Source organism: Mobula hypostoma, chromosome 11, assembly GCF_963921235.1.
Source record: "Mobula hypostoma chromosome 11, sMobHyp1.1, whole genome shotgun sequence".
Lineage (NCBI taxonomy): Eukaryota > Metazoa > Chordata > Chondrichthyes > Myliobatiformes > Myliobatidae > Mobula > Mobula hypostoma.
Genome location: NC_086107.1, coordinates 113,904,415 through 114,014,336, shown reverse-complemented (window position 1 = coordinate 114,014,336; position 109,922 = coordinate 113,904,415). Strand labels below are relative to the sequence as shown.

At 47.3% G+C, this 109,922-nt stretch overlaps 3 protein-coding genes across 5 annotated transcripts in view; 1 reads left to right on the top strand and 2 right to left on the bottom strand.

Annotated features, from left to right (window-relative positions):
- Positions 1 to 7,867: 7,867 nt before the first annotated feature.
- Positions 7,868 to 73,577, bottom strand: LOC134354412 (perforin-1-like). 3 transcript variants are annotated; one of them, XM_063063411.1, is made up of 4 exons: positions 73,522 to 73,577; positions 72,990 to 73,236; positions 28,568 to 28,681; positions 7,868 to 10,585 (listed from the first exon to the last, which is right to left on the bottom strand). In XM_063063411.1, exons 3-4 carry the CDS (start codon positions 28,661 to 28,663, stop codon positions 8,825 to 8,827), a joined length of 1,857 nt encoding a protein of 618 aa, XP_062919481.1. In that variant the 5' UTR covers positions 28,664 to 28,681; positions 72,990 to 73,236; positions 73,522 to 73,577; the 3' UTR covers positions 7,868 to 8,824. The 3 variants fall into 3 exon arrangements, with proteins under 3 accessions (XP_062919481.1, XP_062919482.1, XP_062919483.1); XM_063063412.1 differs by having other exon boundaries at positions 73,026 to 73,236; XM_063063413.1 differs by lacking the exon at positions 28,568 to 28,681 and having other exon boundaries at positions 73,026 to 73,236.
- LOC134354413 (perforin-1-like) lies at positions 38,324 to 45,316 on the bottom strand. Its single transcript, XM_063063414.1, has 2 exons — positions 45,216 to 45,316; positions 38,324 to 40,387 (listed from the first exon to the last, which is right to left on the bottom strand). Exon 2 carries the CDS (start codon positions 40,340 to 40,342, stop codon positions 38,978 to 38,980), a length of 1,365 nt encoding a protein of 454 aa, XP_062919484.1. The 5' UTR covers positions 40,343 to 40,387; positions 45,216 to 45,316; the 3' UTR covers positions 38,324 to 38,977.
- A 28,226-nt stretch (positions 73,578 to 101,803) lies between the features above and the next one.
- Positions 101,804 to 109,922, top strand: part of LOC134354411 (perforin-1-like) — an 11,374-nt gene continuing 3,255 nt past the window's right edge. The window contains exon 1 of the mRNA XM_063063410.1: positions 101,804 to 101,890. The gene's annotated coding sequence lies outside the window, so the exon portion shown is untranslated. The remainder of the gene's footprint in view (positions 101,891 to 109,922) is intronic.

Sequence of the window (109,922 nt, the reverse complement as noted above, 5' to 3'; positions counted from 1 at the left end):
ATGAGCGTGCAACTGGAGCGAGAGAGAGGGAGAGAGTGAAAAGGAGGAATGAAAAGGTGAAGAGCAGGAATGATGGGTGGAAAGTGACCGTCTCCCATCAGGGAGGGATTCTCTTTACCATCACAGATCTCTTTTAAAGAGTAAATCTCTCCCACTCACAGACCCCTGGTAAAGACGGTGTCTCTCCCCGACGGTCTCTGTGGTGTCTGTTGTGGTGCTGATCTCTGTCCCTGCAGATTCCTGCTTCTCCACTCTCCCGTGTTCCTCCCATCAAACTGCACTGGGGACAATACCCTTCCTCCCCCTCACCCTCTCCCCCCTCCCTGTCCCACATTCCTGTCCTCACCACCCCGGAACGCCACATCCCAGATCACCACGGTAACCATTCACACCCAAAAGCTAAATGATGCTCAGTGATGTTTATTGCAAAAATACAAGTGGTACAAAGAAGGCAAGAGGCAATCAAACAATCTCTTCTGTCTCCAAAGCATCGCTTGCACAGGGAGGCGTACGATGTTCCTGTGATGATGCTTGTGCTCCCACACAATCCACCCGTCCTGGGACACAGGTCAGCCGGAGACTCTCAGGGAGCTGGAAAAGGGATGTAATGAAGGTAATGACGCAATTATAATATGCAAGGAGATTGGGAAATCAGACTGGCGTCAGATGGCAAGAGAGGGAGTTTATTGAATGCCTACGAATGGATTTTTAGAGCAGCTTGTGCTTGGGCCTACTTGGGGAAAGGCTGTCTTAGATTGGGTGTTGTGTAATAACCCAGATCTTATTAGGGACCTTCATGTAAAGGAACCCTTAGGAGGCAGTGATCATAATATGATTGCGAGGGAGAAGCATACCTCACATGTATCAATATCACAATGGAATAAAGGGAATTACAGAGGCATGAGAGAGGAGCTTGCCCAGGTGGGTTGGAGGGGGACACTGGTGGGGATGATGGCAGAGCAGAGTTGGATGAAGTTTCTGAGAATAGTTCACAAGGTGCAGGATAGATATGTCCCACAGAAGAAGTTTCTCAAATTGCAGGGCTAGGCAACTGTGGCTGAAAAGGGAAGGTGAGGACGGCATCAAAGCCAAGGAAAGGGCAAATAAGGTAGCACAAGTGAGTGGGAAGTTGGATGACTGGGAATCTGTTAAAATCCAATAAAAGGCAACTAAAAATGTTGAAAGAAGGGAAAACATGAAATATGAGGGCTATTATTATTGTTAAGTCTATTATTAAGGACGAGGTTTTGGGGGACTTGGAGGTAATGACAAAATCAGTCAAAGTCAGCATGGTTTCTGTGAAGGGAAATCTTTCCTGACAAATCTCTTAGAGTTCTTCGAGGAAGTAGCAAGCAGGGTGGACAAAAGAGAGATAGTGGATGTCATTGACTTGGATTTTCAGAAGGCCTTTTGACTAGGTGCCACACATGGGGCTGCTTAACAAGATATCATCCTGTGGCGTTACAGGAAAGATACTGGCATGCATTGAGGAATGGCTGACAGGCAGGAAGCAGTGAGTGGGAATAAAAGGGGCCTTTTCTGTTTGGCTGCCAGTGACTAGTGGTGTTCCTCAGGGATCAGTATTGGGACTGTTACATTTCACATTATTTGTCAATGGTTTAGGTAATGGAATTGATGGCTTTGTGGTCAAGTTTGTAGATGATATGAAGATAGGTGGAGGGGTAGGTAGTGCTGAGGAGCAATGTAATTGCAGCAGGTTCTAGTCAATTTGGAAGAATGGGCAAAAACGTGACAGATGGAATACAATGTTGGGAAATGTTGCAATAATGAATTTTGGTAAAAGGAACAACAGTGCAAACTATTATATAAAAGGGGAGAAGGTTCAAACATCAGACGTACAGAGTGACTTAGGAATCCTCGTGCAAGACCCCCAGAAGGTTAATTTACAGTTTGAGTCTGTGGTAAAGAAGGCAAATGCAATGTTGCCATTTATTTCAAGGGGAATAGAATATAAAAGCGAAGAGATAATGCTGGTTGCACTTCGAGTATTGTCAACAGTTTTGGACCCCATATCTCAGAAAGAATGTAATATCATTTCCACGGATGCTGCCCGACCTGCTGAGTTCCTCCAGCGTGTTGTGAGTGTTGCTTTGACCCCAGCATCTGCAGAGTATTTTGTGCTCAGAAAGAATGTGTTGTCATTGGAGACGGTCGAGAGGAGGTTCACGAGGACGATTCCGGGAATTAAGGGATTAACATATGAGGAGTGTTTGGCAGCTTCGGGCCTGTACTCACTGGAATTTAGAAGAATGTGGGGGGATCTCATTGAAACCTACCAAATGTTGAAAGGACTAGATAGGGTGGATGTGGAGAGGATGTTTCCTATGGTGGGGGGTATCCAGAACTAGGGGGCACGCAGCCTCAAAATTGAGGGGTGACCTTTTAGAACTGAGGCAAGGAGGAACTTTCTTAGCCAGAGAGTAGTGAACTTGTGGAATACTCTGCCACAGACTGCAGTGGAGGCCAAGTCTATGGGTGAAATTGATGGTTTCCTGGTCGGTCAGGGTATCAAAGGATAGGGCGAGAAGGCAGGTGTTATGGGATGGAGTGGGATCCGGGATCAGCCATGATGGAATGGTGGAGTGGACTCGATGGGTGGAATGGACTCGATGGGTGGAATGGCCTAATTCTGCTCCTGTGTCTTATGGTCTTGGGATAGGTTCAAAAGGGATGTGAGGGGTAAGTTTTTACTCAGAGAGGTGGATGCCTGGAATGTGCTGCCTGGTGTGGTGGTAGAGGCAAATACATTAGAGGCTTTTAAGAGACGTTTCGAGAGGCACATGGATGTGGGGAACACTGGTGGATATGGATGGTGTAGGTAGGAGGGATTCATTTTGTGGTTTGTTTTAAATTACCTTTTAGCTGGTTCAGCACAAATGCGGGCCGAATGGCCTGTTCCTGTGCTGTAGTGTTCTATGTTCCATGCTCTATGTTTAATCAGAGAGACAGAAAGAGCTGGAGAGAGATGCAGCCAGAAAGAGTGAGACAATGAGAGAGGGAAAGAGAGAGACATAAAGAGGGAGATGAAGAGACAGAAAGAAAGAAAGAAAGAAAGAAAGACAGAGAGAGAGACTGAACGGGAGAGAGAAACAGAAAGGGAGAGTCAGAGAGAGGGACAGAAAGAAAGAGGAAGGGACAGAAAGAGACCTCACCCGTAACTAATGATGCTTTAAAAACCTCTTCCAAGTCCCTCGTAATTTCTGCACTTGCCTCCCGCGCAGTCCGAGGGAACACCTGGCCAGGCCCTGGGGATTTATCCACCCTCATTTGCCTCAAGACAACAAGCTCCTCCTCCTCTGTATTCTGTATGTGGTCCATGACCCCACTAGTGTTTTGGCTCAGTTCTATAAACTCTGTGTCCACCTACTTGAGTAAATACAGAAGCAAAAATCCATTTAAAATCTCTCCTCTGTCTTTATTTTGTCCTTCCATGTTGTGGTTCCATCTGTTTCTCTGTCTGGTCATTGGGCAGCCGGAGGGCTCCCCTCACTGGCGAGGGTTAACTGAACTGGAGGCAACTCAGTCCCTCTCTGAAAAGCACCTGCCATTCAAGCAGGTCACCACTGAGTGGCAGTGTTGCCTGCAAAATAAAACTGCCTCTCATTGTGGCAAAACCCCACAGGGTGCGAGTGACAAAACAGCTGGAAGAACTCAATGGGTCAGGCAGCATCTGTGGAAGGAATTGGACAGTAGATGTATTAGGCAGAGAGCCTTCATCGGGATGGAAAGATGAGGAGAAGTTAGCTGTATAAAACAGTGGAGGGAAGGGATGGACATGAGTTTGTTGACCAATCATCAACTGGTCTAGGTTTGACAATTCACTACACAACTCTCAATGAATTGAAGCTCACACTTTATCGTCTCTGCATAAACATCAACGAGCCCATCTTGTTACCAGGTTCATATTTGGCCCAAGTGCGGAGTGAGAGACACTGAAGTAGGTCGATAGTTCACAGACTTTAATGTGAACAGTGTTAAAGAGAAAATAAAACAATAAATGCTAGGCCAAACAAGGCCGTTAACTAAAACTCTCAAATGGAAAACGAAGCATCTAAACATTAAATGAATACCGCTAATCTTCAGAGTCAGTTGAATCGACAGTCCGATTTCTCAAGGAAGGTCGAATGCAAACAGGCAGCGAAGCGTTGCTGTGCTCTGTCCAAGTTTTGACAAGCACCACAATGACAAGTATGAAGTTAAATACTATCACGATTAAATAATAATTAGCTGACACGTGCATATTCATAAGCACAATTGCCGTATCTACGGTGCTGCCGAATCTGTGGTTGTGACACATCTATGCTGATCCCATTTGGTCCATGACCTTCCATGCCTTGGTGATTCAAGTGTTTGTCCAGGTCCTGTCTCGTGTACTGGGCGGAAACCAACTGAAACTAGGAAGAGTTGATTTGAATCAGTTAGAACAACATTTGTGTCAGGGTGGATGGGAAACTGGTTGACGGTTGAGAGAGAGAGAAAAAAGGAGACACTCGAGAATGTAGGTCAAAAACTAAATAACGGAGGAGCTGTGAGAAGGAGGGAGAGACGCGATAAGACCGGTTCTACACAGGTGTTATACAGTCCAAACGTGGGAACATCTCAATGGATGGGCAAGTGAGTGTAGTTATCCCCCTTTGTTCAAGAGCCTGATGGTTGAGGGGAAAAGAGCATGGCCTGGGTGGTGAGAATCTATGATGATGGATGCTGCTTTTCTACGGCACTATCCTTTGAGATAGTGACACCCAGGAATTTAAACTTACTGACCCTCTCCACACCTAAACCTCTGATGATTTCTGGCTCACGGACCACTGGTTTCCCTCTCCTGAAGTCTACAGTCAGTTCCTCGGTCTTATTGACATTGCGTGAGAGGTTGTTTTAACACCTGAAGGCACACACTCAGCGATTCACGAACAACTTCTTCCCCTCTACCATCAGACTTCTGAATGGACATTGAACCCATGAAAACTACTTCACTGTTTTAAAAATTATTTCTGTTTTTGCACTAATTTCAAATTAACTATTTAATATACATAGAAATATAAATAAACTAGAATAATAAAACCAAAATAAAAATAAAACCAAAGACGAAGACAAAAACAAAGGTCTGGCTCTGCGTAAGAACTGGAATTTGATTGTAAAGAAGGTGAGAGTGCAGAAACCTGATTGGATGAGGACTAACCAATCGGGAGGGACAGACGAGGGGGTATAAATACCATCTGACTAGACATGCCCAGGCATCATCCCTGATGAAGATGGCAGAGTTTGTCATTGAAATGTTGGTTACAGTTGATACCTGTACCCAGCTGGAAGCCCAACAAGAGTTTATTCATAATATATGCCGGAAAAGCATAGGTCCTTTTTTTTGCATACTTATGGTAATTGATTGACTTATTTATTTTTTTCTCTATTTTATCCTATATTGCATTGTACTGCTGTTGCTAAGTTAACAAATTTCGCTACATGTGCCGGTGATATTAAACCTGATTTTGATTGTGAGAGGCGAATGTATTGGTAGATTTAGTGACACAAAAGGGAGGTGGGGAGACCATGGGTATCCATGAGGCAGACAATCAGCCATGATTGTATGAATTGCTGGAGCAGAACTGAAAGGACTGACAGTCTGCTTCCCTGTCTATTTCTGCATATTTGTACGTTCTCAATGTAAATGATAAACCTTTGGTTCTCACTTGAAGCACTTACAATAACACAGTTTAATTTGGTTCTTGCATCAGGTAAGTTTGATCAATGTCGCCGGCCAGTTTCAACGTCACCCTTCTGGCAATAATTTGACATCCTGACTGATGTGTCCCTTTATGTATAGAGTCTTCCCCAGTGCCCAGACTCGCAAGTAAAATGCAAGTGAAAGGGACACAGAGAAAGACAAATAAAATTATTATCCCCTCAGTATTAATCAAGAAGCTTTAAAACTAGGGCCTGTGTACCTTGTAACGTAGAAGATCAAGAGTAATTTTGATAGAGGCATACAAAATTATGAGGGGTATAGATAGGGTAAATGCAAGTAGGCTTTTTCCACTGAGGTTGGGTGGGACTATAACCAGAGGTAATAGATTAAGGGTGTAAGGTGACATGTTCAAGAGCAACATGAGGGGAAACTTCTTCACTCAGAGGGTCATGAGAGTGTGGAATGAGCTGCCAGCTGAAATGGTGGATGTGAGCTCGATTTCAATGTTTAAGAGAGGTTTGGATACGTACATGCAGGGCTGGAGTGCGTCCAGCACCTCTTTAAGAAAAAAGCCGAAATATCCAGCGAGTGGATTTAACAAGATGTTTTCGCTCACAGAACAGCCACTCCCTGGATTTTGTTTTTGTTTTTAGCACCATTCTTTGCAAACACCAGAGTCTATTGTGCATAAAACTCACAGGACATCATCAGTTTCTGAGATACTCTAATCAGCCTGGCGGCACCAAATTAATTAGCTTCTTTATTTCGGCTTTTTTCTTAAAGAAGTGCCGGACGCACTCCAGCTAGCACTGCACTCCTGGGTACATGGATAGTAGGGGTGCGGAGGGCGATGGTCCCGGTGCAGGTCGATGGATGAAGGCAGTTTAAATGGTTTCAGCACTGACAAGATGGGCCAAAGGGACTGTTTCTGAGCTATACTTTTCTGAGATTCTATGCCTCTAATTTATTCTGTAATCAGGACTTAGTCTGTTACTCAATTAGTTCTTTCGGTAGCCACCATTCTGTTATCAAAATGTAGTTTTACTGGAATGTAAAAGCCATACCAAATTCATGCTCAGCAGATGAGCTTTGACTGGTCTCCTGGTGCACACCATATTTTTATTAAATCGCCCGTTATCTCAAACATTGTGGGCACGTGGTAAAGGCATCAACTAGCCATCTGAAGGTCGTGAGTTCGAGCCCCAGCCGAGGCAACATGTTGTGTCCTTGAGCAAGGCACTTAACCACACAGTGCTCTGCGACGACACTGGTGCCAAGCTGTATGGGTCCTAATGCCCTTCCCTTGGACAACATCAGTGTCATGGAGAGGGGAGACTTGCAGCATGGGCAACTGCTGGTCTTCCATATAACCATACCTAGGCCTGCGCCCTGGAGAGTGAAGACTTTCCAGGCACAGATCCATGGTCTCGCAAGACGAACGGATGCCTTTAATTATCTTTTAGTTTGGTTGTACAGGTGGTGACAGGAATGTCAGGCCTGTATAGGAATTGGTTATGACCCAGTTGGCTGATGTGATCTGTTTGTGACTGGGGAGTGGGGAGAGTGGGGGGCAGGCAACCAGGGAAGGGGGAAAGTGATGGACAGGTAACCAGGGACGGGGGAGTGTGAGGGGGCAGGCGACAGTTGGGGTGAGGGGGTGAGTGATGAGGAGAGAGTGAGGGACAGATGACAGGGGTTGAGTGGGGGTGGGGAGAATGAGGGTTGGGCGATGGGGGAGGGAGAAAATGAACGTGCGACTGGAGCGAGAGAGAGGGAGAGAGTGAAAAGGAGGAATGAAAAGGTGAAGAGCAGGAATGGTGTGTGTAAAGTGACCGTCTCCCATCAGGGAGGGATTCTCTTTACCATCACAGATCGCTTTTAAAGAGTAAATCTCTCCCACTCACAGACCCCTGGTAAAGACGGTGTCTCTCCCCAACGGTCTCTGTGGTGTGTGTTGTGGTGCCGATCTCTGTCCCTGCAGATTCCTGCTTCTCCAATCTCCCGTGTTCCTCCCATCAAACCGCACTGGGGACAATACCCTTCCTCCCCCTCACCCTCTCCCCCCTCCCTGTCCCACGTTCCTGTCCTCACCACCCCGGAACGCCACATCCCAGATCACCACAGTAACCATTCACACTCAAAGGCTAAATGATGCTCAGTGATGTTTATTGCAAAAACACAAGTGGTACAAAGAGGGCAAGAGGCAATCAAACAATCTTGTCTGTCTCCAAAACATCGCTTTGCAAAGCTGCTCGTGCACAGGGAGGCGCACGATGTTCCTGTGATGATGCTCGTGCTCCGACACAATCCACCCATCCTGGGACACAGGTCAGCCGGAGACTCTCCAGTTGGTCCCTGTCAGCAACCGGATTGTGGGAAATGGAGCCTATGAGTCACCTCCCGCACGGGCCAAGTGGATCTGTAAATGACGTTACGCTCAAGCCATTAAGCTGCCTGCAGTTTGGCAAGCTGGTTGGGGCACCTTCCCTCCAACACAGGTCTTTGTTCGGGCGAGGGGGGTTTCCACTGGGGTGATACAGTAGCGATATGACAAATACAGAGTGGTTGGTTCCTCAATGGCCTTCCCACCCTGTACCCTTCCCCAGCCCCCAAACACCAGTGACTGAAAGCTTGGTGCAGTCAGGCAAGCTGGGACTCCCATTCCCACTAGGAATTCCTAGTGCCCAGAGAATCCGAGGAATTGGGAAAGTGTCAGTGTTATGTGGGGTCTCTCACTGAGAGGCTGAGCCTGGGACTGGTGGGAGTGTGGGATATTGTGACCTGGACTATTAAGGGTGATAGTGCAAAGGTCGGGAGATTGGACTGAAGACAAGGTGACCTTGGCAACAGAGGATCATGGGAATGGATGTGAGGAAGGAGTCCTGGAGAGAATTGTTCCTTGGGCCAGAGTGGGCAAGAGGGGAAAGGTCAGGGCAATGGGACTGATGAGACACAGAGGATGATGGGTACAGGGTCATGGAGAATAGGGGGAAAAATATCTGGGCAATGGGAATGATGAACAGGGGGAGAGGGAAAGAGGGGAGGGGTGGTATGATAGCAGGACTGGGGGGATGGAAAGCAGCATTGGGCCTAGGAGTGAGGTTGGTGAGAGGTGAAGGGTTAGGGGTAGATAACTTTGAGGAGGGCATTCCCTGAAGGAAGGGCGGTGGGGGAGTCAGACGAGTGGGAGGAGTGGTTGGTCCACAGGAGCCCGGTGAACCCACGGGCTCCTGGACTCGGGGCATACTGGCGGCAATGGCGACCCTGCAAGTGGAGGCCACAGGTGAACGACAATTGGTAGGTGACCCTGCCATACTTAAGGTGGCAGGTAAGATCAGTGACACCAGAGATCAAAGGCACCTTGCAGCTCCCCAGATGGTCATTCCTCAGGACATCTTCATCATAGACATCCAGGGTGAGTTTCACGGTGCTCTGGGCAACCACCTTCCCCAGGTCAAGTTTGGTGTTCCAGATAGGGTTGTTGTTGTTGTTCACCACCCTGGTCTGACCTTTGGCCTTACCATAGGAGACCACCACAAAACCATCAGTGCCGGTTGTGTAGTCACCCCAGAGACCGAAGCCTCTCTTGACAGTGACAACCAGGTGCCCCATGCCCTTCTGCTTGGCGCAGCAGTGACGGTCTACCCAGAAGCTCTCCTGACATTGGCAGGAACAGGGATCGGAGCTGCTTCTGCTCCCAGGGGCGGGACAGGTGGTTTTGGAGCAGTCCCGTTTCATGGCGTTGGCCAAAATGTACTCGCTGAGGTAGAGCCTCAGCTGGTTCCGGCGGCGGTCAGTGCTAGGTAGCAGGAGATGGAGAGGGGCCAGCTGGTATTTTATGATACCTGGTGAGACCTTCAGGCTCTTCAGCCATCGGGTGAAGCTGGCAGGGTCAGAAGAAAAGAGGATGTCTGTGTCACCACTGGAATGACCTCCCACGGCTTCTGTCAGCCTTTCGTTGAAGGCCTGGTGGAAGCTTCTGGCCTGGTTCAGGGACCAAGCCTTCTTCTTACAGAATCCTGTGCCAGCTCTGCCCTTGCCCATCGCCACCACCTGATAACTGGCCTCTATCCCCAGGCAGTCCTTCACCTGCTCGGGGGTGATGCCCTCCACAGCAGCTTGGCAGGTGCGAATGGCTGTCACATCCCGGAAGGAGCCGCCCATATCGACCGAGTGAATGAAATGAGTTCCAAAAGTCTGCACTAGTTGGCGGTAGTGGTGCCGGGCTCCCTCATAGGAAGTGCTAGTGATCTGGTTCAGACGGGCAGAGAACTGGGGTGCCAGGGGGGGTTGGTCCTTCAGGCGGTAGCGGTAAAGACGGCAACGGAACTCATGTTTAGCGAAGCTGTAGCGATCTGATTTGGCCTTCCGCATGGCAAAAGACATGACCTTGGATTTGGAACCGATTGACTGCGAGTGCTGGGTGGGTAGATTTAGGCCAGTGCTCCAGCTGTTGTCCACACTGGAGCCGATTGACTTTATGAGCTCAGAGAGCGAGTGGAAGAGCTGACTGGAAACAGCCCGGGGACAATTACGCAGAGCCCGCCAGTCTACTGCGGCCAGGGGGAGCCGCTGCCGCCTACCCCCCATCAGTGAGTTCCTGCAGAGAGTGCAGGCCCCATCCCGACGACTCCAACTCTCCACGTTCACCACGTATGCCCCCTTGCGTGACAGTGTCACCACATCGAAACCCTCTCCAGCCAGACTGGACCCTGGTACCGGGGTCGCACTTTGGCATTCGCTGGCACTGCCCGTCTGGCAGATGGCTCCCACCCCCCCCAGGAACAGCAGCGCCCAGAGTAAAATCCCCACTCTCTCTCCCATCCTGGGATCCATCACAGCATGGACAGGGCTCTCCTCGGCCAGTGAAGGGTGGTCGGTCTGTAATGAGAATAGGAAATGATGTTACACATGGTTTGCGCCCTACGTCCACACCCAACCCTTCGCAGAGCATCCTTCTGTTGGACATGAATGCATTAGACATGACGACAGCTAACTTGAATGTGTCAAAGAAGTTGCAAGTAGACAAAGCAATTGTCTTTGTCTTTGCTGTGTGGCATTTGGATAAGTATGTGGTGGGTAGGAAAGGCTGAGAGGGATATGGACCAAATGCAGGAGAATGGGACTGCGGACAACTTTGGCCAAATGACCTGTTTCTGTGCTGATTCATTCAGTGACTTTATTAACAAAAGCAGCAGACCAGATCCTGACCCAGGTGAACTCCATCGCCCATTGCCCTCCAGTCTGAACTTCGACCTTCTGCCACTGCTCTCTGTTTCCCATTACTAAACCACTTTCCCCTGCACGCTGCCACAGACTCTTTCATTCCATGAACTGCAAATAAGTCTGTTTTCAAGTGATGTTAACGAATACTTCATAAATACTTGATGTCTCATACGAATAAGGTTTGTGTTTTTTCCTTTCTAGTGTGCATTGGGTGTTGGTCTTTTATTTTTTTCTTTACTTGGGTTCTTTTGTGTTTCTTGCTTCATGGCTACCTGTGAGCAAATAAATCTCTGGTTGTGTAATTTATACTTTCTTTGATAATAATTGAACTTGGATCTTTGAATTTTCTTGTCAGTGTTTACTGTGGGGATGCTCATGGGAGGCAGTGAGTTCAGGGAAGAGAACAATGATGAAAGGTTATTGATACTACAAAGGGAGGGGGAGATGTTGGGGGTCTTCAGACATATAAAGGTGAACCAATCCCCAGGACTGGACCAAGTGCATCCTAAGACCTCTGGGAATCAATTGAAAAAATTACTAGCACTCTGCAAAGACTTTTTATATTTTGCCTCGTCCCAGTTGAGGAAAGGACAGACTGAAAGGGGCTAATGTTGTGATTTTATTTTAGCAGGTCCGCCTGGCATCAGGGGCTGGAAATTTACTGGAAGAGTTTGAGAGACAGGAGTCCACCTGCATTTGCAAAGGGAAGGACTGATTTGGGAAAGTCGGCATGGCTTTGTACAGGGGGAATTTTGTCTCATCAGTTAGTCTGAGTGTTTAAAAGAGATGCCCAAGAGACCCGATGAGGGCAGGGTGGTGTAGCGTCAATGTGGATTTTAGTTTGACTTTTGACAAGGTCCTGCACAGTTGTATGGTTGGGAAGGTGGGATCACGTGGGAAACAGGGTGAGCGAGCTACTTGGATCTAAAATCAGAGGTGGAAGAAGTCAGAGGCCTGTGGTCAGTGGTGTGCTCCAGGGGTCAGTGTTGTTTGTTATTTGTACAATCAACTTGGATGAGAATAGAGGTGCATGATCAATAAATTAGTAGGTGACACGAAAATTAGTGGTGTGGTGGGCAGTAAAGGAGGTTAGTGTAAGATTATAACAGGATCCAGATGGATCAAAGACTGGATGGTTTGACCGGAGAGAGAGAGTGTTAAAGACTGGGAAAGAGATGGACGGAAGGATTGAGCATAAATGACGGGGAGAGATACAATTACAGAGAGGGAGGGAGAGAGAGAGGAGGGGGAGAAAGAGAAGGTGAGGGAAAGACAGAGGGCGGGTGAGAGAGGGGCAGGGAGACAAATGAAAAATAGAGAGAGCGAGAGAAAGTAATAGATCCAGTCCTGTCCATCACAGGCAAATCGCTCCCCACCACTGTGTACATTTACATGGAGCGCTGCTGCATCCATCATCAAAGACCCCCTCCATCTGGACCATACTCTCTCTTCACCTCTGTCATCAGGCAGGAGATACAGAAACCTCAGGTCCCACACCACCAGGTTCAGGAACAGTTATACTCCTCAATTATCAGGCTCTCTCACTCACAGGTTCACTCACCTCTACGCTGAACAGTTTGACTTCGTTTTGCACATCGGTTGTTTAATTTAATTTAAACTTAATTACATTTTAATATATAATTTATTTGTAACTTTTAAGTATATATTTCTCATTGTAGTTTACAGTATATTTTATGTCTTGCACTGTACTGCTGCCGCAAACAACAAGTTTCATGACACACTTCGGTGTATGAGATGATGAGAGGCATTGATCGTGTGGGCAGTCAGTGGCTTTTTCCCAGGGCTGAAATGGCTAGCATGAGAGGACACAGTTTTAAGGTGCTTGGAATCAGGTACAGAGGAGATGTCAAGGGTAAGTTTTTTACACAGAGTGGTGAGTGTGTGGAATGGGCTGCCGGCAACGGTGGTGGAGGTGGATACAATAGGGTCTTTTAAGATACTCTTGGACAGGTACTTGGAGCTGAGAGAGATACAGGGCTATGGGTAACCCTTGGTAATTTCAAAAGTAAGTACATGTTCAGCACAGCATTGTGGGCTGAAGGGCCTGTATTGTGCTGTAGGTTTTCTATGTCTCTCTGTTTCTCAAATAAATCTCAAGAGAGTAAATGGTATATGCACTTTTATAATAAATTTATAAAATTTAAGACCATAAGATATAGGAGCAGAATTAGGCCATTTGGCCCATCGAGTCTGCTCCGCCATTTCATCATGGCTGATCCATTTCCCTCTCAGCCCAAATCTCCTGCCTTCTCCCCCTATCCCTTCATGCCCTGACTAATCAAGAATCTATCAAACTCTGCCTTAAATATACCCAATGACATGGCCTGCATAGCCACCTGTGGCAACAAATTCCACAGAGTCACCACTCTCTGGCTAAAGAAATCCCTCTTTATCTCCGTTCTTAATGGATGTCACCTCTATTCTGAGGCTGTGTCCTCTGGTCTCAGCCTCTCCCACATCCACTCTATCAAGGCCTTTCAACATTTGATAGGCTTCAATGTGATCATCCCTCATTCTTCTGAATTCCAGTGCGTAGAGACCTAGAGACATTAAACACTCCTCATATGACAAGCCTTTCAATCCTGGAATCATTTTTGTGAACCTCCTTTGAACCCTCTCCAATGTCAGCACATCCTTCCTTAGATAATGGGCCCAAAACTGCTGACACATACCCCGTGAGGCCTCACCAGTGATTTATTCAGTTTGAAATTTGAACAGAAGCTGAAAAAGGTGCATAAAGGGAGAGAAAAGTGAGAATTATGCAGAGGGAGAGAGAGGAAAGAGATATAGGTCGTGAGAGAGAAGGAGTAATGGAGGGAGGGGGACGGGGAGAGGGAGAGAGAATAAATATTGGATATGAGAGAGGGAGAGATGGGTGAGTCAGTGAGGCAGTGGAGTATTTTAAACATTGCTCATCACAGGGTTTACAGCATTGACTGTGGGTCTAATGAGAAAAGGCGAGGAGGGTATTGGAAGGAGATTATTCCAGAGAGGGGAGAGAGAGGTTGAGTGATGGAGAGAAGTGGAGAGAGAGGTTGAGAGATGGAGAGAAGGGGAGAGAGGTTGAGTGATGAAGAGAAGGGGAGAGTGCAGTTAGAGAAGGAGAGAAGGGGAGGAGGACTGGACCACACTGGGAGGGGTAGTATTGCCGAATGGACACCCTCCTACCCCTGAGACAGAGAAGTGGGCCTACCTGTCTCTGTTCTTCCAGGAACTTTCAGCTTCTCCCAGGTCTGCTCCAGCTGGGACCTGTCTCTGTGCCTTCCGCTCTCCCTTTGTGGCTGAGGTCTGTCTCAGCCCTGACTCCAGAGTCTGAGCTACTGAGAGAGTCACAGACCTTTTATTAAGGTTCAGAACATGTCGCCAGGAGGGGAGGGGCTGTCTTGAGGAACTCACACTCGTGGGCTGCCTCAATCATGGAAGTGAGAAGTAACAATGGGAGGCTTAAAGACGAGACCTGTCCCTGTGGTGACTCTTCCCTCCCTCCTACTGTGGGTTTGGAAAGGAGCGAATGGTGGGAACATGGGGAAGATGAAGTATTGGATCTAAGAGTTGTTGGTTTCAAGCAGCATTTTATAAAATGGATGGAATGTTAAAATGAATGATAGAGAGAGGGAGGGGAGTGGGAGAAAGAGGTGAGGGAGAGGGAGAGAGAGAGGGAAGGGGAGAAAGGGGGAAGAAAGGACAGGGAGAAGGAGAGGGAGAAAGGGAGGAAGGGAGATGAGGAGAGCCAGAGGGAAGGAGAGAGACAGAGGCAGAGAGAAAGAGCGAGAGAGGGAGGGGGAGAGGCAGGGAGACAAGAAAGGGAGGCAGAGCGAGAGAGAGAGAGAGAATTGAGGACGAGATGCAGGAGTGTCTGGGGATGTTGAGGAAAGGGGAGAGGGGACAAGATCACGGGACAGCACAAGAGATGGATGGGAGGGTGTTGGTAAGTTGAGGAGTGGAGTGTGGTAGATGGAGAAGGAGGGGAGAGAAGGGATAAGGGAAGGAATGCTTAACACATCCAGGCCCGATACTGGTATCTCTCTGGATTGTGAGAGGGGGACGAGGTGTCTCCATCCAGCCCTGTCAACCGTCAGTCTGGAGATTGCTTAAGATTTGAATGCTATGTCTCTACCTGATAACAAGGGAAGTCAAAGCCACCATAAAAGCCAAAGAGAGGGCACATAATAGAGCAAAAATTAATGGGAAGTTAGAGGATTGGGAAGCTTTTAAAACCAACAGAAGGCAACTAAAAAGGCCATTAAGAAGGTAAAGATGGAATATGAAAGTAAGCTAGCCAATAATATTTAAAAAATACCAAAAGCTTCTTTAGATACATAAAGTGTAAAAGAGAGGTAAGAGTAAATATTGGACAGCTGGAAAACGATGCTGGAGAGGTAGTAATGACGGACATTGAAAGAGCGGACGAATTGAATAAGAATTTTGCATCAGTCTTCACTGTGGAAGACACTAGCAGTATGATGGAAGTTCCAGGTGTCAGGGTCTTGAATGTGTGAATTTACCATAACTAGGGAGAAGATTCTTGGGAAACTGAAAGAACTGAAGGTAGATAAGTCACCTGGACCAGATGATATACACCCCAGGGTTCTGAAAGAGGTGACTGAAGAGGTCTTGGAGGCATTAGTAATGATGTTTCAATATTTACTAGATTCTTGGAATGGTTCCGGAAGATTGGAAAGTTGCCAGTCCACTCTTCGAGAAGGGAGAGAAGCAGAAGAAAGGGAACTATAGGCCAGTTAGTCAGACCTCAGTGGCTGGGAAAAAGTTGAAGTCGATTATTAATTAAGGGGTCTGAGGGTCTCAGGAAATAGGCCGTAGTCAGCATGGTTTCCTCGAGGGAAAATCTAGCCTGACAGATTTGTGTACTTGGATTTTCAGGAGGCCTTTGACAATGTGCCGCACATGAGGCCACTTAACAAGCTCCGAGCCCATGGGATTAGAGGAAAGATTCTGGCTGACTGGCAGGAGGCAAAGACTGGGAATAAAGGGAGCCTTTTCCGGAGATTCACAAATATGATTCCAGAATTGAATGGCTTGTGATATGAAGAGAGCTTGATGGCTTTGGGCCTGTATTCACTAGAATTCAGAAGAATGAGGGGTGACCTCATTGAAACTTATAGAATGGTGAAAGAGCTTGATAGAGTGGATGTGGAGAGGACATTTCCTATGGTGGGAGAGTCTAAGACCAGAGGACACAGACTCAGAATAGAGGGATGTCCTTTTAGAATGGAGATGAAGAATTTCTTTAGCCAGAGCGTGGTGAATCTGTGGAATTCTTTGCCAAGGCAGCTGTGGAGGCCAAGTCTTTATGTATATTTAATACAGATATAAATAGGTTCTTGATTCTTGGTCAGAGCATAAAGGGATACACGGAGAAGGCAAGAGAGATTGGGGCTGAGAGGAAAATTGGATCAGACATGATGAAATGATGACAGAGACTTGATGGGGCAAATGGCCTAATTCCACTCCTATATCTTATGGTTTAATGATCTAAGAAACCTCACTGACTCTCCTCTCCATCGTGTCTCAAATCCAGAAACAGCTTGTGTACGTGAGACACAAAAACCTGGGTTCAGAGAATTATCACCATCAAAAACCAGCCTTGACACTCTCCCAATGAGAATCTCACACCTTGACTCACACCGTCCTGGTGGACCGTGAGCACTAAACCAGCTGAGCTTGGGCAGGAAACAGTGCAGACATCCTGTTGAAAAGGCAAGAGTAGGCCAAGGCCTACCAGGGTAGGCTTGATCTTCTCCAACCGGGTCAGGACCTGCTTGATCTGCCCTGTTACCCTGGGACCCCAAGTCAATGTCAGTCACTCAGAGGGGCACACAGTAAGTTCATCAACATCTGGACAAACCACAGACAGATTCCACACTGGGGGTGAGATTGCTGGTGAGAGTCTAAACACAGTTCGATGAATCATGAGCCCCGGCCTTTGCAAAGAGAGTTGAGGAGGAGAACATAAACAGACTGTTCCGGCCACCCACACGTCAGTGCACAGCAAGATCAAAACACCAACTGCAAGGAAGTGAGGCATGAGACACCAGTCAGTGGACCGAATATCCCTGGATGGCAGTGATATCGAGGGCCGGACAGTAGGTTTGGAGAAAGTCACAAATACAGGTCAGTTGACTGTGACTTTTGAGGTGGTTGCGATGGTGATTGTTGGCAGTGGACGTTGTCAAAATAGATTTCAGTACGGCATTTGCCAAAGTCCCTCATGATATTCAGAAGATTAAGATGTAGGTATTCTCTGGATTTATTGAGTATTCCAGTAAGAAGATGAATCTTAAGGTTGTCTATGGTGACACATATGTACTCTGATAATAAATTTACTTTAAACTTTGAGGTCTCCACTGTGACTTGGTCATTTGGATTCAGGATTAGCTTGCCCCTAGAAGGCAAAGGATGGCAATCTTTATATCTGCTCAGCTAGGACAGTACAGATGCCAAGTAGGATAGTGGAATGCTCCTCTTGTGGGAGGTGAGAAGGCAGGGAGACCTCCAGTGTCGCTGACGACTACAACTGTGAGAAGATCATCCAGCTGCAACTTCCAACAATTCGTGTTAAGGAGTTGGATCTGGAATCGCATGAACTCCGGATCATCCGGGAGGCTGAAGGGGAGATGGATAGGTAGCTACACCCAGGGTGCGGGAGTCAGGAAAGTGGGTGACAGACAGGAAGAGGAAAGGGGTTAAGGGGCCAATGCAGGGTACCCCTGTGGGCATCTCCCTCAAAAACAGGTAATACACTTTGGATACTGTCGGGGGTAAGGGGTTGGTGACATATCAGAGGAAAGTCACAGTGGTCAGTTCTCTGGCACTGAGTCTGTCTCTGTGACTCAGAGGGGAATGGGGGAAGAATAGGAACGCTGTGGTGAAAGGGGATTTGCTAGTTGGGGGAATGGACAGGAGGTTCCATGGGCAAGAATGAGATTCCTGGATGGTTTGTTGCCTCCCAGGTGCCTGGGTTTGGGATACTCGGATCCAGTCCTCAGCATTCTTAAGTGGGAGTGTGAACAGCCAGAAGTTGTGGTTCATGTAGGTACCAATGACATGAGTAGGACGAGTGGTGAGGTTCTGAATACACACTCAGGGAGTTAAATTAAAGGGCAGGACCTCCAGGGTTGTGATCTTAGGATTGCTACACATAACACGTGCTACTGAGGCCAGAACTAGGAAAATTATACAGTTTAATACATGGCTAAGGATTTAGTGTAGGAGAGAGGGCATAAGATTTTTGGACCATTGGGCAGTCTTCCAAGGATGGTGGGACCTGTACATACCGAAAGTTTGCACCTGAACTGGAGGGAGACTAATATCCTAGTGGGAAGATTTGTTAATGCTGCATAGTAGAGTCTGAACGAGAGTTGCAGGGGAATGGGAACCAGAACAGTTAGTAGAGAGGTTGTGGAGGCAGATCAATTTATCAATTTTGGAAAAGCACGGGATGACGAGTACGCTCCAGTCTACATTAACAGAGACATAGTGGAGAGAGTGTCCAGTTTCAGGTTTCTGGGAATACATATCTCAGAAGATCTTACATGGTCCACTAACACCACAACAGTAGTTAAGAAATCACAGCAATGCTTGTTTTTCCTCAGGACGCTGAAGAAAGCTGATCTACCTGAACAGATGCTGGTGACCTTTTACCACTGCACCATAGAGAGCATCTTAACATACTGCATCTCTGTGTGGTATCTCAGTTGTACAGCAGCTGATAGGAAAGCACTTCAGTGGGTCGTCTCTAGCACACAGAAGATCATCAGGACACAGCTCCCAGCCCTGGAGGACACCTACAGCTCTCGCTGCCTAAGGAAAGCTACAAGCATCTGTAAGGACAATACACACCCATGCAATCATCTGTTTGAACTTCTTACGTCTGGCAGACTTTATAAGATTTTCTATGCCCGCACTTCCAGACTGAGAAATAGCTTTTTCCCCAGGGCTATAATTACTCTGAACCAATCGATCAAGCATCATCCATAAATTTGTTATATTGCCACTTTAGTACTGGTTTTATGGCTGTCATGCATCTGAGTTGTGCTTTTGTACTGCTGGACTTCGCTTGTACTGGCTGGTTACTTGATTTTATTTATTGTTTATTTATTTTATTTGTTGTTTTATAGCATTGAGTATGAGAGTTACAAATTCATTTTCGCTGTATTGGTGCATGACAACTGTACTATGCAATAACAATAAAGATATTTCAATTTCAGATGTTGGGAAGACCTTAGACAAAGTTAGGAATCAAAAGGTTGCAACTAATATTCTGAGCTGCCTATTTTCCAATGCAAAAAGTATCGTAGGAAAGGCAGATGATAGCGCTGAAGATGAGGTAGCTGGTTTACAAACACAGGCAATCTGCAGTGAGAAGAGGCAAAATTGCAGTCAACAGGATGAGTTGCAGTATAAAAGGCAGACAAAATCAAACAAAGTGAATACAAGACTGAAGGTGTTATATTTGAATTGCACAGTATACGGAATAAGCTGGATGAACTTGCAGCACAACTGCAGATTGGTGGTTATGATGTTGTAGGCTCGCTGAATCAAGGCTGAAAGAAGATTACAGCTGGGAGCTTAATCTTCAAGGACACACATTGTGTCGAAAGAACAGGCAGGAAGGCAGAGAGGGTGACATTGCTCTGTTGGTGAAAAATGAAATCAAATCATTAGAAAGAGGTGACATAGGGTCGGAAGGTATTCATTCATTGTGGATAGAGCTAAGGGACTGTAAGGATAAAGAGACCTTCATGGGAATTGTATACAGGCCCCCAAACAGTAGTATGGATGTGGCCTACAGATTACAATGTGAGGTTGAAAATGCATGCCAAAAGGGCAATGTTACAATAGTCATGGGGGATTTCAATATGCAGGTAGATTGGGAAAATCAGGTTGGTGCTGGATTCCAGGAGGGGAAGATGTTGGAGTTGATCATTAAGGATGAGGTCTGAGGGTACTTGGAGGCACATGACAAAATAGGCAGCAGTCAGCATGGTTTCCTCAAGGGGAAATCTTGTATGGCAAATCTCTTGGAATTCTTTGAAAAAAATAACATGTAAAATAGACAAAGGAGAATCAGTTGTTGTCACGAACTTGGATTAAAAGGAGGCAAAGAGTGGGAATAAAGGAAGCCTTTTCGGTTGGCTACCAGTGACTAGTAGTGTTCAACTGAGTTGGGACCAGTTCTTTTTCGGTTATATGTCAATGATTTGAATAATGGAATTGATGGCTTTGTTGGGGATATGAGGGTTAAATTTTCCTGCAGAGGGTGGTGGAACGAGCTGCGAAGGAAGTGGTCGAGGTGGTACAATTATAACAAATAAGGATATTTGGACAGGAACAAGGATCCAAAAGCTTTAGAGGGACATGGGCCAATTGAGGGGAAATGGGATTAAGTTGTGTAGTTACCTTGGTTAGCAATGACATGTTGGGCTAAATGGCCCGTTTTAGTACTGTATAACATATTCCACATATCTATGATGTTGATGGGAAAAGGTTCTCCAAGCCCAGTTGTCCATTCAAGCGGACAACAACCACGTTGTAGGGTTTGGAGGATGCATGCCTCAATGATCGAGAGGGCTATGTTGGCTGGGGTCAGGGCTGGATGCTTTGGCTCCTGGTAGGGTCGCCCATGCCAAACAGGTCAAAGGGTAGAGGCCAGACTGAGAGTGGATTACAGGTCCTCCTGGCTCGGGGGTTCAGCTCAGGGCTAACAACCCTGATGGGCAAAATAAAATTGCTACTGAAACAGCAATGAAGAATCCTTCTACAACTGAGTGTGATGGTATTCCTGTGTCTCCACCCAGGAATTGCATAACTGACAGTAGTGTTAAGTGAGAGGCAGCTACTGACATGATGAAGGAAGCCCTGAACACCGCCAGAGATGGAGGACCTTCATTGTTGCCCTAAACGCCAGAGGCATAATGGTAGGTAAGTCAGTAAGCCCAGTTGTCCTTGGGACCCAAGCCAAGGTCAGTCACCCAGTGTGACAAGCAACAAGTTCGCTGACACTGGGACAAACTCAGAACTATATCTACAGCAGGGGGATATGATTGCTGGTGAGAATGCATCTCCGATGGGAAGCCTTGGTGTTAAGACCCAAACCCTGAAAATGAAGTGAGGTTGAGTAAACAGATGGGACAGCCACAGAGCTGTCAGTACACCACATAGTTAAACCCCAATAGAAAGGGTGAGGAAAACAAAAGCAGCTATGGTACAACAACTCGAGAGAGACAATGATCAGTGGTCAGTGTACGGATCTCCCCCTGAGAGAGAGGGACTGAGAGACATGATCAGTGTACAGATCTCCCTGAGAGAGAGGGACTGAGACACCGGTCAGTGTACAGATCTCCCCTTGGGAGAGAGGGACTGAGAGACATGGTCAGTGTACAGATCTCCCTGAGAGAGAGGGACTGAGAGAACCAGTCAGTGTGCCTATCTGTCCCTGAGAGAGTGGGTTTGAGAGATAACAGTGAACGTTTGGTACTCTGTGCTACCAGTCACCGCTGGGATTTCTCGGTCACTTTTCATTTTCAAAGGGCTTCAGCTTTAAATTTAGTGTCTCATAGGGTGGGATTTCATCTTTAAAACAGGTTAACAGTTTCTGGATGGGGAGAGATGGATTCTGTAGGAATTCCAGATAGAGCAATATCTTCTTTCATTGGGATTCTTAATGTGGGAGGCGTCTCTTTCAATGGGGTCTCTGTTAATGAGAGTTCCCGTCTTTAATCAGGATATCCTCTGATGTGAAGCCCTGCCTTAAGAGGGTTTGTTACTGAGGTTAAACCTCTGTATAAGGGGTTTGATGTGGAGATTGCTTTCATGAAGAGTTTTCATGACCTTTCAACCAGGACACTGATGTGTGATACTTTGAGTGTTGTGATACAAGAACCCAGTCTGTACAGAGTCCAGGCAAGTGTGATATCTCATCACAATCTCCATCGCTCACTCTCTGTGGTGTAACACTGTTCTTGGTGTCAGGTGTTAAACTCTTCTATAGAATGTTCTTTTAATTGAACAGTGAAATATAATTTTCATAAGGATGTTTAAGGACCCGAAATGTACACAGTCACTCAGATTGAGAGCTCCAGAGAGACCTGGGTGTACACACTCAAACACTGGCAGAGAAATGTGTGTAGATGTTCAAACACACACACACACACATACACATACACACACACACACACACACAGGCACAGACACACACACACATACACACACAGGCACACACATGTCCGCACATTCAACACACATACATACAGAACACACACGACATACACACATGGACCACACACATGCACACACTTACACAAATACACATAACACAAACACACACGTACACACAGACACACAGATACACACACACAACACATACATACAAACACACACAGACACACACAGATCACACACATGCACACACACAAATACACACAAAACATACACACACATACAGACACAGACACAGACAAACATGCATACACATCCAGACCACACATGCACCCTTACTCAAATATATATAACACACACACACACACACACACACACAGTGAAGGTGATGTGAAGCAGCTCATCACAAAGTACAACTCTGGGCTGTGATGACTGATGCTACCATGTCCCCATCAACACTCTGTACATTATACTTACTCTGCAATCTAGACTGAATTTCGTAAGTCCATTGCCCCCATCGAAGTAACAGAAGTAATATTCCCAGTTAAAGGCCCTTCAGTACCTGGTCTGAAACATTATCTCTGTTCCACTCTCCCAATTGAGAGAGTTTCTTTAGAACACAGAAGGAACAGGCGCTTCGATCCATCAGCTTTGCCCGCTCACCCTAAACCTATGCCCTCTAGTACCTGACATTTCCATCAAGGGGAAGAAAGACTCTCCTCCAAGACGACCATGACCCTGTGGAAGCGTTTGGTAGCTTGCGTGCCCTAATGACCCAGAGAGCTACGCTGGCTGGAGTCAGGGCTTTATGCTTTGGCTCTTGGTGGGGTCACCCATAGCAAACAGGTCAAAGGGTAGAGGCCAGACTAAGAGTGGTCCACTGACAACCCTGGCTGATCAAACAGGACTGTTACAGAAACAGCAGTGAAGAGCCTTTCTACATCTGAGTGCGACGGTATTCCTGAGTCTCCACCCAGGACTTGCATAACTGACAGTAGTTTTAACTGAGAGGAAGCTACTGACACGATGAAGGAAGCCCTGAACACCACCAGACATGGAGACCCTTCACTGCTGCCCTAAACACCAGAGGCATAACGGGAGGTAAGTCAGTAAGCCCAGTTGTCCTTGGGACCCAAGCCAAGGTCAGTCACCCAGTGTGACAAGCAACGAGTTTGCTGACTCTGGGACAAACCCAGAACTATCTCCACACCAGGGAGATATGATTGCTGTTGAGAATGCATTTCCGATGCGAAGCTTTGGTGTTAAGACCCAAACCGTGAAGAGCGATGTGAGGATGATTAAACAGATGGGACGGCCACAGAGCTGTCAGTTCACCACGTAGTTAAACCCCAACAGAAAGGGTGAGGAAAACAAAAGCAGCTATGGTACAACAACTTGAGAGAGACAATGATCAGTGTTTAGTGTACTGATCTGTTCCTGAGGGAGAGTGAGAGACATCGGTCAGTTTATGGATCTCCCCCTGAGAGAGAGGGACTGAGAGACACTGGTGAATGTTTGGTAGTCTAACTGCTATGAGTCGCCGTTGGGATTTCTCTGTCACTTTTCATTTTCAAATGGCTTCAGCATAAAATTTGGTGTCTCATGTGGAGGCATTTCATCTTTAAAACAGGCTCACAGTTTGTGGGAGGTGTCTCTAAATGGGGTCTCTGTTAATGGGAGTTGTCATCTTTAATTGGGATGTCCTCTGATGTGAAGCCCCGCCTAAAAAGGGTTTGTTACTGAGGTTAACCTTCTGTACAAGGGGTTTGATGGGGAAATTGCTTCCATAAAGCATTTTCTGTTTTTTCAGCCAGGACACTGCTGTGTGATAATTTGAGTCTTGTGATATGAGAACCCAGTCTGTACAGAGTCCAGGCAAGTGTGATATCTGATCACAATCTCCATCGCTCACTCTCTGTGGTGTAACACTGTTCTTGGTATCAGGTGTTAAACTCTTCTCTAGAATGTTCTTTTAATTGAACATTGAAGTATAATTTTCATGAGGATGCATAAGGACCCAAAATGTTCACAGTCACTCAGATTGAGAGCTCCAGAGAGACCTGGGTGTACACACTCAAACACTGGCAGAGAAATGTGTGTAGATGTTCAAACACACAGACACACACACACACACACACACACACACACTCACACACACACACACTCACACTGTGAAGGTGATGTGAAGCAGCTCATCACAAAGTACAACTCTGGGCTGTGACGACTGCTGCTACCACGTCCCCATCAACACTCTGTACGTTATATTTACTCTACAATCTAGACTGAATTTCTCAAGTCTAGTGCCCCCATCGAAGTAACAGAAGTAATATTCCCAGTTAAAGGCCCTTCAGTACCTGGTCTGAAACATTATCTCTGTTCCACTCTACCGATTGAGAGAGTTTCTTTAGAACACAGAAGGAACAGGTGCTTCGATCCATCAGCTTTGCCCGCTCACCCTAAACCTATGCCCTCTAGTACCTGACATTTCTATCAAGGGGAAGAAAGACTCTCCTCCAAGACGACCACGACCCTGTGGAAGGGTTTGGTAGCTTGCGTGCCCTAATGACCCAGAGAGCTACGCTGGCTGGAGTCAGGGCTTTATGCTTTGGCTCTTGGTGGGGTCACCCATAGCAAACAGGTCAAAGGGTAGAGGCCAGACTAAGAGTGGTCCACTGACAACCCTGCTGATCAAACAGAACTGTTACAGAAACAGCAGTGAAGAGCCTTTCTACATCTGAGTGCGACGGTATTCCTGAGTCTCCACCCTGAGACTTACATGAGTGACAGTAGTGAAAACCGAGAGGAAGCCACCGGCATGATGAAGGAAGCCCTGAACACCACCAGAGATGGGGAACCTTCATTGCGGCCCTAAATGCCAGAGGCATAATGGGAGGTAAGTCAGTAAGCCCAGTTGTCCTTGGGACCCAAGCCAAGGTCAGTCACCCAGTGTGACAAGCAATGAGTTTGCTGACACTGGGACAAACCTAGAACTACCTCTACACCAGGGAGATATGATTGCTGGTGATAATGCATCTCTGATGGGAAGCCTTGGTGTTAAGACCCAAACCGTGAAAAGCGACGTGAGGATGAGTAGATAGACGGGATGGCCACAGAGCTGTCAGTTCACCACATAGTTAAACCCCAGAAGGAGGGGTGAGGAAAACAACAGCAGCTATAGCAAAACAACTTGAGAGAGATAGATAGCCAATGGTCAGTGTATAGATCTCCCCCTGAGAGAGAGGGACTGAGAGACACCTGGCAGTGTACAGATCTGTCCCTGAGAGAGAGGGACTGAGAGAAACCGGTCAGTGTACAGATCTGTCCCTTAGAGAGAGAGACTGAGAGACACTGGTCAGTGTACAGATCTGTCCCTGAGGGGGAAAATGAGAGACACCAGTGAATGTTTGGTAGTCTAAGTGCTACCAGTCACCGCCGGGATTTCTCTGTCACTTTTCATTTTCAAAGGGCTTCAGCTTTAAATTTGGTGTCTCATGTGGAGGTATTTCATCTTTAAAACGGGCTAACAGTTTCTGGATGGGGAGAGATCGATTCTGTAGGAGTTCTGGATAGAGCAATGTCTTCTTTCATTGGGATTCTTAATGTGGGAGACGTCTCTTTAAATGGGGTCTCTGTTAATGAGAGTTCCTGTCTTTAATTGGGATATCTTCTGATGTGAAGCCCCGCTTAAAAAGGGTTTGTTACTGAGGTTAAACCTCTGTACAAGGGGTTTGATGTGGAAATTGCTTTCATGAAGAGTTTTCTGATCTTTCAGCCAGGACACTGATGTGTGATACTTTGGGTCTTGTGATACGAGAACCCAGTCTGTACACAGTCCAGGCAAGTGTGATATCTCATCACAATCTTCATCGCTCGCTCTCTGTAGTGTAACACTGTTCTTGGTATCAGGTGTTAAACTCTTCTATAGAATGTTCTTTTAATTAAACATTGAAATATAATTTTCATAAGGATGTTTAAGGACCCGAAATGTACACAGTCACTGAGATTGAGAGCTCCAGAGAGACCTGGGTGTACACACTCAAACACTGGCAGAGAAATGTGTGTAGATGTTCAAACACACAGACAGACCGACAGACACACACACACACACACACACACACACACACACACACGCACACACATAAACACACATACACAGGCACACACATGTATGCACACACAACACACAACAATACGGAACACACACAACGTACACACATGGACCACACACATGCACACACTTACACAGATACACACAATACATACACACATATGCAGAGACACACACGCACACACTGACACAGACACAGATATACACACACAAACACACATAGACACACACTCAGACCACACACATGCACACACACAAAACATACACACACATACAGACAAAGACACAGACAAACATGCATACACACATTTACTCAAATTCACACAACACACACACGCACATATACTCACAGACACACTCACACATACACAAACTCACACATACACAAACTTACACAGACAGACAGACAGACAGACAGACACACACACACACACACACACTTTAACTACTGCACAGAGTCTTGTCATCTTCAGAAGTTTTCGGATGACTCTGCCATAGTTGGATGCATCAGCAAGGGAGATGAGGCTGAGTACAGGGCTACGGTAGGAAACTTTGTCATATGGTGTGAGCAGAATTATCTGCAGCTTAATGTGAAAAAGACTAAGGAGCTGGTGGTAGACCTGAGGAGAGCTAAGGTACCGGTGACCCCTGTTTCCATCCAGGGGGTCAGTGTGGACATGGTGGAGGATTACAAATACCTGGGGATACGAATTGACAATAAACTGGACTGGTCAAAGAACACTGAGGCTGTCTACAAGAAGGGTCAGAGCCGTCTCTATTTCCTGAGGAGACTGAGGTCCTTTAACATCTGCCGGACGATGCTGAGGATGTTCTACGAGTCTGTGGTAGCCAGTGCTATCATGTTTGCTGTTGTGTGCTGGGGCAACAGGCTGAGGGTAGCAGACACCAACAGAATCAACAAACTCATTCGGAAGGCCAGTGATGTTGTGGGGATGAAACTGGACTCTCTCACGGTGGTGTCTGAAAAGAGGATGCTGTCTAAGTTGCATGCCATCTTGGTCAATGTCTCCGATCCACTACATAATGTACTGGGTGGGCACAGGAGTACATTCAGCCAGAGACTCATTCCACCGAGATGCAGCACAGAGCGTCATAGGAAGTCATTCCTGCCTGTGGCCATCAAACTTTACAACTCCTCCCTTGGAGGGTCAGACACCCTGAGCCAATAGGCTGGTCCTGGACTTATTTCATAATTTACTGGCATAATTTACATAGTACTATTTAACTACTTATGGTTCTATTACTATTTGTTATTTCTGGTGCAACTGTAACGAAAACCAATTTCCCCCTGGGATCAATAAAGTATGACTATGACTATGACTGTGAAGGTGATGTGAAGCAGCTCATCACAAAGTACAACTCTGGGCTGTGACGACTGCTGCTACCACGTCCCCATCAACACTCTGTACATTATATTTACTCTGCAATCTAGACTGAATTTCACAAGTTCAGTGCCCCCATCGAAGGTACAGAAGTAATATTACCAGTTAAAGGCCCTTCAGTACCTGGTCTGAAACATTATCTCTGTTCCACTCTCCCAATTGAGAGAGTTTCTTTAGAACACAGAAGGAACAGGCGCTTCGATCCATCAGCTTTGCCCGCTTACCCTAAACCTATGCCCTCTAGTACCTGACATTTCCATCAAGGGGAAGAAAGACTCTCCTCCAAGACGACCACGACCCTGTGGAAGGGTTTGGTAGCTTGTGTGCTCTAATGACCCAGAGAGCTACGCTGGCTGGAGTCAGGGCTTTATGCTTTGGCTCTTGGTGGGGTCACCCATAGCAAACAGGTCAAAGGGTAGAGGCCAGACTAAGAGTGGTCCACTGACAACCCTGCTGATCAAACAGAACTGTTACAGAAACAGCAGTGAAGAGCCTTTCTACATCTGACTGTGACGGTATTCCTGAGTCTCCACCCCGAGACTTACATGAGTGACAGTAGTGAAAACCGAGAGGAAGCCACTGGCATGATGAAGGAAGCCCTGAACACCACCAGAGATGGGGAACCTTCATTGCTGCCTGAAACACCAGTGGTGTAATGGGCAGTCAGTAAGTAAGAAAGACTCTGACCATGTATCCCACCTACTCTTCCGATGATTTTATATATTTCTATCAGGTCACCTGTCAGCCTCTGACACTCGGTAGAAAACAACCCAAGTTTGTCTTCCTCACCAATCCAGGCTGCATTCTGGGGAACCTCTTCAGCACCCTTTAAGAAAAGGCTCCCTTTATTCTAACTCTTTGCCTCCTGCCAGGCAGCCAATGTTCTATCCATGCTAATATCTTTCCTGTAATACCATGGGCTCTTACCTTGTTAAGCAGCCTCATGTGTGGAACCTTGGGCACAGGCCTCCGTGGTATCGAGGAGCGGTGTCCATCATTAAGGACCCCCATCACCCAACACATTTCCTCTTCTCATTGTTACTGTCAGGAAGGAGATACAGAAGCCTGAAGCAGACACTCAGAGTTTCAGGGACAACTTCTTCCCCTCTGCTGTCTGATTCCTAAATGGGCATTGAACCCATGAACAGTTCCTCACTCTTTAAAATACATATTATTTCTGTTTTTGCACTATTTTAAATTTAACTGTTTAATATACTTCTATATACTTACTGTCATTGATGTACTTATTTTTCTCTGAATTGTCATATATTGCATTGTACTGCTGCTGCTAAGTTAACAAATTTCGTGACATATACCAGTGATAATAAACCTGATTCTCCTTTGTCTATCCTGCCTGTTATTTCCTGAAGGAATTCTAATGGAATTGTCAGACAAGATTTCCCCTTAAGGAAACCATGCTGTCTTTGGCCTATTTTATCATGTGCTTCCAAGTACGTCGAAACCTACCCTTAATAATAGACTCAAATATCTTACCAACCACTGAAGTCAGGCTAACAGGACTATAATTTCCTTTTTTCTGCCTCTCTCCCTTCTTAAAGAGTGGAGTGACATTTTCAATTTTCCTGTCCTCCAGAACCATTCCAGATTCTAGTGGTTTTTGAAAGATCATTACTAATGCCTCCACAATCTTTTCACTAAATTCTTTCGGAACCCTGGGATGAAGTCCATCTGCTCCAGGTGACTTATCTGCCTTCAGAACTTTCAGCTCCCAAGCACTCTCTTCTGTCCCTTGACACTTGCATTTTTGGCATTCTGCAAGTGTTTTCCACAGTGAAGACTGATGAAAAATATTTATTAAGTTCGTCGGCCATTTCTTTGTCTCTCATTACCACTTCTCCAGCATTATTTTCCAGTGGTCCAATATCTGCTCTTTTACTCTCTATGTGTATGAAAAACCTTTGTATCCTCTTTGATGTTATTGTCTAGCTTGCTTTGATATTCAATCTTTTTGCTCCATATATATATATTTTTTTAGTTGCCTTCTGTTGGTTTTAAACACTTCTCACTATTTTTTTGTTATACTATATGTCCTCTTTTTGGCTTTTATATTGACTTTGACTTCCCTTGTCAGCCATGGCTGCATTATATTCTGTTTAGAGTACTTCTTTGTCTTTGTAATTGATCTGCTCCTTCCAAATTGCCCCCAGAAACTCCAGACATTGTTGTTCTGGTGTCATCCCTGCTAATGTCCCCTTCCAGACAAATGTGGCCAACTCCTCCCTCATGGTGCTGTTACAAGCCTTTTCTATTTCCTTTTGTATTTTATATCCCACAACCTGGCTATTATTCAAGGGCTGTATGTATAAATCCCATCAGGGTCTTTTCCCCGTTGCAGTTTCTTAACTCTACCCACAACAATTCTACATCTTACGATCTTATGTCACCCCTTTCTAAGACTTTGATTTCATTTTTTACCAACAGAGCAACCTCCCCCCCCATTGCCCACTGGGTGCCAGAGGACTCTGACTTTCCCAATGTGTCTCACCTCCAGAAACAGCCTGTGAGTCTGGGGAAACGGGCTGGGGTTGAGAAATTAGCACCCTGAATGGACAGCCCAGACCCCACCACACACTCCCTCACTGAGGACTTGACGCCTGAGCAGGTGGGCTCAGCTGGGCCTGGAAACAAGACAGACACCTGGCTGAAGGTGACCTGGGCCTAAGCTCTCATGTTGGACACTAGGCCCAAAGCTGGCTGATGACCAAACTGGGGATCAAGCCGGAGATCAGTACTGGAGCTTTCAGTCCTGTGTCCCGAGGCCAGCAGAGACAGCAACGGCCAATCCAAGTTTTGGGGTCTGAGTGAATAAAGTGAAAACTGAGAGCTGGGTAGAGCAGCCCAACAGCACTTGGGCTGAGCTGGAGACAGTCAGCTTCAGGGTAGAACAACGGCTGTGAGCCCAGACAGGAGACTGCCAAGAGGTGATTATGTTGGAGATTGTCAGGCTGAGAGTAGAACAAGAGCTCTGAGCAGTCTCAAGGGGAGATCGTTCTGCCAACTGGTGTACTTGGGTGCAGAGAATGAGCAGTAAAGAAGGCCGAAGCCTGTGACCTGGGCCCAGAACCAGCTTGTAGTCAACATTTGACTTAAAAACAAAATTCAAAATAAAACAAGTTATTTGCACAGCCTCAAACTAATCTCTACCAGCATCAGTGTCAGTGCTGAGGGGCGCGATAATTCAGAGGCAGTGGTTAGCAGATTTGAAGTCTCAAAAACTACAGCATGACACCAGAAAATTTATAAATAAACAAAAACGATCAAGAGGGGAGAGGAGATAGTGTGGGGCGAAACAGCCCAGGCCACAACAATAACCAGGACACAGAAAGATCAAAATAGCCCACTGCAGAGTAACATAGACAGCAGTGAGGGCACAGGTCTCCCCATGAAGCAGAGAGGGACTGAGAGACATCGGTCAGTGTACAGATCTCCCCCTGAGAGACACTGGTCAGTGCACAGATTTCCCCCTGAGAGCCCTGAGAGAGAGGGACTAAGAGACACTGGTCAGTGTACAGATCTGCATTACATTTATTCTGCAATCTGGACTACATTTCTCATGTCCAGCTGCTCCTTCGGGACACAGAAGTAATATTTCCTGGCTTGAAACATTACCTCTGTTTCACTCTCCAGAGACACTGCCCAATCGAGAGGCCAAGTCATTGGGGAAATTTAAGGCAGACATTGATAGATTCTTGATTAGTCAAGGAGTAATGGATATGGGGAGAAGGTGGGGATTGCGGCTGAGAGGGAAAATGGATTAGCCATGATGAAATGGCAGAGCAGACTTGATGGGCTGAATGGACTAATTCTGCTCCCCTTATTGTCTTATGGTCTTATACAGCCAACATTTCTGCTGATTGCCTTGATTGATGAAAAGTATAACTTATCCCTTCTTTGTCATGCTGTCCACTATTCTGCCTCTCTTACACGCCCACACACACGTTGTTGCTGTATTTTCCATTTTTATTTCAGATGTCCAGCATTGCAGAACTTTTTTTATTTTCAACGTTTCAATGGTTCAATTTATTAACAGTGAATGTATATAGCCCGAAATTCTTACTCTTCACAGACATCCACGAAACAGAAAAGAAAGTCCAAAGTATGAATGATAGAAAACTTTAGGACCACAAAGCCCCCACCCCCCTCCCAGGAACAAGCAGCAGCAATGCATCAAACATCAACCCCCCCCACCCTGAAAGCAATAGCAAAGCCCCTCGAGACCATGATCTAGAGTCCAGCAAAAGTACCATCCATCCCAATACTGATCTCAGACTAGTGAGAGAGAGAGGGGTATCGCTCCTGCCACAGCGTGAAGAGAGACCAACAGCTCGCTGTTTCGACGTTACAAGCTGCTGCATCACTTGTTCGCATTCCCCGACTTGAGGATCGACCACTGAGAGAGATCACTTGAGTGCAGGGGCTTTCTTTCAACAGCAGTGTGTACCGCCTGCTGTCTCGGTGTTTATCTCTCCCGCAATGCTTCAGTGTTTTTTCAGAACACAGAACAGTGCAGCCCAGTACAGGCCCTTTGGCCCACGATGTTGTGCAGACGTCTTAACCAGCTCTAAGATCAATCTAACTCCTCCCTCCCACATCATCCTCCACCTCTCTTTCATCCAAGAATCTCTTCAGTATCAACTGGTGGCAGTGTGAAGATTCGCTTCTACCAAACGAAGTGTAAGGCGTTCTTTCCCTCCGCTAGCCTTGGGCAAGGTGTAGCATCTGCATTACCCTCTCCGATCAGGGTCACAAGAACCCATGGTCGTACGAGCAGCCGGTGCGTATCACAAGTCCTGGTTATGCGACTACTGATGCCAGGCAGACAACCTCTGAAGAGTATTGATAATGGCTGGGGTCACCTGTCCTGTAAAGACACTGCCCAGAAGAAGGCAATGGCAAACCACTCCTGCAGTAAAATTTACGAAGAGCAATTATGATCATGGGAAGACCATGACTCACGTCATGTGACATGGCACATTACAAACGAACAAATGAATCTGCCTCTACAACCACAACCACAGTGGGTCCTAGGCACTTACCATTCTTTGTGTCAAAAAGTTATCTCTGACAACCCCCTATACTGTCCTTCAATCACATTAAAAGTCAGTCTTATACTTGCTGTTACCACTGTGGGTAAAAGGTGCCGGGTATCCCATCTAACAATGCTTCTTGTTATCTTCAAAGTTCAAAGTAAATTTTATTACCAGAGTGCATACATGTCACCACATACAACCCAGAGATTCATTTTCCTGCGGGCATACTCAGCAAATCGATAGAACGGGTAACTATTATGCTGAATGGCCTAAATCTGCTCCTGTGTCTTATGGTCTTGGGATAGGTTCAAAAGGGGTGTGAGGGGTAAGTTTTTACTCAGAGAGAGGTGGATGCCTGGAATGTGCTGCCTGGTATGGTGGTAGAGGCAAATACATTAGAGGCTTTTAAGAGACGTTTAGAGAGGCACATGGATGTGAGGAACACTGGTGGATATGGATGGTGTAGATAGGAGGGATTCATTTTGGGGTTTGTTTTAAATTACCTTTTAGCTGGTTCAGCACAAATGCGGGCCGAATGGCCTGTTCCTGTGCTGTAGTATTCTATGTTCCATGCTCTATGTTTAATCAGAGACAGAAAGAGATGGAGAGAGATCCAGCCAGAAAGAGTGAGACAATGAGAGAGGGAAAGAGAGAGACATAAAGAGGGAGATGAAGAGACAGAAAGAAAGAGATATACATAAAGAGAGAGGGCCAAAAAGGGAGAGCGAGAAAGACATAAAGAGTGAAGTGGAGAAAGACAGAGAGAAAGAATTAGAGAAAGCGAGAGCGAGAGAGACTGAGAGAGAGAGGGAGAAAAGGTAAAGGGAGAGACAAAGAGAAAGAGAGAGACTGATAGCTAGGAAGAGAGAAACAGAAAAGAGAGAGAGAAATGTTAGATGAAGAGACAGAGACAGAGCCAATAAAAGAGTGAGAGACGCAAAGAGAGAGAGATAAAGAGAGGCAGCGGGAGAACAGAAATAGAGAAGCAAAGGGAAAGAGAGAGGGCGGAGAGACAGACAGAATGGGAGAGAGTGACAGAAACATAGAGAGGCTGAAAGAAAGAAAGAGAGAGAAAAACAAGGAAAATGGGAGGCAGCCAGAAAGTGTGTGTGAGAGAGAGAGGGAGAAAGAGAGAATGAGAGAATCAGAGAGAGCAAACCAGAAAGAAAGAGAGAGTGACAGAAAGGGAGAGTTAGAGAGAGGGTCAGAAAGAGAGAGGAAGAGACAGGAAAGAGACAGACAAAAAGAATGAGCGAGGGAAAAACAGTAAGAAAGAGAGAGAGATAGAAAGGAAGTCAGAAAGAGGTGAAGGAATAAAGAAATTTTTTCTAAACAGGGGATGTATTTGTAAATGTCAGGTGCAAAGAGACTTGGGGAGTTCTCACGCAGAATTCCCTAAGGGTGAACTTGCAGGCTGAGTTTGTGGTAAGAAAGGCAAATGTGATGTTAGCATTCATTTTGAGAGAGCTAGAATATAAAAGCAAAGATGTAATGCTAGGACTTTATAAGACATTGGTCAGACCAGACTTGGAGTATTGTGAGCAGTTCTGGGCCCCTTATGAAACACCAAATTTCTTGGTGTTCACCTGGCGGAGAATCTCACCTGGTCCCTCAACACCAGCTCCATAGCAAAGAAAGCCCAGCAGCATCTCTACTTCCGCGAAGGCTGAGAAAAGTCCATCTCCCACCCCCCATCGTCACCACATTCTACAGGGGTTGTATTGAGAGCATCCTGAGCAGCTGCATCACTGCCTGGTTTAGAAATTGCACCATCTCGGATCGCAAGACCCTGCAGTAGATAGAGAGGTCAGCTGAGAAGATCATCAGGTTCTTTCTTCCCGCTATTACAGACATTTACACAACACGCTGCATCCGTAAAGCAGACAGCATTATGAAGGATCCCACGCACTCCTCATACGAACTCTTCTCCCTCCTGCCATCTGGCAAAAGGCACCAAAGTATTCGGGCTCTCATGACCAGACTATGTAACAGTTTCTGCCCCCAAGCCATCAGACTCCTCAATACCCAGAGCCTGGACTGACACCAACCTACTGCCCTTTACTGTGCCTATTGTCTTGTTTATTATTTATTGTAATGCCTGCACTGTTTTGTGCACTTTATACAGTCCTAGTCTGTAGTCTAGTGTAGTTTTGTGTTGTTTTATGTAGTCTAGTGTAGTTTTTGTATTGTTCATGTAGCACCATGGTCCTGAAAAACACTGTCTCGTTTTTACTGTGTATTGTACCAGCAGTTATGGTCGAAATGACAATAAAAAGTGACTTGACTTGACTTATCTGAGAAAAGGCATTGGAGAGGGTCCAAAGGAGGTTCTTGAGAATGTTTCTGGAAATGGAAGGGTTAATGTATGAGGAACATTTGTTGCCTCTGGGTCTGTACTTGTTGGAGTTTAAATAATGAGAGGCGATCTCATTGAAACCTGTTGAAAGGCTTAGACAGAGTAGACGTAGAGAAGATGTTTTCTCTAGTGGGAGAGTCTAGGATCAGAGGGCACAGCAGCAGAATTGATGAACATCCCTTTACAACAGTGATAAGGAGGAATTGTTTTTAGCCAGAAGGTGGTGAATTTGTGGAATTCATTGCCACAGACGGCAGTGGAGGCCAAGTCTGGGTATTTTCAAGGCAGAGGTTGATAGGTTTTTGATTAGTAAGGGGGAGAAGGCAAGAGAACAAGGTTGAGAGGGATAATAAATTGGCCGTGGAGCAGACTTCATGGGCTGAAAGGCCTAATTTTGCTCCTATGTCTGACGGTCTAACCTTGGCCAACTCCTCTCTCATGCCTCTGTAATTCCCTTTACTCCACTGTAATACCGACACATCTGATTTTAGCTTCAGTCACCGGGCTTTGACTTTTCGACTTTTGAGCTTTAAGCTTAACAAGCCCCAGACTAACCGATGATGGGACCCTGAGCTCCAGGCTGGAAAACTGGGCTTGCCAATGGCCAGCCCATTGAATCTGCACTGCCCAATTACACCCAATTAACCTACTAACAGGTAAGTCTTTGGACTGTGGGAGGAAACTGGAGCACCTGGAGCAGTCATGGGCAAACTCCTTACAGACGTCAGCGGGAGTTCATCCGGGGTCTCTGGTGGAGCAAACCGCTGAGCTGACCACACTGCACTGGTATTAGAATACCTTCCAATAACTTACTCACTACTGATGTACCACCTAATTCTCACGACCTTTCTTAACCAATGGAACACCATCAGCTATCCTCCAAGCCTCTGGTATCTCACCCACAACTAATGATGCTTTAAAAACCTCTTCCAAGTCCCCTGTAATTTCTGCACTTGCCTCCCGTGCAGTCCGAGGGAACATCTGGCCAGGCCCTGGGGATTTATCCACCCTCATTTGCCTCAAGACAACAAGCTCCTCCTCCTCTGTATTCTGTATGTGGTCCATGACCCCACTAGTGTTTTGGCTCAGTTCTATAAACTCTGCGTCCACCTCTTGAGCAAATACAGATGCAAAAATCCATTTAAAATCTCTCCTCTGTCTTTATTTTGTCCTTCCATGTTGTGGTTCCATCTGTTTCTCTGTCTGGTCATTGGGCAGCCGGAGGGCTCCCCTCACTGGCGAGGGTTAACTCAACTGGAGGCAACTCAGTCCCTCTCTGAAAAGGACCTGCCATTCAAGCAGGTCACCACTGAGTGGCAGTGTTGCCTGCAAAATAAAACTGCCTCTCATTGTGGCAAAACCCCACAGGGTGTGAGTGACAAAACAGCTGGAAGAACTCAATGGGTCAGGCAGCATCTGTGGAAGGAATTGGACAGTAGACGTTTTCGGCAGAGAGCCTTCATCGGGATGGAAAGATGAGGAGAAGGTAGCTGTATAAAACAGTGGAGGAAAGGGATGGAGCATGAGTTTGTTGACCAATCATCAACTGGTCTAGGTTTGACAATTCACTACACAACTCTCAAAGAATTGAAGCTCACAGTTTATCGTCTCTGCACAAACATCAATGGAACTATGTTGATCACAGGTGAACAACTTAAAACATGAATTCTGCTGTTCCCTCTGCACCAAAACTTACTCAGCCCACTTCTCCAAATTTATAACACCGAAATAGGGGATCATATGTTAAGGGTGAAAGGTGAAAAGTTTAAGGAAAATGTGAAGGGAAACTTCTTCACTCAGAGGGTGGTGAGCGTGTGGAATGAGCTGTCAACACAAGTGGTGCATGTGAGCTTGATTTCAATGTTTAAGAGAAGTTTGGATAGGTACATGGATGGTAGGGGTATAGCGGCTATGGTCCCGGTGCAGGTCAATGGGTGAAGACAGTTTAAGTGATTTTGGCATGGACAAGATGGGCTGAAGGGCCTGTTTCTGTGCTGTACTTTTCTGAGACTCTATGCCTCTAATTCGTTCTGTAATCAGGACTTAGACACTTAGTCTTTCTGTAGTCACCATTCTGTTCTCAAAATGTAGTTTTACTGGAATATAAAAGTCAAACTAAATTCATGCTCAGTGGATGAGCTTTGACTGGTCTCCTGGTGCACACCAGTTTTTTAATAAATCACCCATTATCTCAAACACCAAGTCTGTGTGGCCTTTCGGTTTGGTTGTACAGGTGGTGACAGGAATGACAGGCCTGTATAGGAATTGTGACTTGTGTATTGTCATGATTTGTTTGTGACCAGGGAGAGGAGGGGGAAGGGGTGGGATGGGGAGGGCGGGGGGAGGGAGAGAGAGAGAGAGAGAAAGAGAGAGAGAGAGAGAGAGAGAGAGGGAGAGAGAGGGAGAGAGTGAAAAGGAGGAATGAAAAGGTGAAGAGCAGGAATGATGGGTGGAAAGTGACCGTCTCCCATCAGGGAGGGATTCTCTTTACCATCACAGATCTCTTTTAAAGAGTAAATCTCTCCCACTCACAGACCCCTGGTAAAGACGGTGTCTCTCCCCGACGGTCTCTGTGGTGTCTGTTGTGGTGCTGATCTCTGTCCCTGCAGATTCCTGCTTCTCCAATCTCCCGTGTTCCTCCCATCAAACCACACTGGGGACAATACCCTTCCTCCCCCTCACCCTCTCCCCCCTCCCTGTCCCACGTTCCTGTCCTCACCACCCCGGAACGCCACATCCCAGATCACCACGGTAACCATTCACACCCAAAAGCTAAATGATGCTCAGTGATGTTTATTGCAAAAACACAAGTGGTACAAAGAAGGCAAGAGGCAATCAAACAATCTCTTCTGTCTCCAAAACAGCTCTTTGCAAAGCTTCTCGTGCACAGGGAGGTGTACGATGTTCCTGTGATGATGCTCGTGCTCCGACACAATCCACCCGTCCTGGGGCACAGGTCAGCCGGAGACTCTCCAGTTGGTCCCTGTCAGCAACCGGATTGTGGGAAATGGAGCCTGTGAGTCACCTCCCGCACGGGCCAAGTGGATCTGTAAATGACGTTACGCTCAAGCCGTTAAGCTGCCTGCAGTTTGGCAAGCTGGTTGGGGCACCTTCCCTCCAACACAGGTCTTTGTTGGGGTGAGGGGGGTTTCCGCTGGGGTGGGAAGAGGGTGATGTAACACTCTACAGAATGGTTATTTCCTCGATGTCATTCCTACCATGTCCCCTCCCCTACTCCTCCCCTACCCCTCCCCTACTCCTCCCCTACTGCTCCTCTAACAAAATGCTTGGTGCAATTAAGCGAGCCTGGATTGATGGGCAGTTCTCTCTCTGACTCCCACTGGGAATTCCTAGTGTCCATGTGATCCAAGGCATTGGGAAGGGTCTGAGGGCAGTGAGGGGTCTCTCTCAGAAGATGAGCCCAGGACATGGCAGGGGGGGGGTGCATGGGCTGGCAATGGTAGCAAAGATCAGGAGAACAGGCGTGAGGGGGTGGTCTCAGGGAAAGGGCTTCCCTGGGCTAGAGTGGGTGGGAGGGTAAAGACTCGGAGAACGAACATGAGGGAGCTGTCTGGAAGAAAGAGGTTCCTCTGGCCAGAGTGGGTGAAAGGGTAAAGTTCAGGGCAGTGGGTCTAATGAGTCAGAGGATCATGCTCACAGGGTCAAGGGGATCAGAATCTTGATTGGTCAGGGCATGAGAGCAGGAGATTGGGGCTGAGAGGAAAATTGGATCAGCCATGATCAAATGACGGAGAAGACTTGATAGGCTGAAAGGCCTAAATTTGCCCCTATATCTTATGGTCTTTTGGTCTTAAAATGTTTGGACAATGGGACTGATGATTAGAGGGAGAGGGAAACTATGGCACCAGGACCAGGGAGAATAGAAAGGCCAAGTTGGGCCTGGGAGTGAGGTTGGTGAGAGGACAAAGCTCAGGGGTAGATAACTTTGAGGAGGGTGTTCCCCGAAGGAGAGGAGGTGGTAGTGCCGTGTGAGGGGAAGGACTGATTGGTCCATTGAAACTCATGGCCCTTCATAATGGTTTCCGTCGGAGGTCCCATGCCCTCCTGCCTGGGGCAGCAGACGCGGTCCACCCAATTGTTCTCCTGACAGAGGCAGGAGCAGGAGTCAGAGCGGTTCTTGCGCTTGCCAGCAGGGCAACGAGCTTTGGAGCAGTCCCGCTTCACGGCGTTGGCCATAATGTACTCACTGAGGTAGCGCCTCAGATGTTCCCGGCGAATGTCGGTTCTGGGCAGCAGGAGATGGAGGGGGGCCAGCCGGTAGTGTATGATGCCTGGTGAGGCCGTCAGACTGTTCAGCCAGCTGGTGAAGGCACGAGGATCGGAGGAGAAGAGGAGGTCTGTGTGCCCAGTGGCATGGCCTCCGGAGACTTCTGTCAGCCTCTCGCTGAAGGCCTGGTGGAAGCTTTGGGCGTGGCTACGGGCCGAGGCCTCCTTCTTACAGTTACCTGTTTGAGTTGATGCACCGGCAAATCCGAGTACGCTAACACTGGCCTCCACACTGAGGCAGTTCCCCACCTCTCTAGCAGTGAAGCCCTGAGAAAAGGCCTTACAGGTGCGGATGGCCGTCACGTCCTCATAGGAGCCACCCAGCTCCACTAACCGGATGTAATGCGTCCCGAAAGTCTCCACTAGCTGGCGATACTGGGGCTTGGCTCCCTGATAGGAGCTGCTGGTGATTTGCTTGAGCTGCTCGGAGAACTCAGATGCCAGAGGCGGGGGGTTCCTCAGACGGTAACGGTAAAGGCGGCAATGGAACTTCTGACTGGAAAAGCTGTAGTGGGCTGATTGGGCTTTCTTACTGGCAAAAGACATGGCAGTGGACTTGGAACCAGCCACTGTGAAACTAGCTGACATGAAGAAGGCGGATATCTTCAGACCAACACTCCAGCTTTTATCCACCTTGGAGCTGAACGAATTGCTGAACTCAGAGGCTGAGTGGAAGAGCTGGCTGGACACGGCCCGGCGGCATTTACGTTGGGCTCGCCAATCCTTCACGGCCAGGGGGAGGCGCTGCCGTCTACCCCTCATCAGTGAGTTCCTGCAGAGGATGCAGGCCCCATCTGGTCGACTCCAGCTCTCCACGTCCACCACGTACGCCCCCTTGGGGGCCAGCGTCACCACATCAAAACCCTCCCCGGCCAGACTGGTCCCTGGTACCGGGGACGCACGGTGGCATTCGCTGGCACTGCCCGTCTGGCAGATAGCCCCCACACCCCCCAGGAACAGGAGAGCCCAGAGCAACACTCCCACTCTCCATCCCATCCCAGCATCCATTGCAATGTTGACAGGTCTTCCCTCAATCAATGGAGGGCGGTCAATCTGTAATGAGAATGGGAGATGTGGGTCACCAATGGATGGCATCACACATTCACCCCTCCCCACCATCCATGCCATCAGAAAGGGAGCCTGCCATGACCTACCCCTCCACAGAGGGTCCCTCTGTTGGACCTGAAGGAATTAAAATAAGGAAAGTATTTTAACTAGAATGAGTCAGGAACATTGTCTTTGCCCTTGGAAGGAATGGTGGCCACCATTTTGTGAATGTCCCACAACCGACATTTTGTGATCTGGTTTTGCTCAGGGATGGTTGGTCAAATCAGGTAAAAGAAGACACAATGAAGCCCCATGTGAGACCTTTCTACTGATGGTCAACCTGTGTAGGATCCCCTTGTAGACTCCCCCAGCTCCTCCACTCTCTCCCTGTTGACTGGAGTGACTGAGGTACATCTCTCCCGGACCTTCTCCAAAGCCCTCAAGCCTCCCTCCTTGTCTGGTGGTCCAAGATTTCAGACCACTTTTCCACCATGTTGGGTGAACTCTTGACCTGTACCCCCAGATCACTCTGTCCTTCCTTCTCTTGTCCTTCTATTCTTTTGATTTCCTCATCTCATTCTTCCCACCATTCTTCACATTCCTCAGCACTAAAGAGTTTTAGTTGCCCTATTATAGGAAAGACGTCATTAAACTGATAAGAATACAGAGAAGAGCCTTGGGACTCGCACCACCAGGTTCAAGAACAGTTGCTACCCCTCAGCCCTCAGGCTCTTGAACAAAAGGGAATAACTTCATTCAACTTCACTTGTCACAACTTTGAAACGTTCCCACAACCAATGATATTGCTATCAAGGACTCTTGGTCCAAAGGTTTCATTTAATATCTGAGAATGTACAACCTGAAATTCTTACTCTTCGCAGGCATCCATGAAACAGAAGAAAAACCCCAAAGAATGAACAACAGGAAAACATTAGAACCCCAAAGCTCCTGTACCCCCCCCATGCACAAGCAGCTGCAACAGGATCAACCCTCCAGCTTCCCACCTCCTCCCACTTGTTCCAGCAGAGAGAACCAGCACCCCCCCACCACCCACCACGCAAGCCCCCAAAGAGACTGAGATCGAGAGCTCATCAAAAACTACAGTCCATCCCAACAGTTCGACGTCCCACAGGCTCGCTCTCTCTCGCTGCTCCTCTCAAAGGTTCATTTATTATCAAAGCATGTACATATACAACTCTCAAATTTGTTTTCTCCAGATAGTCACGAAACAAAGAAAGAACATGTAGAAGGAAAAAGAGCCTCAGGACTCGCACCACCAGCTTTAAGAACAGTTACTACCTCTCTACCATCAGGCTCTTGAACAAAAGGGAGTAACTACCCTCACTATCCCATCCATTGAGATGTTCCCACAACCAATGATCTCACTTTAAGAACTCTTTATCTCTTTACCTCATGTTCTCATTATTTATTGCTATTTATTTATATCTGCATTTGCACAGTTTGTTGTCTTCTGCACTCTAGTTGATCTTTCATTGATCTGTTATGGTTACTATTCTATAGACTTGCTGAGTATGTCTACAAGACAATGAGCCTCAGGATTGTCTATGGTGACATAGATGTATTTTGATAATAAAATTTGGTTTGAACTTTGAACTTTGAGAAGATGAATGAGGATGTTACCAGGACTAGAGGGCCTGAGTTATAGGAAGTAGTTCAGCTGACGAGGACTTTAAACCAGAGGGTTGTATGTACATGGCCGCCAGAGAACGTGGTTGAGACAGGTACAATAAAAGCATTTAAAAGACATTTGGATAAGTATATGGATGTGGGTAGGAAAGGCTGAGAAAGATATAGACTAAATGTAGGAGACCATGGACAACTTTGGCCAAAGGACCTGTTTCTGTACTGATTAACAATGACTTTATTAACAAAAGCAGCAGACCAGATCCTGACCCAGGTGAACTCCACCGCCCATCGCCCACCAGTCCGCACTTCGACCTTCTGCCACCGCTCTCTGTTTCCCATTACTAAACCACTTTCCCCCGCACACTGCCACAGAATCTTTCATTCCATGAACTGCAAATAAGTCTGTTTTCAAGTGATCTTAACGAATACTTCATTAATACTTGAGGTCTTATGTGAATTCTCTTGTCAGTGTTTACTGTGGGGATGCTCATGGGAGGCAGTGAGTTCAGGGAAGAGAACAGCGCTGAAAGGTTATTGATACTACAAAGGGAGGGGGAGATGTTGGGGGTCTTGAGACATATAAAGGTGAACCAATCCCCAGGACTGGACCAAGTGCATCCTAAGACACTGTGGGAAGCAATTGAAGAAATTACCGGCACTCTGCAGAGACTTTTTGTATTTTGCTTCGTCCCAGTTGAGGAAAGGACAGACTGAAAGGGGCTAATGTTGTGATTTTGTTTGAGAAGATCTGCAGGGATAGGTTGTTGAGCCTAACATCAGGGGTTGAGAGACAGGAGTCTACCTGCATTTGGAAAGGGAAGGACTGATTTGGGAAAGTCGGCATGGCTTTGTACAGGGGAAATTGTGTCTCATCAGTTAGTCTGAGTGTTTAAACGAGATGCCCAAGAGACCTGATGAGGGCAGAGTAGTGGACGTGTCTACGTGGACTTTTGGCCAAGTTCTGCACAGTCCAGGTCAAGTCAAATTTATTGTCAGTTGACTATATACATATATATAACATATGTAACCATATGATGTATATAGAAATGAGACAATGTTTCCCTGAACCGAACTTAACACACATAACACAATAACTTATGAAGGTAAGGATAAAATCTACACATGAATCACTCATAAATAATAAACTGAAGTGCATTAATACTAAATATTGCAAGGTGTGAAACAGATTAACCAGTGACAGTTTGAATACAATGCAACAGTTGTATCCTGTTCAGAATTCAGCAGTTCAGAACCTAATGGCCTGAGGGAAGAAACTGTTTCCCATCCTGGCCATTCTTGTCTTTATGCATCAGAGTCTCCTGCCTGATGGTAGAAAGTCAAAGAGGATGCTGGGTGGATTGGTGGGATCACTGATAGTACTCAGGGCCCTGTGTACGCAGCGCTCCTGATAAGTGTCCCTGATGGATGGTAGGGAGACCCCCTGATCCTCTTGGCTGTTCTCTCAGACCTTTGTAGGAACTTCCAGTCCGATGCTCGGCTGCTCCCATACCAGATGGAGAGGCAGATTGTCAGGACTCTCTCAATGGTGCTCCTGTAAAATTCAGTTAAGGTGGTGGGGGGGGGGGCGGTCGCGGAGAGCCTTTCTTGGCTCAGTTTTCTTAGGAAGTGGAAGCACTGCTGGGCCTTCTTGTTCAGGGAAGTGATATTAAGGAACCAGGTGAGGTCATCTGTGATGTGAACTCCCAGGAACTTTGTGCATTTAACTCTCTCCACGGAGGAACCATGTATTTGTAGAGGGCGATGGTTCATTGTATGGTTGAGCAGGTGGGATCACACGGGAAACAGGGTGAGCGAGCTACTTGGATCTAAAATCCGAGGTGGAGGAAGTCAGAGGCCTGTGGTCAGTGGTGTGCTCCAGGGGTCAGCGGTCAGTGTTGTTTGTCATTTGTACAATCAGCTTGGATGAGAATGGAGGTGAATAATTAATAAATTAGTGGGTGACACAAAAATTGGTGGTGTGGTGGGAAGTAAAGAAGGTTAGGGTAAGGTTATAACAGGATCCGGGTGGAGCAAAGACACAATGGCTCTGCTGGTCTGTCTTTATTTCAGACGGGCTGACAAAGGAATGGCAGATGAAATTTAAGACAGAGAAGTTGGAGGTGAATTTGTGAAGTTAAACCATGGCAGGACAGAACAAGTGGTCGAGGCAGCTACAGTTACAATGTTTAGGAGACGTTTAGACCGTGATGGATAGATAGAGTTTATAGGGATATGGGAGCTAACACAGGCAGACAGGATCAGCTCAACAAGGGAGATTGGTCGGTTTGGATGAATTGTGTGGAAGGCCTTGTTTCAGTGTGGGACACCTCCGTGAAAGTACAATTGTCTAATGGCAATTCCCTCACTGACCCCATCACACAGAGGAAATGGTAAAGGCTGAAGGACGGATTGGGATACAAATAAAGAGGAAGGAAGAGGGAGAGAGAGGAGGAGTGGGTGGGAGGGTGAGGGTGGGAGAGATAGAATGAGTGGGAGGAGGAGAGGGAAGGAGAGGTTGGGAAATGGAGAGAAAGGCATACAGAAATGAAGAGAGAGGGAGAAAATAAGATGGGGTGATATTGTCAATGAGAGATAGTAGTTGAGAAGGGGGAGAGGGAAAGAGAGAAAGATGAAAAATGTAACAAGAATGTGCACTGGAGATGCAGGGAGACAGTATGAGATCGAGAAAGAAACGAATGGAAGAGTTGTGTCTGGGAGACAGAAAGCAAGTCAGAGGGCATGAGCAATGGAGAGAGAGAATAACAGAGAGAGAGAGGGGAGAGAATGTATAAACATCAGAGAGAGAGATGGACGAGGGGAGAATAAGAGAGAAAGATGCAGAGGGAGAGAGGAGGGAGATATTGGTAATGGGAGAGAGGGAGGGATACTTTGGTAGTGAGGGAAAGGGAGGCAGAGTAAAGTGGAGGCAGAGAATCAGAGAGAGAGGGAGGGTTGGGTGGGAGTCAGTGAGGCAGTGGAAATTTCTCGAACCTCACTCACCCTATGCCAGAATTTACAGCATGGACTCTGGATAGAGTTGAGGAGGATGTTGGAGGGAAATTATCAGAGAGGGGAGAGAGAGGTTGAGAGAAGGAGACGAGGGGAGGAGGAGGACTGGACCACACTGGGAGGGGTAGCATTGCCGAATGGACACCCTCCTACCCCTCAGACAGAGAAGTGGGCCTACCTGTCTCTGTTCTTCCAGGAACTTTGAGCTGCTCGACAGGTCTGCTCGAGCTGGGACTTGTCTCTGTGCCTCCCGCTGTCCCTTTGTGGCTGAGGTCTGTCTCAGCCCTGACTCCAGAGTCTGAGCTACTGAGAGAGTCACAGACCTTTTATTAAGGTTCAGAACATGTCGCCAGGAGAGGAGGGGCTGTCTTGAGGAATTCACACTCGTGGGCTACCTCAATCATGGAAACGAGAAGTAACAATGGGAGGCTTAAAGACGAGACCTGTCCCTGTGGTGACTCTCCCCTCCCTCCTACTGTGGGGTAGAGAAGGGTTTGGAGAGGAGGGAAACAAAGTATGGGGAGGTGAGATGAGGAAGTTTGTCAGATCAAAGAGTTGTTGGTTACAAGCAGCCATTTTATCAAATGGATGTAATACAGGGAGGAAGAGATGGAAAGATACATAGGGATAGCAAGAGACAGAGGGAGGGATAGTGATGGATAAACAAAGAAATGAAGTAGATTGAAAGAGCTAGAGAAAGAGAAGAAGAGACAAGAAAGAGAAAGAGGGAGAGAGAATGAAACAGTCAGAGAGGGAGGAGCGGGGAGAGAGACAGAGAGGGAGAGAGAGAGAGAGAAGGGGAGGGAGGAGTGTCTGGATGTTGAGTAGGAGGGAGGGGGTGAAGATCGGAGGGTGGCACAAGAAATGGATGGGGTTGGTGGTAAATTGAGGTGGAGGGTGGTGGATGGAGAGGGAGGGGAGGAGGGGAGGGTTGATGGACAGATTGCCTACACATCTAGGCCCAATACAGAGACCGGTATTCCACTGGGCCATGAGAGGGGGACGGTGCCTTAGATCCTCACCAGTCACCCATCACTCCATGAACTGCACAAATCTTGAATGCTACGTCTCTACCTGGTGACAAACCTCTTTGACCCTCCCCTCCATCGTGTCTCAAATCCAGAAATAGCTTGTGTACATGAGACACAAAAACCTGGGGTCAGAGAATTATCACATCAAAAACCAGCCTTGACACTCTCCCACTGAGAATCTCACACCCTGATTCACACCATCCTGGTGGACCGTGAGCACTAAACCAGCTGAGCTTGGCCAGGAAACAGTGCAGACATCCTGTTGAAAAGGCAAGAGTAGGCCGAGGCCTACCAGGGTAGGCCTGATCTTTTCCAACCGGGTCGGGACCTGCTTGATCTGCCCTGTTACCCTGGGGCCCCAAGTCAATGTCAGTCACTCAGAGGGGCACACAGTAAGTTCATCAACATCTGGACAAACCACGGACAGATTCCACACTGGGGGTGAGATTGCTGGTGAGAGTCTGAACACAGCTCAATGAATCATGAGCCCCAGCCTTTGCAAAGAGAGTTGAGGAGGAGAACATAAACAGACTGTGCCGGCCACCCACACGTCAGTGCACAGCAAGATCAAAACACCAACTGCAAGGAACTGAGGCATGAGACACCAGTCAGTGGACCGAATATCCCTGGATGTCAGTGATATCGAGGGCCGGACAGTAGGTTTGGAAAACTGAGAAACGGGAGATGCTCTAATGGAGCATGAAAAGCATCAAAGAGAAACTGACACGAATTCGCTCTGTTCACTAAGAGAGTTTGTTGAAACAGTATGTGAATGGTGCACCTGGAGTTAGGACCAGACTTGACCTTGCACTGGGAACTGAGCCTGGCCAGGTGACTGGAGTTTCAGTGCGAGAGGATTTTGGGACCAGTGATCACAGCTCTTAAGTTTTCAAAAAGTCACGAGAAAAGGTCAATTGACTGAGATTCTTGAGGTGATTGCTGAAGCTAGGGCAGTGGATGTTGTCAAAATTGACTTCAGGATTTGTCAAGGCCCCTTTAGACAGGCAGATCCATGAAATGAAGATGCAAAGACTCCACAATAAACTTGGTCGTTTAGATTCAGGATTAGCTTGCCCCTAGAAGGTAAAAGATACAATTGGAAAGTGTTTATTCTGGCTGTTGGTCTGTGATCGATGTCTTTCCACAGGGATCACTGCAGTTGTTTGAAACATATAAAAACAATTTTGAATACAAGGGAGATGGGTTGGTGAGTTTACACGTGTGAGGTGTTGCACTATGATGAGTTAAACCTAAGGAGGGCTCACACAGTAAATGGTAAGGCCCTGCTTCGTTCTTGTGAATCTTTCCTTCCAGTAGTGTGGAGACTGGAACTGCACTCAATTCTCCAAGTGTGACGTAATCAATGTTTTGTATAATTGGAACACCTTCTTAAATAGAGTCACAGTGTTTGTCCCTCGCCTGCCCTCCGGTCCTTGCCATTGACACACAGATACTGGCCAAGGTCCCAGCAATCTCAGCTCTTGCCTCCTTCAATACCTGGGGTAAAAAAACATAGAAACATAGAAAATAGGTGCAGGAGTAGGCCATTCGGCCCTTCGAGCCTGCACCGCCATTTATTATGATCATGGCTGATCATCCAACTCAGAACCCTGCACCAGCCTTCCCTCCATAACCCCTGATCCCCGTAGCCACGAGGGCCATATCTAACTCCCTCTTAAATATAGCTAATGAACCAGCCTCAACTGTTTCCTGTGGCAGAGAATTCCACAGATTCACCACTCTCTGTGTGAAGAAGTTTTTCCTAATCTCAGTCCTAAAAGGCTTCCCCTTTATCCTCAAACTGTGACCCCTCGTTCTGGACTTCTCCAACATCGGGAACAATCTTCCTGCATCTAGCCTGTCCAATCCCTTTAGGATTTTATACGTTTCAATCAGATCCCCCCTCAATCTTCTAAATTCCAACGAGTACAAGCCTAGTTCATCCAGTCTTTCTTCATATGAAAGTCCTGCCATCCCAGGAATCAATCTGGTGAACCTTCTCCGTACTCCCTCTATGGCAAGGATGTCTTTCCTCAGATTAAGGGACCAAAACTGCACACAATACTCCAGGTGTGGTCTCACCAACGCCTTGTACAACTGCAGTAGTACCTCCCTGCTCCTGTACTTGAATCCTCTCGCTATAAATGCCAGCATACCATTCGCCTTTTTCACCGCCTGCTGTACCTGCATGCCCACTTTCAATGACTGGTGTATAATGACACCCAGGTCTCGTTGCACCTCCCCTTTTCCTAATCGGCCACCATTCAGATAATAAACAACAGGAATTCTGCAGATGCTGGAAATTCAAGCAACATACATCAAAGTTGCTGGTGAACGCAGCAGGCCAAGCAGCATCTATAGGAAGAGGTGCAGTCGACGTTTCAGGCTGAGACCCTTCGTCAGGACTAACTGAAGGAAGAGTGAGTAAGGGATTTGAAAGCTGGAGGGGGAGGGGGAGATGCAAAATGATAGGAGAAGACAGGAAGGGGAGGGATAGAGCCGAGAGCTGGACAGGTGATAGGCAAAAGGGGATACGAGAGGATCATGGGACAGGAGGTCCGGGAAGAAAGACGGGGGGGGGTGACCCAGAGGATGGGCAAGAGGTATATTCAGAGGGACAGAGGGAGAAAAAGGAGAGTAAGTGAAAGAATGTGTGCATAAAAATGAGTAACAGATGGGGTACGAGGGGGAGGTGGGGCCTTAGCGGAAGTTAGAGAAGTCAATGTTCATGCCATCAGCTTGGAGGCTACCCAGACGGAATATAAGGTGTTGTTCCTCCAACCTGAGTGTGGCTTCATCTTTACAGTAGAGGAGGCCGTGGATAGACATGTCAGAATGGGAATGGGATGTGGAATTAAAATGTGTGGCCACTGGGAGATCCTGCTTTCTCTGGCGGACAGAGCGTAGATGTTCAGCAAAGCGGTCTCCCAGTGTGCGTCGGGTCTCACCAATATATAAAAGGCCACATCGGGAGCACCGGACGCAGTATATCACCCCAGTCGACTCACAGGTGAAGTGATGCCTCACCTGGAAGGACTGTTTGGGGCCCTGAATGGTGGTAAGGGAGGAAGTGTAAGGGCATGTGTAGCACTTGTTCCGCTTACACGGATAAGTGCCAGGAGGGAGATCAGTGGGGAGGGATGGGGGGGACGAATGGACAAGGGAGTTGTGTAGGGAGCGATCCCTACGGAATGCAGAGAGAGGGGGGGAGGGAAAGATGTGCTTAGTGGTGGGATCCCGTTGGAGGTGGCGGAAGTTACGGAGAATAATATGTTGGACCCGGAGGCTGGTGGGGTGGTAGGTGAGGACCAGGGGAACCCTATTCCTAGTGGGGTGGTGGGAGGATGGAGTGAGAGCAGATGTATGTGAAATGGGGGAGATGCGTTTAAGAGCAGAGTTGATAGTGGAGGAAGGGAAGCCCCTTTCTTTAAAAAATGAAGACATCTCCCTCGTCCTAGAATGAAAAGCCTCATCCTGAGAGCAGATGCGGCGGAGACGGAGGAATTGCGAGAAGGGGATGGCGTTTTTGCAAGAGACAGGGTGAGAAGAGGAATAGTCCAGATAGCTGTGAGAGTCAGTAGGCTTATAGTAAACATCAGTGGATAAGCTGTCTCCAGAGACAGAGACAGAAAGATCTGGAAAGGGGAGGGAGGTGTCGGAAATGGACCAGGTAAACTTGAGGGCAGGGTGAAAGTTGGAGGCAAAGTTAATGAAGTCAACGAGTTCTGCATGCGTGCAGGAAGCAGCGCCAATGCAGTCGTCGATGTAGCGAAGGAAAAGTGGGGGACAGATACAAGAATAGGCACGGAACATAGATTGTTCCACAAACCCAACAAAAAGGCAGGCATAGCTAGGACCCATACAGGTGCCCATAGCTACACCTTTAGTTTGGAGGAAATGGGAGGAGCAAAAGGAGAAATTATTAAGAGTAAGGACTAATTCTGCTAGACGGAGCAGAGTGGTGGTAGAGGGGAACTGATTAGGTCTGGAATCCAAAAAGAAGCGTAGAGCTTTGAGACCTTCCTGATGGGGGATGGAAGTATATAAGGACTGGACATCCATGGTGAAAATAAAGCGGTGGGGGCCAGGGAACTTAAAATCATCGAAAAGTTTAAGAGCGTGAGAAGTGTCACGAACATAGGTCGGAAGGGATTGAACAAGGGGTGATAAAACAGTGTCGAGGTATGCAGAAACGAGTTCGGTGGGGCAGGAGCAAGCTGAGACAATAGGTCGGCCAGGACAGGCAGGTTTGTGGATCTTGGGAAGGAGGTAGAAACAGGAAGTGCGGGGTGTGGGAACTATAAGGTTGGTAGCAGTGGATGGGAGATCCCCTGAGCGGATAAAGTCGGTGATAGTGTGGGAGACAATGGCCTGGTGCTCCTTAGTGGGGTCACGATCGAGGGGTAAATAAGAGGAGGTATCCGCGAGTTGTCGCTGTGCCTCGGCAAGGTAGAGGTCAGTACGCCAGACTACAACAGCACCCCCCTTATCAGCGGGTTTAATAATAAGGTTAGGATTAGTGCGGAGGGAGTGGAGAGCAGAGCGTTCCGAAGGAGTGAGGTTGGAATGGGGACAAGGTGCGGTGAAGTCGAGACGGTTGATGTCTCGTCGGCAGTTGGCAATAAAGAGATCCAGAGCAGGCAGAAGACCAGAGCGGGGTGTCCATGAAGAAGAGGAGGGTTGAAGACAGGAGAAGGGGTCATCGGTGGGGGTGGAAGAGTCCTTGCCGAAGAAGTAGGCTCGGAGACGGAGACGGCGGAAGAAAAGTTCCGCATCATGGCGAACACGGAACTCACTGAGGTGTGGGCGAAGGGGGACAAACGTGAGGCCCTTACTGAGAACAGAGCGTTCTGCCTCCGACAGTTGAAGGTCGGAGGGGATGGTAAAGACCCGGCACGGATGAGAGCTGGGATCAGAGGGGGGAGGGGGGAGGCTGGGGGTGTCAATGGAGAGGGGAGGGTTGGGGTGAGAGGAAGATGGAGCCTCTGAGGGCCCAGGAGCTGACGGTGGGATCTGAGGAAGACGGGGCTGCGGAGTGGTGGTGGGGGAAGGGGAGACGGGAGTCACAACAGCAGCACATAAAGACCCGGCCTGGAGTTCAAGGCTGGAATCTTGAGAGCTGGGATCAGAGGGGGGAGGGGGGAGGCTGGGGGTGTCAGTGGAGAGGGGAGGGTTGGGGTGAGAGGAAGATGGAGCCTCTGTTTTCCTATTTTTGCCACCAAAGTGGATAACTTCACATTTATCCACATTAAATTGCATCCACCATGAATTTGCCCACTCACCCAACCTATCCAAGTCACCCTGCATCGTCTTAGCATCTTCCTCACAGCTAACACTGCCGCCCAGCTTCGTGTCATCCGCAAACTTGGAGATGCTGCATTTAATTCCCTCATCCAAGTCATTAATATATATTGTAAACAACTGGGGTCCTAGCACTGAGCCTTGCGGTACCCCACTAGTCACTGCCTGCCATTCTGAAAAGGTCCCGTTTATTCCCACTCTTTGCTTCCTGTCTGCTAACCAATTCTCTATCCACATCAATACCTTACCCCCAATATCATGTGCTTTAAGTTTGCACACTAATCTCCTGTGTGGGACCTTGTCAAAAGCCTTTTGAAAATCCAAATACACCACATCCACTGGTTCTCCCCTATCCACTCTACTAGTTACATCCTCAAAAAATTCCATGAGATTCGTCAGACATGATTTTCCTTTCACAAATCCATGCTGACTTTGTCCGATGATTTCACCGCTTTCCAAATGTGCTGTTATCACATCTTTGATAACTGACTCCAGCAGTTTCCCCACCACCGACATTAGGCTAACCGGTCTATAATTCCCCGGTTTCTCTCTCCCTCCTTTTTTAAAAAGTGGGGTTACATCAGCCACCCTCCAATCCTCAGGAACTAGTCCAGAATTTAACAAGTTTTGAAAAATTATCACTAATGCATCCACTATTTCTTGGGCTATTTCCTTAAGCACTCTGGGATGCAGACCATCTGGCCCTGGGGATTTATCTGCCTTTAATCCCTTCAATTTACCTAACACCACTTCCCTACTAACATGTATTTCGCTCAGTTCCTCCATCTCACTGGACCCTCTGTCTCCTACTATTTCTGGAAGATTATTTATGTCCTCCTTAGTGAAGACAGAACCAAAGTAATTATTCAATTGGTCTGCCATGTCCTTGCTCCCCATAATCAATTCACCTGTTTCTGTCTGTAGGGGACCTACATTTGTCTTTACCAGTCTTTTCCTTTTTACATATCTATAAAAGCTTTTACAGTCAGTTTTTATGTTCCCTGCCAGTTTTCTCGCATAATCTTTTTTCCCCTTCCTAATTAAGCCCTTTGTCCTCCTCTGCTGAACTCTGAATTTCTCCCAGTCCTCAGGTGAGCCACTTTTTCTGGCTAATTTGTATGCTTCTCCTTTGGAATTGATACTATCCCTAATTTCTCTTGTCAGCCACGGGTGCACTACCTTCCTTGATTTATTCTTTTGCCAAACTGGGATGAACAATTGTTGTAGTTCATCCATGCAATCTTTAAATGCTTGCCATTGCATATCCACCGTCAATCCTTTAAGTGTCATTTGCCAGTCTATCTTAGCTAATTCACGTCTCATACCTTCAAAGTTACCCCTCTTTAAGTTCAGAACCTTTGTTTCTGAATTAACTATGTCACTCTCCATCTTAATGAAGAATTCCACCATATTATGGTCACTCTTACCCAAGGGGCCTCTCACGACAAGATTGATAATTAACCCTTCCTCATTGCTCAAAACCCAGTCTAGAATAGCCTGCTCTCTAGTTGGTTCCTCGACATGTTGGTTCAAAAAACCATCCCGCATACATTCCAAGAAATCTTCTTCCTCAGCACCTTTACCAATTTGGTTCACCAAATCTACATGTAGATTGAAGTCACCCATTATAACTGCTGTTCCTTTATTGCACACATTTCTAATTTCCTGTTTAATACCATCACTGACCTCACTACTACTGTTAGGTGGCCTGTACACAACTCCCACCAGCGTTTTCTGCCCCTTAGTGTTATGCAGCTCTACCCATATCGATTCCACATCTTCCCGGCTTATGTCCTTCCTTTCTATTGCGTTAATCTCATCTTTAACCAGCAACGCCACCCCACCTCCCCTTCCTTCATGTCTATCCCTCCTGAATATTGAATATCCCTGAATGTTGAGCTCCCATCCTTGGTCACCCTGGAGCCATGTCTCTGTGATCCCAACTATATCATAATCATTAATAACAATCTGCACTTTCAATTCATCCACCTTGTTACGAATGCTCCTTGCATTGACACACAAAGCCTTCAGGCGCTCTTTTACAACTCTCTTAGCCCTTATACAATTATGTTGAAAAGTGGCCCTTTTTAATGCTTGCCCTGGATTTGTCGGCCTGCCACTTTTACTTTTCTCCTTAGTACTTTTTGCTTCTACCCTCACTTTACACCCCTCTGTCTCTCTGCACTGGTTCCCATCCCCCTGTTGTGAACTAACCTCCTCTCGCCTAGCCTCTTTAATTTGATTCCCACCCCCCAACCATACTAGTTTAAAGTCACCTCAGTAGCCCTCGCTAATCTCCCTGCCAGGATATTGGTCCCCCTAGGATTCAAGTGTAACCCATCCGTTTTGTACAGGTCACGCCTGCGCCAAAAGAGGTCCCAATGATCCAAAAACTTGAATCCCTGCCTCCTGCTCCAATCCCTCAGCCACGCATTTATCCTCCACCTCATTGCATTCCTACTCTCACTGTCGCGTGGCACAGGCGGTAATCTCGAGATTACTACCTTTGCAGTCCTTTTTCTCAACTCCCTTCCTAGCTCCCTATATTCTCCTTTCAGGACCTCTTCCCTTTTCCTACCTATGTCATTAGGTAAACCTCATCAAGGCTCTTATCCACCTTAATACTCATTAGGAGGCCTGACTCTTTCCCCCCTAAATGCCCTAACAGATATATACACTCCGCACTGATCTCCTAGTCCTCCATGTCCTTTACCTTGGTAAAAACTGAAGCAAAGAACTCATTAAGCACCTCACTCACATTTTCCTCATCCAAACAAATGTTCTGCCATTTATCCTTAAGTGGTCCTACCCTCTCCCTAGTTATCCTCTTGCTGTTGATGTATGTAGAGAATACCTTTGGATTCACCAAAATACTACTTGCCAAGGGTTTCTCGTGGCCCTTCCTGGCGTTCCCAGTTCCCTTCTTGAGTTCTTTTCTGGGTTCTCTATAATCCTCATGTGCTCCATTTGTTCTCGACTTCCGAAACTTTACATATTTTCCTTTTTCTTCTTGACTGAATTCATCACCCCTCTGGATGTCCAAGGTTCTCTAATCTTTCCATTCCCATCCTTCCTTCTAACAGGAACACACCTTTCCCGTACTCTGTACAGTTGATCTTTGAACACCCTCCACTTGCCAGAGAAAAGGTGTTCCCTATTAACACTTCTTAGCTCCTGCCTAATGCTCTCGTCATTTGCCCTACTACAATTTAAGACTCTCCCACAAGAACCACACTTATCCTTATTAATAACTATCCTGAAAGTTAAGGGGTTGTGGTCACCGTTCCCTAACTGCTCACCCACTGAAAGGTCAGTTGTCTGGCCAGGCTCATTACCCAACACCAGACCCTGTACAGCCCTTCTCCCACTGCACTTTTAGAAACCCTTCTAGATACAGTACATTAACAAATTCTTTGAAGAACATCCTAGGTAATAAATGTGCTCCTGGTTCCAAGAACAGTGTCAGACCACAGGCAGAGTGTGATGGAGATTGTATTGAGATATCGCACTTGCCTGGACCCAGTGCTGTCTAGTTTTTCAAAACAAAACACAAACACATCAAGGTACTCAGTCCCTCTCTCTCAGGGGAGATCTGTACACTGACTGGTGTCTCTCAGTACATCTCTCACCAGTCAGTGTACAGATCTCCCCTGAGAGAGAGGGACTGAGACACACCGGTCAGTGTACAGATCTCCCCCTGAGAGAGAAGGACTGAGAGACACCGGTCAGTGTCCAGATCTCCCCCTGAGAGAGAGGGACTGAGAGACACCGGTCAGTGTACAGATCTCCCCTGAGAGAGAAGGACTGAGAGACACCGGTCAGTGTACAGATCTCCCCCTGAGAGAGAGGGACTGAGAGACACCGGTCAGTGTACAGATCTCCCCTGAGAGAGAGGGACTGAGAGACACCGGTCAGTGTACAGATCTCCCCCTGAGAGAGAGGGACTGAGAGACACCAGTCAGTGTACAGATCTCCCCCTGAGAGAGAGGGACTGAGAGACACCGGTCAGTGTACAGATCTCCCCCTGAGAGAGAAGGACTGAGAGACACCGGTCAGTGTCCAGATCTCCCCCTGAGAGAGAGGGACTGAGAGACACCGGTCAGTGTGCAGATCTCCCCCTGAGAGAGAAGGACTGAGAGACACCGGTCAGTGTCCAGATCTCCCCCTGAGAGAGAGGGACTGAGAGACACCGGTCAGTGTACAGATCTCCCCTGAGAGAGAGGGACTGAGAGACACTGGTCAGTGTACAGATCTCCCCCTGAGAGAGAGGGACTGAGAGACACCAGTCAGTGTACAGATCTCCCCCTGAGAGAGAGGGACTGAGAGACACCGGTCAGTGTACAGATCTCCCATGAGAGCTCCTCCCCCTTACCTACAATATTCCTTGCGTTGGAATAGACACAACTGAGGACAGTATTCCCACCCTGCTCAAGCTTTCGATTCCTGTGTTTGTATGTTGGCTTAAAAACATCTTTCCCCATGACTACACCACTATCTGCCCTGGCGCTCTCATTCCCATCCCCTACAACTCGAGTTTAAGCCCTCTGTATCAGCATCAGCAAACCTCCCGCGAGGATGCTCGTCCCCTCTAGCTCGGGTGCAAACCGTCCTGTCTGTAAATGTCCCATCTTCCCTGATCCAAAAAACATGATGCCCTCCCTCTTGAACCATTTCCTTTGACACACATTAAACTGTTGTTATCTTCCTAGTTCTGGCCTCACTGTAACGGGACACAGGTAGCAATCCTGAGATCCCAACCCTGGAGGTCCTGTCCTTTAGCTTAGATCTAACTCCCTGAACTCACTTCCCAGGGTCTCGTCACTCATCCTGCCCATGTCATTGGTATCAATGTGAACTGTGACCCCTGGCTGCTTACCCTCCCTCTTACAAATGCTATGGACTCAGTCAGAGATGTCGCTGTCCCTGGCACCTGGGAGGCAACATACTATCTGGGAATCTCGTTCTTGTCCACATGATCTCTTGTCTGATCCCAGAACCTGCAAATCCCCTATCAATGCAGCTCAGCTCTTCTCCCCACTTCCTTTCTGAGCCACAGAGCTAGACTCGGTGCCAGAGGCCTGACTGATTTGGCTTTCCTCTGCTAGGTCATTCACCTACACAACGGTATCCAAAGTGCTCCACTTCTCACTGAAGGGGAGGGACACTGGGACTGATGTGCCGCAGTTCCTTTTGTCTGGGACGAAGTCTGAAAACTGACCGGTGTCTCTCAGTCTCTCTGAGTCAGGGGAAGATCTGTGTACTGACTGGCAACTGTGTTACTCTGCACTGGGCTGTTTTTTAAAATTTTCTCATATATTCTTTTTATTTTTTTCAGGAAAAAAAAACAGCACATCCACATAAACCGCGACCTTAACAAAATCTAATTAAATATTGAGCAGCAAAAGGGATAAAAATATAAAGGCAAAAATAAACATACACAGCAGAGGTTCACTGCACCAAAAACCTCAGTCCTCACCCCGCGAGAAAGTCCAATACAGGGCCCCATATCCTTTCAAAGATGTCCCCTCTGTCCTCATTACATAGTCTCAGTCTCTCCAAATGTAAAGTACAGGTGTCCCCCACTTTTTGAACGTTCGCTTTACGACACCTTGCTGTTACGAAAGATCTCCATTAGTTACTTGCTTTTGCTACCAGAAGGTGTTTTCACTGTTATGAAAGAAGGCAGCGCGCATCCCGAGCAGCCAGGCTCCTCCCCCGGAACTGTATTCTGGCCGGCATTGCTTAAACACGTGTCCGTGAGCCTCTGTGCTTTATGTCGATTTATTTTGAGCACCCGTTTGCAAGATGAGTTCTATGGTATCAGAAAAGCCTAAAAGAGCTCGGAAGGCTGTTACACTTAGCGTAAAACTAGACATACTTAAGTATTTTGATCGTGGTGAGCGAAATAATGACAAAGTGAGTTTTCCTTGTGGGAGTTGAAGAAGTTGATGTTGAAGAGGTTTTGGCATCTCATGACCAAGAACTGATAGATGAAGAGCTGATGCAATTGGAAGACGAAAGGACAACAATCAAAACTGAATGCAGTAGCGAAGGGACCGAAAGTGAAGTTGTCCAGGAACTGAACGTGAAGCAACTGCATGAGATGATAGAAAGATGCGCGAGGCTAAGCAGTCAAGCATACTGTCGTTTTTCAAGCCTTCCACATCAGCCACAGCAGATGACGAACCTTGACCTTTGACATCGAGGCAGGCAGACATGGAAGAAGGTGACCTGCCTGCCCTGATGGAAACAGACGACGATGAGATGACATCCCAGTGTCCCACCACCCCAGTGGTCCCAACCTCCAGGTCGCGGACCGATACATTGCCGCGAAGCATGCGGCAGTAGTCGGGACACATCCAGCACACCTTTAAGAAAAAAGCCGAAATAAACATGCTACTTAATTAGGTGCCACCTGGCACGTAAGTGTCAGCCCAGATCAGAGGCGATTGCCGATTGCGTCGCCTCTGATCTGGGCTGACATTTACGTGCCGGGCGGCACCTAATTAATTAGCTTGTTTATTTTGTCTTTTTTCTTAAAGAAGGGCTGGGTGTGTCCCGGCCACCGCTACACCGCTGCATGCTTCGCAGATCGGTATCGGTTGGCGGCCTGGAGGGTGGGGGCCACTGCACCACCCCAACCTCCGACTCAGCCTAACACAGCATCATCGATGTCTTCCCAATTCCGGTAAGTGATACTACACTGTACATACATTATTTCTACTTTATATAGGCTGTGTATTTTTATGCGATATTTGGTATGATTTGGCAGATTCATAGTTTAAAGGTTACCGGAGAGAGTGTTTCTGCCGAGAACGCTTGCGTGAGATTTTCACTACGGAGAACAGTGCGGCAATGATTGTAGAAAAGTATTTCTACTTTATTTAGGCTGTGTATTTACCATAGCATTCCTGCTTTTATTATATGTTACTGGTATTTAAGGTTTGATGTGTTATTTAGCATGATTTGGTAGGTTATTTTTGGGTCTGCGAACGCTCACAAAATTTTCCCATATAAATAAATGGTAATTATTTCTTCACTTTATGACATTCCAGCTTACGAAACATTTCATAGGAACGCTCTACCTTCGGATGGCGGGGGAAACCTGTATTTGCCAGTTCTCTCAGCCACAGATCATACGTAGGCACAGAGTCCATTTTTCACAATTGCAGGATTAACTTCTTAGCAATCACCGTTCCAAGCAATACAGCTATTTTTCATACTCATTGGCTGAAGATAGGGAGCTTGCTGCTCTGAGGATGGCTATGAGCGGGTCTGCTTCCCACCGCTTCACATAAGCCTCAGAGAAACAGTGAAAAATACTTTTCCAGTATGCATAAAGCTTACAACATGTCCAGACTGAATGTGACAAGTTACTGCTCACAGATTTACATCTATTACAAATTGGTGAAACATCGGGTTAGAAAATGTGCAACTTTTCTTTGGAATAATGAAGTCTATGTATTGTTTTAAACTGTGTTACTCTGCATTGGGCTGCTTTGACTCTCTGTGTTACTGATGATGTTGTGAACAGGGTGGTTTTGCCCCACACCATCTCCTCGCTCTTCTCTTTTATTTTTAACTCTCCTGGTGTCACTTTTACAGCTTTGGAACTCTAGTCTTGCTAAGCACCACCTCAGAATTATCAGCAATCTCTCATCAGTGTCTCATCGCTCCTCTCTGCCACCGACACTGTTGCAGATTATTCCCAGACTCAGACAGTCAGGTATATTACATTGAGCTTTGTTTTAGGTCGTACACGGATGACGAGCTGGTTCTAGGCCCAGACAACAGGCTTCGGCCTCTTTCTCTGCACCCTAGTTTGCCTGTTGGCAGGTTGTTGTGTCCGGGCTCACACCCTCTGTTCTGCTCTCAGACTGACTGTCTCCACCGCCCTCCAAGTGTTATTGGGCCTTGTGCTCACCTTTAATTTTCACTTCACTTGCTCATAAACCAAATACTGAATCCCTGACATGCTCTCCTCCCCTCTTCCCCCTCTCCCACTCTCCCCACATCTTTCCACCACTTCTATACCCCCTCCCTCTCTCTTCCTCTTCCTCCCTGCTCTTCTGCACAGCACTGTTGCAACGTGTGGTTATTTGAGTTTCTGTCACCTTCCTGTCAGCTTGAACCAGTCTGGCCATTTTCCTCTGACCTCTCTCATTAACAAGGGGTTTTCACCCACAGAACTGCCGCTCATTGGCTGTTTTCTGTCCTCACACCATTCTGTAAAAACTCTAGAGTCTGTAGTGTGTTAAAATCCCAGGAGATCAGCAGTTTCTGAGAAACTCAAACCACCCCGTCTGGCACCAACGATCACGCCTTCAGGCTCCTGTGCCCCTTTCTTGTTGGTAGCAATGAGAAGGGGGCAAATCCTAGCTGATAGACATCACTGTTTTGAGGTATTGCCTTTTGAAGGTGCCCTTGATGCTGTGTAGGCTAGTACCCATGATGGTGTTGGCTGACTTTGCAACCCTCTGTGGCTCTTTCCAATACTCTGCACTGGCCTCTCCATATCAGACAGTGGTACAACCAATTGAAATATTCTCCATGGTATATCTGTAGAAATTTGCAAGAGTCTTTGGTGACAGACCAAATCTCCTCAACTACCTAATGAAATATAGCCAGTGATAGGCCTTCTTTGTAACTGCATCAATATGTTGGGCCTTCAGACATGTTGACATCCAGGAACTTGAAACTACTCATCCTTTCCACTGCTGATCCTTCAAAGAGGACTGGTGTGTGGTCCTTTGGCTTCTCCTTCCTGAAGTCCACAATCAATTCCTCGTTTTGACTGACAATGAGTGCAAAGTTATTGTTGCAGCACCACTCAACCAGCTGATCTCTCTCACTCCTGTACACCTCTTCCTCACCATCTAAGATTCTGGCAACAACAGTTGCATCATCAGCAGATTTATAAATGGTGTATGAGCTGTGCCGGGTGTAGAAAGAGTAGAACAAAATCGCTAAACACGCATCCTTGAGGTCCACTCGTAGAGATTGTCAGCAAGGAGTGATTGTCATCTAAGAAACGACGTGCTGACATTGGAGAGGGTTCAGAGGAGGTTCACAGGGATGATTCTGGGAATGAAAGGGTTATCATATGAGGAACGTTTGATAGCTCTGGGTCTGTACTCGCTGGAATTCAGAAGGATGAGGTAGGGGGATATCATTGAAAGGCCTAAACAGAGTAGAAGTAGATGTTTCCCATGGTGGGAGAGTCTAGGACAAGAGGGCACAGCCTCAGGATAGAGGGGCATCCATTTAAAACAGAGATGCAGGGAAATTTCTTTAGCCAGAGGGTGGTGAATTTGTGGAATTTATTACCACAGGCAGCTGTGAAGGCCAGGTCATTGGGTGTATTTAAGGCAGAGATTGATAGGTTCTTGATTGGACAAGGCATCAAAGGTTACAGGGAGAAGGCCGGGAACTGGGGTTGAGGAGGGGAAAAAAGGATTAGCAATGATTGAATGGCGGAGGAGACTTGATGGGCCAAACGGCCTACTAATTCTGCTTCTATGTCTTATTGTTTTATAAGGTCTCTTAATTCTGATCTGCACTGGTCTCCCAGTGAGGAAATCAGGGATCCAGTTGAAGAGAGAGGTACAGAGGCCCAGGTTTTGGAGCTTATTGATTAGAACTGAGGGTAATAAGGTTCATCCATCGTCATCGATGAAGACTGCGACCATTAGTACTTTTTACGAGGTCGAGTTGTTAGCTCGACACTCAACCCAGCACAGATGGAGAGCGTGCAAGGGAGCCAGCTGGATTCGAACTTGGGATCTCTTGCCCCAAAGTCCAGCGCTGATGCCACTACGCCACCAGCCGGCTATTTTTTATGGTGTCGAGACTAGCGCTTGATTTGGATTTAAGTGAGGGAGAGTTGCGCAGCATCAGCCTCACTCTCTCTCTTCCCAATTCCCATCTGGATCCAGTGGGAAGACAAGAGTTGAGATGGCTGGAGATGGGACTAGGCGCAGTGGATGACTAGGACGTCTTCTGTGTCTTGTCCTGCTCTAAATGTTATACGACGCTTGCAGAGACCGCCTTCTTGACCGTTAGACCTTCCATTGGTCTCGTCCGCTCAATCCGCCGGAGTCTGTCTTCACATGCTGGGATAGACAACGCCCTATCTCACCGAGGGTTTGAGACCCGTCGGCTTCCCTCACTTGGTTTAGCCGGCTTGTCGAAGCCATTGCCCGGGGTGTGGCCACTGTCACATGCAAACAGCTACAGGGAGCCACAGGTGAGAGCTGAGTGCCAGGTGGGGACCAAAGGTGGACTAACCTCCTTAAAACGGACGCGGCACGTTCCCCCACCGGAGATGCTACCCCTCCCTGACACCCCATACACCCGATGAGGGTATGATGGTGTTGAATGCTCAGCTGTATTCAATGAACAGCAGCCTGAGCCAGGTACTGCTGATCCAACCCCAAGTGGAGGGCCAGTGAGATTACATCTGCAGTAGACCTACTGTGGCGATAGGCAAATTGCTGCGGGTCCAGGTCCCTGTTAATTCCGGCCATTGTCTTCAGCACAGTAGATGTGAGTGCAACTGGTTGATAATTTTTGAGGCAGCTCATCCTGATCTTCTTGGACACTGGTGTTATTGATGTCCTTTTAAAGCAGGTGGGAACAGCAGTGAGAGATTGAAGATGTCGGAGGGGAGGAGAAGATGGCGGCGCGACGCAGCGTGCGCAGCCACTCCGAAGCGATATCATATTTGTCAGTAGGCACCGTGCACAATCCTGATTTGATGGAGACAGACGTGAGAAGCACGGAGGAACATCTGGAGAAACTTCTGAAATGCCCGGTTCGCTGCCACTGCTAATGTGTGATCAAGAATCTCCGGAGGGGAAGGCCCCAAATCCTCGGCTTTGCCTGTTGCCTGTTGCCGGGGCCGGGGTCGAAGCACTGGGCGGAGATGGTGCTCGGTGCTCGGTGTCGGAGGACTGCTCGGAGACTCGAAGTTTTCGGACGGACTCAAGAGTCGGACTGTGGTCAGGTGCTTCCAGGATGCTGCATCGGCAAGTTTGCAGCACTGGAAGCTCATGGCAGGGAGAGAGTTTCTCTTCCTTCTACCGTCTGCGTGAGATGATGGGACATTCGAGAGACTCCGAGACTTTACCGTGCCCACGGTCTGTTTTTATCAAATTACGGTATGGCTTTGCACTGTTGTAACTATATGTTATAATTATGTGATTTTTGTCAGTTTTTTAGTCTTGGTTTGTTTTGTGTTTCATGATATCATTCTGGAGGAACATTGTATCATTTCTTAATGCATGCATTACTAAATGACAATAAAAGAGGACTGCGTGTCCTCATAATCTAATCTAATTTAATCTAATGTCTTTGAACAGTCCCGCAGTTGGATGGCACAGGTTTTCGGTGCCTTACCGGGTAGACCATTGGGGCCTGACGCCTTGCGAAGGTTCACCCTCTTAAGAGATGTTCTGACGTCGGCCTTCAAGATAGAGATCACAGCGTCACCAGATGCTGCATATAATACATTGGGCTCATCTGGGAGTGAAGCATCACAGACGTTCATGATGTTAGGGTTTGCCTTGTGGAAGTAATGGCCTCTAAATCCAAGAGCCTCCTGTTTATTCCCCTCCATAGATGCTGCCTGACCTGCTGAGCTCCCCCAGCATTTTGTACATTGCTCCAAGAATCCATGCTTGAATTTTAGAGCTTCTGAATTTCAGAACAAGGACATTTCTGGCCATAATGACCCACATTACCAGAGTTGAAGCAGCAGATGTGGACACTGTCCTGGGATGTCTGCCTCAACACCCACCCCCAACAATACTTTCCCTGATTGGACGATGGTGCACTCCAGCACTGTGCTGCTTCCCCTGAATGGACGATGGTACGCTCCAACACTGTGATACTTACCCTGATTGGACGATGGTGCACTCCAGCACTGTGATACTTACCCTGATTGGACGATAGTGCAATCCAGCACTGTGAAACTTTCTCTGATTGGACGATGGTGCACTCCAACACTGTGAAACTTTCTCTGATTGGACGATGGTGCACTCCAACACTGTGATACTTCCCCTGATTGGACGATGGTGCACTCCAACACTGTGCTACTTTCCCTGATTGGACGATGGTGCACTCCAGCACTGTGATACTTTCCCTGATTGGACGATGGTGCACTCCAACACTGTGCTACTTTCCCTGATTGGACGATGGTGCACTCCAGCACTGTGATACTTTCCCTGATTGGACGATGGTGCACTCCAGCACTGTGAAACTTCCCTTCTGCAATCTCTGTTGGCTTCCACCCTTACCTGTGTTTCTCCACTCAATATACTGTAGATTTCAGATTCAAGGAGTCATAGAACACTACAGCACAGAAAGAGGCCCTTCAGCCCATCTAGTTAGTGCTGAGCCATTAATCTGCCAAATACCATTGGCCTGCACCCGGATCATAACCCTCTGAACCCCCCTCATCCATGTACCTATCCAAATTTTTCCAAAATATTGAATTCAACTCCATTATCCACCACTTGCACTGGCAGCTCGTTCGTTTCATACTCTCACCACCCTCTGAGTGAAGAAGCTTCCCTCATGTTCCCCTTAAACTTTTCAACTTTCACACTTAACCCATGACCTCTCGCTGTGATCTCACCCAAGCTCAGTGAGATCACTGAGGCCTGCTTACATCTACCCTACTCATGCCATAAGACCATAATACAAAGGAGCAGAATTAGGCCATTCGACCCATCGAGTCTGCTCTGCCATTCCATCATGGCGGAATCATTTCCTTCTCAATCTGATTCTCCTGCCGTCTTCCGTAACCCTTCATGCCCTGGCTAATCCGGAATCTATCATCATCTGCAACAAATACAAAGACTTGGCCTCCACAGCTGCCTGCAACAACAAACTCCACAGATTCACCATCCTCTGGCTAAAGAAATTGTTTCTCAACTCTATTCTGAAAGGACATTCTTCTCTTCTGAGGCTTCATCTTCAGGTCCTAGAGTCTCCCACTATCCTCTCCACATCCACTCACTCTATCTAGGACTTTCAATATTCAGTAAGTTTCACTGAGATCCTCTTTGTTCTTCTAAACTCCAGCAAGTACAGGCCCAGAACCATCAGACAATCCTCATATCCCAGATACTTTTTTGTGAACCTCCTTTGACCCCACCCCAATGTCGGCACATCCTTTCTTAGATAAAGGGCCCAAAACTGCTCACAATACTGCAAGTGAGGGTTCACCAGTGCTTTATAAACCCTCAGCATTACATCCTTACTTTTATATTCTAGATCTCTCGAACTGAATGCTAACATGAATTTGCCTTCCTCACACAGACTCCACCTGAAAGTTCACCTTTAGGGAATCTCAAGTTCCTTTGCACCTGGATTTTTGAATTTTCCTCTCAGTCTCCTTCTATCAAGCAGAGATCTCTACACTGACCAGTGTCTCTCAGTCCCTCTCTCTCAGGGGTGATCTGTACACTGACCGGTGTCTCTCAGTCCCTCTCTCTCAGGGGTGATCTCTACACTGACCGGTGTCACTCAGTCCCTCTCTCTCAGGGGGAGATCTGTACACTGACCAGTGTCTCTCAGTCCCTCTCTCTCAGGGGGAGATCTGTACACTGACCGGTGTCTCTCAGTCCCTCTCTCTCAGGGGGAGATCTGTACACTGACCGGTGTCTCTCAGTCCTTCTCTCTCAGGGGAGATCTGTACACTGACCGGTGTCTCTCAGTCCCTCTCTCTCAGGGGGAGATCAGCACACTGACCAGCGCCTCTCAGTCCCTCTCTCTCAGGGGGAGATCTGCACAATGACTGGTGTCTCTCAGTCCCTCTCTCTCAGGGGGAGATCTGCACACTGACTGGTGTCTCTCAATCCCTCTCTCTCAGGGGGAGATCTGCACACTGACTGGTGTCTCTCAGTCCCTCTCTCTCAGGGGGAGATCTGCACACTAACTGGTGTTTCTCAGTCCTTCTCTTTCAGGGGGAGATCTGCACACTGACCGGTGTCTCTCAGTCCCTCTCTCTCAGGGGAGAGATCTGTACACTGACCGGTGTCTCTCAGTCCCTCTCTCTCAGGCGGAGATCTGGACACTGACCGGTGTCTCTCAGTCTCTTTCTCTCAAGGGGAGATCTGCACACTGACCGGTGTCTCTCAGTCCCTCTCTCTCAGGGGGAGATCTGGACACTGACTGGTGTCTCTCAGTCCCTCTCTCTCAGGGGAGATCTGCACACTGACCGGTGTCTCCCAGTCCCTCTCTCTCAGGGGGAGATCTGTACACTGACCGGTGTCTCTCAGTCCCTCTCTCTCAGGGGGAGATCTGTACACTGACCGGTGTCTCTCAGTCCCTCTCTCTCAGGGGGAGATCTAGACACTGACCGGTGTCTCTCAGTCCCTCTCTCTCAGGGGGAGATCTGTACACTGACTGGTGTCTCTCAGTCCCTCTCTCTCAGGCGGAGATCTGGACACTGACCGGTGTCTCTCAGTCTCTTTCTCTCAAGGGGAGATTTGCACACTGACCGGTGTCTCTCAGTCCCTCTCTCTCAGGGGGAGATCTCTACACTGACCGGTGTCTCTCAGTCCCTCTCTCTCAGGGGGAGATCTGTACACTGACCGGTGTCTCTCAATCCTTCTCTCTCAGGGGAGATCTGTACACTGACCGGTGTCTCTCAGTCCCTCTCTCTCAGGGGTGATCTCTACACTGACCGGTGTCACTCAGTCCCTCTCTCTCAGGGGGAGATCTGTACACTGACCAGTGTCTCTCAGTCCCTCTCTCTCAGGGGGAGATCTGTACACTGACCGGTGTCTCTCAGTCCCTCTCTCTCAGGGGGAGATCTCTACACTGACCGGTGTCTCTCAGTCCCTCTCTCTCAGGGGGAGATCTCTACACTGACCAGTGTCTCTCAGTCCCTCTCTCTCAGGGGTGATCTGTACACTGACCGGTGTCTCTCAGTCCCTCTCTCTCAGGGGTGATCTCTACACTGACCGGTGTCACTCAGTCCCTCTCTCTCAGGGGGAGATCTGTACACTGACCAGTGTCTCTCAGTCCCTCTCTCTCAGGGGGAGATCTGTACACTGACCGGTGTCTCTCAGTCCCTCTCTCTCAGGGGGAGATCTGTACACTGACCGGTGTCTCTCAGTCCTTCTCTCTCAGGGGAGATCTGTACACTGACCGGTGTGTCTCAGTCCCTCTCTCTCAGGGGGAGATCAGCACACTGACCAGCGCCTCTCAGTCCCTCTCTCTCAGGGGGAGATCTGCACAATGACTGGTGTCTCTCAGTCCCTCTCTCTCAGGGGGAGATCTGCACACTGACTGGTGTCTCTCAATCCCTCTCTCTCAGGGGGAGATCTGCACACTGACTGGTGTCTCTCAGTCCCTCTCTCTCAGGGGGAGATCTGCACACTAACTGGTGTTTCTCAGTCCTTCTCTTTCAGGGGGAGATCTGCACACTGACCGGTGTCTCTCAGTCCCTCTCTCTCAGGGGAGAGATCTGTACACTGACCGGTGTCTCTCAGTCCCTCTCTCTCAGGCGGAGATCTGGACACTGACCGGTGTCTCTCAGTCTCTTTCTCTCAAGGGGAGATCTGCACACTGACCAGTGTCTCTCAGTCCCTCTCTCTCAGGGGGAGATCTGGACACTGACTGGTGTCTCTCAGTCCCTCTCTCTCAGGGGAGATCTGCACACTGACCGGTGTCTCTCAGTCCCTCTCTCTCAGGGGGAGATCTGTACACTGACCGGTGTCTCTCAGTCCCTCTCTCTCAGGGGGAGATCTGTACACTGACCGGTGTCTCTCAGTCCCTCTCTCTCAGGGGGAGATCTAGACACTGACCGGTGTCTCTCAGTCCCTCTCTCTCAGGGGGAGATCTGTACACTGACTGGTGTCTCTCAGTCCCTCTCTCTCAGGCGGAGATCTGGACACTGACCGGTGTCTCTCAGTCTCTTTCTCTCAAGGGGAGATTTGCACACTGACCGGTGTCTCTCAGTCCCTCTCTCTCAGGGGGAGATCTCTACACTGACCGGTGTCTCTCAGTCCCTCTCTCTCAGGGGGAGATCTGTACACTGACCGGTGTCTCTCAGTCCTTCTCTCTCAGGGGAGATCTGTACACTGACCGGTGTCTCTCAGTCCCTCTCTCTCAGGGGGAGATCAGCACACTGACCAGCGCCTCTCAGTCCCTCTCTCTCAGTGGGAGATCTGCACAATGACTGGTGTCTCTCAGTCCCTCTCTCTCAGGGGGAGATCTGCACACTGACTGGTGTCTCTCAATCCCTCTCTCTCAGGGGGAGATCTGCACACTGACTGGTGTCTCTCAGTCCCTCTCTCTCAGGGGGAGATCTGCACACTAACTGGTGTTTCTCAGTCCTTCTCTTTCAGGGGGAGATCTGCACACTGACCGGTGTCTCTCAGTCCCTCTCTCTCAGGGGAGAGATCTGTACACTGACCGGTGTCTCTCAGTCCCTCTCTCTCAGGCGGAGATCTGGACACTGACCGGTGTCTCTCAGTCTCTTTCTCTCAAGGGGAGATCTGCACACTGACCGGTGTCTCTCAGTCCCTCTCTCTCAGGGGGAGATCTGGACACTGACTGGTGTCTCTCAGTCCCTCTCTCTCAGGGGAGATCTGCACACTGACCGGTGTCTCTCAGTCCCTCTCTCTCAGGGGGAGATCTGTACACTGACCGGTGTCTCTCAGTCTCTCTCTCTCAGGGGGAGATCTGTACACTGACCGGTGTCTCTCAGTCCCTCTCTCTCAGGGGGAGATCTAGACACTGACCGGTGTCTCTCAGTCCCTCTCTCTCAGGGGGAGATCTGTACACTGACTGGTGTCTCTCAGTCCCTCTCTCTCAGGCGGAGATCTGGACACTGACCGGTGTCTCTCAGTCTCTTTCTCTCAAGGGGAGATTTGCACACTGACCGGTGTCTCTCAGTCCCTCTCTCTCAGGGGGAGATCTGTACACTGACCAGTGTCTCTCAGTCCCTCTCTCTCAGGGGGAGATCTGTACACTGACCGGTGTCTCTCAGTCCCTCTCTCTCAGGGGGAGATCTGTACACTGACCGGTGTCTCTCAGTCCTTCTCTCTCAGGGGAGATCTGTACACTGACCGGTGTCTCTCAGTCCCTCTCTCTCAGGGGGAGATCAGCACACTGACCAGCGCCTCTCAGTCCCTCTCTCTCAGGGGGAGATCTGCACAATGACTGGTGTCTCTCAGTCCCTCTCTCTCAGGGGGAGATCTGCACACTGACTGGTGTCTCTCAATCCCTCTCTCTCAGGGGGAGATCTGCACACTGACCGGTGTCTCTCAGTCCCTCTCTCTCAGGGGGAGATCTGCACACTAACTGGTGTTTCTCAGTCCTTCTCTCTCAGGGGGAGATCTGCACACTGACCGGTGTCTCTCAGTCCCTCTCTCTCAGGGGAGAGATCTGTACACTGACCGGTGTCTCTCAGTCCCTCTCTCTCAGGCGGAGATCTGGACACTGACCGGTGTCTCTCAGTCTCTTTCTCTCAAGGGGAGATTTGCACACTGACCGGTGTCTCTCAGTCCCTCTCTCTCAGGGGGAGATCTGGACACTGACTGGTGTCTCTCAGTCCCTCTCTCTCAGGGGAGATCTGCACACTGACCGGTGTCTCTCAGTCCCTCTCTCTCAGGGGGAGATCTGTACACTGACCGGTGTCTCTCAGTCCCTCTCTCTCAGGGGGAGATCTGTACACTGACCGGTGTCTCTCAGTCCCTCTCTCTCAGGGGGAGATCTAGACACTGACCGGTGTCTCTCAGTCCCTCTCTCTCAGGGGAGAGATCTGTACACTGACCGGTGTCTCTCAGTCCCTCTCTCTCAGGCGGAGATCTGGACACTGACCGGTGTCTCTCAGTCTCTTTCTCTCAAGGGGAGATTTGCACACTGACCGGTGTCTCTCAGTCCCTCTCTCTCAGGGGGAGATCTGGACACTGACTGGTGTCTCTCAGTCCCTCTCTCTCAGGGGAGATCTGCACACTGACCGGTGTCTCTCAGTCCCTCTCTCTCAGGGGGAGATCTGTACACTGACCGGTGTCTCTCAGTCCCTCTCTCTCAGGGGGAGATCTGTACACTGACCGGTGTCTCTCAGTCCCTCTCTCTCAGGGGGAGATCTAGACACTGACCGGTGTCTCTCAGTCCCTCTCTCTCAGGGGGAGATCTGTACACTGACTGGTGTCTCTCAGTCCCTCTCTCTCAGGGGGAGATCTGGACACTGACCGGTGTCTCTCAGTCTCTTTCTCTCAAGGGGAGATTTGCACACTGACCGGTGTCTCTCAGTCTCTCTCTCTCAGGGGGAGATCTGTACACTGACTGGTGTCTCTCAGTCCCTCTCTCTCAGGGGGAGATCTGCACACTGACCGGTGTCTCTCAGTCCCTCTCTCTCAGGGGGAGATCTGTACACTGACCGGTGTCTCTCAGTCCCTCTCTCTCAGGGGAGATCTGTACACTGACTGGTGTCTCTCAGTCCCTCTCTCTCAGGGGGAGATCTGTACACTGACCGGTGTCTCTCAGTCCTTCTCTCTCAGGGGGAGATCTGCACACTGACCAGTGTCTTTCAGTCGCTCTCTCTCAGGGGGAGATCTGAACACTGACTGTTGTCTCCCTGACTCTGGGGAGATCTGAACACTGACTGTTGTCTCTCTGACTCGGGGGAGATCTGAACACTGACCGTTGTCTCTCTGACTCGGGGGAGATCTATACACTGACCGTTGTCTCTCTGACTCGGGGGAGATCTGAACACTGACCGTTGTCTCTGTGACTCGGGGGAGATCTGTACACTGACCGTTGTCTCTCTGACTCTGGGGAGATCTATACACTGACCGTTGTCTCTCTGACTCGGGGGAGATCTGAACACTGACCGTTGTCTCTCTGACTCGGGGGAGATCTATACACTGACCGTTGTCTCTCTGACTCGGGGGAGATCTGTACACTGACCGTTGTCTCTCTGACTTGGTGGATATTTGAACTCACTGGTATTTGTGTTTCTCTGTGATCAGTCATTTTGACCTTTTTGTACGGTAAGGAGTGTTGTGGTCAGGGTTTTTTTTGCCTCACACTACTTCCTCCCTCCACAGCCTGTGGTCTTTATAACCCTCCTGGTGTCACTTTGTAGTCATGTGACTCTAGTCTTGCTGACCACCACCTCTGAGTTATCACCAGACAATCTGACACTGAGGCTTCAGCTCTGTCCCCATTGCTATGGATGCTGGTAGAATTTAGTTTAAACACAAGTTGCACAAGTCAGTTCTAATTTGAGCTTCATTTTAAGTCAAACGCCAATGCCACGCTGGTTCTGGGCCTAGGTAACAGGTGATGGCTGGCTCTGGGCCTAGGTAACGCAGACATCCCACCTCTCCCGGGAGTTCCGGGAGTCTCCCGCATATCGATAGCGGCTCCCTGATGCCCGCAAATTATATACAATATCCTGGAAGTCGATTTTTTAGAGAGTCAGAGGGAGAGGGAAAAATAAGCAAGAAAGAAAATGAATGAATCCTGCTTGATCTCTCTTTGTGCTAAGTGGACCTATCAGTTTTCTCTGTGGGCAGGCTTTACAGTCAACCTCTCTCTCTCTTCCATAGTCCATCAGTTCAGTTACTGCCTTCTGTAATGACGCTGAAATGATCTGGATGACTTTCAGTGATGAAGTACAAAAGCCTGGCGAAGAAATTCCCAAGGCTGGCGGTGACAACTTGACTACGCGAGGCTGTCCTATACGGGCGGGGCGTGTTGGTGTCTTAAAGGGGATTAGAGTGGGGTTTAAATTGGAGCAAAATTCCAAAATCTCCGCTAAGACATCTTTAAAAACGCACTCGCAGCAAGCAAATTCTTCAGGTTTTTTTCCCTGAAGCACTTCCACTTACAGGTACATCGAAGCCCGCGATGTGCTGGGTTTAAGCGCAGCCGTTTTCAGAAGAAAAAGCGATTTTAATAAATACCCGGCCCCCACCGAGGTCTCGTCATTAGGACAGGGAACTGTTCACCTGTGCTGCACACTTTATATGCATTTTGAATTACACTTTATAAAATAATATGGTATTATATTGTTTTATGTGGTGTGCGTGATATATGTATTGTGGCTACACCGTGGTCCAGACAGAGGTTGTTTCGTTTGTGGACAATTGGCCAGATGACAATAAACTTGAACTTGAAGATACAGAACTTCTAAATCACTCATTTAAAATCCCCCATTTTGATGTAAAAAAAAGTAAGTTCTGATCCCGACTATTGCAGAGTGTGTGTGTGTGTGTGTGTGTGTGCGCGCGTGTGTGTGTATGTGTACGTATATGCGATCGGACGTTGTCCGAATGGACGTTAAGTGGTGCACACCTGTAATAAGGATACACCTTATGCTTTTATTTCTTTTAGGGGCCACAACATATCAGGGAGGCTAAGCACAGGGAAGGCTGCTCAAGTATTTCACAGTTCTTTTCAGCAGAAAACCAAACTCTGACAGAGAAGGTCACTGGAGCTGAGGTGTACTTTATATCTTTCATCATTGAGCAAAACCTGCCATTCCAGGTGTGGAACCACACAGGTAAGCTACTCAGGAAAATGTTTCCTGATTCAGAAATGGCAAAAAACTATGCCTGCTCATCAACCAAGACGGCAGCTATTGTGAACAAGGCACATTAAAGACAGACTTCAGAAGTCAGCTGTCTCACAAAACACTTGCGAATCTGAATGTCTTGCAAAATTAACAAATTCATTGACACAGACTGCTATGAGGTTGAGACCTCCCTGAAATGAGTTTTTGCTGGGTGGGATGTCTGGTAACCGGTGATGGCTGGTTCTGGGCCGAGGCAAAGGCTTCCGTCCCCTTCACTGTTCACAGTCTGCACCCTCATTCACTTGTTTGTAGACCGTTGTGTCCAGCCTCACAGCCTTTGTTCTACTCTAAGGCTGACAGTCTTTACTGTAGTACCCCTTGGCAGTCTCCTGTCTGGGCTCATAGCCATACTTCTACTCCGAGGCCGACTGACTCCACCTCAGTCTAACAGCTGTTGGGCTGTTGTACGCAGCTCTCAGTTTTCACTTTACCGTTCAGAACTAGGGTGGCCATTTCCAAATTTTCAAAAAGGAGGACATTGTATACGTGGTCATAGGTTACCATATATACACAGAGCGTTTCAAAAACATTTAAACCATATTGCAAAAACAACAAATGCAAACAGGTAACAACAGGAATTCTGCAGATGCTGGAAATTCAAGCAACATACATCAAAGTTGCTGGTGAACGCTGCAGGCCAGGCAGCACCTCTAGGAAGAGGTACAGTCGACGTTTCAGGCTGAGATCTGACGAAGGGTCTCAGCCTGAAACGTCGACTGTACCTCTTCCTAGAGATGCTACCTGGCCTGCTGCGTTCAAATGCAAACAGATGATCATTTTAGTTATTTTATTAAATAGAAATTCTAACATGATGCTTTTTTGCCTATATAAATCCAGCAATAACCTAGCTATTTCATCATTAATCAGTGATTTTCCGCCAGAGCCCTTTTTCCTATTCGATGATTCATCATTCTGCATATTACATACATGCATTCATACAGTATAAGTAAAGAATTGAAAGAAATGAATGTTTATTTTTACTCCTGCTGAAGCAGATATGCTAACCAAATTAACTTACTTCACAAACTAAAGGAAGTAGCCTACTTAGGCCTACCGTGGACTGCTGGGTATGGATGTCTAGTTTTTGTATTTCTGCCCTTTACTTGCCATCTCCAGGAGTTTTCTGTTGGCCAGGAGCTTTTTGTACGTGGCTGGGCCACTCTTCTAAGAAGTTGTTACAGATTTGGAGTTCTGCTTGCAGACGGTTTCTCTCGTTTCTCCAAGCTGAGGTCATCATTGAAAAAACTCGTTCTGTGTGAACATTGCTGCATAGAATAGAGAAGATATAAGCACTCACCTTCTTCAGGTTTGTAAAAGAGACCTCAGATTTACTGAACAGCTTGAGATAACGTTCTTCACTATGGCTATCTACCATCTCAGGAGTATTGATAATTGCCTCCACAATCCCATACTCTTCATATAATTCATCCATATCAATATCTTAAAGGTTACAGGCCTTGACTGCATCACAGAATTCTCCAAAAGGTATGGCACTTGTTAGGCTCAATTTTGACATTTTGTTATGAAAGCTGTTTTCAGAGAAGTCATACCTGTCACTTTAGTACTTTATGAATCTTTCATAGAAAACAATGAAGTCTGCTTCACATTTCTTAGACACATCAGGGGTAAGCTGGCTAAGCCTGGTGTTCACTGCAAAGCCAAAAAAACGGACCTTTACTCTTCTTTCAAATTCGCTTTTCAGTTCAGCCATTAGCTTAAATACTGAAAGTATGCTGAATGACTTGGCTTCTAGTGCTTCAATAGTGTCTGAGAACAATTTAAGAGTGACTGAGGAAGAAGAAATAGATCTCTGACGATTCACAGGCATTTCTTTCATCTCCAAAGCGACTTCCACAGTACCTTGGGGGCACTCCTCCTCACCTAGATGCTGAAAATAACATTTTAGGACTTCCCAGCACTTAAGTATTCTGTCAATAGATGGCAAAAGAGAGAGCCGTCTAGTCACAACATGCTGTAACAGATTCCAATTATCAACGTCCACGAATTCACAGAATTCCTTTAACTGTGCTGTTTTAGCTGAGATGCTAAAATGGTTGTACACTTTGAGCTCAATATTTTCAACACCAGTTTCCAGTTTTCCTGTAGCAAATCTTGTTGCATTGTACAAAATATGGGCCAGACAATTTGCAGCAATAATGTTCTTCTGAGACATTTTCAGTTTTTGATAAACACTGTTGTGTTTTCCATAGTTTACACTTGCATTGTCAGCAGTGTATGCGGACACTTTATTCAGATCCAGACCTGCCGTCTCTAGTTTAACGTGTAGCTGATTTGTTATGTCCCCTGATAATTCATCGTTATCACTGTAAAAGTCAAGTAACACATGTTGCACTCCCTTCTCAAAATGAAAGTATCTCGGAAGTATTGGGAAACACTTTGTTGCACCTTTGTTTGAAGCATCAGTTGCTATTGAAAAGGGCAAGCCATGTTCTTTGATCAGTCCTGGGTATGACTCTTAAACTGCAACTGGTGATGAGGCTCTGATTGGGGACTTTCAGAGCTTTGGGGAAAGTGGAGTTACCCCTTAGTCATTCATTGCTCCCAGGGCCGCTCTGTCCCGGAACGGTAGCATCTACAAGGGTTCCTGCTTCAAGATACGGCAGATCTGGCAGGTTCAGTAACTGAACTTATGACAGAGAAGGCAGATGAGCTAGGACCTCAAATGTCAACGGCTATAGTACAGGCAGATGAACGTTTGGGAAGAGAAATGATGATTTCTTTAGTTCGCCCAATGGAAGGCAATAGCAGACCACCATTGCTAAATACTAGGTTTCCTAGAATCTATTTGCTAAGAAAACCATGGTCAAACTCACAAAATATATCACACAACAACAGCGTCAAGAGGATCTTCAAGACAATTCTGAAGATGCTTCGCTCGGTAGGGTTGATTCTGGTCAGCAGGGGATCCCCGACCGTCATCAAGCTACTGCTCATAAAATTCAAGTAACACAAAAGAAAATTATTGCCACTTGGAATGTAAGAACCCTATATCAAGCAGGAAGATTGAACAATGTGATAAATGAAATGAAAAGACTGAAGATTAACATCATGGGAATTATCGAAGTTTGTTGGGCAGGTGCTGGAACATGTCAGATTAGAAATAAAACACTAATTTACTCTTGTGGAACATCCCATACTAATGGAGTAGGAATTCTTATGGATGAAAACATGGCAAAAAGTGTTTTGGGACATTGGGCAATATCAGAAAGAGTGCTCCTTGTTAGATTCAGAGGACAACCATTTGATTTAGCAGTTATACAGGTATATGCACCAACAACAGATGGAACAAATGATGATATAGATAAATTCTATGAAGAGCTTGAACAAGTGAAGAATGGATGCAAATCTCAAGATATTGTTATTGTCATGGGAGATCTAAATGCTAAAGTAGGACAAAGTGCTGATGGAAATACCATAGGAAAATTTGGACTAGGGGAAAGAAATGAAAGAGATGAAAAATGGGTAGAATGGTGCGAGATGAATAATCAGGTCATTATGAATACCTACTTTAAAAACCATTCAAGATGCTTATGGACATGGAAAAGTCCAGGTGATAACACTAGAAATCAAATTGACTTTATTACTATAAACCAAAGATTTGGAAACTCAGTGACTCAATGCAAAACATATCCAGGTGCAGACTGTAATAGTGACCATAACCCAGTAGTATGTCATGCAAAAGTAAAACTTAAAAAACTAAAGAAGCAAAAACCTGATCAATCCCTTGACTACTCGCAAATAATTAAAGAAGAAAACTTAAGACAAAAATTTACAATTGAAGGAATAGATTTCAAAGTCTAGAAATAGAATCTGTTGAAGATGATAGCAATCAGGTAGAAATGAAGTTTAACTCTCTAAAGGATGCCTTGGTAGAATCAGCAAAGACAGTGATTCCTAAAAAAGAAAAAAGCACAAAGAATAAATGGATGACAGATGAAATCAAAATTCTAATGGAAGAAAGCAAATCCTATAGAATATAAGTCCTTAGATAAAAAAGTTAAAAGCTTAAATCAAAAAGCCAAAGAAGAATGGTTAAACCAGGAATGTGAGCAAATAGAAAGAATCCCTATTACTAATCCAAAAAGGTTACATCAACAAGTCAAGAATATCACTGGTAAAAAGCTCCTCTGTTCTTCAGGTGGATGTTTGAAAGCAAAGGACGGTACCATTATCATGGAAAAAGATGAAATTTTGAACAGATGGACTGATTATATTCAGAAATTGTTTGAAGATGATCGAGGCGAAAAACCAGAAATTAAGAAGAACATTGAAGGTCCAAGTTTTTAAAAATCTGAAGTTCGTAATGCAATAAATAAGATGAAGAAAGGAAAGGCAGCAGGTCCTGATGAATTAGTAGTAGAACAAATTATCGCCCTTGAAGATTATGGAATTGAAAAACTTACTGATTTAATCAATGACATTTATGAGGCTGGAATAATACCAGAAGAGATGAAAAATTCAGTATTTAGCACTCTTCCTAAGAAACCTAGAGCAATAGAATGTGAATTACATAGGACCATAAGTTTAATGAGTCATATCACTAAGATACTTCTAAGAATCTTGATGACAAGGGCTAGAAGTAAGGTACAAGCTGAAACAGGTAAAGAACAATGTGGTTTTGTGAAAGACAAAGGTACAAGAAATGCAATATTGATATTAAGGACACTATCAGAACGAGCTATTCAAGTGCAAAAGGATTTGTTTGTTTGTTTTATTGACTACACAAAAGCTTTTGATAAAGTGAAACACAGTAAGTTATTTGAAATATTACAGGAAATTCTAGATCTAGATTTGAAAGACCTCCGCCTAATCAGAAATCTGTACTGGGAAGGGTCTCGGCCTGAAACGTCGACTGCGCCTCTTCCTATAGATGCTGCTTGGCCTGCTGCGTTCAACCAGCAACTTTGATGTGTGTCGCTGTAAGAATAGATGGAGAAGTGAGTCCGTTTACGAAAATCAAGAGAGGCATTAGACAAGCGTATGTTTTCTCCCTGATTTGTTTAATGTGTATAGTGAAACAATATTACAAAAAATCAGAGACATCTTGGGAATCAAAGCTGGCGGTGAAAACATCAATAATTTCAGATATGCGGATGACACTGTGTTAATTGTAAGTACAGAGGAAGAACTACAAAACTTAATTGATAAAGTTGTTGAAGAAAGTGCAAAAATGGGTCTATTGAAAAAAGACAGAATGTACAGTGATATCCAAAAAGAAGGAGAATCCTGTCTGCAGGCTGAGAATAAACGGGGAAGACATAAAACAAGTACAGAACTTTTGCTACTTAGGAAGCTGGGTGACATCAGATGGCAGGTGCGACATGGACATCAAAAGAAGAATAGGGATGGCAAAAGACACCTTTACGAGAATGAAGAGTATACTGACCAACACTAGGCTAGACATGACAACACGTCTCAGAGTACTGAAATGTTACGTTTATCCAGTTATGTTATATGGCTCAGAATGTTGGACAATATCTGGTAACATGAGGAAACGAATTGAAGCAGCAGAGATGTGGTTTTTGAGGAGGATGCAAAGAATATCATGGATGAAATGAATATCTAATGAGGATGTCATGAACAGAGCAAGCACAAAAAGAGAAATAATGTATGAGTTTGTGAAAAGGCAACGTAACTTCATTGGACATGTGATTAGGAAAGAGGAGTTAGAATGCACGGTAATTATGGGAAAGATTGAAGGGAAGAAAGCAAGAGGAAGGCAAAGACAAATGATGATGGAGACAGCAGCCAGAGAACTGGAAATGAATACCAATGAATTGATCCACTTAACCCCAAACAGGAGTGCGTGGGCCATGGCAGTCAAAGCTCAAACTGGGCATGGCACCTGATAATGATGATGATGATGTTCTTTGATACACTATACGGCGCTAGAATATTTTCACACAGAGCTTTTGCTTTAGTTTTCCCACATGTTACACCTTTCGCTATCAATGAGTCACTGTATTTTTCTTTGTCAACTTTTACTCCACCATCAACACTTCTGTATGACTGATCAAGTCAAGTCAAGTCAAATCACTTTTTATTGTCATTTCGACCATAACTGCTGGTACAGAACACAGTAAAAATGAGACAACGTTTTCCAGGACCATGGTGCTACATGAAACAATACAAAAACTACACTTAACTACGTAAGACAAAAACACAAAAACTACGCTAGACTGCAGTCCTATCCAGGACTGCATAAAGTGCACAAAACAGTGCAGGCATCACAATAAATAATAATAAATAATAAACAAGACAGTAAACACAGTAGAGGGCAGTAGGGTGGTGTCAGTCCAGGCTCTGAGTATTGGGAAGTCTGTTGGCTTGGGGGATGAAACTGTTACATAGTCTGGTCATGAGAGCCCGAATACTTTGGTGCCTTTTGCCAGATGGCAGGAGGGAGAAGAGTTTGTATGAGGGGTGCGTGGGATCCTTCATAATGCTGTTTGCTTTACGGATGCAGCGTGTGGTGTAAATGTCTGTAATGGCGGGAAGAGAGACCCCGATGATCTTCTCAGCTGACCTCTCTATCTGCTGCAGGGTCTTGCGATCCGAGATGATGCAATTTCTGAACCGGGCCGTGATGCAGCTGCTCAGGATGCTCTCGATACAACCTCTGTAGAATGTGGTGAGGATGGGGGGTGGGAGATGGACTTTTCTCAGCCTTCACAGAAAGTAGAAACACTGCTGGGCTTTCTTTGCTATGGAGCTGGTGTTGAGGGACCAGGTGAGATTCTCCGCCAGGTGAACACCAAGATATTGATGATGCTTCACAGCATGATACACTTTAAACAGTTCTGCAGCCAAGATTTTGTCATCTTGAGTTGATCGAGCCAGGGAGAAAAATGATTACAATGATGACGTACCAGCAGTACGAGTGTTAACTTTATGTTTATCTGTGGTAGCGTGTCGTTCGACTGCACTTTTTCCCTTACTGCCAGTCTCCACATCACAATGGCATTTCTTTAGGGGATTGAAAAAAGAACAAAAAAGTCAACCACTCTCCACTGCGGCCTTGGGCAGACTGACCCTCTCGGATGTGTTGACGTGACTTGTACTCTGCTGCTCATCAGCAGTGTTTACAACGGCAACTACATATAATAAAAATACGTTAACGGTTGTTATAGCTTTCAATTCCCACTGTTTTAAGTATATCTGAGGTAATTTATATAACCCAAAAAAGGAGGACAAATTAATGTCCGGCTCGAGGTGGTGCCAGACGGAGGACAGAGTGTTAAAAAGCCGGACTGTCCAGCCTAAAATCAGACGTCGGGCCTCTCTACTCAGAATCCAAAACCTGGATTGGCCATTGCTGTCTCTGCTGGCCTCGGGACACAGGACTGAAAGCTCCAGTACTGATCTCTGGCTTGATCCCCAGTTTGATCATCAGATAGGTTTGGGCCTAGTGTCCAACATGAGACCTCAGGCCCAGGTCACCTTCAGCCAGGTGTCTGTCTTGTTTTCTGGCCGAGCTGATTTCACCCGCTCGGGCGTCAAGTCCTCAGTGAGGGAGTTTGTGGTGGGTTCTGGGCTATCCATTCATGGTGCTAATTTCCCAGCCCCAGGCCGTTTCCCCAGACTCACAGGCTGTTTTTGGAGGTAAGAAACATTGGGAAAGTCAGAGCCCTCTGGCACCCAGTGGGCAAAGGGTGGGGGTGGGGTTGCTCTGTTGGTAAAAAATGAAATCAAAGTCTTAGAAAGAGGTGACATAAGATCGGAAGATGTAGAATCCTTGTGGTTGGAGTTAAGAAACTGCAACGGTGAAATGACCCTGATGGGATTTATATACAGGCCTCTGAACAGTAGCCACGGTGTGATCTACAAATTACAACGGGAGATAGAAAAGGCTTGTCAGAAGGGCAATGTTACGAAAGTCATGGGGGATTTCAATATGCAGGTAGATTGGGAAAATCAGATTGGTGCTGGATCCCAAGAGAATGCCTATAAGATGAATTTTTAGAGCCCACAGGGGAAAAGATGTTTCTGGGTTTGTTGTTATGTAATGACCCAGACTTGATTACGGAGCTTCAGGTAAAGAAACCCTTGGGAGGCAGTGATCATAATATGAGAAAATTCATCCTGCAGTTTGAGAGGGAGAAGTTAAAATCAGATGTATCAATACTACAGTGGAGTAAAGGGAACTACAGAGACAAGGGAGAGGAATGGCTAAAGTTGATTTGAAGGGGACACTAGCAGGGATAATTTACATATTACTATTTAACTATTTATGGTTTTATTACTATTTATTATTTATGGTGCAATTGTAACGAAAACCAGTTTCCCTCAGGATCAATAAAGTATGACTATGACTACGACTATGACTATGACAGCGGAACAGCAATGGCTGGAGTTTCTCGGAGCATTTTGAAAGGCACAGGATAGATACACTTCAGGGAAGAAGTATTCTAAAGGGAGGATGAGGCAGCTGTGGCTGACAAGAGAAGTTAAAGACAGCATTAAAGCAAAAGAAAAGGCATATAATATAGCAAAAAGTAGTGGGAAGTTAGAGGATTGGGAAGATGTTCAAACCAGCAGGAAACAACTAAAAAAGAAATAAGGAGCAAAAAGGTAAATTATAAAGAAAAGCCAGAAAGTAATAGCCACTAAGAGGATTGCACACATTTTGTTCAGATATGCATACATCCCACCCTGCAAAATTCATTTCAAGGAGGTAGCACCATCAATTTGCGGGAGACTTCCGAGAGAGGTGGGATGTCTGCAATAGAGTAGCTCCTGAGCAGCTAGACAGCTAGTTTAAATAACGTTAGCTATGCTAATGAATGAATGACTGTTAAACTCACCTCAACATGTCTTTTACAGTCTTAACCCAACACAGCAATAGAAAAGTCACTGTTGCAAACAGTGCAGCAAGCAACACTGTCATTATTTTTGACCCCTATTAGGCAGGGGTACACTTTAGTGTAGTCTGGGGTGACGTAAGTTTTATATTTTTTTGGAACACTCTGCCATGGCGTGCTCTCGCTCACACGCTCTGTCTCTCTCTCATGGTCGCTCTCGTGCTTTCTCTTGCTTTTCTCTCGCTCGCTCTCAAAAAATTGATTTCCGTGATATTGTATATAATTTGCGGGCATCGGGGAGCCACTATTAATATGCGGGGGACTCCCGGAAGTTCCAGGAGAGGTGGGATGTCTGGATATGTAAAGAGTAAAAGAGGGGCAAGAGTGGATGTTGGACTGCTGGAGAGGGAGAGGTAGCAATGGGGGAGAAAGAAATGGTGAACATACTTAAGTAATTTGTGTCTCTCTGCACTGTGGAAGACACCAGTAGTATGTCAAAAAGGCGACAGAAGTCAATGTAGTTGCTATCACTAGGGAGAAGGTGCTCAGGAAGCTGAAAGGTCTGAAAGTAGATAAGTCACCTGGACCAGATGGACTACACTCCAGGGTTCTGAAAGAGGTAGCTGAGGAGATTGTAGGGACATTAGTAACAATCTTTCAAGAATCACTGGATGCTGGGATGGTTCTGGAGGACTGGAAAATCACAAATGTCACTCCACTCTTTAAGAAAGGAGGGAGGCACAAGTCAGTTCTAATTTGAGCTTTGTTTTAAGTCGTACACCAATGCCTGGCTAGTTCTGGGCCTAGGTAACAGGTGATGGCTGGTTCCGGGCCTAGGTTCCATCATCCTTATCTGTTGGAATAAGCTGGGGACACATGGAATTCCCAGTGGGAATGGGTGTGAGGAGCAGATGCCAAAACCAAACTCGATGGTTGGGGTGTGGGGCAGGAGAGGAGTTATTTGGGGCCTAGGAGACACCATAATCCTTTGATCCCCTGACCAATCAGGAAACGATCAACTTCTACCTTAAATATACCTCTACTGCAGTCTGTAGCAGACCAGTCCACAGATTTACTACTTCCTGACTACTGCCTTACCTCTTACTTCCTTTGGCAGATGCCAAAACCAAACTCGATGGTTGGGGTGTGGGGGAGGAGAGGAGTTATTTGGGGCCTAGGAGACACACCCCTCTCTTGAACCTTGTAATTGTTATATCACTCTCCGTCCAATCCAGGGGCCAACCTTGCCCCAACAATGACCCCTATCTAAGGGAAAATTGCCAAATTATGCTCAGACGTCAGAGCTGGCTGACAACACGAGATTGGACCTGGGTGAGGTGGTAGCCCTCAAAGGCCTAAAACTCTTCCTGAAATCTACGATGAAGATAATCTCAGGAAGAAGCTGCTGGAGACCTGTGAGATGCCCCTGACCTCCAGCTCCACGGATCACAATTGTTACCTTGAGCATGGCAAGGTTGCCCAGCAGGGGTCCTTCACCTGTGCCCCACCTCCTTCCTGCCATCAGTATGCCCTGTCTAGGGGACTGTCAGTGTGAGGCTCCTGTGGACCAACCATTCCTCTTCCTCAGAGTTCTGACCTTCCGGTAAGAGACCATGACAAAACTGCTAGTTGCAGTCCGAATGACGCCCCAGAGGTCACTGCCACTCTTGACAGTGAGAACCAGGTTTCCCACACCTTTCTGCTTGGCGCAGCAGGGACGGTCCACCCAGAAGCTCTCCTGACGTTGGCAGCAACAGGGGTTGGGTCGGCTCTTGCACCCAGAAACTAGGCAGGTGGTTTTGGAGCAGTCATGACTGACAGTGTTGGCCGTGCTGTGGTCTCTGATGTAGAGCTCCAGCTGGTCATGTCTGTGGTCGTTTTTTGGAACCAGGAGATGGAGGAAGGCCAGTGGGGTAGCAGAGAGGCTTTCAGACTCTCCAGGCAGCCGGTGAAAGTGGTGTGGTTGGAAGAGGAGGGGATGTCCCCGGTGAATAGGCCTCCTGTGGTTTCTCGCTGAAGGCCTGATGGAAGCTGTTGCTGTGGTTTAGGGATGAGGCTTTCTTCTTGCACCAGTTGTACCAGCCTGGGGCGCTGCTTTCGGAGGCCACCTCGTAACTGGTGTCCACACTCAGTCTTTCACATCCCCGGCAGTGACACCTTCGGCGGCGGCCTGGCATGTGCGGATGGCCATCACGTCTTCGATGGAGCCGGCAACGCGTTCCAAAAGTCCGCATTAGTCAGCAGTAGTGGTGCCAGGACGGGACGGTGATCCAGTCCAAGTGGGCAGAGAACAGGGGAGCCGGGGATGGGGGGAGAGGGTGGAGGGAGGGTCCTTCAGATGGTAGCGGAACCCATGGCTGATGGAGGTCTGATTGGGACTTGTGGGTGGCAAAGGTCACAACCTTGGATTTGGAGCCTGCAAATGTGAAATCCGTTGACTGCATGGGCACCTTCAGGCCAATGCTCTGGCTGTTGTCCACACTGGAGATGACCGACCTGCTGAACTCGGAGACCGAGTAAAAGAACCAGCTGGACATGGCCCAGCCAGTCCACTGCGGCCAGGGGGAGGCGCTGCCGTACACCCTTCATCGGTGAGTTCCTGCAGAGAGTGCACTTCCCAAACGGACGCTCCCAACTCTCCATGTCCACCACCTTGCATGTCAACTTCACCCCATCGAAACTCCAGCCAGACTGCTCCCTGGTACCTGGCACTCACTAGCAGCGCGCGGCCCCAGGAGTGCCAGGAGCGGCATTCCCACTTTCCGTCCGATCCCGGGCTTTATCGCAGTGGCAACAGGACTCCCCTCGGTCAACTCGGCGTTTAGTCTGTGAGTAAGGAGGAGAATTATACCGAGGTAAACCCCCTGAATCTGGAGCCCTTTCCCAGATGACCTCCTCAACTCAGTGTCACAAGCCCTTCACACTCACCACCATCACTGTCTCCTTGTCACCACACCACCCCCCAACATTTTCTCCACCCCCCTTCCTTTCAGTGAGGTGCCCACATCACCTTCCACTTCACAAGGGTCTCCCTGTCACCCTCCATTCACCAGGTTCCTCACAGGGGCACCCCGTTTACGGGTCATGCTAACCGGCCTATAATTTTCTGTCTTCTGCCTCTCTCCATTTTTTAAGGAGTGGAGTGACATTTGCGATTTTCCTGTCCTGCGGAGCCATTCCAGAATCCAGTGGTTTCTGAAAGGTTAACGCTGCCACAATCCTTTCAGGCTCTGGGATGTAGCCAGTCTGGTCTAGGTGACTTGTCTACCTTCAGACTTTTCAGCTTCCCAATCACCTTCTCCTTAGTAATAGCAACTACATTCACGTTTGTCCCTTGATGCTCACAAATTTCCTGCATACTATTGGTGTCTTCCACAGCGAAAACTGATGCAAAATACTTAACTACGTCCACCATTTACTTGTCCCCATTACTACCTCTCCAGCATCATTTTCCAGTGGTCCGATATCCACTCTCATCTCTCTTCTACTCTTTGTATATTTGAAAAACCTTTTGGTGTCCTCTTTGATATTATTGGCTATGTTAACGTTCATCATTCATCTTTCCTCTCCTTATTACTTTTTTAGTGGTTTTCTGTTGGTTTTAAAAGCTTCCCAATCCTCTAACTTCCCACTGGTTTTGCTATATTGTATGCCCTCTCTTCGATACTCCTTGTCAGCCACAGTTGCCTCATTCTCCCTTCGGAACACTTATTCTTTAGAATATTTCTATCCTGCGCCTTCTGAATTGGTCCCAGAAATGCCAGCCATCACTGCTTTGCCGTCATCCCTGCTATTGTCCCCTTCCAATCAACTTTGGCCAGATCCTTTCTCATGCCTCTGTAATTCCCTTTACTCCACCATAATACTGATGCATATGACTTTATCTCCGCCCTCTCAAACTGCACGGTGAATTCTGTAATATTATGATCACCGACTCCAAAGGGTTCCTTTGCCTTAAGCTCCCTAATCAAATCTGGGTCATTGCCCAATAGCCAATCTAGACTTCTGTTTCTCCTAGTGGGCTCAACCACAAACTGCTCTAAAAAGCCATCTTGTAGGCATTCTACTAATTCCTTCTCTTGTGATACAACACCAAACTGATTTTCCAAATCTACCTGCACATTGAAACCTTGACTGTGTGGCTAGGCATAGCTCAAATACCATCTATAAATTTGCTGACGATACAACCATTGTTGGTAGAATCTCAAATGGAGACAAGAGGGCGTACGGGAGCAAGATATACCAACTAGTGGAATGGTGCCGCAGCAACAACCTGGCACTCAACGTCAGTAAGACGAAAGAGCTGATTGTGGACTTCAGGAAGGGTAAGACGAAGGAACACATACCAATCCTCATAGAGGGATCAGAAGTGGAGAGAGTGAGCAGTTTCAAGTTTCTGGGTGTCAAGATCTCTGAGGACCTAAGCAGGTCCCAACATATTGATGAAATTATAAGGAAGGCAAGACAGCAACTATACTTTATTAGGAGTTTGAAGTTATTTGGTATGTCAACAAATACACTCAAAAATGTCTATAGATGTACCGAGGAAAGCATTCTGACAGGCTGCATCACTGTCTGGTACGGAGGGGCTACTGCACACTGAAAGAAGCTGCAGATGGTTGTAAATCTAGTCAGCTCCATCTTGGGCACTAGCCTATAAAGTACCCAGGATATTGTTAGGGAGCAGTGTCTCAGAAAGGCAGCGTCCATTACTAAGGACTTTCTACACCCAGGACATGCCCTTTTCTCATTGTTACCACCAGGAAGGAGGTGCCGGAGCCTGAAGGCACACACTCAGCGATTCAGGAACAGCTTCTTCCCCTCTGCCATCCGACTCCTAAACGGACATTGAACCCATGAACACTTTTTCAATACAGTATATATTATTTCTGTTTTTTGCATGATGTTTATTCTATTCAATATATGTACAGTATACTGTAATTGATTTACTTATTTATTTGTTTGTTTATTTATCTATTTTCTCTCTGCTAGATTATGTATTACATTGAACTGCTGCTGCTAAGTTAACAAATTTCACGACTCATGCCGGTGATATTAAACTTGATTCTGATTCTGATTCTGAAAAGTCCCTGATGACCACTGTAACATTGCCCTTTTGTCATGCCTTTTCTTTCTCCCATTATAGTTTGTAGCCCACACCTTGGCTACTGTTCGGAGGCCTGCATAAGGGTCTTTTTATCCTTGCAGTTTCTTTACTCTACACTGATCCCAGAATCAGACAGCTCAGAGTTGTCCTTTAACCCAGTGAGACTGTACGACCCAGCAAGCAATCATCTACCCCAGAGGTTCCCGACCCTTTCTGTGCCAAGGACCCCCACCATTATCTGAGGGGTCTGGGAACCTCTGATCTGCACTAACTCAATTATGATCTCATCCCATTCCCATCCGCTTCCCCTCCCCGACCCCAAGAGTTCTACCCTCACCAACTTAACCAATGGCCCATGTATCTCCTGACCTGGGTTTCATGGGGACAGGGGGAAACCAATTCATTGCTGGGGAGTCCCACACAGTCACAGGGTCAACATACAAACTCCACACAGAGAGGGCTGGAGGTGGGAGGAGGGGAGGTGTGAGGGGGCAGATCCATTGACTGTGACCCCCATCCCTGCGACTGATTGCTGTGAGTGGGCAAATTCATGATAGATGCAATTTAATGTGGATAAATGTGAGGTTATCCACTTTGGTGGCAAGAACAGGAAAACAGGTACAGGGTTCTGAGTTGGATGATCACCCATGATCGTACTGAATGGCGGTGCAGGCTCAAAGGGCCGAATGGCCTACTCCTGCACCTATTTTCTATGTTTCTATGTTTCTATGTTTCTAAGGACAGGAGACATGAGCTAACACCTCTGCAACTGAGATTCTCCTGGATCCTGATGGAGTGGGGAGGTGCTGGGCCCCTCACCCATCACCCACAAATCTGGAGATGTCATAGCCTATTTTCTCTCCACCCTTCACCAGGTGCCAATGCCCTCTGATTTTCCAAATGTGTCTCACCTCCAGAAACAGCCTGTGAGTGTGGGGAAATAGCCTGTGGGTGAGAATTCAACTAGACCCACAACCAGCCATCACCTGTTACCTAGGCCCAGAACCAGCGTGGCATTGGCGTTTGACTTAAAACGAAGCTCAAATTAGAACTGACTTGTGCAACTTGTGTTTAAACTAAACTCTACCAGCATCCGTGGCAATGGGGACAGAGCTGAAGCCTCAGTGTGAGATTGTCTGGTGATAACTCAGAGGTGGTGGTCAGCAAGACTGGAGTCACATGACTACAAAGTGACACCAGGAGGGTTATAAAGACCACAGGCTGCGGAGGGAGGAAGTAGTGTGAGGCAAAAAAAAACCCTGACCACAACACTCCTTACCGTACAAAAAACGTCAAAATGACTGATCACAGAGAAACACAAACACCAGTGAGTTCAGATCTCCCCCGAGTCAGAGAGACAACGGTCAGTGTACAGATCTCCCCCGAGTCAGAGAGACAACGGTCAGTGTTCAGACCTCCCCCGAGTCAGGGAGACGACGGTCAGTGTTCAGACCTCCCCCGAGTCAGAGAGACAACGGTCAGTGTACAGATCTCCCCCGAGTCAGAGAGACAACGGTCAGTGTTCAGATCTCCCCAGAGTCAGGGAGACAACGGTCAGTGTACAGATCTCCCGCTGAGAGAGAGGGACTGAGAGACACCAGACAGTGTACAGATCTCCCCCTGAGAGAGAGGGACTGAGAGACACCGGTCAGTGTACAGATCACCCCTGAGAGAGGGGGACTGAGAGACGCAGGTCAGTGTGCTGATCTCCCCCTGAGAGAGAGGGACTGAGAGACTCCGGTCAGTGTACAGATCACTCCTGAGAGAGGGGGACTGAGAGACGCAGGTCAGTGTGCTGATCTCCCCCTGAGAGAGAGGGACTGAGAGAGACACTGGTCAGTGTACAGATCACCCCCTGAGAGACGCCGGTCAGTGTACAGATCACCCCTGAGAGAGAGGGACTGAGAGACACTGGTCAGTGTAGAGATCTCTGCTTGATAGAGGGAGACTGAGAGGAAAATTCAAAAATCCAGGTGCAAAGGAACTTGAGATTCTCTAAAGGTGAACTTTCAGGTGGAGTCTGTGTGAGGAAGGCAAATTCATGTTAGCATTCAGTTCGAGAGATCTAGAATATAAAAGTAAGGATGTAATGCTGAGGGTTTATAAAGCACTGGTGAACCCTCACTTGCAGTATTATGAGCAGTTTTGGGCCCTTTATCTAAGAAAGGATGTGCCGACATTGGGGAGGGTTCAAAGGAGGTTCACAAAAAAGTATCTGGGATATGAGGATTGTCTGATGGTTCTGGGCCTGTACTTGCTGGAGTTTAGAAGAACAAAGAGGATCTCAGTGAAACTTACTGAATATTGAAAGTCCTAGATAGAGTGAGTGGATGTGGAGAGGATAGTGGGGGACTCTAGGACCTGAAGATGAAGCCTCAGAAGAGAAGAATGTCCTTTTAGAATGGAGTTGAGAAAGAATTTCTTTAGCCAGAGGATGGTGAATCTGTGGAGTTTGTTGTTGCAGGCAGCTGTGGAGGCCAAGTCTTTGTATTTGTGGCAGATGATGATAGATTCCGGATTAGCCAGGGCATGAAGGGTTACGGGAGAAGGCGGGAGAATCGGATTGAGAGGGAAATGATTCCGCCATGATGGAATGGCAGAGCAGACTCGATGGGTCGAACGGCCTAATTCTGCTCCTTTGTATTATGGTCTGATGGTCTGAGTAGGGTAGATGTAAGCAGGCCTCAGTGATCTCACTGAGCTTGGGTGAGATCACAGCGAGAGGTCATGGGTTAAGGGTGAAAGGTGAAAAGTTTAAGGGGAACATGAGGGAAACTTCTTCACTCAGAGGGTGGTGAGAGTATGAAACGAACGAGCTGCCAGTGCAAGTGGTGGATAATGGAGTTGAATTCAATATTTTGGAAAAATTTGGATAGTTACATGGATGAGGGGGGTTCAGAGGGTTATGATCCGGGTGCAGGTCAATGGTATTTGGCAAATTAATGGCTCAGCACTAAATAGATGGGCTGAAGGGCCTCTTTCTGTGCTGTAGTGTTCTATGACTCCTTGAATCTGAAATCTACAGTGTATTGAGTGGAGAAACACAGGTAAGGGTGGAAGCCAACAGAGATTGCAGAAGGGAAGTTTCACAGTGCTGGAGTGCACCATCGTCCAATCAGGGAAAGTATCACAGTGCTGGAGCGCACTATCATCCAATCAGGGAAAGTATCACAGTGCTGGAGTGCACCATCGTCCAATCAGGGAAAGTAGCACAGTGCTGGAGTGCACCATCGTCCAATCAGGGAAAGTTTCACAGTGCTGGAGTGCACCATCGTCCAATCAGGGAAAGTTTCACAGTGTTGGATTGTACCATCGTCCAATCAGGGGAAGTAGCACAGTGCTGGAGTGCACCATCGTCCAATCAGGGAAAGTAGCACAGTGCTGGAGTGCACCATCGTCCAATCAGGGAAAGTTTCACAGTGTTGGATTGTACCATCGTCCAATCAGGGGAAGTAGCACAGTGCTGGAGTGCACTATCGTCCAATCAGGGAGAAGTATTGTTGGGAGTGGGGGGTAAGGCAGACATCCGAGGACAGTGTCCACATCTGCTGTTTAAACTCTGGTAATGTGGGTCATTATGGCCAGAAATGTCCTTGTTCTGAAATTCAGAAGCTCTAAGATTCAAGCATGGATTCTTGGAGCAATGTACAATATGCAGCATCTGGTGACGCTGTGATCTCTATCTTGAAGGCCGACGTCAGAACATCTCTTAAGAGGGTGAACCTTCGCAAGGCGTCAGGCCCCAATGGTCTACCTGGTAAGGCACCGAAAACCTGTGCCATCCAACTGCGGGACTGTTCAAAGACATTAGATTAAATTAGATTAGATTATGAGGACACGCAGTCCTCTTTTATTGTCATTTAGTAATGCATGCATTAAGAAATGATACAATGTTCCTCCAGAGTGATATCACAGAAACACAAGACAAACCAAGACTAAAAAACTGACAAAAATCACATAATTATAACATATAGTTACAACAGTGCAAAGCCATACCGTAATTTGATAAAAACAGACCGTGGGCACGGTAAAGTCTCGGAGTCTCTCGAATGTCCCATCATCTCACGCAGACGGTAGAAGGAAGAGAAACTCTCTCCCTGCCATGAGCTTCCAGCGCTGCAAACTTGCCGATGCAGCATCCTGGAAGCACCCGACCACAGTCCGACTCTTGAGTCCGTCCGAAAACTTCGAGTCTCCGAGCAGTCCTCCGACACCGAGCACCGAGCACCATCTCCGCCCAGTGCTTCGACCCCAACCCCGGCAACAGGCAACAGGCAAAGCCGAGGATTTGGGGCCTTCCCCTCCGGAGATTCTTGATCACACATTAGCAGTGGCAGCGAACCGGGCATTTCAGAAGTTTCTCCAGATGTTCCTCCATGCTTCTCACGTCTGTCTCCATCAAATCAGGATTGTGCACGGTGCCTACTGACAAATATGATATCGCTTCGGAGTGGCTGCGCACGCTGCGTCGCGCCGCCATCTTCTCCTCCCCTCCGACATCTTCAATCTCTCACTGCTGTTCCCACCTGCTTTAAAAGGACATCAATAACACCAGTGTCCAAGAAGATCAGGATGAGCTGCCTCAAAAATTATCAACCAGTTGCACTCACATCTACTGTGCTGAAGACAATGGCCGGAATTAACAGGGACCTGGACCCGCAGCAATTTGCCTATCGCCACAGTAGGTCTACTGCAGATGTAATCTCACTGGCCCTCCACTTGGGGTTGGATCAGCAGTACCTGGCTCAGGCTGCTGTTCATTGAATACAGCTGAGCATTCAACACCATCATACCCTCATCGGGTGTATGGGGTGTCAGGGAGGGGTAGCATCTCCGGTGGGGGAACGTGCCGCGTCCGTTTTAAGGAGGTTAGTCCACCTTTGGTCCCCACCTGGCACTCAGCTCTCACCTGTGGCTCCCTGTAACTGTTTGCATGTGACAGTGGCCACACCCCGGGCAATGGCTTCGACAAGCCGGCTAAACCAAGTGAGGGAAGCCGACGGGTCTCAAACCCTCAGTGAGATAGGGCGTTGTCTATCCCAGCATGTGAAGACAGACTCCGGCGGATTGAGCGGACGAGACCAATGGAAGGTCTAACGGTCAAGAAGGCGGTCTCTGCAAGCGTCGTGGAACGTTTAGAGCAGGACAAGACACAGAAGACGTCCTAGTCATCCACTGCGCCTAGTCCCATCTCCAGCCATCTCAACTCTTGTCTTCCCACTGGATCCAGATGGGAATTGGGAAGAGAGAGAGTGAGGCTGACGCTGCGCAACTCTCCCTCACTTAAATCCAAATCAAGCGCTAGTCTCGACACCATAAAAAATAGCCGGCTGGTGGCGTAGTGGCATCAGCGCTGGACTTGGGGCAAGAGATCCCAAGTTCGAATCCAGCTGGCTCCCTTGCACGCTCTCCATCCGTGCTGGGTTGAGTGTCGAGCTAACAACTCGACCTCGTAAAAAGTACTAATGGTCGCAGTCTTCATCGATGACGATGGATGAACCTTATTACCCTCAGTTCTAATCAATAAGCTCCAAAACCTGGGCCTCTGTACCTCTCTCTTCAACTGGATCCCTGATTTCCTCACTGGGAGACCAGTGCAGATCAGAATTAAGAGACCTTATAAAACAATAAGACATAGAAGCAGAATTAGTAGGCCGTTTGGCCCATCAAGTCTCCTCCGCCATTCAATCATGGCTAATCCTTTTTTCCCCTCCTCAACCCCAGTTCCCGGCCTTCTCCCTGTAACCTTTGATGCCTTGTCCAATCAAGAACCTATCAATCTCTGCCTTAAATACACCCAATGACCTGGCCTTCACAGCTGCCTGTGGTAATAAATTCCACAAATTCACCACCCTCTGGCTAAAGAAATTTCCCTGCATCTCTGTTTTAAATGGATGCCCCTCTATCCTGAGGCTTTGCCCTCTTGTCCTAGACTCTTCCACCATGGGAAACATCTACTTCTACTCTGTTTAGGCCTTTCAATGTCCAAAAGGTTTCAATGATATCCCCCTACCTCATCCTTCTGAATTCCAGCGAGTACAGACCCAGAGCTATCAAACGTTCCTCATATGATAACCCTTTCATTCCCAGAATCATCCCTGTGAACCTCCTCTGAACCCTCTCCAATGTCAGCACGTCGTTTCTTAGATGACAATCACTCCTTGCTGACAATCTCTACGAGTGGACCTCAAGGATGCGTGTTTAGCTATTTTGTTCTACTCTTTCTACACCCGGCACAGCTCATACACCATTTATAAATCTGCTGATGATGCAGCTGTTGTTGCCAGAATCTTAAATGGTGAGGAGGAGGTGTACAGGAGTGAGAGAGATCAGCTGGTTGAGTGGTGCTGCAACAATAACTTTGCACTCATTGTCAGTCAAAACGAGGAATTGATTGTGGACTTCAGGAAGGAGAAGCCAAAGGACCACACACCAGTCCTCTTCGATGGATCAGCAGTGGAAAGGATGAGTAGTTTCAAGTTCTTGGATGTCAACATCTCTGAAGGCCCAACATATTGATGCAGTTACAAAGAAGGCCTATCACTGGCTATATTTCATTAGGTAGTTGAGGAGATTTGGTCTGTCACCAAAGACTCTTGCAAATTTCTACAGATATACCATGGAGAATATTTCAATTGGTTGTACCACTGTCTGATATGGAGAGGCCAGTGCAGAGTATTGGAAAGAGCCACAGAGGGTTGCAAAGTCAGCCAACACCATCATGGGTACTAGCCTACACAGCATCAAGGGCACCTTCAAAAGGCAATACCTCAAAACAGTGATGTCCATCAGCTAGGATTTGCCCCCTTCTCATTGCTACCAACAAGAAAGGGGCACAGGAGCCTGAAGGCATGATCGTTGGTGCCAGACGGGGTGGTTTGAGTTTCTCAGAAACTGCTGATCTCCTGGGATTTTAACACACTACAGACTCTAGAGTTTTTACAGAATGGTGTGAGGACAGAAAACAGCCAATGAGCGGCAGTTCTGTGGGTGAAAACCCCTTGTTAATGAGAGAGGTCAGAGGAAAATGGCCAGACTGGTTCAAGCTGACAGGAAGGTGACAGAAACTCAAATAACCACACGTTGCAACAGTGCTGTGCAGAAGAGCAGGGAGGAAGAGGAAGAGAGAGGGAGGGGGTATAGAAGTGGTGGAAAGATGTGGGGAGAGTGGGAGAGGGGGAAGAGGGGAGGAGAGCATGTCAGGGATTCAGTATTTGGTTTATGAGCAAGTGAAGTGAAAATTAAAGGTGAGCACAAGGCCCAATAACACTTGGAGGGCGGTGGAGACAGTCAGTCTGAGAGCAGAACAGAGGGTGTGAGCCCGGACACAACAACCTGCCAACAGGCAAACTAGGGTGCAGAGAAAGAGGCCGAAGCCTGTTGTCTGGGCCTAGAACCAGCTCGTCATCCGTGTACGACCTAAAACAAAGCTCAATGTAATATACCTGACTGTCTGAGTCTGGGAATAATCTGCAACAGTGTCGGTGGCAGAGAGGAGCGATGAGACACTGCTATGAGAGATTGCTGATAATTCTGAGGTGGTGCTTAGCAAGACTCGAGTTCCAAAGCTGTAAAAGTGACACTAGGAGAGTTAAAAATAAAAGAGAAGAGCGAGGAGATGGTGTGGGGCAAAACCACCCTGTTCACAACATCATCAGTAACACAGAGAGTCAAAGCAGCCCAATGCAGAGTAACACAGTTTAAAACAATACATAGACTTCATTATTCCAAAGAAAAGTTGCACATTTTCTAACCCGATGTTTCACCAATTTGTAATAGATGTAAATCTGTGAGCAGTAACTTGTCACATTCATTCTGGACATGTTGTAAGCTTTATGCATACTGGAAAAGTATTTTTCACTGTTTCTCTGAGGCTTATGTGAAGCGGTGGGAAGCAGACCCGCTCACAGCCATCCTCAGAGCAGCAAGCTCCCTATCTTCAGCCAATGAGTATGAAAAAAGGCTGTATTGTTTGGCATGGTGATTGCTAAGAAGTTAATCCTGCAATTGTGAAAATGGACTCTGTGCCTACGTATGATCTGTGGCTGAGAGAACTGGCAAATACAGGTTTCCCCCGCCATCCGAAGGTAGAGCGTTCCTATGAAATGTTTCGTAAGCTGGAATGTCATAAAGTGAAGAAGTAATTACCATTTATTTATATGGGAAAATTTTCTGAGCGTTCGCAGACCCAAAAATAACCTACCAAATCATGCTAAATAACACATCAAACCTTAAATACCAGTAACATATAATAAAAGCAGGAATGCTATGGTAAATACACAGCCTAAATAAAGTAGAAATACTTTTCTACAATCATTGCCGCACTGTTCTCCGTAGTGAAAATCTCACGCAAGCGTTCTCGGCAGAAACACTCTCTCCGGTAACCTTTAAACTATGAATCTGCCAAATCATACCAAATATCGCATAAAAATACACAGCCTATATAAAGTAGAAATAATGTATGTACAGTGTAGTATCACTTACCGGAATTGGGAAGACATCGACGATGCTGTGTTAGGCTGAGTCGGAGGTTGGGGTGGTGCAGTGGCCCCCACCCTCCAGGCCGCCGACCGATACCGATCCGCGAAGCATGCAGCGGTGTAGCGGTGGCCGGGACACATCCAGCCCTTCTTTAAGAAAAAAGCCAAAATAAACAAGCTAATTAATTAGGTGCCACCCGGCACGTAAATGTCGGCCCAGATCAGAGGCGACGCAATCGGCAATCGCCTCTGATCTGGGCTGACACTTACGTGCCAGGTGGCACCTAATTAAGTAGCATGTTTATTTCGGCTTTTTTCTTAAAGGTGTGCTGGATGTGTCCCGACTACTGCCGCATGCTTCGCGGCAATGTATCGGTCCGCGACCTGGAGGTTGGGACCACTGGGGTGGTGGGACACTGGGATGTCATCTCATCGTCGTCTGTTTCCATCAGGGCAGGCAGGTCACCTTCTTCCATGTCTGCCTGCCTCGATGTCAAAGGTCAAGGTTCGTCATCTGCTGTGGCTGATGTGGAAGGCTTGAAAAACGACAGTGTGCTTGACTGCTTAGCCTCGCGCATCTTTCTATCATCTCATGCAGTTGCTTCACGTTCAGTTCCTGGACAACTTCACTTTCGGTCCCTTCGCTACTGCATTCAGTTTTGATTGTTGTCCTTTCGTCTTCCAATTGCATCAGCTCTTCATCTATCAGTTCTTGGTCATGAGATGCCAAAACCTCTTCAACATCAACTTCTTCAACTCCCACAAGGAAAACTCACTTTGTCATTACTTCGCTCACCACGATCAAAATACTTAAGTATGTCTAGTTTTACGCTAAGTGTAACAGCCTTCCGAGCTCTTTTAGGCTTTTCTGATACCATAGAACTCATCTTGCAAACGGGTGCTCAAAATAAATCGACATAAAGCACAGAGGCTCACGGACACGTGTTTAAGCAATGCCGGCCAGAATGCAGTTCCGGGGGAGGAGCCTGGCTGCTCGGGATGCGCGCTGCCTTCTTTCGTAACAGTGAAAACACCTTCTGGTAGCAAAAGCAAGTAACTAATGGAGATCTTTCGTAACAGCAAGGTGTCGTAAAGCGAACGTTCAAAAAGTGGGGGACACCTGTACTTTACATTTGGAGAGACGAGACTATGTAATGAGGACAGAGGGGACATCTTTGAAAGGATATGGGGCCCTGTATTGGACTTTCTCGCGGGGTGAGGACTGAGGTTTTTGGTGCAGTGAACCTCTGCTGTGTATGTTTATTTTTGCCTTTATATTTTTATCCCTTTTGCTGCTCAATATTTAATTAGATTTTGTTAAGGTCGCGGTTTATGTGGATGTGCTGTTTTTTTTTCCTGAAAAAAATAAAAAGAATATATGAGAAAATTTTAAAAAACAGCCCAGTGCAGAGTAACACAGTTGCCAGTCAGTACACAGATCTTCCCCTGACTCAGAGAGACTGAGAGACACCGGTCAGTTTTCAGACTTCGTCCCAGACAAAAGGAACTGCGGCACATCAGTCCCAGTGTCCCTCCCCTTCAGTGGAAGTGGAGCACTTTGGATACCGTTGTGTAGGTGAATGACCTAGCAGAGGAAAGCCAAATCAGTCAGGCCTCTGGCACCGAGTCTAGCTCTGTGGCTCAGAAAGGAAGTGGGGAGAAGAGCTGAGCTGCATTGATAGGGGATTTGCAGGTTCTGGGATCAGACAAGAGATCATGTGGACAAGAACGAGATTCCCAGATAGTATGTTGCCTCCCAGGTGCCAGGGACAGCGACATCTCTGACTGAGTCCATAGCATTTGTAAGAGGGAGGGTAAGCAGCCAGGGGTCACAGTTCACATTGATACCAATGAGATGGGCAGGATGAGTGACGAGACCCTGGGAAGTGAGTTCAGGGAGTTAGATCTAAGCTAAAGGACAGGACCTCCAGGGTTGGGATCTCAGGATTGCTACCTGTGTCCCGTTACAGTGAGGCCAGAACTAGGAAGATAACAACAGTGTAATGTGTGTCAAAGGAAATGGTTCAAGAGGGAGGGCATCGTGTTTTTTGGATCAGGGAAGATGGGACATTTACAGACAGGACAGTTTGCACCCGAGCTAGAGGGGACGAGCATCCTCGCGGGAGGTTTGCTGATGCTGATACAGAGGGCTTAAACTCGAGTTGTAGGGGATGGGAATGAGAGCGCCAGGGCAGATAGTGGTGTAGTCATGGGGAAAGATGTTTTTAAGCCAAAAAAGCTTGAGCGGGGTGGGAATACTGTCCTGACCTATTCCAATGCAAGGAGTATTGTAGGTAAGGGAGAGGAGCTCTCATGGGAGAATTTTACACCGACTGGTGTCTCTCAGTCTCTCTCTCTCAGGGGGAGATCTGTACACTGACCTGTGTTTCTCAGGGGGAGATCTGTACACTGACCTGTGTCTCTCAGACTTATCATTTAATCCATCAGGCTTTGCTATCTTGCAAGGTTTCACTCTATTGGAACCAATTGATGGGAGCATTCAAGGACACTGACTACTAAAAATTAGAGGGAACATTGCCGGGCAGTGTACAGATCTCCCCTGAGAGAGAGGGACTGAGAGACACCGGTCAGTGTACAGATCTCCCCCTGAGAGAGAGGGACTGAGAGACACCGGTCAGTGTACAGATCTCCCCCTGAGAGAGAGGGACTGAGAGACACCAGTCAGTGTACAGATCTCCCCCTGAGAGAGAGGGACTGAGAGACACCGGTCAGTATACGGATCTCCCCTGAGAGAGAGGGACTGAGAGACACCGGTCAGTGTACAGATCTCCCCCTGAGAGAGAGAGACTGAGAGACACCGGTCAGTGTACAGATCTCCCCCTGAGAGAGAGAGACTGAGAGACACCGGCCAGTGTACAGATCTCCCCCTGAGAGAGAGAGACTGAGAGACACCGGTCAGTGTACAGATCTGTCCCTGAGGGAGAGACTGGGAGACACTGGTGAATGTTTGGTACTCTAAGTGCTGTCAGTTGCTGTCGGGATTTCTCTGTCACTTTTCATTTTTGAAAGGCTTTGTCTTTAAATTTGGTGTCTTGTGGGGAGGCATTTCATCTCTAAAACAGGCTCACAGTTTCTGGATGGGGAGAGATGGATTCTGTCGGAGTTCCGGATAGAGCAATGTCTTCTTTCATTGGGATTCTTAATGTGGGGAGGCGTCTCTTTAAATGAGGTTTCTGTTAATGAGAGTTCCCATCTTTAATCGGGATATCTTCTGATGTGAAGCCCCGCCTGAAAAGGTTCGGTTACTGAGGTTAAACGTCTGTACAAGGGGTTTGATGTAGAGATTGTTTCCCTGAAGAGTTTTCTGATCTGTCAGCCAGGACACTGATGTGTGATTCTTTGAGTGTTGTGATACAAGAACCCAGTCTGTACAGAGTCCAGGCAAGTGTGATATCTCATCACAATCTCCATCACTCGCTCTCTGTGATCTAACATTGTTCTTGGTACCAGGAGCACATCTCTTCTCTTTCCATCTGAATGTTCAAATTTAATTCATTTTTTCACTACCTGACAAGGACCTAAACTATACTGTGCACAGACCCTCGTACTGACACTCTCATAGAGACCTGGACATACACACTCAAACACTGGCAGAGAAATCTGTGTAGATGTTCAAACACACAGACACAGACACACACACACACACACACACACACACACACACACACACACACACACACAGTCACACACACACACACACACAGACACACATACACACACACTCACAGACACAGACACAGACCCAGACACACACACACACACACACACACACTCACACACACACAGACACACAGACACACATACACACACACTCACAGACACAGACACAGACCCAGACAGACAGACAGACAGACACACACACACACACACACACACACAGACACACACACACACACAGTCACACTCACTCACACAGACACAGACACAGACCCAGACACACACACACACACACACACACACACACACACACACACACACTCACACACACACAGACACACAGGCACACATACACACACACTCACAGACACAGACACAGACCCAGACAGACAGACACACACACACACAGACACACACACACACTCAGACACACACTGACACACACACAGACCCAGACAGACAGACAGACAGACACACACACACACACACACACTCAGACACACACTGACACACACACAGACCCAGACAGACAGACAGACAGACAGACACACACACACACACACACACACACACACACAGACCCAGACAGACACACACACACACACACACACACACACTCAGACACACACACAGACCCAGACAGACACACACACACACACTCAGACACACTCACACACTGACACACACACTGACACACACACAGAGGACAGAGTTTTAGAGTGGGAAGGAAGAGGTTTAAGAGAACCTGAGGTTTCAATTTTTCACACAAAGACAAAAGACAAGTTGGTTTCTGGAATGAGCTTCCAAAGGAGTTGGTGGGGGCAGGAACAGCAACACTGAACAGCATCTAAATACCTGCTGGTAAGAGCAGAGCGTAAAGAGAGATGGAATTGATTGAGATATGTAGGACCAATGTACACAGGCACAATGGTCAGCACAGACACAGTGGGCCGAACGGCCTGTTTCCATTATGTTCAACTTAGTAGCCAAGACTCAAGGAATCAGGTTTAGGGAGCGGCTGGACAGGCTAGGAGTTTATTCATTGGAACAGAGGACACCGAGAGACGATCTCATAGAGGGAGCATAAAAACTCCAGGGGTATCGATAGGGTGATTAAACACAGACTTTCCCCAGGGGTGGGAAATGAGAAAGAGAAATAAAGGGAGACATAGATAGAGAGAGAGGGGGAAACAGACGCACAGACAAAGACAGAGAGATACAGCAAGATAAAGGGAGACTGAGAAACAGGGTTAGAGAGAGAGATAGAGACAAAGACAGAGAGACAGAAGAGATGGACAGAGAGACACAGCGAGACAGAGTCAAGGAACGAAAGAGATATGAGAGAGATAGAGAAACAGATATAGAAAAAAGAGAAATAGGCAGAGAATGAGAAAAAGTGAGGAAGAGAAAATAGAGAGAGAGAAAGAGAAACAGAGAGGGAAAGAAGAAGAGGGAAAGAGAAATGGAGAGTCAGAGAGAAGGAGAGAGAATGAAATAGAGAGATTAAGAAACAGATCCAACATCAGAACAAGAAGAAGAGATGATGAGAAAGAATGAATGGGAGAGAAAGGAAGGAGAGATAGAGAGAGAGAAAGATGAGCAATGAGAGAAACAGAGAAACAATGAAAGAGTGAGACAGAGAAAGAGTGAGAGAGACAGACAGTGAGAGAGAGAGAAATTCACGCATCAGGGCCTTACTGTTTACTGTGTGAGCCCTGCTTTAACTCATCATAGTGTAACACCTCACACGTGGAAACTCACCAACCCATCTCCCTTGTATTCAAAATTCTCATTACTATATGTTTCAAACAACTGCAGTGATCCCTGTGGAAAGCCATCGATCACAGACCGACAGCCAGAATAAACACTTTCCAATTGTATCATTTACCTTCTAGGGGCAAGCTAATCCTGAATCTAAACGACCAAGTTTATTATGGAGTCTTTGCATCTTCATTTCATGGATCTGCCTGTCTAAAGGGGCCTTGACAAATCCTGAAGTCAATTGTGACAACACCCACTGTCCTAGCGTCAGCAATCACCATTGCAATCACCTCAAGAATCTCAGTCAATTGACCTTTTCTCGTGACTTTTTGAAAACTTAAGAGCTGTGATCACTGGTCCCAAAATCTTCTCGCACTGAAACTCCAGTCACCTGGCCAGGCTCAGTTCCCAGTGCAAGGTCAAGTCTGGTCCTAACTCCAGGTGCACCATTCACATACTGTTTCAACAAACTCTCTTAGTGAACAGAGAGAATTCGTGTCAGTTTCTCTTTGATGCTTTTCATGCTCCATTAGAGCATCTCCCGTTTCTCAGTTTTCCAAACCTACTGTCCGGCCCTCGATATCACTGCCATCCAGGGATATTCGGTCCACTGACTGGTGTCTCATGCCTCAGTTCCTTGCAGTTGGTGTTTTGATCTTGCTGTGCACTGACGTGTGGGTGGCCGGCACAGTCTGTTTATGTTCTCCTCCTCAACTCTCTTTGCAAAGGCCGGGGCTCATGATTCATCGAACTGTGTTTAGACTCTCACCAGCAATCTCACCCCCAGTGTGGGATCTGCCGTGGTTTGTCCAGATGTTGATGAACTTACTGTGTGCCCCTCTGAGTGACTGACATTGACTTGGGGGCCCCAGGGTAACAGTGCAGATCAGGCAGGTCCTGTCCCAGTTGGAGAAGATCAAGCCTACCCTGGTAGGCCTCGGCCTACTCTTGCCTTTTCAACAGGATGTCTGCACTGTTTCCTGGCCGAGCTCAGCTGGTTTAGTGGTCACAGTCCACCAGGATGGTGTGAATCAGGGTGTGAGATTCTCAGTGGGAGAGTGTCAAGGCTGGTTTTTGATGTGATAATTCTCTGACCCCAGGTTTTTGTGTCTCATGTACACAAGCTATTTCTGGATTTGAGACACGATGGAGGGGAGGGTCAAAGACGTTTGTCACCAGGTAGAGACGTAGCATTCAAGATTCGTGCAGTTCATGGAGTGATGGGTGACTGGTGAGGATCTAAGGCACCGTCCCCCTCTCATGGCCCAGTGGAATACCGGTCTCTGTATTGGGCCTAGATGTGTAGGCAATCTGTCCATCAACCCTCCCCTCCTCCCCTCCCTCTCCATCCACCACCCTCCAACTCAATTTACCACCAACCCCATCCATTTCTTGTGCCACCCTCCGATCTTCACCCCCTCCCTCCTACTCAACATCCAGACACTCCTCCCTCCCCTTCTCTCTCTCTCCCTCTCTGTCTCTCTCCCCGCTCCTCCCTCTCTGACTGTTTCATTCTCTCTCCCTCTTTCTCATTCTTGTCTCTTCTTCTCTTTCTCTAGCTCTTTCAATCTACTTCATTTCTTTGTTTATCCATCACTATCCCTCCCTCTGTCTCTTGCTATCCCTATGTATCTTTCCATCTCTTCCTCCCTGTATTACATCCATTTGATAAAATGGCTGCTTGTAATCAACAACTCTTTGATCTGACAAACTCCCTCATCTCACCTCTCCGTACTCCATGCTTCCCTCCCCTTTAAGCCCATTCCTACCCCACAGTAGGAGGGAGGGGAGAGTCACCACAGGGACAGGTCTCGTCTTTAAGCCTCCCATTGTTACTTCTCGTTTCCATGATTGAGGCAGCCCACGAGTGTGAATTCCTCAAGACAGCCCTCCCCTCCTGGCGACATGTTCTGAACCTTCATAAAAGGTCAGTGACTCTCTCAGTAGCTCAGACTCTGGAGTCAGGGCTGAGACAGACCTCAGCCACAAAGGGACAGCGGGAGGCACAGTGACAGGTCCCAGCTGGAGCAGACCTGGGAGAAGCTCAAAGTTCCTGGAAGAACAGAGACAGGTAGGCCCACTTCTCTGTCTCAGGGGTAGGAGGGTGTCCATTCGGCAATGCTACCCCTCCCAGTGTGGTCCAGTCCTCCTCCTCCCCTCGTCTCCTTCTCTCAACCTCTCTCTCCCCTCTCTGATAATTTCCCTCCAACATCCTCCTCAACTCTGTCCAGAGTCCATGCTGTAAATTCTGGCATAGGGTGAGTGAGGTTCTAGAAATTTCCACTGCCTCACTGACTCCCACCCAACCCTCCCTCTCTCATGATCAAAATGTTTTTCATTCTCTCTGTCTCCCTCTTTCTCTCCCTCTCTCTGATTCTCTGCCTCCACTTTACTCTGCCTCCCTTTCCCTCACTACCAAAGTATCCCTCCCTCTCTCCCATTACCAATATCTCCCTCCTCTCTCCCTCTGCATCTTTCTCTCTTATTCTCCCTTCGTCCATCTCTCTCTCTGATGTTTATACATTCTCTCCCCTCTCTCTCTCTGTTATTCTCTCTCTCCATTGCTCATGCCCTCTGACTTGCTTTCTCTGTCTCCCAGACACAACTCTTCCATTCATTTCTTTCTCGATCTCATACTGTCTCCCTGCATCTCCAGTGCACATTCTTGTTATATTTTTCATCTTTCTCTCTTTCCCTCTCCCCCTTCTCAACTACTATCTCTCATTGGCAATATCACCCCATCTTATTTTCTCCCTCTCTCTTCATTTCTGTATGCCTTTCTCTCCATTTCCCAACCTCTCCTTCCCTCTCCTCCTCCCACTCATTCTATCTCTCCCACCCTCACCCTCCCTCCCACTCCTCCTCTCTCTCCCTCTTCCTTCCTCTTTATTTGTATCCCAATCCGTCCTTCAGCCTTTACCATTTCCTCTGTGTGATGGGGTCAGTGAGGGAATTGCCATTAGACAATTGTACTTTCACGGAGGTGTCCCACACTGAAACAAGGCCTTCCACACAATTCATCCAAACCGACCAATCTCCCTTGTTGAGCTGATCCTGTCTGCCTGTGTTAGCTCCCATATCCCTATAAACTCTATCTATCCATCACGGTCTAAACGTCTCCTAAACATTGTAACTGTAGCTGCCTCGACCACTTGTTCTGTCCTGCCATGGTTTAACTTCACAAATTCACCTCCAACTTCTCTGTCTTAAATTTCATCTGCCATTCCTTTGTCAGCCCGTCTGAAATAAAGACAGACCAGCAGAGCCATTGTGTCTTTGCTCCACCCGGATCCTGTTATAACCTTACCCTAACCTTCTTTACTGCTCACCACACCACCAATTTTTGTGTCACCCACTAATTTATTAATTATTCACCTCCATTCTCATCCAAGCTGATTGTACAAATGACAAACAACACTGACCGCTGACCCCTGGAGCACACCACTGACCACAGGCCTCTGACTTCCTCCACCTCGGATTTTAGATCCAAGTAGCTCGCTCACCCTGTTTCCCGTGTGATCCCACCTGCTCAACCATACAATGAACCATCGCCCTCTACAAATACATGGTTCCTCCGTGGAGAGAGTTAAATGCACAAAGTTCCTGGGAGTTCACATCACAGATGACCTCACCTGGTTCCTTAATATCACTTCCCTGAACAAGAAGGCCCAGCAGTGCTTCCACTTCCTAAGAAAACTGAGCCAAGAAAGGCTCTCCGCGACCGCCCCCCCCCCCCCACCACCTTAACTGAATTTTACAGGAGCACCATTGAGAGAGTCCTGACAATCTGCCTCTCCATCTGGTATGGGAGCAGCCGAGCATCGGACTGGAAGTTCCTACAAAGGTCTGAGAGAACAGCCAAGAGGATCAGGGGGTCTCCCTACCATCCATCAGGGACACTTATCAGGAGCGCTGCATACACAGGGCCCTGAGTATTATCAATGATCCCACCAATCCACCCAGCATCCTCTTTGACTTTCTCCCATCAGGCAGGAGACTCCGATGCATAAAGACATGAACGGTCAGGATGGGAAACAGCTTCTTCCCTCAGGCCATTAGGTTCTGAACTCCCCTCCGCATTGTATTCAAAGTGTCACTGGATAATCTGTTTAACACCTTACAATATTTAATATTTATGCACTTTAGTTTGTTACTTATGTGTGATTCATCTGTTGATTTTTTCCTTACCTTCATAATTTATCGTGTGTTATGTGTTTTACATCCTGGTTCGAAGAGATGTCTCGTTTCTATATACATTATATGGTTATATATGTTATAGACATGTATATAGTTAACGGACAATAAATTTGACTTGACTTGACTTGACTTGGACTGTGCAGGACTTTTCCAAAAGTTAAACTAAAGTCCACATAGACAATGTTCACCACCCTGCCCTCATCAGTCCTCTTGGGCATCATTTCTAAAAATTCAGACAAATTGGTGAGATACGATTTCCCATGTTCAAAGCTATGCCAACTTTCCTCAATCATTCCTTGTCTTTCCAAATGTAGGTAGAATCCTGTGTGTCTGAATCCCCTCCGGTAACTTCGAATCCCTGTTGTCAGGCTTAATGGCCTATCCCTGCAGACCTTCTGAAACAAAAGCACAACACTTTCCCCTTCCAGTCTGTCCTTCCTTCAGCTAGGACAAAGGAAGATACAAAAATGTCTCTGCCAAAGCTCCTGACGGTCGAGGGGTAATAACTGTTCCTGAACCTATTGGTGTGAGTTCTGAGACTCCTGTACCTCCTTCCCGATGGCAGCAGTGGGGGGGGGAGCACGTCCTGGGTGCTGGGGGTCCCTGACTGTGGCTGCCGCTTTCCTGCGACAATGTTTCATGTAGATGTGCTCAATAGCTGGGAGGACTTTACCAGTGATGGACTGGGCTGTATCCACTACCTTTTGTAGGATTTTCCATTCAAGGGCATTGGTGCTTCCACGCCAGGGTGTGTGTGATGCAGCCAGTCAATATACTCTCCACCACTTATCTATAGAAGTTTGTCAAAGTTTAAATGACGTGCTGAAACTTCTAAGGAAGCAGAGGTGCAGCTGTGCTTTCTTTGCAATGGCTGGTCCAGGACAGATCCTCTGAAATAGGAATTTAACGTTGTTGACCCTCTCCATCTCTCATCCCCCAGGACTGGCTCACGGACCTCTGGTTTCCTCCTCCTGAACTCAATCATCATCTTCCTGGTCTTGCTGACATTGACTGAGAGGTTGCTGTTGTTGTGGAACCACTCAGCCAGATTTTCACTCTCCCTCCTAAACTTAAGTAGGGCACTGCAGGTTCGTTTAGCCTCACAATTGTAGGTGTAAAGTGAGTGGAGTGGGGACTAAGCACGCAGACTGTGCTGGTGGAGATGCTGTTGCCAATCTGAACTGACTGGCATCTGCAAGAGAGGAAATTGAGGGTGCAATTTCACAAGGAATTGACAAGGTCCCGCATGGGAGGTTAGTTAGGAAAATTCAGTCACTAGGTATACATGGACAGGTGGTAAATTGAATTAGACATTGGCTCGATGGAAGAAGCCAGAGAGTGGTGGTAGAGAATTGCTTTTCTGAGTGGAGGCCTGTGACTAGTGGTGTGCCACAGGGATCAGTGCTGGGTCCATTGTTATTTGTCATCTATATCAATGATCTGGATGATAATGTGGTAAATTGGATCAGCAAATTTGCTGATGATACAAAGATTGGAGGTGTAGTAGACAGTGAGGAAGGTTTTCAGAGCCTGCGGAGGGACTTGGACCAGCTAGGAAAATGGGCTGAAAAATGGCAGATGGAGTTTAATACAGATAAGTGTGAGGTATTGCACATTGGAAGGACAAACCAAGTTAGAACATACAGGGTAAATGGTAAGGCACTGACGAGTGCAGTGGAACGGAGGGATCTGGGAATACAGATACAAAATTCCCTAAAAGTGGCGTCACAGGTAAATAGGGTCGTAAAGAGAGCTTTTGGTACATTGGCCTTTATTAATCGAAGTATTGAGTATAAGAACTGGAATGTTATGATGCGGTTGTATAAGGCATTGGTGAGGCCGAATCTGGAGTATTGTGTTCAGTTTTGGTCACCAAATTACAGGAAGGATATAAATAAGGTTGAAAGAGTGCAGAGAAGGTTTACAAGGATGTTGCTGGGACTTGAGAAACTCAGTTACAGAGAAAGGTTGAATAGGTTAGGACTTTATTCCCCGGAGCGTAGAAGAATGAGGGGAGATTTGATAGAGGTATATAAAATTATGATGGGTATAGATAGAGTGAATGCAAGCAGGCTTTTTCCACTGAGGCAAGGGGAGAAAGAAACCAGAGGACAACGGTTAAGGGTGAGGGGGGAAAAGTTTAAAGGGAACATTAGGGGGGCTTCTTCACACAGAGAGGGGTGGGAGTATGGAATGAGTTGCCAGACGAGGTGGTAAATGCGGGTTCTTTTTTAACATTTAAGAATAAATTGGACAGATACATGGATGGGAGGTGGATGGAGGGATATGGTCCGTGTGCAGGTCAGTGGGACTGGGCAGAAAATGGTTCAGCACAGCCAAGAAGGACCAAAAGGCCTGTTTCTGTGCTGTAGTTTTCTATGGTTTCTAAGGAGGTATTGAGGGCAAGGTCTTGAAGCTTATTGATTAGTTTGGAGGGGACGATAGCATTGAATGCCAAACTGCAGTCAATGAAGGTCATCCTGATGTCTGCATCTTCGCTGTCCAGATGTTCCAGGATTCAGTGAAAAGCCAGTGAAATGGCATCCGTTGTTGACCTGATGTGATGGTGGGCAAATTAGAGTGGGATCCAACTCACTTCTCAGGGAGGAGTTGATGTGCTTCATCACCAACCTCTCAAAGCACTTCATCACCGTGGACGTAAGTGCCACTGGATGACAGTCATCGAGGCAGGTTTAGGCACTGGTATGATTCAGGCATGTGGGTACCCACCCTACGCGCAGAGGGTGATGAGAGGGTGGAACGAGATGCCAGTGGAAGTGGCGGATGCGGGTTCAATGTCAGCATTTAGGAGAAGTTTGGACAGGTCCTTGGAGGGGGAAGTATGGAGGGTTCTGGATGAGTATGGAGAGATGTGGAGGGGTATGGAGGGGTGTGGATGGGTGTGGAGGGGTGTGAATGATTATGGGGAGGTGTAAGGGGTATGGAGGTGTGTGGAGGAGTTTGGAGGGTGTGGAGGGGTGTGAGAGGTGTGGGGGGGTGTGGAGGGGTGTGGAGGAGTATGAGAGGTGTGGGGGGGTGTGGAGGGGTGTGGAGGAGTTTGGAGGGTGTGGAGGAGTGTGGCGGGGTGTGGAGAGGAGTGGAGGGATGTGGAAAGGAGTGGAGGGATGTGGAGGGGTGTGGAGGGATGTGGAGGGGAGTGGAGGAGTTTGGAAGGATGTGGAGGAGTGTGGAGGGGTATGGAGGTGTGTGGAGGAGTATGAGAGGTATGGAGGGGTATGGAGGTATGTGGAGAGGTATGGAGGTGTGTGGAGGGGTGTGGAGGAGTTTGGAGGGGTATGGAGGGGTATGACGGGTGTGGAGGGATGTGGAGGGGTGTGGAGGGATGTGGAGGGGAGTGGAGGAGTTTGGAGGAGTATGAGAGGTATGGAGGGGTATGGAGGTGTGTGGAGGGGTGTGGAGGAATTTGGAGGGGTATGGAGGGGTATGACGGGTGTGGAGGGATGTGGAGGGGTGTGGAAGGGTATGAAGTGGTATGGAAGGCTATGATTCAGGCGCAGGACGGTGGAGCTAGGCAGAATTCAGGATGGACTGGATGGTCAAACGGCCTGTGTCTGTGTAGTAGTGTTCTATGACTCTTTGTACTTAGTCACTTGGTCCCTCCATTCTACAATACTCGCCAGAGCATTATAAATTCACTGTACAAATCCTACCCTGACCTGACTTCACAAAATGTAACACTTGGCCCTGATTTGAATTGAAAGCCATTTGGCAGCCCTCAGACCATATGCCTTGCCAGTCAAGATCTCCGTCAAAATGTCGAGAACCTTCCTCGCTGTGTCCACAGGCCGTCAGATTGTTCATGGCACATTGGCTGGAAGGTAAGAAACTTCAGAGGGAGAGGGGAGAGATAGATGGGGGGGAGAGAGGGAGCGAGACAAAGATAGGCAGAGGGACAGAGAGATAAAGAGATAGAGAGATAGAGAGAGGGAGAGGGGAAAGAGAGAGAGGGAAAGAGAGGGTGGGAGAGGGAGAGAGAGAGGAGCGAGAAAGTGAAAGGAAGGGAGAGGGATGGGATAGATAGATAAAGAGAGGGAGGGAGAGAGAGCTGCTGGATTGGGCAGAGGGACAGCAGATGCAATTTGATGCTGAGAATTCTGAATGTTTTAATTTCAGAGGGAAGAAGGGGATGAGGAAAAATAAACAGTAATATTGGAGACTAAATCAGAGAGATCCAGGGTTACAGGTAAATAGTCTATCAAACGCTGTGAGAAAGAAGTTTGGAAAGAAGATGTGGTGCATGGTTTAAACATTGAATCTCGGACTACCAGGGAAGGAGTCAGGATGGAGCCTTGTAAATCACTGGAGTCTTGTGTCTAGTTGTGGAAGCCACACTGAGGGAAGATGGCACAGCTTTGGAGAGGGTCCAGGAGAGAGGATCGTCACCTTGTCGTGGCAGAGCAGCTTGTGAGTTCCCGAGATCCCAAGAACGATTTTGTCTGGAGCTTAGTCATCTGGCATTTAGCTCCTGGGAGGGTCACCCAAGGCGGTAAGGCCAAGGGGAGGTTCAGACAAAGAGCGATCTAACCAAAAGCTCAACAGTGGGGCTGGTGGAAGATGGTGACACATCACAACGGCCGTGAAGACGGAGGAAGGCTGCAGCAGTGAAGGGTCCTCAATCATCTTGCATTCCAAAACACTGATCTGTCAAGGATTATGCAGCCTCCCCATGTTAAACAAAGTCACACACAGGCATTCTCCGTTGAGGGACCCACAGTGTACAGACCAAGTGGATCCTCCACTGGCCTCCATACCCACCAATAAACAAGCCCTTTGTAGAATATCATACTTGGATGATCACAGCACTACTATTCCCCGAGTCACTCCACTCATCAGAGTCCTGGGCTGTGTAGAGAGTGGAGGAACTGAGGGAGTCTACAAGGGGATCCTACACAGGTCGTTCATTCAGTGGTATCATCACCTCAGGATGACTTGACAGGAGAGGCAGGAGGACCCTGAAGGGAGGTTTTGTTTGGGCAGCAAGTAGTTGGGGGCCTGGGAGTCACCACGAAGTGGAGGGTGGTGGGAGGGGCTCACTGTGAGGAGTTGGTGTGTGGGAGGGACCCTCCGTGAATGGATGGGTGGTGGAAGGGACCTTCTGTGAACGGAGGGGTAATGCGGAGGGACCCTCTTTAGGGGTTCGTGTGTGGGCGGGACGCTCTTTGAATGGAGGGATGGTGGAACGTGTTGACCCATATCTTGGTCAAACGGACTTATGCTTGGTAAATTACCTCAAAAACTTAATTCACTCAAAACTCACACTTTATTGCCTCTACACAAATATACAGATAAATTCAGTTGCCCCTCCTGGTCAGGAACTGCTGTCCCCCTTATACCTACATTCACTCAGAGCACCACTCCAGCTTATAACCTTAAAACAGAGAATCTGCTGTTGGCCAAATCGTTGATCTTTCTTCTCCTTGCTCCAGGTAATGGTCTGTCTCTGGAGATCTTCCTCCTTTGTATCTGAGGCTCTGATTTCTCTGGTTTTCACCTCCAGCTGCTGAATTCTGATTTCTCGGAACCTGGTCTATCTGGTCAATGTGTTTCAGTTTTCCATGGGCTTTGGTTCCAAGGCAGCAACTCTTCTCTCAAACGTGGACATGGACCTCATCTCCCTTTCTTTGCTCTCCCTGAGTCAGACCAGTTCTAGGCTCAGATTCAGATTTATTTATCACCTGCACATCGAAACATACAGTGAAGTGTGTTGTTTGTTTTACAGCCAATACAACATAGGGACCTGTAAGTGTCACCACACCTTCCAGCGCCGACATACTGTAGCATACCCACAATTCCCAGCAGAGATACAACAGAACAAGACCCTTTCCACCCTGCCACCCACTCACACTGAAGAATAGTCTTCTAACTCCAGGATAGATGTCCAATCT

Bases quoted from the DNA above. Each gene is read 5' to 3' on its own strand.
- LOC134354413 (XM_063063414.1), bottom strand. From the start codon at position 40,342: ATGGATGCTGGGATGGGATGGAGAGTGGGAGTGTTGCTCTGGGCTCTC.
- LOC134354412 (XM_063063411.1), bottom strand. From the start codon at position 28,663: ATGTGTTGGGTGATGGGGGTCCTTAATGATGGACACCGCTCCTCGATA. The intron at 10,586-28,567 runs GTAAGAGCCCAT...TTCTCATTACAG, and splicing joins ACATGAGGCTGCTTAACAAG to ACCGACCACCCTTCACTGGC.